Source organism: Silurus meridionalis, chromosome 3 (genome assembly GCF_014805685.1).
Source record: "Silurus meridionalis isolate SWU-2019-XX chromosome 3, ASM1480568v1, whole genome shotgun sequence".
Taxonomy (NCBI): Eukaryota; Metazoa; Chordata; class Actinopteri; order Siluriformes; family Siluridae; genus Silurus; species Silurus meridionalis.
Window position 1 is genome coordinate 19,951,268 of NC_060886.1, and position 144,179 is coordinate 20,095,446.

Genomic DNA, 144,179 nt, shown 5'->3' on the forward strand with positions numbered 1-144,179 from the left:
TTTTGCCATCTCTATTCTACAGGCAAACAAGATGATTTCGTTTTAAAGCGAGAGCTGTCCGTTTCAATCAAACATTGCTGAGAAAATGTATTTTCCATTGTGGATAACACAGAAAAGTCTATTGAAAAAGAATAACAGTTATTTGACAAACATAAACAGTGGTAAATCCCGTTAAGAAGTGTTTCTTTGCCTGTGTAGTCATATCTGTTAATAAAACACTTCATCACTTCAAATCCAGCTTCTTAAATCTCATGGCAAGGTAGACAGACAGCTCGTCTCTGAAGCATTTCCAGCATCAGTGAAAATAAATGTAATAAACCTGACTCGGCATCTGTTCTGCCTCCCAGATACATCAGGAAAGCACTTCAATTTGCACGCTTGTGCGTTTGTGAATGTGTGAAACTCCACTAAAGAATGAGAATCGTGATATCGGCTGATTCGTTTGCTTTTATACAGATTTAACAATATATTAATGCTCATCTGAAATAAAATCGATGTAAATATACCCAAAGTTCTAACAGCTGCAAAAAGGTCCAACTGTGTTTAAATTGCACTACATTTATTATTGCCAAGATTACATTTAAAAATAAAGGTTCTAAGCTTAAGTACCAGTGACAAACATTTATATCATGCATTTTTTTTTAAGGGATTTTTTAACGTTTTCTAGCAAAATCCAGATATATACCAGATTAAACTACAGTGGACTTTAAATCAGTAGTGAAGGGAATCAAATCAAATACTACCAATATTTCTATATGTAAACTAGAAACTTTTTAAATGATTATTCAGAGCAATGTCTCACAATCTTTCAGCAATAAATACGATTTTTTTTTAATATAATTACACAGTAATAATTTCTTGAAGGCTTTTTAATCACACCTGTACCCCACAGTGTCATAAGCTTTTTTTTTAATCTATTGTATAGCTTTCTATTCATACAACTAATAGTCCAGAGTTATTGTTTGCTCATATGCACCAGAAGTCATGAAGAATCTAAGGTACATTGGTTGGGGTAGGGGGGACGGACATTTTGTCCTCACACATCTGTTAGATAGAGTGTAAATTACACACGAAGCCTCATTTAGCTTTTGTGAATACACTAGATCCCATTTCTAGCTAAAGCACACAATCTGAAAGCTGCCAGTAAACTGCCTTTAGCCTTCGTCACTGAGCTTCAGCCAGCTGAGGCTTCGGAGTGACAAACAGAAATCAGGCAGTATTGTAGATTCGCAGCAATCTGTGCCATGTGGAGAGATTGGTGTATTCATGAAAGAAGGTTATGTACCAGAAACAGGAGAAAGAAGTGTGTATTTTGTTGGGGTGGTGCCGAATGTTTTTCGAAAATTCCATTTCTGGCAAATATTTTGTCGAATTACATTCATACGATTATGTTTTCTTGGTATTCTTTTTAGAACATGCCTCCATTCTGAAACCATGGTGCTATTTTTCTGGGTAGAGGATAGAGGATAGAAAAGGATAGTGCTTTTAAAAATATTTTCAACAATCACAAAATACCCTCCTCTGTTCAGTGTAAAGAAAAAAAAAACATCAACCTGCCATATCCCATTTCTCCCATCAGCCTTTAGAGGTCAGAAATTTCATCATAGTAGAGTCTTAATAACCTTCCACTCTCTTGTCAATCTCTCTTCATTACAAATCTTCCGGTTCCTATAAAAGGGAATTAATGTGCAGGAATATTTGAGATTAGGCTCATGTTTGCCTCTGCTTTAGTCAGTCACACTGTGTGTCTCAGGCATGAGTGACTGCAGATCTCAGTAACAACCAGGCTTTGAAGCTTCTGTCTACCTGTTTGGCTTTTATCCCATTTTCTGTGCGTCTCCGCCTGCCTCTTGAAACCACTTTCATTACAGACATTTCACATGCGTGCGGGAACAAAATATAAAGTTATCAAATCTGACTGGGCAGGAAACGTTTATTCGTTGTCATTAAGCAACAGTCCTGGCTGCAAGAAAATTCCCAGGTTTATACTAATGCACTTTCGCAGACACGCTTTCCATTCTAACAGTATGGCATGCCCTTGACACCGGCTTATTGAAGCCTATTGAATGGATTAAAAACAATTATTATTTGGCCGTGAAAGAAATGTTCAGGCATCTTTACTAAAATCTTTACTATGGCAAAGCTGTCTGTGAGATGTTTGTGTAACTCGACCACTGATTATTTTCCAGCAGCAGAATGCTTTATTTAATTCCTAATTCTTTAGCTCAAATAGGAAACTATTAATAACCATTTAGATCCGAACTGCTCCTCGAGTTTGTTAAATGCCTTAATTCATCCTCTTCATCTTCACATCATACAAAGTACTTATAAATGGTTATAAAAAGTGAGGTTAAAAAATAAAAATTGTTTTATCTGCAGAATACAGTATGTCATTAGTTTATAGCTCCAAGTAATATTCAGTGCATGTCAATATGAAAGATGACTTTATTTTTCAGTAAAGCTCTTTGGGCTGAGCTGTGTGGTCGGTCTGCACTGGCACAAACTCTATAAAATGTTGATTTGTCAGAGCCTGAGGGTTCTGAGTGGCTGCGTATGGATGCTGCCTGGGAACAGGAAGGCTTTTTTCGTTGTACATGTGGAGAGAGAGCTCTCCTGGCACCAGTGCCTGCTCTGTCTTACAACCAGAGTCCTGTGCCATCTGTCAGCATGGCGCGAACACCTAACTGCAGGGCACAGTGTGGCTGATCAACACAGCACTGGATACACACACACACACACACACACACACACACACACACACACACACACACACACATAGAATTGATGAGCTCCATGCTGAACCTGGTCAATATTACAAATGATAATCCTGACCTAATTATTAATACAAGTACCGTGCTGACAGTGTGATGCATGTTAAGCATTACAGGTGAAAAGCTCATCCACCTGAACTGAAACTACTAGAATATATCTTCATTTAGGGATTTGGAAAAAATGAAAGTGTGTATTGTAGATTTTTGGATAATCGTATTGAAGTAGGGAGGTGTAGAACCAAAAGCGTTAAATTTAAGGGAGTTTAGGTTTAAAGCTGTGCTACTGTGATGGATTAAATAAACACCAAGATTATGTAAAGAGCAAGGTATTAAAGTTTGATGCAAAAATAATTTAACTTTGCTTTCAAATGAATTGAACAAACTTTTATTATATAGTTTATTGTTTTGTAATGATTAAACAATTTACATCTCACATGCCATCATCAGACCTCCAGAATGACAGTATAGAAGTAAAGAAGAGCTCAGGCAGGTTTACATTTACAGGGGGGGTGAAAGGGACCTATTAAATCTAATCCGCATGGAAAAAAAAACAGAGTAAGAAAAAGAGTGGAAGTGTGAAGAGGTCTCTTAAGGGTCAGCTGTTTGGATCACAGCAGGAGAAAGTGTGAAGCAGAAGACAGAGAGAGAGCAATTACCTCTCACGCTGTGTTACTCAGTCAAAGACAGCTCCCTCATTCTGCAGCAAAAAATACACAATTGCAACAGCTTCAAAAGACCCAGGTCATGCTTCCTTATTTACTTTTTACTCTATGGATCAGAAGGTTGTTTAAGGAGCTTCACTAAATTGCTCAGATGGGCCCTTTAGCAGAGGCCCTTAACAATCAACTGCTCTGAATAAGATCGTCTGGCAAATGCCATGAAAGAAATTGTTTGGTTCTGTGAAACCTCTCTTTGATCTGTTTACATGGGAAGAACACACACACACATACACACACACACACACACACACACACACACACACACACACACACACAGGTTAACAAAAAGCTAGCATAAGACATATTTGAATATGTAACAAATAACAGACAAATGGACAATTAGCTGACAGAGACACTTAGTAGCCAAAAAAAAAGAGAGAGAGAAAATGTTCGTCAAACAAACGTGTGTGTGTGTGTGTGTGTGTGTGTGTGTGTGTGTGTGTGTGTGTGTGTGTGTTGAAGAAACAGTTGTAACATGGTTTGCCACGATTAGTGTGGAAGAACCAGAAAGACCACAACCCCACTGAACACCTCTAAAATGAACTGGACTTCTGGCCAAAATGTGAGCACAAATTAATATGCTCTTTTAACTGAATAATCACAAAGCCTTCCATGGAGAGTAGATTATTTTAACAGCAATAGGGAACTGAATCTAGAACAGGATGTTCCAAAAGCACATACAAGTTCGATGGTCAGATATCTACAAACTTTAGGTCATATATTCTAGATCTACATCCACATGAGCAAAAATACCTTCAATGACATGAACAGAAATTTAACAAGAAGCCTACAGTATGCAGGTGTAAAAGAGTAAAGGCAGAGATTATTAACTGTGGTAAAAGGATATAGAGTATGAATGTGAGCATTACAGTCCTGGAGCCAGTTAGATGATGTACTTTAGCGATAGACACATGAAGTCCCGACAGCTTTTCAAACAGCTACAGTATCTTTAGACAGTGGATCTTGTTTAAAGGTTTATATATATATATATATATATGAATGCATGAGCTAATGGGTGGCTCAGGCTACTCACCCATGGAGCAGGGAAAATTATGCGTTCCCAGACTCCCAGATACTAATGGCAACATGCTTATTTTTAATACTAGTGGATTTTCACCTGATGAGCTGTACGCAGGCGTGCTACAGAGACTAATAAAACCCATCAGCACAAGCAAGTCTGCCAATTTCCCCAAAGAAAAAAAATATATATACAATATCACAGCAGTCCTGTACCTGACTTATTTATCTCTCTCCGTGGGGAGGTTTGTCTAAAACAAAAGTCTCCCTTGAAGATTCTCAACAGGAAGTGACCTGGGATGCACTTCCTAGCCAGTCGTGACTGTTACCATGGCAACAAAGAGACAGGACAGAAACACTGGCATAAGAAAACAGCTCTGAACTGAACAAGAAGCAGTCATACTACAAAGATAAATGCTTTAGAAAAGGCACACAGCTAATGTTCATTTAGTCCTCACACACACACACACACACACACACACACACACACACACACACACACACACACACAAATACCTTTTTATTTATTTATTAATACCTTTTTATTTAAATCTCAGTAGGGTGGGGTGTGATGCATTATTTGATTTCTTTTGAAAGCATGCAGTGTAAAATTCTACCGCTATAGCAGTTTCGCAAGTTACACTTTTTAAATGTAATATCGAACTTTACACACTTTTTTGTGAGTAATGGTGTTTAGCATGCCAGAGCAGATTAAATCAGGATGTTTAGTGATTTGTAGAGATTGTATATGCTCAGGTGCATGCATAGCTGGAGTGCAACAGGGTGACTAGATAATGCAAGATCATGATGATGTTAAATCTGATTAGACTTGACTTGGTTTGTTCCTCAGGCCAGAACAGAACCTGGCTGCTGTACATGGCACAGTGAGTGGCTTGTTTGGAAGGGGCTGTTGCATGCTGGGAACTCATCCATATTCTCAGCTGGCTGTACTGTCCACCAGAAGGCAATCAAAATCTTGTCACCTGACTGTCTAAAATGTACACACACACACACACACACACACACACACACACACACACACACACACACACACACACACACACACCAATTTTATTTGACACAAGGTTCAGTTTTTAGAGATATTTAAAAAATAAATGTCACATTGATAAATGTCAATAAATGGGACATCTATCTGAAATACACACAGGGAGCTCTGTATGAAATGCCTGCATTTTTTTTTTTTTATTTATAACAGCATCTTGATTAGACAAACAATGAATTTAAAAAGGTTAAGCCATACCTCTCTAACCGAGAAAGAAAAGCACAACTTTACTGTAGTTCTTCAATGCTAGAATATAAAACTATTATCGTTTCCTGATTTCCTGAAGCCACTATTTTACTCATGATTTTATTGTGAAAACAGGACTAGAAAAAAAAGACATGCAAATAGATAGATAATAAACTAATTAATAAAATAAATAAATTGGATGATTTGATCTCACGAAGCCAAAACCTGACTACAGCTTCCGAGAGATATACAGTATTAATCACCTGCAATAAGGCTTGTTGTTTCCACATTTAACCTGAGAAAGTTATGAGACATCTAATTAATCCTAATCTCTGCTGAACAGTTTATTAGACTGACTAATGAACTCAAAATAAATGCTTTGAAACGTCCCACAGCTGAAAGCAAACTAGTCCGAGATGATGTGCAAATAAATGACAGTCAACTCATGGGGTGGAGTCTGTCACCATCTCCTCTGTGTGTTGTTTCTGTGTGTTACATCAAGCAGTCTGTAAAGAAATAAACACATTTCTGACTGTGTAGCAGAGATAAATGGTCTTCATTTATAAATTAGTCATTAAAATAGCTAACAAGTTAGACTATTTCCAGCAAAGCAGTGTAGCTGCCTCATAGAAATCAGGCCTTAGGGGTCTTTTTAAATAACCATGAAGAAAAAACAGCTTCCTGGACTGTCAAATGTAACATTTTAAGAAATACTAAGATTTCATCTATATTAAAATGTGATGTTATCCTAAAAGGCAAGGGTACCAGTAAAAAGAGAGAGAGAAAGAGAGAGAGAGAGAGAGAGAGAGAGAGAGAGAGAGAGATATGAAAGAGTGAACCAGCAAAAACAAGTTTTAAAAAAAGCCTGTTTTTTCCTGTTCTCCATTTCCCTCTGTCCACAATCAGCCAAGAAATAAACTGGTGCCCTTCAGACTAACACAAACACACACACACACACACACACACACACACACACACACACACACACACACACACACACACACAAATACCTTTTTATTTATTTTCCAGCATTTATCACACCCTAAACGATGCTCACACTATGTATAACGTATATTTTAAGGTAAGCCGGTTTTAAACTGCATTGCACTGCCATCTATCCCCATAAACAATGATTGCCAACTATATGTATTCAATGCCAGCTCCAGTAAACAATCCTGAAGCAATATATTATGACATGTAGCCACTAGATGGCAGTGCAGTAATCCACATCCCACTGGCCTAAACAAGAAATAGACAAAATATTCTGGACGGATTAGATGGCCATATCAACGATTATCTAGTTACACTACAATTTAAATAAAAACTCCCACTTTCACCGGTTTGTGGTCTGGCAGACACAGTCTTTACTAGATTTTTTTAAACTCTATCTCTAGCTCCAGTAATCAAGCTCCAGTTTTTGCTCCCTTCACCTGCTTCAGGCAATTGTATTCCTGCAGCCAGAGTTCACTCAAGTGAGCAGTGTGAATTCAGAGCAGTGGCAGTAGTCATTATGAAGCCCAGAATAAATAATTACATTTACAGGCATTCTTCACAGTTCATACATTTCAAAATGAGAAAGAATCTGTTCACACTCACAGAATAGTAAAATGCTCACCCTTCATAAAACATATCATAGAGTGTTTCCATAGTAAATCCTCACAGTATCCACTGTGTCCTCTCACCTCGACCTAGTCGGACCTTAAACAGTGATTTGATGGAAGAATCTCTCGATGCCAACATGTGAAAACTGCTACTGATGCCTATTTTCATGAGTCAGAGTTCTGCTTTAGACCTATATGAATAAACGGAATCCAATTATTATAGAAAATCATTTCCAAACAAAATAACTTAAGTGTTTAAAAAAAACTTGCTGGATTAAACCCAGCCCAAGGCAGCAGTATACGAGACATGAAATATAAATCTTGACATTATACAGGGTTGGAACTCTGACCCACTGGACATCTCCAGCTGAAACCAAGCCAAATGCTTGGTTTCTGATGACATTTATGGCATATAGCAGACATCTTTATCCAGAGTGACATACAAAATGCTTCACAAAACACTTGTTCGCTAGATTACAAACTTAAGATACCATCAGCCTACAACACTGTTGAGAGTGTTGTAGTAAAAAGTGCTATTTTAAGTGTTTCAGGAAGAGGTAGGTCTTCACCCGTCACTTAAAGATAGCCAGTGACTCTGCTGATTGGACATCTAGTGGAAGTTGAAAAGAGCCTTGAGATATGTCCCACAAAGATATGTCCACCAGGTATGCTGAGATTCAAGCAGAAGCTGTGGTATCTGAAGGAGGGAAGGGGAAGATGAGTTGAGTGTCATCAGCATACCACTGGTAAGAAAACCCATGCGATGTCTATGTCTTCGCCAAGAAAGTGGGTATAGAGGGAGAAAAGTAGAGAACCGAGTACTGAGCCTTGTGGGACACCAGTGGAAAGTCTGCATGTGGCAGATGTAGACCCCCTCATGTTACCTGGTATGAGCCACCTTCCAGGTAGGAAGCAAACAATTTCCATGCTGCTCCACAGATACCAAGGCTTCTGAGGGTTAATAAGAGAGTCTTATGGTTGACCTTGTCAAACACTGCTCGAAGGTCGAGAAGAACGAGGACAAAGGACAGCATGGCTGATCTTGCAGCATGTAGTTTCTCACTGACAGACAAAAGTGCCTTCTCTGTGGAAAGATAGATAGATAGATAGATAGATAGATAGATAGATAGATAGATAGATAGATAGATAGATAGATAGATAGATAGATAGATAGATAGATAGATAGATAGACAGACAGACAGACAGACACATAGACGGACGGACGAACGGACGGACTTGGTTAAAAACAGTGTGTTCCAGAGTTTTGAAAGAAAGGAGAGAAGTGATACTGGTCTGTAGTTTTTGATGTCCGATAGATCCAAAGCAGGTTTCTTCAAGATGGAAATAACCCGCATTCCCTTGAAGGTAGTTGGCACATGACCAGATGCTAAAGACCCGTTGATGATTGTGGGGATGAATGGCAGGAGGTCCATGTGAGAAGGTCTGATATGTAGTTGAAAGAGGTAGTGGATTCCTGGCTGTGTAATGTAGGCATAGTCAGGGAGGAAGTGAAGGTCTGGCAGATTTCCTCAATCTTCTTATCAAAGAAGGAGGCAAAGTGTTTGGTAGTCAGGGAGGATGAAGCAGGTGGAGCAGGGGGGTTGAGTTTTGAAAAGATGATGTGGCTTACAAGGATCTTGTCCAGAGGCCTCAAACTTTTCGTTGTAAAGAGCAGTCTTAGCAGAAGTCTCATCTGAAGAGATGATGAAGTGCCCTGACAGAAGCTAAATTGCAGAATATTGGCTGACCTGTTGCTTTAAACGCATGGCATTTTTGTTTTGCAGCAGGTCAGCAATGCAGTGGCCAGTGCAAGAGGTTTAGAGAGAAAAAATAACCTAAGAAAAGAGCAATTCAGTTTCTAATAAAATATGTAATATTCAATATATAAACTCGTGCTTTGAAAAACCTGTTAACTTGGTTGGCCAAGTGTGGCAGCTACAGATTCTGATGTGTGTCCAAGTGTAGTGAAGTGGAAAGACAAGATTTTGTCCAACACAGAAAGCCCCAGTCTGTGCAGCAATTAATACAGAACATGTCTGCTTATCTGAGAAAAATAGTCTGTTGTACGACATACACATAAAGATTCCTGAATGTTTAAATTGATGGCCTATTTGCTCTTTGCGTGAAAAAGAGAACGTTTGATCAATCATGCTTTGTGTTTCTGAAGGGTAAATGCCTGTCTGATATCAGTAGACCTCATTTATCAAGTCGGTTTATTCGTAAATCATTCATGAGTGTTTACACTGTTTGTATTCTAGTCATGCTCTTGAGAGTGCGGAAAAATCTTCCAAAAGATTAACTGAGAAAAACTTTGACAAGTTCAATCATATAATTTGCATCAGTGTCTACACCTTTATTACATGGAATACACTGTTTAGTTTAGATAGCTTACATTTGCAGCATTTAGCAGACTTGCTTATCCAGAGCAACTAATTAAAAAGCTTTTCAGTTTTTATCAAAAAGCTATTTGCATGCAGAGGTTGGAAGTAATGAAGTACAAATACTTTGTTACTGTCCTTAAGTGGATTTCTCTGGTATCAGTCCTTTACTTCAATATTATTCTTTTTTTTTACTTTCACTTATTAAATGTTTTATACAAATATCTGTACTTTCTACTTACATTTTCAAAACAGACTCGTTACTTTAGTTTTAATCTATTTGGTGAAATGTTAACATTTTTTTCTTCTCACTGTGCCGTTTTCAGCCATCAACCAATTTCTTGTCTTTTTTGATTTACCACTGGTGTATTATTTCCTGGATCTCACACAATACAGAAGTCACTCTACAGATCACTAATATTAATGCACCAAAATCCACCATGATGCACACAATTAACTCTCTGGGGTCGACAAACGCGCCGGCGTTACTTACATACATACATCATTCGAATCTGTACAGGGTCTACTTTTTACAGGGTTTACACTCAATCAAAACAAAACGCTGTTCTTTTGTAAAATAAAGAAAACAGACAGGGGGCGCTCTCTACCGTCTCTGTTTTTGTCATGTCTTCACAGACACATAAATACAACAACCTGAATCCCGATAAATACTTGTCTCACAGACATAATAAATATACGAAAAGAAAGCTCGAAGTGTCTACTTTTAAATAAACCAAATATTTATAAATATTTATTTTACCTCAAAAAATTATCTGATTATGTAATCCATATGAAAGTTAGAAGATATACAATTTATTTAGTATCACCTCATTAACCGTCCGTGTGGAAACAGCAAAGGTTCCGTTTGGTGTCCTGATGATTTACGTGATTTAAAACGCATAATCACTTTAAAACATTTACAAGAATATATTATGTTAATGCTCTATGTTGAGTTTGGTTATACTAATAATAATCATACATTTACATAAAGCTTTAATATTTGTCCATGCCCATACTGATTTGAGTACTTAAAACATGAAAAGTATTAAAGTACATTTAGAACAGATAAAAATGTGCGATTAAGTTGCAATTAATTGAAAATTAACTCATGACATTAATGTGATTATTTGTGATTTAATATTTGATTTAATATCAATATCAATTGACAGCCCTAATATTAATTTGATTTGAGGTCCAGTTACCAGCGTGACACTAAAACAGGTAATAGTAATGGCTACTAAGTACATGTCAGAGCCCAAACATCTTTACTTTAACTTGTAAAAGTTGAAGTACTGACTGTACTTTTTTACTCCAGTTTTTTTTTTTTTTAAACATTAGTACTTCTACTTATGTGAAGGATGTGTTGCCACCTCTGTCCACATGCTAGTTCACAGAGTCGGGAACTACCCAGTCATTTCAGACAAACACAGCAAACAAACACATAATATAGGAAATTAAGCAAATCATATAATTATGAAAAATAATGTGGCACAGTACAGTATCTATGCATAGCCATATCTATAAACAAAATCGTCAGCTGATGGAAGGTTTGCTTGCTTTTTAATATTATTATTTTTACTATACTACTATACTTGACTATAACTTATGCGTAGTTATTTAAAAACATCTCAATATCTCTTTTTAGCCCTTACACTGATCGTTCATTTTGTGCCTCCAGCTGTCTGTAACTTTTCATGTAGTTTTGTTGACAGCACTACACGCAAGTAAGCTGTTAGTAGAACATGCTTTGTAAATTTTGGGTGATCAACTTACACAGTAAAGGACGAAAGAAAATCAGCAATTCTGACACTACTGTAAATGCGGCTAAACACTTTAGTTCGGTTTGACTGACCGTGTCTGTGGCGTTTCTCAGGTCTGCACAATTCCAACATTAAACTTGTGTCTAATGTATATTCACATTTGAATTTTTTTGTACACCGATAAAAACTGCCACAATGGTTGCATTTCACTGTCACCAAACATCAGAGAGAAAGAAAACAAAAGGAAAAAAAAAAAAAGGAAAGGCCTCTACCTGCTTTTGTTGGATCTTTATCTATTTGCAACTTACCTTTGCTGCAACCAGGCCTAAAGTCACACTACAGATCCTTTCAAATGTACTAAAGCTTCAAGGCCAACATTTTTGGTTTTGCTATACATTCAGGACACAGACTGTTAAAATAGAATATCATTATTAGGAAAGCAGGTTATTAGGTTTTTTGCTTGTTTGTTTTTTTGAGAATTGTGGAAGAACATAGCACCTTTGAAAGACCTCTTAATTTTTATGTGAGCTGAAGTTCAGAAACTATTCTAAATGAAAGTAAATTAAAGTCCTAAAGGCTTAGTTGTTTCAGAGCTGTTAACTGTTTAAACAATCCCTCTCAGCAACAAGATACAGTCATGTTTCAATATTTTGCAAATTGTTATTTAACTCGAATTGTTTATCAAGACACAAAAGCAGATACCTGATGAAAACTGAAGGCTCATACCCATCTTCTGATCTCAAACACAAAAAGATTTGATCTAACCATTCCGATCATTTTAGAGAGTACTACAGCTCTCCTGCCACAGATTGGGCTGTGATTTAGAAATGTTTTTGAAAAGTGCCATATGTCTGCAGTGAGTCACTCTGACTGTGATGAATATGGTTAAGTTTGTAAATAGAGAGAAGAGAAAAAATCCAGAAGATTTGGATTTTAATTTAGAAAATGCATTTGAATCAAGGCATCATGGGGAATCAATTGAACCCATTTAATATTCTTCTTAAACATCATTTTAACAACTTGACACTGAATATCCAAATCACACTTATCAGAACTGTGAATGCAAAATCGTTCCTGTCTGTTTCCCTTTTGGTCTCTTTAGCAGCTCGTACAAGAACCCTTAAATCTGTTTTGTTTTGTTTTTTATAATCCAGAGAAAACAGGAAACTTTGACTCAGAAAAAAACACGAAGCAGAGAGTAAATGTTAATTTAAAACATGAAATCATGTCAACATGAAATCCACAAGTCTGACTTGGGGGAAAAAGAAATACACGATGCTTGCTGCTTTTAACAATTGGAAATATCCGTTCTGATATAATGTTTTCTCTGATACACATGAATATTACATATTGTACTAATAGACAACTTTTCCCACCTAATGAACAAGGACAATAAGGCTTTTGCATACTGTACTCCCCTGACCACAGATGGCAACAACATGCTTTTTCAAAATATTGGTTGCTGTTTCCCAGCAGGAAGTGACATCAGATGCACATCAAAGTCAGCTATGACTGTTACCATGGCATGACTACAAAAATGTGGGCCAGAGATTGATCTACATAGACAAGCAGATCCAGAATGAACAAGAAATCATTGCATCATTATGATAAAAAAAAGCATGTTCAATATTATGTCAAGCACTGATACACAAGTAACTGTTCATTCTGCCTTTCATGCTTCACCATCATGCCTCATTCCAGCACATTTGATTTAGCACCCCTTTTATGCTTATGCTTGTTGAACACCCATTTCAAATCTGTGGGCATTAATATGGAGTTCATCTTCCATTTCCTGCTATGAAAGGCTTTCCCACTACATACAGACACCAGAGCATTAGTAATGTCAGGCACTGGTTAAGGCTTGGCATACAGTCTGTGCAAGGGCATTATCATGCTAGAACAGGTTTGGATTAAACCCCTTAGATCCAGTGAAGAGAAAATTCAAAATCAATTCTACACTTCTGTCAAATGCTTTACCACTACTCCAACTTCACTTGCTGAGGGTAAGTGATACACTGTAACCCCACACTTTAACTCTGTGCTTGGTATTGATTGTGCAGATCACTTTTCCCTCTAAATCGATTTCCTAAAAGATTTTCACTGCAACTTAAAAAAAACATTCAGATAATGCAAGAAACATTTTACAAAGTTTTTCCATTGGAATACTTCTTAGGCCTAAAACCCTCCAAAATTACAAGATGGCAGACTTCAACCTTAATTAGTGTTGGATGATGCTTAATTAACAGATTTTAGTTTTAGGTGTGTCATTGAATGAATCATGGTGATTGAAGCTCAGATTATTAATCTGTATTTTCCTATGGAATAAATGCAGATAAAACAGTGAAGGTAAATGATTGGGAAGGAACTGGTCCAAGGAGTTTCCTGTCGTTGGATTTGTTGATCTGTCAAAGCAGTTTTGCCTCATGACATATTACTGTGTTTGTGTAGAAGACAGTCGAAAATGTAAATTATTTTTCAGCACAATAGAAAACCCAGGAGCTAAACAGCCACTGAAACACTCTGTAGCAGTGATTATGAACCTAAAATTGTATTTATCCAATTATACAAGTCCACAGTTCCTGTGACAATTCCAATTATTGTCTTTGTGGAGTTTTCTATGTTCTTTTAAAGGCTGTTTGGGTTTATTCTAGGTTATCATCTTCCTTTCTATTTAGCAAAAACATGCAGGCAGAGGACTAATTTTCCTGGTATAACTAAGACTGTGTGTGTATATACACATGGTGCAATGGCCTCATATCCAGAGTGTTTTCCCACCTTGTATACATGGTTACAGTCATAGGCTCTGGATCCTCCAGTTCCACATGACACTGACCAGGATGAAGTGCTTACTGAAGATGAATGAATGAAATTGATTTATCCATTTATCTTCGGTAACCGCTTTATTTACGTTTTTTAAGATACAGTGGGTCCAACAGCTATCCTGGAAACAAGGTAGGAATAATGCACGTCACTACAGAATGCAGAAAGAATAAGTTCATCCAGGATGCAGTCTTTATTAGTTCTTTTGTAAGAGCTTTTCCAGGAAGTAAATAAAGCCTTTTTGCATGTTATATAAAAAAAAAAAAAAAAGAAAATAAAAATAAAACATCAACGTTGAGACTTTAATTTTAAATAGAAATGCAAATCTGGGCATTACTGAACAAAGTTTTTGCAGTAAAACTGACACGGATACTGTTGCCCCACCTCTCTCCGGTAATCATCAGGTTTGTTGATAGTGGCCTTGTAGGATGCTGATGTTGCACAGAGTCCTAGTATTTGTGAGACTAATGTTCAGGTGCTATCTTTTATTTATGTTGTCATCTCTTGGTCTGGCAGAGTTCCCACTTGCAGTGACAATAGAATGGTCTTGATGCTATAATCAGCCTTTTGTCTTGTGTGTTCATCTGAGAAATCTCTGTGGTTTTGATTTGCCTATCCTCACTCGGATACCCATTCACTTGCCAAACACCTGCTATGCTTGGAACACATTGCTGCTGCAGTCAATATCATCACATGGATTCTCTATTAATTGGTTTCTTCGAAATGTGTTCTCACAATCTTCCAATGCTACTGCTTTCTGTACACCTGGAGCTACTAGATCTCTACCTGGATTTCTATAAAGCTGCTTAGTAAGAATGTATATTATTAAAAGTGCTACATCGTATGTATGAACATTGTGCAATACTTGAACTAAATATAAAACTCATTGCTTTGCTGCAAATCACATTTTACACTTTAACGTCATGATATGCCTTAATACTACACTTTAACTCTATGGTTCATGCTTTAAACGTCAACCCTATAGTTCAACCGTATTTGACACCCCCACAGCCCAATATTATACCTCAACACTATGTCCTATGCTAGTTTTCCATTCTTCCTACATCATTTATACTACCGTGTATTTTTGGCATTTTGAAGCATGACCTCTTTTCCTTCTTTGTGATTTTTTTTTTTTTACTCTTCTAAAAGACAGGAAAAAAATGGCAAGAAACATGTTTGCAAAATATCACACACATACTGTTAGACATGTAGACACTATGTACACAGACATCTAATAGTCTCTGTTCTTCAATGGTCAAAACATTATTTTTTTGCTAATTCAGTTTTACAGCAATACTGTGATGTGTTTCCTGGTACCATTAAAGCACCTAACAGTGTAAACAATTTTAAATATATATTTCATAATATATTTCAGCAAAAATGCTTTAATGCATTTTTAAAATGTTCTTCCTTTTCATAGAAAAAGAATACCAACTTAATTATAAATATAACCAAAAAAATAAATACAATACATTCACTATAATAGCAAAGTTTATATTAAAAAAAGAAACATCAAGTATAATTTACAGAGTGGTTTTTTTTTTTTTTTTGTCAGTCCGAGCTGTAAATAATAAAAGTTCTGTAAATAAACAGAATTTGTATTGCACTTGAACAGACACCCCAAATGATCAGAAACATTCTGGATTACTGTTACACCACACTACATCAACAGGAGGACTTGTTGAACTGCTTGCATTTTTGGCTTATGAAGAAAACCACTGAAGTGAGTGGGTAACTGATACATTAAGGGGAAAAAAGAAAAAGAAAAAAAAAAAAAAAGAAGGCTTGCTTTGTTTACAAATTTAAAGCAGCAGTAGTCGATTCTATTCCAGGATTTCAGCCAGGTCTAGTATATTTGTTTCAAGAGCTCAGTCCATCTTCGCTGAAAAAATCTCCTCATACTGTGTCCTGCCCGTCCAATTTCAGAGTTATCCTCATTGAACTTTTCACAGTTCTCAAAAACCAAGTTAACATCAATGATAAATGTCTCCAAATTCAGGTACCTGGAAATGAACACACATATGTAATTAAAACAGATTATTTAGAATCCTCAAAAATGGGTCCAGTGTATAGCATGTGCCTCCCTACCAGCCTTATTTTAGTAACAAAAAAGACAAAAATACCAGTAAGTGAGTAACCTCCCTAAAAGTTTTATCTGAATGGTGGCCCAGTGGATGTTACAGTTCTTGAAATCTATCAAACAGCAAAAAAAAAAAAAAAAAAAAAAAGGTGTCCTACAAAAGCCTGTCCAACAAACATCTGTCATACAAATGCCTTGTTTAGTAAAGAGCCAATAACTATTACATTCAAACTTAAAATTAATATGATGTGAAAACTTCCCCAGGCCACCACACATACTTTTCACATTCAGTAAAGCTGTTGTTTGGGCAGAGATACATACTGGCTGTTGGAAAGTTTCTCCCGAATGGTGGAGAAGTCCATCGGTTTCTTGATGACTTTGCGGTATCCAGGGACTGATTTGGGATTGACAGGATTCATAAATGGCCAGGCGTCCTGATGAGTTTGCAGCTCTGTCAAAAGCAATCTGCAAAGTAAAAAGGCACACATGGACTTTAAGACTAACAAATAAATAAAATCAAACCAAGATAACTAGATGCTCAATTATCCAATAAGTACATTTTAATTTATACAGAACAATTAAAATAATGTCTGCAGGTCTAAGTGCCATACTCATACACACATACACAAATGAGGGGAAAAATTATGGTAGTATCAGGCTGCAAAATAGTCTGCAATATACTGAAAATAGTGTATAATGCGATTATGTATGGATAGATAGACAGACAGACAGACTCTGAGAACACTATAGTTTGACACTACAAGGTCTTTCTGTATCTATTGGACTGTTTTGATTTGAAGCAGCTGGTAGATGTATATACCAAGGGACATGCTTTAGATCTGGTCATTTTCTGGTCTTTTCTTATTAGTTGTATTATTAGTACTATTATTTATTGTTCTTTTTTTAATTATTTTTTCTTCTATGCTTAAAAAAAAGTGCAATAAGATGCTACTTTTAATGGCGCTATATAAAATAAAGATTATTATTATTATTATGCCAAATAGAAAACAGAATTCTTCAAAAGTATGAAAAAATTTTAATATAACATGTACATAAGTATTCAGACCCTTTGCAACACTTGAAATTTAGCTCAGGGCCTCCCCTTTCACTTGATTGTTGGTGAGAAGCTTCTACACCTTGTCCACCTGTGGTAAATTAATTTAATGGGCATGATCAAAGGCCTCACAGTTAACAATGCATATCAGAGCAAAAACGGACCATGAGGTCAAAGAAACTGCTTGCAGAGCTCAGAGCCAGGTTTCTGGGAACTCTACAGAAAATTGCTGCTGCACAGAAGATTCCCCAGGAGAACAGTGGCCTCCGAAATTCTCAAAATTAAAAAAATTTGGCACAATCAGGACTTCCATGAGCTAGTCGCCCAGCCAAACTGAGCAATAAGCTCCAGAGATCCTGTGTAGAGATAGGACAAAAATCCAGAACAACAACAACCACTACATCCCTCCACTGATCTGGGCTGTATGGCAGAGTGGCAAGACGGAAGCCTCTCTTCAGTGCAAACCCCATGAAGGCCCACCCATGAAGGCCACCCGAAGCTAAGGACTCTTAGACTGTGTGGAAAAAGATTTGTTGTTCTGATGAAACCAGATTTAACTGTTAGGAAATCAGAAACGCTCATCACCTGCCCAATACCATCCTAGCAATAAAGCATGGTGGTGGCAGAATCATGCTGTGGGGGTGTTTTTTAGCAGCACGGACTGAAAGGCTCATCAGGGTTGAGGCAAAGCTAAGTGGAGCAAAGTACAGAGATATCTTCAAATAAAATCCTTTTACCAACGGCCGAAATTTTACATTCCAACATGACAAAGACCCTACACACACAGCCAAGACAACACAGGAGTGGCTTACAGACAAAACTGTGAATGTCCTAGAGTGGCCCAGCCAGAAAACTGACTTGGAGAGACCTGGAAATGACTTTCCACCAACAGTCCCTCTCCAACCTGACGCAGCTTGAGAGGATTTGCCAAGATAATATTGGAAAATCCCCAATCCAGATGTGCAAAGCTTATTGGGTCATACCCAAAAGACTTGAGGCTGTAACCGCTGCTGAAGGTACTTGTATGAAATCTTATGTACATGTTTCAGTATTTTGTTTTTAATAAATGTTTCTACGAACATACATTATATATTAGGGCTGTTAATTGATTAAAATATTTAATCGCGATTAATCTCATGATTGTCATGAGTTAACTTAATTCCACATTCTTATACGTTTTAAATGTACCTTAAATAATTGCTTTTCAGGTTTTGAATACTCTTATCAACATGGGGATGGACACAATCTATGCAAATGTATGTTTATTATTAGTAAAACCATACTCAACATAGAGCATGAACACAAAATATTATTGTAAATGTTTTAGCAATTTCTGGCAAGTAAATTTTAAGTAATTATGGTGTTTTAAATGACAAATCATAAGCACACCAAATTGAACTTTTTCCATGTTTCCTCACGGACGGTTTTAATTGCCGGATGTGTGCATCATGCAGATTTTGGTGCTTGATTTGAGACTTGGTGCAACAGTAAAACAAATGTTTAGTGATTAAAAATAATATTTAGCAAAGGAGTTTTATACTGTTTATTTTTTTTTATATACGAGTCAAGAGAGGGTGTCGGGGAAAAATGTATGTTCCATTGAGGGTTTTAATTTTGCCTCTTTTAAATGTATTTATATTTTTTATTAAAATAGTAAAACAGAAATGGATGCATTAATCGCGCGTTAATAAAACCTGTGCCAACGCGTTCATTTTGACAGACATAATTATACATTAGGATACATACACAACAGATATTTCCCATATGTGTTCACTTTAAATGAAGTGCCTGATACCTGCAGAGCTCCAGGTCTTTACTGTTGTCTCGAGTGGTTTGAGGATTTTTAAGTTGTGTTGCACTCTCCTGCTTAGAGGTGCTGGTGGAAAGGTTGTCCTCTAATTTTCTCTTTCTTGCTTCCTTTCCTACTTTCTTGGGTGTGCTACTGGCACTGCTGCTGCCTGTGTCATTCTCAGAGCCCTCTCCTGTCACACAGGCTTTCTTGCTGCGTTTGGCTCCTGACAGTTTTTCACCCCCTCCACTGTTTCGACTAGACTGTTTCTTACTCTTCTGAGGTGAGTCATTCGCCTGTAAAGAAAAAAGCATGAGAAGAAGGAACACAAAGCATTATATAAAGTTAAAAAAATTATTGCATGCATAGTGCATATGTCTTTTGAATTTCAAAAATTACTGCATTGATGAAAACATGAGGGTAGTGCTTCAGCAATGAATAGTTTCTGTTACACTGCGTGCAAGTTGAACACCCTGGTCATGCATCATATTAACGATTAGGTTAATATGTGTGAATTTCCGTTTTGTATATTGTTTTATTTTAACTCAAAGTACAGCTTCCCTAACCTTGGCTATGCAGGCAGGGCAGAACCAATCTCCCTCAGGGATGGTAGTGATTTTGGGATTATGGCAGTACGTGTGGCATCCTTTATCACAGCCATCACACAACAGCAGCAGCTCGTCATTGTCCCCCTTCTGGCATAACTGGCAGTACTGACAGCAACACAACACAGCACTGACACTCAGCATCATCAGGGAACAAAGCACCGCTCCTTCTGCCTTTTATAAATCCTTATTATGACTGCCATAATTGCTCCTATCTTTTGTATAGATAGGAGGAATAGCCAATTGGAATAAATGAAGATTATTTATTATTGAGCCAGTGTGTATGTATCTTCCTCACCACTTTCATGATAGATCTTTCCCATGCAATAGAACGCTGTAACTTCTGCAGGCAGAGTGAAAGCTGGGCACCACTACGCACTTCGCTCAGTGCTTTCCTCCACAGCTTCATCCCTGGAGCCACGTCTTCTACACCTCTGTGTGATAAATGTAAGGAATTTATCACTCACAAGGTACAGAGAACATCCACACCCATATTAATGCAAGTGAAATACAGAGAAAACAGTACAAATCACTCAATGTCAAATCATCATCAAATCATCAATCAATGTACTGTGCCCCTTAACAAAATATCAATTTCTGATTATATAGTCTGTTATTTAGTACCCACAAAATTTATCATCACTAGCATATCATTTCTACCCCTGCCTTCAATTCAACTGCATATAGTCCATTTCTGTTTATAGGTTGAAAGCTCATTAAAATATTGCCAAAAATGACTGGTTACTAGTTACAATGCCACTAAAGAAATATCATCTGCATCATTTAATTGTCATGATAATGTACCTGAAAAACTGGGCTATGTCTTAAAGAACAATGGCAAAGAACTGTGCATTTTACAGAAAAGGTTTATTTGACTTTCTAAAGACCATTCATAAGACCTCACATTTGTAACCCACATAAACGTTATAAAATGATCGACTTTAGTATATGTGTGGTGCTCTTTTGAAGACAGAATGTCATGAATCACAAATTGAATTTGTTAATTCCATTGAATATGTCTTGCTCTGAATAGTTTGTTTTTGCTAAAATGCACAAAAATAGTGTTTCTTCATCAAAAATCTGGTGCCTGATTTGCAGAGAATGAAGGAATTTGTTTATGGCAAGCTGTGGATGGATGCGACCAATGAAGTTTCCAATATACCACTGTGATGCACGCAAATATAATCAACAAGCCATTCGCATTGCAACCGTAAGCCATATACAAATAGTGTACACAAAGTAGTGAGAGGAGAGAAGGCGACGTGCCAGACGAAAGAAAGAAAACCAGCCAACATAAGTGGAAGGATCTTACTGGAAAAAGAAAGAGAAAGAAAAAGAGAGAGAGCAAGTACACGGTCAAATAAATACAATGATGGGAGACAACAAAGACACTAGATGACCTACCCATCACATTCAGAACTAGTTGCTGTTGCAGGAGCTGGTATGCTAACCGCACCCCGGTTATCCACAGTAATCTGGATGGTGCTGCTTAAGGGACTCTTCAGGTACCTTCTTTCGATGTTTCGCTCCAGCTCGAATAAATGTGCCACTGCTATGTCCAGTGGGTTATTGGCATGTCGCACAATGTCTGTGCTTTCATTTTGGACCACTGCCTTGTGCTCATAATAAAGCAGGTCTTCCCTCTCAGACTGTGGCTCTGTGGGCATCCAGCCCTAAATAACAGAAAGAAAAAAAAGGAAATATACCCATCCACCCCATAGTCTATTTAAAGAATTGGAAAAAGCAGCAACTAGACATTTACTTTTACTTGTAGACTGGAAGAGGTGACCCTGCGCTCTAGCTCCTCCACCTGTTGCAGAACAGCAATATCCATGTCCATGGCATGCTCCTCAACACACCATCTCTGCACAGTCTCCTCACACACCTGGCTCTGCTCCAGCTCACATACATTAATCACTGCAGCTGTACACATACAGAAATACATTCATACATTTCATAAAGATGGAAAGGAAAAAAATCATATAAGCTGTAAAATGTTTAGTTAGGAAATCAGTTAAAGAATCCCTGAAAACAGAATAATTACATTAGCCAGACCAACTGAATGGCAAGACAGCAAATTACTGTTAGACATTTTCAAATTCTAAAAATATTATTAAAATATGATTCAACATTTCTTGTATTCTTAATACACATGTGCATTTTTGATTGTTATTGAGCTATAAGGGTTACCATCTTTGTTCTTTGCACAGACTTGAGTGAGGTACTCCATGTGTTTTTGGATTTGTTTCTGTAGGACTCTCTCTCTGATCCCACGAGGGTGACAAGCATTTGCTACATGGTTTAACTCGGAGCTGGACACTTTCCACCACCCGGTGAGCATCTCTACAACATACGCATACAGTACTTTCAGACAGCGTCCAAAACACAAAAGTCAAATCTTCTTCAGTCATTAATACTGTCCTACCTTGTGGAATAGGTTGTGGGGCGGGAAGGTCCTGACTTTTAGCCATTTCTAATGCAGGTGATTTCTCACACAATGGTACTGGGGACTCACTTTTATTGGTGGAAACACTGGGGGTAAGGTCAGGGTTCCCAGGTTTTGGTGACAAGTACATGCCATTGAAGGTCATATTTGGACTAATCATTTCAGTTGGCCAGAGGGAGAATGGCAACCCCATGTGCTTCATCTGCAAATAAAATAGAAACACACTTTTAAATGCCAGTCTCTTAGTTCTTATCTTGCTTCTTTTTTCATTTGTTGCTGTTACATACCTGAAGTCCTTCTATTAAAAAGTTAGTGACTGTTGCAGTAGCAGAGGGGCTGACAGAACAGTTGATGTTCTGGCTGTTGGTGGAAGAAAAAGCAGAGGTGGACTGGGTCGTGCTGTTCTCCGTGGCAGGTGTTGAGGCTTTGCCACTGCAGGATGATGGATTTGTAGAACTGGCTGTCATAGAAAACTCATCACACGGTGAACGTGGCAGCAGACTGAACCAGTGAGCATGTTTCTCTGACAAAGTCTTATAAAGTTGGTCACCATGTAGGTAATATTGCTGGTTGGCATTGTGGGCAGAGCCTAGTGGAAGAGTGCTGTCCTTAGATTTAATTTCTTGGTTTAAGTTAGTAGAAATGGTGTTGGGTAACATTGTTGAAGTGTTTGTAAGTAAGTGGGGAGCAGTAGAAATTACGCCTTGGGCATCAGTGCAGGACTTCTTTGCGACCTCTAGCAATTTGCTGAGCTTGGAAAATGAACTTGGTTTTTGCAGGAACAGATTAAAGAGCTATTTTCTTGCTTTAGATCCTGAAGAGAGTTTTCAAGTTTTGCCTGTGGGCTGTCACAAGGTTCCTTAGTTGGTACCTCTGCGAGTTCCTCTTTCACTGAAATCCACTGAGCACTCTGCAGCCTCTCAGGCTCTTGCGGCTCTGAAAAAGGGCAAAACCCCACTCATTATATCACTTCACACATATGGATTTGTGATAGCGATTACACTAACGATTGCCATTAGTGGAACTTATGCCGTTGTATGCTATATTATTTTATATTACTAGTATTTTTTTTTTTATATTAAATATCCATGTGTTAATTACCAGTTTGGGTTTTAGAGAAAGTCATATTCACAGTGAAATTTATAAATGTTCTTACCATCTCTACTTGCTGTACTCTCAACAAACACGCCTCCGCAATGAGGAAGGGCCCAGTAGCGCCTTTTATAGCGATCCTGACCTAGCATCATCGACTGCAGAGAGTGTGAAGACTCAAAGAGCTTACGACGAATCAGAAGCTGTTGCTAAAGGGCAAGGGATGTAATTAGAATTCAGTGTATGTTTTTAATCACCGTATAACCCTTATATGAAAAATAATAATAATAGTGTCAGTTATAAGGCAAATCAACAGACTCTTTACCGACAAGGGCATGTGACACGTCGAAACACTCAGCACAATGGGTGAAGTTGATTGGCACATAAATTGGTGACATCACATGTTCAATAACCAATTAACTTACGATACAATTTACAGTTGTGGCGACATGGAACCTATTAAAATGTTTAGCACTGTCAGGAGGGTCACAGTCTGTGTACCATATTGGCGCTACATGATGTGGGTGTTAAGCAACAAACATCCATCAAAATCTGCAAAACGGATACATGGCATGTTCAAGCACATTGATGAGAGTTGACTGCTTGGTAATATAGTGCAGTCACTTGACTTTATTGGCGCCGCTCATTCAGAAATAACGTTAAACATGAACATTCTGTAAAGCTGCTTTAAAACAATGTCCATTGTGAAAAGCGCTATAGAAAAAACTTGTCTGGTCTTGACTTGACTCGCCTTACATTTTACCAGACAATGGAGTGTTTTCGGGGACTAGCATTGCACAGTCATGCTGCACAGGAAATGGAAAATTCTAGTATAATACTTAATTGTTTATATCCATTTACCTTTGTTAATTTCTCTATCTGCTTCTCCAGCTCTTCCAAACTGGCTGTTTGATCCTCATCCTCCTGGGGGGAAAAAAAATTAAATACAATTCATATAAAACAGAAATCAGTCTAAATTTACAAAAAACGAGATTACCACAACTATTTGTGAAGAAATCTTTGTTTAGCTGCCAGTTTTTTTGACTCTCCATCTACTTTCAGATCTGCTTGCCTATAATACTCATACATACCTCTTCCTCACATGTCTCAGTTTTCTTGCGTTTCTTCCCTCCATCTTCTTCATCCTCCTCATCATCCTCTCCTTGATCATTACTGTCATCATCCTCATCATCATCTTCCTCAATGCCTCCAGCTTTTTTCTTGCGTTTGTGACCAGTGGAAGGTGTTCCCAAAGCCTGGCTCTCTTCACCTGCTACACTGCTATCACGCTTCTCAGTACGCGTTGCATAGCTGCTTCTCAGTCTGCATACAAAATGTTGTCTTAGTGACTTGCATGTGAGCTGACAATCATTTTACAACGAATCTATATCTTCAATTAATCAGAGAGATTAAGATTATTCCTGTGTACTTACTTGCGAAGGCTACTCTCAATGACACATTTTTCTCTACGTAGGTTTGTCATATGGTCAATACTTTTGTCAATTTCCCTGCCAACCAGAAGAAAATCACAGTAATTACACACACATACACACGAGATATATATATATATATATATATATATATATATATATATATATATATATATATATATATATATATATATATGGGGAAAGAGGGAGAGAGAGAGAGAGAGAGAGAGAGGGAGGGGGAGAGAGAGAGAGAGAGAGAGAGAGAGAGAGAGTTTAAGTATAAGATCTTAAAGTGCTTACGCGACCACACTCCTGCTACTGGCCAACTCGTTGACCAAGAACGCCAACATGGAGGCTTTCTGTGTGGGGGTGTGTGCCTGGAAGCCTTTTGTCTTCAAACTCTCTACCAACGGAGAGAGCTCTGTCTGACTGCAGTGAGCAGCCATGTAGATCTGCAAAATCTCAGACATGTTCTCCCGGTTTATCTCCACACTGGACACATGCTCACCAAGAGCAGTTTTAGCCTATTATACAACATACAAAAAAAGAGATCAAAGTATACAGAATAAAGTTTATATTGAGGAATAGTGTCTTACGAGGCACAGCTAATGCATATTATTAAATGGAAAACATGCCACATATGTTTCAACTAATTAAATATAATAACAACATAACAAAAACAAAAACATGTAATTATATCCTTATGCACTGGCATACTGCAAATTACACACTTGGTTTTCACTGTTCTGTTCCACAGGTGTAACAGCAAGATCTCACTCACACCAATTTCTATTTACACCCAACTACATTACTTCAAAACTCCTCTTCTACAAAGTGCTGGTTCCAATATGATCACACAGAATAAAATTTATTTTAGCACAGTTGGTGTAGTGCAATTGTTTGGGAGTAGCATTGTAAGGAGAAATCAGAACCAGGTCTTTAAATTAAAGGCTTTTGTGTGTGCTCGTGTCCCTCACCATTGATCCTGGTGGAAAGCCTGGATCACACACTGCAGCAGAGAGCAAGCCAATGAGTAGATCCTGTAGCTGAGCTACACTGGGGCTCACGTTGAGGAGTCCTGACTGTAGCATGTGAAGGGTGTGAAGCTTAGTGCTTTGGTCCAAATGGAGCACCTTCCCAAAAGAGCGCATAAACTGCATCACCATCAGGCAGTCCCCAAAACAGCTATCCGGCAACAAAAGACCTGGTAACCGTGATAGCTCAGGCAGAGCCTACAAGAGATGATAAGTGGAAAAAGTTGATCATTTTAAGTTATAATGACTTACTCAGCATCACCCACAATATTTGTGGCATTCTACTAATACACAGTTTGCTCAGCACTGGCAACTTTTCCCTCAGTAAAGTAAATTAGCAACATTGCCAGATTTAATTATCTTATGTAGAGGTCATCTACTGAGGTGTAATATGTTCTGTGGCCACTAGATGGTAATGTGGTCATCTATATCCCACAAATCCATATGGATATTACTGGATATGAAGTGGGCAAAGTAATAAAGGATTTGAACGAGTAATCAAAAGGTAAATATGCAAGAAACAGACGGACAAGGTATAAGACAACTATAATGATTTTTTACAAAATGCAAGATTTGCAATTTCACATTTGTTTACAACCGTGAAGTGGAGAACACTTGTGGCACAAGTACCTTATGATCTGGCAGACAGAGGTCTTCATTGGGCTTATTCAGCTCTTTAACTATCTCTAGCTCCAACCGCCTGAGCTCCAATTTGCGCACTTTGTTCAGACGCTTCTCATCTCGCTTTTCCTGCTTTAGACGCTCTCGTTCCTGAAGCCAGAATGCACAAGTGAGTGTTTTGTTGCCAGAACTCATTAATTAATATGCAACCTGCTGGGAATTACACAAGAAATGCATTTACACATTTCTCAGTTCATACACTTTAGAAATGAGAGACAGAGTGAGAGACTGGCTGAATGACAGACAGTTATAAGGTAAAGGTGTAGCTCAAGGGTTAATTGTATGTTATCTTTGCAGATACTTGAACTGAAAGAAAAGAAAAGAGCTGCTTCTCATTTCCTACATCACTGAACAAATGTATGTTGCTTTAGGAACAAAAACAGCAATCACTGTGCAATTCCTGACACACCTCTGCTCTTTTCCGGGCCTCCATGACTTTTAGCAGCATTGTGTGTTGCTTTCGTCTCTCCCGCTCCTACAACACCATAAACACACCATTTACACCGAACCACAGGCATGAAGGTAAATGTAACACATGACCTTATCAATAGGGACAAAAACATAAATGAAAATGAAAGGCAAATGAGATTAGCTCAAGCACAGAAAACTAAATTGTGTAAAAAAAAAAAAAAAAAAAAAAAGACAACATGTACAGGTGGATGCTAGACATACGGTGCAGTGTATGGAGGTAGTATTGCTAGCATATATTAAGCAAATATGCAAAGCCAGTATGGATCAGATCTTTGAAATCTGCCACTTGAATGTCCTTGGTTCAGACAAGGGTTATTCATTAAAAACTGAAGGTTTCTACATGCTGTCCCTTTAAAGCACAGCCAGCTGATCAAGGGAGGGAGATGTGGGAGAATCCTTCACAATAAGTACTGTGTTCTTCTCCCAGTTGTTTAACGAAATGCATCAAGTCAAACATTAATCTGATTTGATAGTAGATGAATATGTGAAACTTGTCGGTGCTGTATGATTTCATAAGCTGGTTAAAGCAAAATGAATTTTTTTTTTTTTTAACCTGAATGATTTGAAAGTGGCAACCAACAGAAGTTTTAGAAAAAGCCATACATACAGTACCTATCACATTTGGATAAACATTATTTTGCTACAAATTTCTTACAAAAATCATTGTCTTGCCAATAATAAGTCTTGGTGATTCTGCAAGAGTATATACACTATTTCTCTCTCCCTGGCACAGCCAGAAAATGTACTGTGTATAACATAATGAGAGCCATGCAAAGAAAATGTAGGCATGACAGCAGCCTGCTTACGCATTACAATGGGCAACCACATCACAAATAAGTCACAACGGAGTGGGAGATGTACAAAAGTAAACATACCCATACCATTTCTAGTCTATGTCTCTCCAATTCCTGCCAGAAAGAGTTGGCAAAGAATTAAGAGAGAGAGACAAAAAGACATTTAACCACCTTTGTGAGCAGTTCCCAAAGTGGGCGGTACCCCAAAATACCACAAGAACGTTAAAAGAATGAGCACTGAAACATGGAAGATATCCAAGGGAAAAAACACAATGTTTAAAGCTACCCTTTTTAGCAGACACAAGCTGAAAGACCTGTTACTGCATACCTGTTGCTTAAGAATGAATGCTTGTTGCCTGCGCAGTTCCTTTTCCTAAACAAAGACAATAAAAACAACACACACGGGTATGAAGAAGAGGTTCAAAGACAAAACGAAGGTAGAATCATTCAGGTTTTAATTAAATATATAAAACCCGTTTTGAAAAAAAATATTTGTTAACTTGGTTGGCTGAGCGTGGCAGCTTCAGAATGTGTGCGTGCGTGCGCAAGTGTAACGAAGTGGAAAGACGGGAGTTACTCAAACAGAGAGCCTCAGTCTGTGTTGTTATTAATTTAGAACAGCCTGCTTGTCATATCAGAGAAATATATCTGAAGCTACACAAGTACTGAGTTTCCCACATACACAAACACACAAGTACAAAGAACACAAAGAGCACACTATAAAATCACCTTCATTCTTTTCTCAGCTTCTAATGTTTTTGCATTTATGGCCTCCTCCTTCTTTTTCTTTTTTGCCTGGAAAACAGAATCAGGAGTTTTAATCGTCATACTAAATAGCTAAAATAATGTGCTCGTCTGACATCAGTGCTCACTGTTTATTTTAGAGCACATTTAATCATACAGGTGGTAGTGTTTTTGTAAACTTTTATGAGAGTACCGGACCCCTTAGACCAACTATGATACAATATTAGTATTTAAAACTATTTAATAATAAGCTACAAGGAAGCCAACAAACACGATTCACAACAAAACAAAAAAAATCTGATTTTATCAAATATTTATCACATCCACCTTTTCTCATACATCTCACTTGTTCTAGAACAACTAACCATAAAGAACTGCATTATGAAAGAGGCACAGCCTCAACTTTTTGGATACTACACAATATACAATTGAGACTGTTTTTTCAGTGAACTGACCTAGGCATCAGGAGTCTTAGACCATAAGCAGCGAAAACATTTGAATGGTGATATAATAGCCAGTTTATTTAAAGCAGGATGTAGTGATGAACATTAATGACAGTACCTTGTGTTTGGCTATTGCTTGATAACATGTATCGCAGATTATATAATGTTTTCTAAAATCTCTTTGATGTTGCAGCAACCTTTCTGTCAAAGTGGTAGTAAATGTAATAATAAGAGTTGAGCAATTTCATGTTTGGAAAAGGCTTTTTGAAAAAGTTTTGCATGTTCAATTTTTGTCTACATGTACATCAACACAGTGAGCAAGATGAACATACTTCAGCTAAATCTTTTGAATACATTTAGTTTCATATGTGAAATTCCTCGTGTCATTTAAATCTTTTTGTGATTGAAACAGAGATAATCTCAAGATTATTAAAAAGTCACCAGATTAGTTAATTATAAAAACAATAAGTACAACCCAGCATCTAAAAAATATCGAAACATATTTCACCACAACTTTGCTCCCATTGCGAGTCACCACAGCAGAACATCCATCTCCATATCACTCTGTCCTCTATATCTGCCTCTTTCAAACCAACCATCTGCATGTATTTGCATTAAATTTCACAACTAGCAAGGATATTTATGTAGTTTGAGCATTGTGCTTGAGTTTTTTGTTTTTGTTTTGTGTGGTTGAGGATCGTGAAATCAGCATTTACGCAGAATTTTATGAGTAAAATGACAAACATACTCCAGGTCAAAAGCCAGTCACTCTGATAAAACACTTCAAGAGGTATAATGAGAGGCACAACAGACACTAAAATGTAATTGCATGCTTGACAGCTGGCTGTTAAATGTCGCTTATCAAATGTGGCACCTTCACAATTTGGAAAAACAAAAAAATGCAGACCAAATTTTAAGCTTGTTCATTTTCACTCAGCTTACTTAGGTGATTTTGGTCTAATAAAAAACACTATGACAATGAAACACTTAAACACTAGTTATTTCTGTTTCTGTGTTTATATTTAAAATGCTTCTCCTATGATTTGTGTTGTGAAATGCCATTACAGTTCTGATCGGATTCATAGCTCATGTGTGTATCTTTTTTACCTCGAGTATCTGCTGAGCTCGAAGCTCTTTCTCGACACGAATTTGTTCAAGTCTCCTAACCTTCTCCTGTTAGGGAGTGGACATGAAAAATAAATGAGAGCAAAAACGAGAACATGTTCAGCTAGCTAATATTGAAATTATTTAAGCCTCTACTGTGTCTAACTCTGAAACACTGACAAGACACACAAAAGCAGGAGAAGTGGAAATGTGGCGCTTTTCCTGAGAGGTGTTGGTTGTGTACAGTATGAAGGGGAAAGAAGTATGAATGACGCTTCTCTACCTGTTGCTTTAGAATCTTCAGCTGCTCTTTCTGCTTGCGTTTTTCCTGTGCTGCCAGCAGAGCTGAAATCACACAACACGTTTTTAGCCCTAAATTCCTGTGCAACGGCTGTGATTAACCTTTGTATGTTAGAGATTTATTTTGACATGAAGGGTTAGTTAAATCACACATTGCCATAGTGAGAGAGTAAGTCACAGTGACCGTGAAATGTGTGAGAATGCAGAAAGTTTAAATTTGAACCTAGAAAGGAGTGTTGTGTACAGTGACGTCTGACTCATCAAAGATTAAATGGATCTGACCACTAATAACTAAGCAGACACACAGGTTTTATAATCAAACAAACTGTATAAACTGAATAATTTTTAAATTACTTGTTTAATGGACCTGTCAATAGGAAAATCATCCATGCGTGGCAGTGTGCAAAGTGCCTTTACCTTTTTGTCTTTTGGCCTCTTTTGCAGCTTGTGCAAGAGCCCTTTTTTCCAGCTTTCGCATCATCTTCATCTGAGCAGCCTGCCGTGCAATCTCTGACCCAGAAAAAACAGAAAGCAGAAAGTGAGCATTTGCTCTTTGATCAACATAATATCCAAATAGCATAAGTAGTAATAAATACAAGAATCATACTGTTTTTGCCCAATAGGCTTAACGATATATGTTTTAACGATATATCTTAAATCTTTATTTTACAAATTATTGTAGATGTTTTTGTCTATCTCAAAATCATTACAGATAAATAATAAACAGCCTTATTTTAATATGTTAAAAAGCTCAAACATGAGCAGACTGTCATTCAGGATCCAGAAGGCAACTACAGGTAAAATCCTACCCTGTGCCTCCAGTTTTCGCTGTAGTTTAAGCAATGCAGCATTAGCAACATCACTCTCGCTCACACTAGCTGCTCTCCTTTTCCTTTGGTAGGAATGAAAGGGATCATTAGTACGCTGGTGCTCCAGACTCTTAGGACGACCTTTATGTGTCTCCATTGCCAAGATACAGGTATCAATCTCATCTTCTTTCAACAAACACCACTGCAAACCCTGGAAATCAGCAGGACATAAATGATCCATAATACAAATCATTCATCAGAGTTTATTATAAAAACGATTGTTTTCAGAACCACTCCTTTTGTATTTAATGATTGGGTATATACATACATAAAAAAACTAGTCTAACAGATATTTGAAATGTAAACATTATCACCTTATCAACAATAACAATAAATGGAACACATCAAGCATCTTGTAAAGAATCCTCCCATTTCCTGTATTCCAGATTGCGCAGAATTTGTGTCTCAATTTTCCCCAATCACATCAACTCAACTGTCAGATGGTTTTTGAGTACGAACTTGTAGCTAATTCTAGCGCAGGAATTGGAAACACTGGTGTTATTATTGTGTTAATAAACGCTGTTATATGTGAGGAAAAACCTGACCTTTTAGTGGCCTGTTCAGTTGTGGTTGTATCATATTATTACAGAAAACAGTGCTTCCTGTTCTGTTATGCTGTTTGACTGTCTTTAAAATGTTGCACAATTCACTTTTAACTGTCAAAATTGTAAACGTGTTTCCATTTACAAGATTACACCAAAAAGTTTCCCAATGCAGTCAAACTAACAAATATTCCTCATTAACAATTCAAACTGAAAATAACAGACAATGATTATAAAATGAACATTAAATCACCTCAGGTCCTTCTCGAGCTTCATAGAAGTTGCCAACCCTGATTTTAGCACTGAAGCTAAAATGGTCACGTGTGATCTCACTTATTCCATTTCTTGATAAGTACTACAAATCACAAGTGAGAGACAGATAAGGAAAAGGCTTAAAGTACCTCACTTGGAGACAATTCAAACAATATATCCTAGTATATACACAAATATACAAATTTATAAACAAAATGATTAGGTTATTCCAGATTTAATTAACCATAAGGTGCTGTCTATTCTAAGAGCTCTGGCAATAATGTCAGCTGTAATTTAAATCACAAATTAATATTAATGCACTCATTCTAATGTTATTTCTATTGTAAAAGCTAACTGAGAGACTTGTACAAAAGATGCTTTTTTTTTTTTTTTACAAAACAAAACATAATCAGTGATATGACAAGACTTATTTATGGAAGGAGTCCCTGGTATCAGTGCTTGTAATTGTCAGTATGTTTTCTGATGTGGAAGAGGCTTCATGAAAAGGTCTTTATCTTATCATAAAGAGAAAGTAAAAAAAGAAGGAAGATGAGAGAATGACTTTATAGCCCTTATAACAACTGATACATTTACATTTATGGCATATGGCTGATGCCCTTATCCAGAGCGACTTACAACTGAGCAGGGGAGGGTTAAGGGCCTTGACTAAGGGCCGGGCAGTGGCAGCTCAGTGTTGGTGGGATTGAACCGATCCAAAGTCTAATGCCTTAACCACTGAGCTACCACCTCCCTCAGAAACTAGCTTATCTTCCAGAGAATCGGCCATATTAAATATAAATGTGAATAGGCTGCTGTGGTATAAGATGTGCTGTTATTGTAATTGGGCCTTGCAGCTATTGTTATCATGACAGAAACTTTAAACAAATCCTTCCTCAGCACAACTAGCTCTTACCTTCATAACATCTGGGTACTGTTTGAACTTTTTGCCACATGGAGCATAGTAGACCACTTCTCCTTGCACACGGCCACAGATATTCCTGATGCGGGTCTCTCTTTTCCACCTAGGAAATATTGATTGGTTCAGCTCTGTACAATACTTCCTCAAGTACAGCTCTGTACAATAGTTACAATACTCGCACATCCTTACACGCTGACTAAGTAATCACAATCATCCGGTGTTGTTCTACCTGCCTGTCTTGGTGAAGGTGTCAGGTTCACTTGCTACAGAAACCTGGCACAACTCAGACCAGTTATTTAAATGAGGTGCAGCAGGCTTGGCCAGCTGTGAGTCACACACTGGAACACTCCAGAGACCTGTAGTCACTGTCTGAGTGCCAACAGACTCCAACTATGGGAGGACGCATGGATGGATGGGTGGAGGAAGGACAGAAGCAGGAAACAGTGGTGCTTTCTTCTTTTCTCCTCTGGACAGGTGCCATGGCTTTAGTCAAGCAAGTCTAAACCTGACGTAAATGGAGCATGGGCAGAGACTATATCTCTTCCCCATTTGTCTTATCTTCAGCCAGGCTTTCCAGTTTCTCTAACTCGCACACACCTTTTTGATTATTTAACCTTCTTTGTGTACATTATTTTGGTCAAATGTAATTCTTGAATGAATTACAGCATTTTTGTGTTTATTTATTTTTAATCTGTTACCCATGTTCGAGAGGCCTGCACACTGCTTGCTCATCTGTCACTCTTCTTCTCTTCGCTGAAAGTGAATGATAGAGTAATGAGTGCTCATAAACTTGCAAACAAATATTGTCCAAGTAATCTCTTTTTCTTGTATTTTATTGCATTTTATTACCTGGGGGCGTGGTCACACATGAGGTGCGGGGGGTGTTGTGATATGTCAGACCCCACGAATTGTTCATAGTTTGTAAAATCTTAGCAGGGTCATGCATTTGCAGGTTAAGTGAACTAGAGCTGCCGATCTTGCCAGAAGAACAATCTGTCAAAGAGGTTGGACTTTTTGGAAGTTTAAGTGGCGTGCTCTCTGTGTGACTCTCTGTGTCACTATCCATTTCATCATCTTTAATATCATCTTCATCATTATCGGAGTCAGTGTCCAGGTTACTGCCAGAGCCTACACAGAATGAAAGTAAGTGAAGAATCATTATCGCATGACAGATCTAATCAATATTATTAGCGGATTACAAACAAAACAGATACACAATTCTACACACAAATGTGAAGCATTTTACATATACTAACCTGACAGACTGTCACTTAAATCTTCGTCGTCGTCATCATCATCCTCATATTCCCCAGAATCATCAGAGTCTTTGCTGCTGGGAATGTCAGACTCCATTTCCCCAAACATTTTCCCCTGATGAGGAGACCCTGTGTTTACCCTGTGGGACACTCGCTGTGTGGAGGCTTGGTCCGAGGTAGGAGGCCCAGAGCAAGACTGTCTGGCTCCAGTGCTCAAGTTGATGGGGGTATTAAAGCAGGGACTAGTGGATGCTAGTAAAGGCTTATCTGGGGTTTTAGAGCTGTCAGAGCGAGGTTTGGTAATAAGTGCCAGGGGAGCATCCTGCACAGTACTCAGAACAACTCCATTATGATGTAGAGAGCTTTTCAGCAGGGTGGAGGTGAGAAACAGGTTGGAGTGTTGAAGATTTGGGGATTTGAGCTTAGGACTACTCTGAGGTGATAGCGAGGAGGACGATGACACACTTTTCTTCAGGGATTTATTTGCTTCTTGATGTTCCTTTGCCTGTGGGGACAAACAATATAGTACATAACAGATATATTAACAGAACAAGCGCTTGAAATTGTATTTTTTTCATAAAAGTTAATAGCAAAACACAACTACAAATAAATAAATACTGTTAAATTAGGGCATGAGATTCTATTTTTGTTTGTGTGTTTCAAAATAAGTTAAAATTATAGAAAAAATGTAGAAGCTTATAGAAGAATTTATAATGCTTAATGATTTTAATTCAGCTAATTTCCAGCTAACAAGATTGTTGCATATGAGTGTTCTGTATTCCTTAATGTATGTATATGTAGAAAAGAGTTTTGGTCAACATGGATCTATTACTCTGTTAAGTACAAGCACCTGTTTGCAAATCACCACTCTCAGTGGAGGTTTTATAATTACCACCTTCTTAACAGGTTCATATCTAAATAACCTACCACGCAGGGAGGCAAATTTGACTCTTCTTGTTTGTTTTCACTCAGTGAATTCTAAATAAAATTCATTTTGTCATCCTGTCAAATTCCTATATGTTTATAACTTTGGCATCATTATTTCACTATTTACAAACATAACTGACCGGCAACTAGCAGGCAACTCAACTGACACTAGCAGTCCTACAACCTGGGCATTATGGAAGCCTAGTATCTATATAATTTCTTTAACACAGTAGTCTGTGCTGGAATTACCATGGCTGGAGATACACAACCAAAATACTTCCTGGACCTACTATGAAATGATAGCTTGGTCACACAAATGCAAGGATTGTGTCTTCCAGCTACAGTGGATTTCTACCATCACAGAAGGCACAGAGGGGGCAGAATAGTAAAATAGATAGATCTAGACACAGGATTCCGCACCACTGCTTATAAGTGTATACAACTGACCTCCTCCCAGGGGCTCCTCTGCTTTAACAGGCTAGAAATAACTGCACCAAATTATTATAAATATTCAAATAATACCTTGGAAATGTCTCTAAAATCTTATGTATACCTGAGGTTGTCTTGCCACCTGCCCCCTCATCTGTAACATGTCCTTCCCTAGAAATGTTGTGTAAGAGATCTTACCTAAACCCTACCTGCATGTCAGACCTAGATTTGTCCTAGACACACGCATATACATTGTCTGTTTGTAATGTGCAGCCTTGAAAACCCCAAACAATATAAATAACACCTGCAGTTATGGCAGGCTACACACGAGAACCTTGAGGAATACACAGTCCACAAAAACATTTGATACATTTTTGCATACATAATTTTAATGTCTATTGTCACCTGAATCATTTCTCATGTGCTGATTTATTATAATTGTATATGCTGACTCTAATCTTAAAACCAGTACTAGAAATGTGATAAGATAATAGCAGTGAGGCGGCCGCTAACCTGTTTGCGCTGAATAAGGTCACTGTTGTGCAGAAGGGAGTCGTCTGGAAAACTCTTGGCTTTTATTAAGTACAAGGATTTGGGTGAGGGGGTGATGTTAGAGGTGTTGGAAGAGGAGGAAAGAGATGATGACTTTGGACAGCGAGCATGAGTATGTGGTTTTGGAGATGCAGAGACAGCCCGATTCTTTGGAGACGAGGATATAGACAGAGGTATAGGAGACGACGTTAATGAGGAGGTTTTGGGAGACACGGTGAGACACAAAGGTTTGGACAAGGCATCTTGGATGGATTGTGAAGAGGGTGAGAAAGCCTTGGTGCTGCCTGCTACTCCTGTCGCCTGGATGACACTGGTGTGTTTGTTGTGCTCTTCTCTGGTTTCTGAACTTCGGAAGAGTAACGGAGCTGCCTGGCATTGTGAAAGGTCCACAGAGCACATATCTGGTGTACTAGAAAAGCAACCTGTAGCTTGGTCCATCTGTGTAGAGTCCTGTTAGGAAGAGGACAAGGGTCACACAAAATCCACCAGATTTTAATTGTTGCCTGTCAAACACAAACCCACACACATGCGCACACCTCTTGAACAGATCTGACTTGTCTAAAGGTCACTTACTAATCTTTTCTACTGGTTTAAGGAACAGGTGTGTTTTTGTTTTATTTAATGATTCTATTTACACAAACAGTGGATTACAGTTTGTAAAAGCATGGTCTCATATCAGTTGGATGTACGAAGCACAAGGTCTTTTTGAAATCCATTCATTACATCTTTTTATAAATTGTATTTAAAATCTATTTTCTTTATGATTACACAGGCTGTAGTGTAATGATGTACATTATTCAAACATGGGATAAGAATAGCCACAAATGGCCACCTTTCACATTTTAGTTATTACTTTTACAGCCAGGATTGCTTAACTAACATTATTTCCTGAATTTGTTAGTATTCAGAAAACATGAAATTATGAATGAATAAACCAGAAGTGTTAATCCATGTATTGAGTGATTTAAGCTTGTTAACAAAATACACTTGCTTTGACTATTGTTTACTGTTATTTCCAAGACTGAAATTAAGTTCATATAAATTAGTAAATTACAGTATATTACTAAAATTGTACTTTATTCTTGGCCACTGATGATAAACACGGATTAATGCACGGGTTGATATATATTTACGGCATCTGGCAGACACCCTGAGCCAGATAAACTTACATTTATTTCATTAATGTAACTGAGCCATTGAGGGCCTTGCTGCAGGGCCCAGCAGTGACCGCTCAGTTTTGCTGGGATTTGAACTCACAACCTTATGATCAGAAGTTTAGCATTTTATCCATTGAGCTACTACTTCCCCACTTTTTAATTAGTTACTTGAATTGTTTTATTAAAAATAAGGTGTGCTACTCTTTTGATAGATATGTTTATGTTAACTAATGCATTAAGTAATGGGAGTTAATGACCTGTAACAAAATCTTAGAACAGCTTCCAAATTCTATTGACACTGATTTATGTACAAGAATTTATTTACTTAATAAAAGCTTAATGTGCTTTTAATTATCCTGTTGGTAATGGTTATAGAAAGCAACTGATGGACAACGTGGTTTTCTATATACTGTGCACATATGTGGCTTATTTGTAGTGTCTGGTTTGGAATCACATTTAATGACAGAAGACCATCCAGATTTCCCAATATAGCAAAGCATTTATCACTGTATCTAACATATGCATCGATACGCATTAGTAGTTTAGATGACTCACCTTAAGCTTTCTATTCCCTCTTTGTCCTCTCTGAGAGTCAGAGTCTATGCTGCAAACACTCAGTCCCTCATCATCATCATCTTCATTCTCCAGGTCTATGGAGCCCAAACTGCTGAGTGTGTCACTAGAGCTGTCAGAACTGGATGCTGATTGGCTATCACTGTTGCTGGAAATTTCTGCCACTGTCATACAGAGTTTCTGTCACAAAGAGAAGTGACATATCATATCATAGTCCCAACACATACACGATTCATTTTCTCCCCTTCCATACACACGTGTATCTCATCTATCAATCTGAACCATGCTTCCAGCAAACCTGTCAGAGTTCTTCTCCATAAATAGAAGTACTTGAAGATTTTCAGACCATGATAACCAGATCTCACAACAGTATCGAAAGCAGCACCTTACTGCTATAACATCAAAATAATATTTTATATACATATGGCCTGAGTATAACCAAACAGCATATACAGTGGTGTGAAAAAGTGTTTTGTCCTGAAAAAGGTAGATATTGAGGGAAAAGACGGTTCATGCTTAAAACCCTTCAACGTGGCTGAATTACAACAATTCTGCATAGATGAGTGGACCAAAATCCCTCCACAGCGCTGTAACAGACTCGTTGCAAGTTATCGCAAACTCTTGATTGCAGTTGTTGCTGCTAAGTGTGGCCCAACAAGTTATTAGGTTTCACACAGGACCATGTAGTTTTGGATTTTGTTTTCCATCAATAATAAAAACCTTCATTTAAAAACTGCATGTTGTTTTCACTTGTTTTATCTTTTACTAATATTTAAATTAGTTTGATGATCTGAAACATTAAAGTGTGACAAACATGCAAAAAAAAAAATAAAAAGAAATCAGGAAGGGGGCAAACACTTTCACACCACTGTATGTTCCTTACATTAAAAAAATAAGACATGTACTGGTAAAAACACCACACCTGGTTTTACCGATTTAGTTTTGAGCAATGTTTGTAGAAACATTGATGATCATGTAGAAAATGATGATCATACCTCTTTAGTTTTGTGGCTGGATTTCTCTTGGGCTTGATCCGTCTTGACCTGCTTCCTGCTCCAGTTTGGAGGATTGGTAGTTGACTGTTCAGTCTTGCAGTGGTTGAGGGTGAGGGGTTTGGTGGTCTTGTGAGGTTTCAGACCTGATTTGAGAGTACTGGTCTGTTCAGAAGTTGTATAAGCTGGAGAGGGTGAGGAGGAGGTAGAGCTTGCTCCAGAGGAAGCAGACTTTGCTTTGCCTTTTCCACTGACTGCACCATTGAACCCTTTATGATGAAAAAATGCACACACGCCACATGGATTGCATCAATTTTACTTCACTATGTAATAAATCTGCAGATTTCTTACTGTCTCTATTCTGCTAGGGGGTAATAAACTGTTGAAGCACTTCAGGTTTAGCTTAATTACAGAAATGCATGCTGTTTTGGGGGTGGAAACAGCAACCACCAAGTAATAGAAGACGCCTGAATTTAAACTCTATATATTCCAACTGAAAAGCCTTTTGCCACTGGTGACAATGTAATTTATTTTATATTATGCTTGGACTGTAGGGGATTTATAAGCATGTTCACTGGTAAGAGCACCGTCCCCAATAAATTTCACAAGAAAAGCTCACAAATCTTACTTAAAAAAGGATCAAATAATGTATACAGAAATGTCTTGGCTCCAGGCTACCTTTAGCAGAGCCCCGTGTGCTCTTCTTGGGAATGTGTGACTGGCTCAGTGATGGAGGTGTGAATAGAGGAGGCAGGCCCAGGAGAGGAGGGAACAGCGCAGCAGCTCCATGAAGTTGTGCGTCAGATGCCCGCCACCAGTCTAAATGGTTTAGTAGGAGAGAAATTCTATTTGAGTAAATGCAGTGACCAGACTAAGCAATAACCTAGACTGACAACCTGCACATTCCATCTATTTTTGTTGCAGGCCATTACGAGTGAGAATTGTAAATGTGAAACAGAAAAAGCTTTTCATCTCAGAACAATCAGCACCATCAAAATGCTACCCAGCTGTGAAAACAACTTTAACCATACACTTAAGGGCAAATAGTAAACTCAGACCAACTCAGAACAGAATTATAAAATAAAATCCAGGGACACACATTATGCAAGCAGATAAACAAAAAACATTACCCTCAAATTTCCATTACAGTTAAAGCATAACAATACTCAATTCAACAGATTCTAAACAAAGCGAGTGAACCTTACATTGTACAAGACCTCAATATTTCACAGCAACAATCGCAGCATGTCAAACTTTTGCCTGCAAGGTGAGGTCAAAGAATTGCCTTGACCCCAGCAAGTTAGCCTGCTATAAATGTCAAGCCCTGAACACACCTCTCTGGCCTGATGGAAAATATAGTAAAGTTGATGTATGTGGACCATATGCCGCATCTACACGTTAACAGAAGAAATATGGATGGGTAAGAAAACAAGATATAACCATCGTCAAACACTGTTGACAATGTTTTGGTTTTTTTGGTATACAATTATGCGGTTGCAGCTGACATGTAAAATGGTTTAAGAGTGAAGAGGAAATATATCATACTTCTATTACTAACTGGGTAAGAACTAAAACACCAAGTAAAATTTGTAACCTGGGTTATTTATGCTTGATGTAGAAAAATTTAAATAATATGCTAAACTACTGACTAATTAGACTATGTTAAAATGCTGAATGTTATATATGCAGCTGAGTGCAAACGTTTCATTTTCACCACATTCAGGATATTAGGAAATTAAAAAAAATTAATTATTAATAATGAAACAAAAATTAAAAATAAAAATTATTATAATATATATATTATTATATTTTGTTTTTTTAACATCCTGAATATATTTATTACAGCAGAATGTAAAGGACAAAGAGTAGATTATAAGTGCAGTTATAAAAACAATGGGTCACTATGTAGATTTATCAAGCTATATTATATTCAGAAAGAAGTGCTTTTAAACCAATGCACTTTTTAAATTGTTCATTATATATAATATATTTGACCAATATGATATAAATAGAATATTTGTTTTCTTAATTTAGATTTCAGCATATGTACACCATTCAGCTGTAGGGCAGCATACCTGGAAATGATCCAAGTTGTGGGTGGGACATTAAGCCTCCCTGCAATCCCAAAATCCCCAGGCTTCTGAAATCAGAACATCCAGAAAGAGGCGCATACAGCCTGAATGCTGGATGGCTCAACATGGGGAAAGATGCTCTAAACCCTGGATCACTAACCAGCTGAAACAGATGTCCTGCAGAGAAAAAACAAAGGGAACAAGAAACAGAGAACTTTGTTCATTCATTTACTCCGTAAGACTGTATTGTATAAATTACACATAGAACAAGGGGTACATAACTAAATAATTAGACTTTAATTTTACTGGGCAAACTGAATAAAATGCTCACACTGGGAAATTTCACGGTTGCATTACAGACAGCAACAATTGTCTCTATCATGCATAAATATTATGACAGTTTTGTCAGTGATGGTTTGAGCAATGAGTGAAATGACAGTTGACATTCTTAGTCATGCACACAGAGATCTGTACAAGTCAGGGGATGAGGAAAACATGGCATCAGAGAATCAGTTAGCAGAACAGAGTGCAACCATTTTGTTTCACTACACATTTAATAACCTATTCAACTGGACAAGTTAAAACCTTGAGCACACACTATACGGTCAAAAGTATGTGGACACTTTATCCTAACCTCTATTTTTACACATTACCCCCCAAAAAAAAAAAAAAAAAAAAAACATTTTTTAAAAACCCTGGTGGATTCTGGTTGCTTGATTTAAAACTTGGTGCATCAGTAAAACAATTGTTTAGTTTAGTGATTAAAAATCTGTGAAGGTTTTTTTTTTTTATCTCTTTTAATTGCTGAGTAAAGAAAGGACGTTGTGAATAAATGTGTATTGCGTTGAAGGTTTTACATTTATTTATTTTTAATAAAAAAAAAAAGGTCACAGAAACAGCAGCACATTAAATTAATGCCGGTAAAATGAATTTGCATTAATCGTGTTTTTAATGCATTTTGACAGCCCTAAAATTTATATCCAATTTGTCATATAAAAAGAGCTAAAAATATAGACTATATCATTATTATTGCATATCTAACTCAATTTAGATTTTATAATAATTATATACTGTGTGTAATGTTTACTTCAACTGCAAGAAGACGGACAAAAAAAACAAACAAACCCAAAGACTCCATGTGCTGAGCTGCCTTCATACCAGGAAACATACAATTCAGGAAAATATCCTCTTTTCATTTTAATTCTGATGAGCTGCATATTTATCACCCAGCTCTCTAAGGACCTTGATGTCTACAGCAGAGTAGATAAAGATGAGAATGCTGAGGATGCCTACATTCATCTCCTCGTCTCCGCAGCCTCCTCAGCATGGCACAATGACGTCAGTAAATACCTTTTAATATTAATAGCATCATTATTCCCAGCCTCAGAACAATTAAATTCCACAATGAGCTCCACATACACGACTACGGTTAGTGTACTGTGTTCAGACACTGCAGCATCTCCAGTGAACAGGGGGCGTCACTGGTCCCTGTTTAAAATCCATCAACACATTTGTCTTTCATCATGTGAGTCACCTGGCAAAGACGTGAGATCCGCCAACAACACACAACACACGAGAACAACACGATATACCTACATGGATATAATCAGCATGAAACGAAACAGGTTCAACCTCCTTTTGTTTACTGCTGAGGCTTGTCATGAGTAACAGCGATTGTTAAGGAACGTGATAGCAACCCAGTATATTAATAATAAACGGACACACAGTAAGCACATACTATCTTCATGAAATGTAACATTCTGCTATAATGTGCTCCTTAGGGCAGCACCCACCAGATAAATGAGTAGCAATCACCATTATTTCTTCTGGTCTGAATTCAGAGGTGTCACTGAACTGTCTACTTTAATCACCACCCTACCCTGCCTGCAGACCCCCCAATCTCCCACACAAATTGCGTGTGTGCACAAAAATGCACAGAAAGACAGCTTTGTTCTCTTCTTATCCTAAACAAATACCATAAATAACAGAAAATTTGCATGTTTTTTTTTTACCTGGGAAAATCAAACAGTAAATTCGAAACATATGTAATAGTACCCACTATACGATTGCGTGGAGAATAAAGCAGCTCCCCTCTTTCTTTCTCTCCATGTGGTAAACAGGAGTTAAAGGTTGTCAGCAGTTGAGAGAAAAGACAGAGAGGCTTTTTAATTGTTGGCATTCATTAAAGCAGCAGCTTCTTCTATTGCAACCAAACTGTCAAAAATGTTAGCCAGGGCTGCTAGAGGCTTTCTCCCACTGCCATAATAGCACACACATCGTTAGCAGAGCGCAGTGCTTATGCTGTTATTTTACTCCATGAGCAGTTTGTGCACAAAAATCAATCCTGCTCAGGACAGATTTGGTCTGCTCCTACATAAAACCTATGTGCAAGCTCGCATTGACACTTATCCGCTTTTTTAAGTGTGTTAATGCGCCCAAATTCATACAACATTCTTGCATGTGCTTTGGGTTCAGCTTTCATAAACAAGAATAAAGCTATTGGCAGCAAAAGAACATTATATATACGCACGCACACACCCGTGTTTCCATCTTTGAAATAAACAACCGATATCTGAAAGATTACAAAATCCCAAAATACCTTCCACAGACAGGGAATTGGTGTCTTGGCATAAATAAATACACAGCATCTAACCCAACAAGTTTTACTGCGTAGTCAATTTAATTCTGCATGCACTTGAACATATGACTGCAAGTGTACATAAAGTCTCTCTAATAAAGTCTATCGACTTGGCGGCCATCTTGGCACTACTCCCGGTAAGTTGTTCTCGATCACGCAAGACCAAGATCGTATCCATTTTTATTAGAGAGACTCGTATTCCAGAAACAGATCAACGAGGCGATTTTTCAAACTTTATTTAGACACAAATGGTGTAAATTATGTGGCTTTTTTATTATGTATCCAAAAGAAAAAAGAAATCTGTAAATGCATCAGAATAAAAAAAAGTTATATAACATATGCCTTCTTGTTACAGCTTCACCAACAATGCTATTAACTGTTTATTGGCCAGGTGGGATTTAGGTAATATAGTTGTCGTAGACCCACCCCCACATAGGAGACGTCGGGAAGCACGAGATCCCTTCTACCCAAATGGCACGGGAATATTTATTCCTCCCCCCTTTAAATTCATATTTTAAGCAGTGTGCTGGGTCTATTTAAACTATCTCTGCTGGAACCTGTTCAAAACCTTTCTACTGTTTAAATTCTTTGATTTAATTAAAAAAAATACAGTGTCATGTCTATTTTTCAGAATTTTCTGTGATGTGCTTCACATAACACTAAAAACAACATAAACGTCACTATTTTTTTTTCCAACATGAGACAATGAGTAATTATTTCCAAACTTATATAATGCACAACACATTCAGCAAGACACAATCACATTAAAGTGTTAAGAGCTGTTGCATAGAAGTCTATAATGTGGCTTACACCATGGTGCAGACTCTGCAATTCAAGACACAGCAGCACAGCAAGTTATTATAGTTATTGTGCTCAATGCTGTGGGAACTCTCTAGGCAAAAGTATTATATAGTAATGCGGTGTGATTTTTTTTGTGTGTGTTAGGTCATCATCTTACCACTATCGCTTGTTATGTTTGGTGATGAATCTGGAGGTGGGGCAGAGGAGCTGAGGGATGATTGAGAGTTGCTGGACGGTGGCAATCTCTCTCCAGACTCCATAACTGCAAAAGTTGCATACAACAACAACAAAAAATCAACACATACATATCCAGAAAATAATATATCTACATGCAATTTATGACAGTATAAAGAGCACAAATGTATCGTTACATCTGAATGTTCACAGTTAACAGTTCAAGGTATGTGTTTTTTTGCACAATATTATTAACATAAATGCAGGAAAACATAACATAATTGCTCAATAGTACAATAATTTGTTTGTGTATTTAGTGTACCCGTTTAAAATGTATACGTGTTCAGCATGTGTGCAGAGCTCAAGTTTACAAGACGGCAAGAAGCATATACATGCACAGCAGGTCTTCCAGCTGACAGTGCAGAAGAAACCTAGAGCACTATAACAGTGCACAGATCATCAAACACTGGCCCTTGGTTTCTCTTACACACACACACACACACACACACACACACACACACACACACACACACACACACACACACACACACACAATTAAGAAGATGGACAGATATTACACTATGGAATATAAATACAAGCATCTTTGCTTCTAATCAAACACACATGGATTGAAGGTGTGTTACTATGCATTGTGTGTGCTCCATGTGTGTGGAACAACCAAATTGGCTGTAAAATCATTTGCACATTTTAATAGATTGCAAATTATAATTGAGCAAGACGGTGACACGCAGAGATGCTGACCGACAGAAATTTGTGATTTGCTTAGTACTGCACATTTAAAGCCAACATTGTTTTAATTCCCCCTGTTCATCTACCTTCAACATGAAATATTTAATTCACCATTTTCTCTTTGAAAAAGCTCCCTAATAAGAGTAGTAAGGTATGTCTTCACACAGTTTGCATTGAGTGTGCTTTGATGTTTTTGTTCTCTACGAATAACATGAATAATTGAAAACCGTTTCATTACTAATTTGACTGCAATACACACTCACTGACCAGGAACAACTGCACATTTATACAGTTATCAGATCAACTTCTCACAGCAATACAATTTATAAAAAAAAAAAAAAAAAATTAAAAAAAAAAACACCCCACCACAAAGGATACGGTCCAGTTTCTGTTCTCTCTGACTTTAGGTAAGCAACATTTCTAAAAGTGAAAACATTTCAGAGAAAAATGACACGATTCGAGCAGGATTTATATACAAAATATTTTAGAACTGTGATAATTTGTCACAGGAATAATAGTAATAAGATGACCAACTAGTATTTCTGTAAATTTGACAGTGAGGTCCTGCCCTTTTTTCTTTTTAAGCAAGTTAATAGTAATTTATCTCGAGTGTTGCTTGAAATAAGGTTATAAAGAAAAGACTACTTCAGTTTTTCTCTACTATTCACTCGTGCACACGCACACAGACAGAGAGACAGACAGGAGGTTCATTAACACATAAGGATAAATCCTTCTGAAAGTCTGAGAGCTTCTGACCACTCTGTCACATAAACACCTCAACCACAACACCGCTGTCTAAACCCAGCAACATGACCAAGTCTCCTAAAACAATGGATTTACTGAGCACAAACTGCCAATCACACAGGTGGAACCAGACACAGCTGTGGGAGGGATGGATGAATAAAGACAAGAAAAAAATTGGTGGGAAAAAAAAAATACAGGCAGGCAAAGGAAGCTGCCATCGTCACAGCAGGCAGCAAACACTTGGGAGAAATCTGACAACATGCAATTTACAAAAGGAAAAGAGGGGGAATGATACAGAGTGGTGAATTATTTGCGAAGGGTCTTCGTTTCTATTTGTTCCAATGTCTATGTGTGAATGTATAGTTGCTCAGTCAGTCTTTAGAGATGGACAAAATGGCAGAAACAGTTTCAGTATTACTGATTTTGTTGATAATTGTGGGATTGAGTTAAAAAAAAACCCCACATTTTTCACTTATTATATGTATGACACAATTATAGCCTTTAACTGAAGTAAATTTATTCGTGGACTTTTAGCATCTTTAGTAATTCTCACCACCCCTGGTAGTTATTCAGGGCTAATAAAACCACACATAAATAATACACATAAGTGGTGTTTTGTTTCAATCAGTGGTTTTTACTGTTGCACAAATGCCACCTTTTTTTTTTTTTTAAAACAAAAACACTATATATAGAATTGTAATCATGATTGACAGGGCTATAACATTTCAGACACAGTACAAGACAGTTGCACCTCTTATTTGCTGTCATTGTGCTAGATTAACCTGTGACAAATTGAAGTAATCTGGATCAGTCATGTGTCCAGGAATTGTATTTAGCGCCGTAGGTTGAATGAATATTAACGAAGCTGGAAAACCATATTTAATATTGGAATTCATAAGAACAAATGATAAATAAATGCCCAAATAGTAAGTCCCCACGCAATGAAAAAGGAAGGTACAGAGAATGCAAAAATGCTTTGCTCTGCTTTTTTACATAATAATAATGTCTTCCATCCGGATCAAACGGTAGTTAATCAGCTCCTCATACCACCCAGGTCATTAAGGTAGATGAGATGTGGAAAGATAAAAAGATGTGAACAATTAAATAAAAAAGAGCAGAGCTGAAGAGTGCTCTTTACAGAAAACAATGGGCTTCAGATCTGTGTAAAAGCAGAAGCCAGAGTCTTCTTCCAACAATAGTGGTCTGATTTTCAGTTTTACCAAGGTGCTGATGAAATCACATAATGGATGTGGGAGCTGAAAGAAATGGATATGCAGCACATGACAACGATATCTAAATTGAGAGCGTCTGTTAAATAAATCCTGGTGAACCTGTGTCATCGAAAGACAGCTTTAACCTTAAACAAGGGGGAAAAAATCTAAAATTATAGAAACCATGCTTGCTTTATGCGTAATGACTTTCACAAAGATGCAACACTACCTTTAACTTGCGTTAAAAGGGTATCTATGGATTTTGACTGTGTACAAATTTACACAATATTTTTACAAAATTGTATTGAATAGAAAACTTATTCAGGAGGATTTTCACAAGGATCATTTACTGTGCATTTAATTTGCTATAAATACATCTCTGTACATAGAAAAGAGAGTAGTAGTTACTTAAAAAAGGAAAATGTATAATACACACACACACACACACACACACACACACACACACACACACACACACACACACACACACACACACACATTTTCCTTATACGTGTGTGTGTGTGTATATATATATATATATATATATATATATATATATATATATATATATGTGTGTGTGTATGTATGTATGTATGTATGTATGTATGTGTGTGTGTGTGTAACCAAAACGCACACTATTTAGAGGTGGAGGAATAAATAAAATGGTCAGTGTTTAGTGTGGTTGGCTCTAGTGAGGCAAAATCCCAGATATGCCACAATGGTTTTACAGCACACATAGCACATTAATGGCATTTAGCACATTAACAAAAGTGTGCTATTTTGAACAATACCGGACACAAATCAATTTGTTGTCCACTTTTGAGAAGTCAATTACAGTTTAAAAAAGTTTCTAAGAGCTTTAGAGTAGCAATTAATAATTGTGTAAAATGCAGATGTTATCGTAAGTATATAATACATTTTTTTTTTCTATCTCTAAAGATTCGTGTTCTGTGTTGTAGCAGTGAATGGTACCTGAGATTTAATTTCAGATATTGAACAGATTTAGATCATTTTTTCTACACAATGTCTTACCAGTAAACATGGTAACCATAGATTTCAGGTAAGTTAATACGCTCAGCTATGAAATGCATTACTGCCATGAAGAAAGTGCTTGTTATGAGACAATAACAACTCATTACTTCTGCAAATGATCCGAATGCTCATCTCTCCAATTTTTTACCCCTAAATTGTTTCAGAAATTGTTTCTCTACTTCTCGACTGAACATTGGCATGAAGATCTGCTGCCAATAATAAAATATGTAATATCCACATAAGGGCCATGAAACAGGAGCACAAACACTCAATTTCATTTTAATCAAAATCCATAAACAAACAATGCTACATCTTGAAAAAGATGAACAAACCCAGCATTAATACACACTATGGTCAGGTATGTCAATACTGAGTTTTGACCATAAGGTAGAAAGTTGTTGAACATAGAAGCTTGTTTCTAAATAAACAAGCCATGTTTGAGGTTGAAAACTGTGCTCCAAAAGTGTAGTTGTGTTTTGAGAGATAAATAAAAGTGAATGAAGAGTTAAAAAGTCTGTGAAAGAAAAATAAGAGTAGACCTCCCCTAGCCATCTGACTTTTGGCATGATGAAATGCAAATGGGCATGACATGCAGTTAAAAAGGAAGGCAATAAAAGAAGACACTGCTGCAACAATAAAGAAATTTAAAACGCATGTAACAAAGGAAAGCTGTGTTGAAAGGAATTTGTGAAGTGGTAATGCAGTAAACCAGCATGTATGTATTCTTGGGTAATGTAGTTGGATTTTTAAATATGACATTTCAGGAAACTGACATATTTGAGTGCCAAACAAACACTCCCTATGTGATATTTTCCACTATTTAACACAACAAACGAACTGATCTCATCTACATATTTAAATAAAGGAATTAAACATTTTCCTCGAACAGCTTCTTCTTTTCTACCAGGTCATTTAAAGGTTACTGAGGACAATGCATTTTTATCCCCATCCATCCATCCATCCATCCATCCATCCATCCATCCATCCATCCATCCATCCATCCATCCATCCAAATGCAGAATACATACAGAAATTTTGAAAACCGGTCTTTCTGTAAATACAATCAAATTATATTTCGCATGAAAGCAAAATTATTTATTACAGACCAGAAGACACGTTTAGATTAAAAACCAAAATGTGAAGAAGTAGTAGAAAATGAAACAATTACTAACAATCCCTTGCATATGTTTCATATGAACACATACCACTCTGTATTCTTTCCATTTAATCATCCATAAAATGGTGGCTTTTGATGGATCACAAGCACATCGTTATAGTTACACCACACATGTGACATGGAAGGCATTTTGGTGTCAAAACTCTAAAATTCCCTAATTGTGAAATAGATACTACACAGTCAGCATGAACATTTTGTTCAAACAATAGCAGCAGCACTGCTATTAACCTAAAGCAACAATTACAACAAAGAGATACAGCATGAGGGGCAAAAGCAAACTGGTCTTGTTTCAGATATTTAAGATTGCTCTCAATACAGAACCTACACTATAATTAGCAATAAGGACATGTTCTCTACAAATTTGCAGAACACACAGTACACTGTAAATTGTTAATCATATGCAATCAAATCATTTAAAAAAATTGTTGATTCTCAACAGCCATATCACATTATGCAAAAGAAATAAATAAATGCACGTTTGCAAATGCATGCAACAATAATGTGATGTATGGTTAACAATGAGCAGCAGATCTTAACGTAACTGTGCACATAAATATGCTCTCTACATAAATCAGTCGGCATTCGTTTGCAGCCGGTAATTACATTAAATGGCACTTGTGACCTAAACATAACCCACACCCAAAAATGATTTTTGCAATAACGATTAGTGCAGCATTACTGCACGAGTGAGCTAACACAATAATTAAAAGAAAAAACATCACATTACTCTTTGCACCTTGAACATACTGTGCAACTAGGGATGCAGTCTTTTAATGTTGCACTACCCCTCCTACACTTTTATTCTAAAATATCAAATATATCTCAGGGTAACATTAAACATTTTTCCTATACCTCTTCCATCCTATATGCAATGTGTGTTCCAATAATGAGAACTTCAGCCCCAGAAGAGAATCTACATATACAAAAATAATCATTAAAAAGGTTCCATCTACACTTAGAAAAGCACTCCAATGCCTAAGCAGCAAAATAAAGAAAAAAAATTACATGATAATTTATGGTCACCCTCAAGGCTTAAACATGCATGTCTGCCACCTTTTTTTTTTTTTAAATCAAATAAAATTGACAAGGCAACTCAGAAAAGCTGATATTCTATATACTAGCAAGTGCAAATATTCTAAATGAACAAATAAATGTACAATTTGTGCATATAATTCCAAAAGTATATACAGTAATGGATGTATTCATTTAACAAATATTAATTCATAACTAAACCAGTTAGTCGCCAAACCTCATCTTTTATTTCTGCGCACTGTGGAATTGAATTGAAGTAGCCTATGCTTGTAATCCACTTAGAATTTATACAGTGCCTTCCTCATTATTTACAAATCCAAGAAACTAATGATGGCTTAACAATATAAAATAATTCAGCAATAACATCATCAAGAAACAAAATAAACATGAATAACATGAATCACGGATTATGCATGTTTGAAATCACAGCAAATTAGCTTTGGATTTCGTTTTTGTTTGTTTGCTTATTGGCACAGCACTGTGATCATTAAAATGTGATTTAAAATGTAAAGTAGGAGAGATCACATATTTTGAGGAGGTGATCTACAAAGATTGGGTTCTAAAAGGACAATCTAATCCCAGAGATCTCGCTCATTGTGCCAGCTGAAGCTCTAATAAGTCAAACCAGACATTTTACATAGAAGGGTTAAAGGGAAATAAATGTTGCATAGCAACTCATTAAATTGAACTAGGTTTCTCCAATCTTTAAGATAAAATATAAATCTCTATTTTAGCTGCCACAGCAAGGAAGATTTCATCTAAATAAAAAGTGTCACTATATGCAAAAGGTACATTTATCCGGTTTCATTTCAGGGTACAGTATCAAGTGTCGAGATGTTGTTTAGGTGGCATGAATGATGAACGGGTGAAACTCTGCCTTCTTCAGAATTACAGTGAGACACTTTATACACTCTTAAGGCATTTCTAGCAGGCAGTAAACATTCCTGACAGCTTACTGTAAAGTGCAAAAAAAGAAACCTAAACTTGACAGAAACCTGAAACCTACAGAAAGCTCATGGATTCTAATAGATTCCTCTCTAGCCCAGTATGCATCACACAGAACAACACCTGGAACACACAGTCTTCAAATGTGACAAGACTGCACACCTGCCAGAGACAGATGTTGGGTATAAATCAGATTTAACCTCTGCCATATACTGCAAATCTCTGGTAGAACACATGCCCATCTAATATGCTGGTACAACAAAAAAGATCAGTGAAATCCTCAACCTCTGGAGAAAACCAGCTCAATTTAAAAACAAAGCTTTTTGTTTCATCATTTTGTTTACAAAATCATCTCAGTAGACATATCTTTAACTCACTGTATACCATTCTTACCATGAAGATATAGGGACTTGTAGAGCAGAAGGTATGCTGGGATACTCAAGTCAAGCTGGATAGCAAATCACACACTTAATTTAGAGCGACTTCCTGTCTACCCATATGCCAGTTCTTTATGCTCCTATTGTAACATAGATAGTATTGTGTATGACTATTGCCTTTATAAATATGCATACTCATTTTCTTCCACACAGGCCATGAACACCTGCTTAAAAACACCTTTTAAAATCCTACCTGCATAATCCAAGTCTAGACTACACCCTGTTTCTAGCAAAGCTTCAGCAATGCCAGGATTAATATTTTTAGCTGAAAAAGCATAGATACAGAAAACAGCTTTTTAACTACATTTTATTGTTAATACATAACAATATAAAAAATAGTGACTAATTTAAAAAAACTACAAAAACCACAATTCTTACATCCACATTCGAAACCGGAGATATTGCAAATTGTCTTGTTTAAATTATAAATTATAAATACTGATACACTCAACCATATTCCTTGAGCAACATGCATTTAACCATACAGAACTGGAAAGCAGACGACTTCTTCCTCACGGACAATTAATCCTGACAGTTAATTAGCTTTAATAATTAAGTGAAAAAGCAATCCCACAAGATGAACTAATATTGCATTTTATTTGTTTATGTTACACAAACATAAGCCAAATCAGTTACTGATTTCATAAGAACAAATAATTATCATGTCATTTAAAAAAACTTAAATTTGAATGACAAATGTCAATAATAAAAAGCTTTTTTTTTTTTATTTAAAACCAGAAAGGATTTAACCCTTCTTTGTGAACATTGTTTAATGATAATTAAATAAATAACTTTCAAAATCAGGGTGTTCAAGCCTGGGAGAAGAAGCCTCTATAACCTGGAGATTGCTAGTTTTAATCCAGACAATGCCACAGCCATTTGTGACCAGAAGTCCAAAACAGTCCATACTGTCAGTGAGGGAGAGGGAGGGGTGGCTTAATCTCTGCCCCATCAATCACAGCAATATTAGCAAATCATGGCTGCCTGCAAGCTCATGCATGTACAAGAAAGTGGACAGTGCTTTCTTCTGAATACGTGACACCATACATGATAAGTGAAAAGATGGTTGGCCTCATATATCTTGGGGGAAGCATGGGATCACCTTCACCCTTCTGGGTTGGTATTTGTTATATGAGAGGAGAAATCTAACTGGTACACAGGAATTGGCCACAACTAAATCCAAAACCAACTTCATCCTGGTCAGGGTCAAAATAGATCAGGAACCTATCCCAGGAGCTGGGCAGGAATCTAACATTTAGTACACACACAACTGGGTACAATGTGGTGTAGGTCTTCAGGTCTTTTTTTTGTTTGGTGGTGGTGGTGGTGGGGGCAACATTTTAAGGATCAAACCATGGACTTTGGAGCTTTGAGGCAGCAACCCTATTCACTTCACCACTTAATGATTATACATTTTATCAATCTTGTTAAAAGGATCAAGTGATTTAAACCAAATTAATTAGCTGAAGTGTTACACAGGACAGGCCCTAAGCAAACCTTTCACAACAATTAGAATAAAAAACTAGGTTCTAATCCAAAACAATTACATTTGTGAAAGCCCAGTAAGAATTCCAGAAGAATTTCAATGGCTCTTGATGATAAAAGGGATGGCAAAAAAATAAAAAATGAGCAACACAGTGTGTGCTCTCATACCAGACACACAGCAACAGTATGTCTGCATAAATCCTTCCAGACAGGCTCAACACCAAAGAGTAAGCAGGTGAAGCTGACAAACACACAAAATACACATAACAGGGATTTTCACTAAAATGGAAAACATGGAAACACACACACAAAGATGGCAAGTATTAGAAATTACAGATATGAGATCACTACCACCTTGTACTCCGTATGTGTATACCACAATCATGTCTGGGGGGGGGAACGCCATTTTGATCTTTCCACATTCCTTGAAAACAATGCAGGCAGAGTAATTGATCAAAGTGCACAAGCAAAATCGTCACACAGGCAGTAGAAGGTCACAGGCTGCCAGCGTAGATGGTCGGTGGGGGGAGAAAACAGCAGCCGCATTCCCTGGCTGCCATTTTTCTTCCCTGACAAAGACTCCATCTGCCACTGAGCCATTTGCAGCCGGCAAGTCAGAATATCAATGATTTCCAACCAAGTGTGCCTTCACCTTGATGTCACCTCTATCAGTGCAAGGAAGAGCTGACGGCACAGATATATTCTCCCTCACTCCCTCCCTCATCCAGCTAAGTGGCATTTACTCTGCTCCTTAAAAGGATGGCACTTTTATCAGCCCTGATATTAGTGAAGCCATTTTTTGATGTGCTTTATTAAGCTAGGTGAATTTTGCGGTACACGATTCAGCTGCAGGCTATGCATGCATTTAAAGCATTTTCTTAAGTGCAGGATGTGGCCTTTGTGCATTTTAGTAGGTTTGAGGCCAGAGTCAGAATGGAGCAAAGAGGATGTCTTGGCTTTTGCACTGGCAGTGCAGACAGGCAGATGGGCATAACAACCAAACAACTCAGAATTTAGTTTCCGTTCTCAACATATGCACACTGAAAAGACAGAAAAAAAAAAAGATGGTCTTTCAGACTATGCTCACACAAGTCTCATACCGAGTCACAAGACACAAACTATCCCGAAAACACTACCTTTTGGTTCCTTTTTAAATAAAGATAAAAGAAAACATTCAACAATTTTCCCCCATAAAAAAGCTTTTCATTTATTAGACCAGCCACACACACACACACACACACACACCTTGAACTTTCTTTATTGGAGAACACTGGCCCTGACACGAGAATTACATCAGATTCTACTGAAAAGTAGTCACGTTTCTTTCTGATTTATTGTGAGTAAATTAACATAAGGGTGCACAGCTTGGTATCTTATTACCCAGTCAGTAATTAGTGCCCCGAGGCCTGCAGTCAAACCCTCCATCCCACTCTTCATCAAAAAAAGGACCAACACCAAACTAAAGAGATTATCCAGAAGGATCAGGAAAGTCCCTACTATAGCACAAAGCCTTTTCAGACATGTTTTCTTCACAGCACACTATTAACAAATGCATTCTGGGATCCTACAGTTTTATCAACATTACTAATACAACTACCCCACATAAGCAATAGGGGGTTGAACATAGGCTAGCCCCCATCGCTCCGATAGTGGAGTCTGAAGTGTCTATGAATTTTTTTTTTTTTTATTGTCTTTAAAATAATGCCTGTTACACTAATGTGCTTCTAATAAGATGATCATTTCTGGTGCTATTTTTATTTTAAAACTCTGTTGAATATACAAAACATTTTACAAGATGGATGCAGGTTTGGGAATTAATAAAAAAAAACATGTGTCCTAATTACTATATTACATAAATATAAATAATACATATTTGCCTAATGTGCTATTCATTTTCTTGCATACTTGGATAATACACAAATAATCTTGTGGTTAATAAAACCAAATATTAAAGTTTTAAAACATTAAAAACTTCACTGCATGCTAAGCAAACGCTACAAAAAAAAAACTGCACACTCTTAGAGGTCATTTCTTTTTTTGTGTTTGTCACAGTCTCATTAGACGCTAACAGGGATTAGGTTCAATGGAGCAGCAGGCTTGGAGTTACCCTCTACTCTCCAAAGAAAAGACAAAGCGAAAGAGAGAAAGAGCCCCAGAGACACTAAAAGACAAAGAGATGAGGGGGGGGAGAGTGAGGCACAGAGGATAGATGGAGAGTGGCAAGTACATGTTGGGAGGATGTCCCCAAACAGACAGGGATGTTCACAGACAGCATGTTAGTGAGATGAACCACTGCTGGCTGTGTGAGAGTGGGCGTACAAACTCCACTGTACAAAACGGACAACTATTGTAAGACTTTACTTCAGTGATGTCTGACTCCAGGTACTTTTATCATTCTGTCCTATTTATCCCCACTGATTCATTCATACCATATATTAAAGCACTGTGGAGTCGATTTCCTATAATCACCTATAAATCAGCTCTGTCATTACACCCAGCTGTGACTCAAATCACAGGTGTACATCAATAAAATATTTTAATGTGCTTGTTCGAACACATCATCATTTCTATAGTAACAGCTAATTCACAGAGACTTGCATGGCAGGTGTTCATCTAAGGATAGAGAACAAATGATTGTAAAATGTTATGTAACAAATGTAAAAAGCTTAGAATTATTGATGTGCTGAAGCTTTATGTTTGAAAATGTTTAACATTTATGAAAGGAGTTTTGAGTGTCAGCACTCAAGCGACGATTTCCTCGGAGGGAACCTCGTAAGACAAAGAAACCATGCTTTCCGGTTTCTCTGTTAAATGTCGTGATGTGTTTTGTCTTATTAACTTCCAGAGAAAGAACAGCAAGGCTGCTGAGTGGATAATTGTTTATCAGTTCATCAGCTATATTATCCAACGGCTTTAACATAGAAAGCAGGCTCTAACTTGCTTCAAGGATGTTGCACACCATTAAATGTAACTATGAACTATGAATACAATGTGACATTTTTATTAAATGGAAAAAATAATAATAGTTGGCTTTAAACTGCTATAGTATTGGAATAATAAAACACTTTGAAATACACTCATCAACAATAAACAGTAGCTTCATTCAATATAATTTCCTTTTAACAGCACACCTGGATGTGCTTCTTCCCTATACAATGAGGATTAATTCAGTGTTTAATAAGGAAAAAACACTCATTGCTACAGGACAGTGGGGTCGATCGGCCCAATCAGAGTTTGGTCAGAGCCCCTGTTTAATCTAGACATCACAATGACAAAGTGCACCTCTTCAGCACCTTGGACTGCCCTAAAAGCTTTATGGATGAAGAGACCCCGTCTCCCCCACACGACATCTTCGATGAAGAGACTCTACCAATTCTATGAGCCATTACATCTCTTCTCAGTATGATACTACTGGAAAGAGAGAATGGGGGATGAGCTGGGTTCGCTTTTAATCAGCATTTAGAAGCATCCTAAAGATTACCTTGCGTACCAGACTAGAGAGATTAAATGTATCTATTCATAGGGAGCAGTTGATGGAAGCCTGTAATGGAAGTGTACAAGCGGTGTGTGTGTGTGTGTGTGTATGTATATATATATATATATATATATATATATATATATATATATATATATATATATATATATATTGTGTGCATGTGTGGAAAGCAGAAGAAAAATAACGGAAATTAGGGGTGTCAAAAAAAGAGACATAGACAAAAAAAAAAAAAAAAAAAAAAAAAAAAAAAAAAAAACCTGCCAAGCTGACGCAATACACTTTAAAAAGTGCGCCTGTGTGTTGCCACCCGCTGTTTTTGACCTTCTGGATGTGTTTTAATCTTTTCACACGTTCAGGGAATATTATGTGTTTTGCATTAAAAGCACTGTGCTCTGCCAATCTAATGAAGCTTCAGCTCAGATCAGTACAAGCACATTTATAAATAGGTTTAGACAATGCCATCCATGTCACACAGACAAACAGCTGCCTTATTCCGTCTCTATGTTAGACTTTACACATTAGACTTTACCTCCAATAACAGCGTTTTCCTTCATGGAGCAACGTGAATTTAGCTGAGATAATGACAATCCCTAATCAGTTACCTTTTTGCTTCCTGTCTCTCTCACCTTCTCTTCTCTCCAAGCAGGAAGCTGCTCTATTTACAACCATTATATTACACATGACACTTGTGGCAGCAACCTGCTAATAAACTAGGCTCAGTGTGCGACACACACTTACAAAATATACACACACAAAGATGCACACCTTCAGACTAACGTGGCTGTGTGAAACAGTAAAGGCTGCGCCACTAACTAAAAGCGCACAGAAATATTTTAAACAGAAGGATTAAATGCAAGCCCTCCCAAAAAGCACAAAAACAGGATAGGTCAGGTTTAACCTACTTCCACAACATGCACGCACGCACATAATGGATACGACCGGTTTAACGTACTGCTGATCACCAACTTTGATACAAACTGATGAGGAAAACACTGATGACTAACCTCCTTTCATGCATAGTGTGCACACTTAATTTAAGTAAATTAAAAGCTGTTTTCAGAATAGTATAAGATATAAGCACCTCCAATCTGGTGGCCACAATCTTAGTTTAGTACAAAACCTTTAATTTAACAGAAATCATTAATTTTCTCAATTTCTTTTGGCATTGTCAAAGCAGCGTGTCTCTGGTAAAATCTTTACAAGCAAATTCTACACAAAATATTTGTACATGCATTTAATTTTTTTTTTTTTAGGCCAAAATCCACTGAGTGACCTTTTATAATTATAGTCATTATTATTATTATTGCATTAATATGTATAACTGTGACATTTGCAATAGGACTAACATACAGAATCTGTGTAAATGTAAAAAAAAAAAATATTGCTATATTTCTTTTAAATATTTGTATTCTGCATTAAAGGATTTATTACTGAATCAGTCAACCAGCTACTGCTGAAAGTGCAGAACTACATTCAAAATCTCTCACCCAATTATTACCTTTTGCTTGGCTACATTTAAATACAGCAATGTTGTGCTGTCTCCATCAAGTCCTAATCTCTCAAGTCAAAAGTAAAAACATGACAAAAACAGATCCTGAGAATTGCCAGAACAGATTGGGATTGCATTAATGCACCATCTTGCAATTCAATTGAGAAAATCAACTAAATAAGAGTGGGAAAAACAGATAATACACCACAGAAAAATATCTTTTTTTTTTTTTTTTTTTTTAGGGCACGTTCTGTGCTTAACCAGCACCGGTTGTCTCTGTAACAAATGTAGCACAAAATCAAATGGAGAACAAAATCAGCAACACAAAGAAATGCATCATGTAGTCACTTACTGTTTAAGAAGTACTGTTTAGTGAAATTCAGTGCAGGGGCATGAGTAATTCACAACCTGCAAAACACACACAGACACTCAATTATCAACAAAATCATCTCATTCTCATGCATTTCATCCACCCTGAAGGAGCGAAAAGATCAGAGCACACTGAAATTAACCATATCAGAGTAAAATAGATCTATTATTATAAATGAGATAATAAGATGATAGTTAAGATAATAGCCTTGGAAAGATAGTAGAGCCCCAAATATACAGCCACACACAAGACACAAGAACAATTTACTTTTTTTTGGTTTTTAAAACAACAGACGTTCTAGAAAAACATTCATCCCACTACTCCGAGTAACTGGTTCATTTCTAGAAGAGGGGAAACATGCTCAATTCTCTCACTTATGATTATTAGAATAGCACAATGCGATAACATTTCATTGTTGCTAGGGCTTTCTGGACACTGATCGAACCAGTTCGAAGATTAAAGCACATCTTCAGCGCTGAATACCCACTGAGAAAATAATTTTGTTTCCTCCTCAGCTTTCTTCAACTCTAGATGAGGGAGGAGGTTATCAGCATGACTGCCAGCTTGCCCTCCTCTTCTGACACATTGTGGTGAGCCAGCAGCTTTGCCTTATTTTCATTAAACACGGATCCATCTGGGTGTGCTTCCGCACTGCTGGGGTGTATTTATACCCTCCCGTGAGCACCATTACACCTTATTTACACACACACACAGACGCTACCTATAGTAGCTGTAGGTATCGCACAATGTGCTATTTTTGGTTGCTCTAACAGTAATGGCTTAGTTGTGACACTGTCTTTACTCAGAGCACACTGCTGATTAGAAACTGTAAAAGGCTACGATAAGGAACACAAACCAAATTGCTAATCTATAATCAAATAAAAAAATAAAAAAAAAACAGTTCTTCTAATCTACAATTCATGTGTACAACCCTTGAATTATAACCACTCAGCCTTCACATTACATGATGAATCACAATTAATTTATTTACTTTCATTCGACATTTACAAATTACCGGTTATGATACAAAAGCACATAATTACAGCTGCAATGGCACTGACTGAAACATCTATCTACTCGAATGAATGAGACCCAGTAATCTTAATCTGTTTTATTCATTGGTTTTTTCCTTTTTGAAATTCAGCATTATGTTGTTCTCAATCCTTAACAACGGCAGGCTGCACTTTAGGTCAGGATGCTCATAACACACACAAAAAAGTATGATTTGTTATAAGGCTCATTTGCTCTACCGAGTGATAGCCCAAGAAGCATTTAAAGTCTAATGTATCGCTTCCGAAAAATCGGTGATGCTAGCACTCACTTGCAGCTTGCTTTATTTAGGTCTAAGTGCGTGCCCTGTTTCAGCGAGCCACGCAAGGCTGGAGGTGCTCAGGAGATTCCCATCAAAGCACAACAACCAGCAGAAGCACATCAATACAAGCCTCAATAAAGAACAGAGGAAACATCTCCCATTAAAATGCTCTTCTACACGACAGCCCTTTCCTGCCAGTTCAACAAGGCTATTCTACAAAGAGTGAGAATGAAATAATGCAGGAGTCTTATTTCTGTTCTGTTCAGCCGTTTCAATGCCGTGGGGGGGAGCACAGAAGGTCAACGCTAGGCCTCTGACTAAAAGGTCTTTGAAGTGTCACACAGGCAGTGATGGCTCATGTTACACCCGTAGGATTCAATAGATCATTTAAGGTGAGGGATTCCAATGTGGGCCCTGAAGTATATTACATTTGAATGTTTTTTTTTTTTATTTAATATACCCAATTCGACTAATCAGACGAGTGCATTAAAGCAGGAACAAACACTAAGGAACGTGTGATTTAAGGGACATGTGCTTCACAAGGATTTCAACCGCCATAATCGCTATTTAAATATTTCACATTCATTTGGATTTATGAAACATATTTATACAGTTTATTCACAATGATCTCTCTCTGTTGGAAAACAGTATGTTTAGAAATTGCACTTTGTAACCATCCAGCAGTGTCACTTGCCATTTATTCACAGTCATCTCTCCATCGATGGATGGTGTGAAAGGTGTACAGCACAACAGAGACTCCGGTCAGCCATTAAACGCTTAAAAACTTCATTATGTTACTAAAAAAAAAAAACAACTGCGTGTATAGCATGCACTCTACATTCCTCATATAAGCCAACTTTTTCTGCTCACTGCCCCACACTCATTCAAGGACAGACTTTCTGCATACCCTTTCTCACGTTTTATGTTGTAAGGGGGAAATCACTTGTCTGCAGCAGCAGCAGCAGCAGCAGCAGCTGCACACACAGCTAAAATGAAGACGCTCTGTGGCAGCTGTGACCAAATTTTAAATGCAGAGAGATCAATAAATAAGACAGGGCCTGCTTGCAGTAGTGCGTGTGCACGCATGTGTGTGGGTTTATGATAACTAGTAAGAAGCTGGGCTTCCAATGAAAGCAGCTGTCCCTTGGCTATGAATATGCAAGACCTTACTCAACACACTCCTTTTTTTTTTCTCTCTCTCCCCAGTCAGTTCTTGTGAGTACAACGCACACTCTTCCGCTCCAGGGTGCTAATGGAGGGTAGCAGACGGGCAAGCAGCCCAAACTACTGGCATTTCAAACATCACAGCCATTTACACAGTAGGAGGTCTTCATCAGAGCTTCAGCTCCCAAAAATACAAGACAATCAAAAGATGATTGATAGAGAGATAGATAGAGATAAACATAATACATTCATTGAAAAAAAAGGGTTAAAAAATTAAGACTCTGATTAATGAAAACATGTTTTCATAATTACTAGCAGTTAATCATCTAATAATCACTTTTTTATAATCCACCCCACGAAGGAAGAAATGAACAAAGGAAATATATAATGCAACACAACACATCACCCTCTGCCCTCTGTTTTATGATCCCTGATCAAGATGGCTATGACTCATTCATCAAAGATCAGGATATCTATATAGAAACTATCATGTTTCCTTTTAAAAGCCCACATTCATGCTCAAAGGAAATGCCCCAGGATCCGACTGAATTGTTCTTATTGCTAGTAATTGCCATTCATTACTTTGTGTGGTCATGGTAAAAAAAAAAATTTAAAAAGAAAGAAAAAAACTGCAAATATTCAAAACCAGATAATGGCTGACCTGAACATGGTGATCAGCACACAATAATGTTTAAAAAAAGGTTGATGAGCCGTAGCTCTAATGTGGAACAGGTTTTATTCCACATTTTAAAAGAACTAGCCTCACCAAAGCAGTTCTCTGTGTGTAGCATTAGGAGGTCACAGTGACCCTGGGACTGCACCATGGTGTTATTTTTCATAATCTTAAATAACCAAGCGCAGTCCTTGGATTTGCAGGAGAGCATTAGTGCTTCCTTATGCAGAAAGCATTCTCAATAAAGACGTTGTTGAATAAATATGAGGTAATGTGATGACCTTTCAAGCTGTGCATCTTGTTGCTTCATCGGCATTTAAAACACCCATCTGCACCACGGGCCTGGTAGGTGCTTTAGGTTGTGTAAATAATAAACTAGATTCCAAAGTGAGTCTTTATCGCTGTGTGTTTAACTAACAGTCAATTACTTATACTTTGCGCTGTCGGATTCTTGATTCAGACTGGTCAGGAGGTGATTAACTGTCAATAACAGCAGCTCTGACTGTAATTCCCTCTGCATTTCAAAACTGCATGTTGATATTAATGTGCTCCCATAAAGCAACAGCTAATTCACAGGGACCTGTAAATACTCGACAGGCTAATAATAAATTGTTGACTTGGTGAAAATCTGAAGAGATGTTTATTTAACATTTATTGGAGGGTCCAATATCAGTATGTATTTTTTTTTTTTCCAGTATCAGGACAAACTTTTTTTTATACATCTTGAAAATCTTGGTCACTTTAAAAGAACGTGAAGCAAAAAAAAAAAACAGTTTATAGTGGCTTTAATTAAAGTGGTAACAAGAACTCACTTGTCTCACAAATGTTCAACATGATCACATGAAACACAAACAATCTTTGCTAAATTCCTGTGTGAGGTGTAGAATACTCCAGGATGTGTTGCAATTGCAAAATCAAATTTGGGATAGTAACAACTATGTGATATAAATTATGCTACCCGGTCATCGATTCTATTCTACCACATGGCCCATTAAGTTTTCTTATAAAACAGGGAAAACTACTGACAAGAGCTGACCCAATTTTTCCATGATGCTGCAAAAAAAAAAAAAAAAAATTTGCTAAAAAGTTGCACAGAGTAAAAGAAATTTCCCGTTGGTTGATCTTGTTGTTTATGATGTGTCCTATAGAACAAAACCTTAAACATCCCTAAACTTTAAACTACATGCTTATTGCTGTATGTTGATATCAAAATCTCATTTGTCTGGAAAACCACTGCATAGTTTCCTTGGGAAACATCTGAACCACAAAACAAGCCCTGACAACTCTGCTCTCCTCGCCTTCGCTCTCTTCAGCTGAGATACAACAAGTATATCAAAACCTCCTTTCTGTGTTCAGCTGCTGGACCACAAAAAGCAACAATGGCCATTTGTTTGCACTACAAACTGAGAGAGGGAGCGTGTGTGCGTGTGCCTTGGTGAGGGAGCAAGCCTCTGAATAAGAAAAAAAAAGGCAGGGGGAGGTTGCAATTCATTTCCACTAATGGTTTCCAAGCATCTCCACAGAATCAAGCAGCTGTCAAGTGAATGCATCAGAGTGGCGAGCTGCATTTCCCAGAAGAGGCTAGCAGCACAGCAGAACGCTCAGCAGAACAGATGCTTCATTCCTTATATTAGCCTCTCCGTACAAAACAAACAGCAAACAATAGAGCTGTGGATGGGGCCACAAACTACATAACAGCTCGGCCAAGAAAGATTCAGTGTTAAATAAAACACTACTATATTTATATACGATGTAGTTAAAGTGTGATCAGCTGTGTCAGTAGACTGGCATTTTTTGTGTAACACGAGTTATGCAACTTGCAGAGGAGCACAAAGGTTCTGAGCTGTGTCCATTGATAAGAAATACCCTCTTCACCAGAGAAAGACCTGGGGCATTTACAACTCCAGCCTCTGTCACGTGCATGAATGCCTGTTAGTGCAGGCTGAAAAGATTCAGGGAAATTAAGCCTGTTTCAAGGCTCAGTGTCAGATCAACCAGCATATCACAATGGCCGCTTGAAAAAGAATACGACATATAATCCTCTCATTTTTTTATAACTCGACAATTCAGTAGATATATATACACACATATACATATAATATTTAATTATTTCTCAGCAGATTTATTTATTTAGGTGATGCCTGTTGCAATCTGTTTCGCAATGGAACCAGGGCCAAGAAAACACAAGTAGCAACAGACAGAACAAGTAAACGGCTTGTTTAAACGCCTCACCCCTCCTCCCAACCTTGTGGATCTCACAGAATCCATCTCCATTCAAGCACGCAGTAATCACAACCTTGTTGGCCATGTAACACAGCCGATCACGTACAACACGCTTCTTATCTCATACTTAAGGTCCCATATAAAAAAATTCAACGCGAGTAAAGTTTGCCGTTCGAAAGTTAGGAGCAGAAGAACTACTTTGTCCGTCTTCTGCTTAAGATGAGAATTTAAATCCCTAAAAAGCCATTTTGTTATAAAATCCTAAGCACCTTCACAGTCATGCTAATTAGATGGAGTCATGAAGTGAGCACTAGAAATCGTAAGTGGATCAAAAGCAGAAAACTACAACAATCAGGGTGAGGATCAGTTTATATCAAGCAAAGGAAACGTTATTAAATCTATCCCAAATCAGCACACAGTCCTGTAGTGTCTTCACAGGGTGCGATCACTAAACTTCTCTTCTGTGAATGATTAAAAAAAGGGAAAATACAATATTCAGTGTTACTAGTCAAGCAAGGGGAACGTCTCCTAGAGAAGCATTCCTAATATGGGTGGAATAGTAACTGTAAAGATGTTCACTACTAATGTTCACCAAACAAACAAACTCTCAATCCATAAACACATCACCACTGCTTTCAGATTCTCACTTAATAGTTAGACTGGGAGGAAAAATTCATTATAACTAAATAATGAAATCTCATGTAAATAAACAGACACAAAATGACGCCAAACATGAATTTCCTTCTGAACCCTGAAAACGTTACATCTGAACTCATGTACATCTGGACTCTTGTGTTCGTAACAAAACTGTTGACAAACAAACAAAACAGCACAAAAACTTCTCAAATACATTTTGTTTGTTTGTTTGGTCTTGTTCAGTACACGCTTTTAAACACGACGACTTCTTTTCTTGCTCAGTTGTTACCAAAACCACATGAATGAAATCTGGAGTTGAGACAATAGAGGTGAGTGGCGCTGCTGAGATTAGCCTGGTGTGTTAGCCTGCGCACTTCTATACCAATTCAACTATTACAATTAAAACCACAAACAGAGTTTAATAAGTTTTATAAGGAAAAAGATTGTGGCTCCTATATTGTTATCAGGTCCCGGCTTTAATCTTTATTTAAAAAAAAAAACAAATAAAAAAATCTAGAAGTCATGATATCTATAAACAATTAGACTTATATTATATATATTATATTCTATATAATATAAAACGTGTAAATATGTGTGTTAGCAGTAAGAGCCGAATCAGTAAAACACGGCACCTGGAACAGCACTAGTTTCTATACAGAGTGAAACACAGCGCTACCAAAGCTTGGGAGAAGCGGAAATGTGTTTCTTAAAGAAAAGAAAAAAATAAATAAAAGATTGTTTTAATTGTATAATAAAAAAAACCTACCTTTTGATTTTCTTTTCAACGTCTCGGCTCTTGTGTGTAAACCGCAGCTTCCAGAGTCTTTACACTGATCTGTGTTTCTTCCTGATTTATGAAAAGCGACGCGACAGTGAGCAGATGTCAGAGCCTGAGAGTGGAGCAGTGCTGTTGTCTTTGAGTGTGTGTGTGTGTGTGTGTGTGTGTGTTAGAGAGATAGAGAGACTGACTCTGTGTGTGTGTGTGCTGATCTCTCACTGTGTTCACTTCTGCTCCGTTTCAGCCAACCGCCGTGACGTCACGCTTTCCCGTCTGAACGCCTGCGTTTATTCACCATACAACTCCCTAAACTTCCAGCATAACAGGTTGCACACAGTCTCATCTCTCCTATCTGCCAAGTCATGCCGTTTAATAAGTAAGTGTAAAGAAGGAAAGAGTCAGCATTACTCATCTACTCATATATCCATTGTCCTTACTATTGTTCCTCCTATATGGATCATGCAACAAATAAAGGCTGACAGAATAATACTTCAGCATTTATAATGCATCATTTGAATGTTCGGTATACAGTCTTGCTTTAACACTACCAATTTTTTTTTAGCTTTAGGTAGATCTTTATTGCTTTTGATATTGTAATTAAATGCTGCCCAGTGCACAGAATGAACATCAAATCCATTAAAAGTAACCAACAGAAAATAAGCTACGCCTTTTCAATGCTGATAGTCTCAAAAACTGATCTGAGGAGGAGCAGAAAAACTGCTTGACTGCTAAATGTCAAGAAAAACAAGCAAAGATGGCCGGAGACAATAGAGTGGAGGATCGTGAAGTTACACAGAGATTAAGTAGCATTAGGATCATCTTTAAAAGTGTTATACTTATTAGAAAATGTTTTTCTTTCGGAGTAGAAGATACAACTATCTGAAGTTATACAGTGGCACCAAAACACTTTGCAATACAGAGATTTAGATGAAAACATTAAGGTGTTTGGAACTATTTGTTTTAGTAGATCATAATGAATGAACATGTGTAAAATATAACACAGTACATGTTCTGATGGTTTCTTTATTTTCCCAATGCAAAACAGACTTTTTATTGTGCCCAGAATAATGAAAATATAATAGTTTACCGGCTTGTTGCGCCCAGGACTTTAGGAATTGGTATTGTGTAAAATCTTCCTTCTTGCTTGTGGGACATAAGATGGTCATCTGTTGTGGATCTGAAATACTGACTGGAGTGCTAAGTGGATTCCCTCTGCCATGCACACCTCTGCCATGGTTGGTTCTTTGAACAAAAAATGACCCTAACTTCCTTTCAAGCTGGAATATGTGGAGAAAAGTATTTGTTATACTGTAAACATGTTTATACTTACTAAGACAAAAGGCTGACTGTCGCATTCATTGTTCTAAAGAGATTTTTGTTATGCAAATGGAGTCCTGAAACTTGGTGACCAGTTTTGAATCTGTGGGTTGGACAGGGCAGGGAGTGACAAAAGGCGAGTGAGAAGAAGTTTGAGAACTGTGAAATAGTATGAAGATAATACTGACATGTTGTCTATATACATTCCTTACATAGAAAATCAGAGGTATATGGACTACTATATTTTTAACCCTGAGGTGACAACATGAAATGTAAAGAATGCAGTGAAATCTCAAGCTTAATAAGAAATGTGGAGTGCTTATGGGAATTCCTGTAATAGCAGCTGCAACATCAGTGATTGGTAAGGATAATAATCCCTACAGCACAAATTTACAATGCAGCATCTTGATTAAATCTTCCTTAAGCACATTAAAAATGTGCATCGTGCCACATTGTATTTTTAAATGAAAAATGGGCAGCTGTAAATTTACTGATGGTTTTCTATCACATAAGCGTCAGTTCCATGCAGAGAATAGCTGCCCTTGGTAATTGCATAGTGGAAGTCATTTAAAGACAAAGTCAGACCCTTCTGAATTAAAGATGCGTGAATATCGTTATTCAGCTTTTGGAATTTAAAGCAGGTTTCTGTGGCTGCTTGCTGTCTCGCAACCTCATTGATTTCCCCCGTCTTCCATCCTCGTGAGTGAGGGGGGTCAGTTTTTGCATTTCTTTTAGAGATGCAGGAAGAGACAACACCGTCTGGCTCGATGCCGTCCGAGAGAGAAATGATTTGACACGTTTGTCACCCTAGCAGTGAGCTGCTGGGATTTTAATTGTATTGGAGAATCTTGATTAGCGAAGGCATGGGGGGGAACGAGCTCAAAGCAATGTCATTATCACAGAAGGCTTGCATACCAGCCTCTTATGCATGCCGTGGAAATGTCAGGACCGCTCAGTCTTTTGTAGCATAATAAGTGCAAGTACAATGACTGCAAAGGAAGAGTGTTGTGGGGGAAGGGCAAATAGCCTATTTACTTAAAAAAAAAAAAAAGCAGCTTTAAAAGAGTCATGATTAAAAAGTATAATGAGACAGAAAAAACATAAAGATGATTTCTCCCAGGACTGATGGAAAACAAATTAATATGATGATTGATTTGCTTTTCATTTTTTTTTTCTATTAGTCCACAGAGCATCCAGGAGTAATCAGCTGCCATGCTTGTGCTTGCTGTTATTGATTTTCTCCTAACGCATTTAAAGAACACAGATTTTAACCATCCCTCAACTCACCTGATAATTTCACTGAAAGCCCAAGCCTGGAAAGAGCACCTGGAGAAAATAACAGAAAATATTTATATAATATATAGGACCAGGCACTTTTCTGCGCTCAGCTTTTCTTAAAAATGCTAAATTTTTATTGAAGATCTTTGAACAACTAATGCACCATATCTTGTGATCAACCAACATCAAATGTGATTTATCATTACCTTGATTATTTCAATGTTTACAAAATATTCTTTAACTGTCATTGTGTCATGAATACATTACTGTCCTTTTTCACTATGTAGTTCCCTTTAGAATGTTACAGCAAATATGCATTACTGCAGAAACTAATGTATTCAAATATTCAAACGATGAATCCCTTGATTACTGTTTTGTATTTGTATTTATAAATAAGAAATGTGTTTAATTTCATCATTCAATATGCATATCAATATTTAATGGATGGTCTGAGAGTGTAACCATGATGAGACATCAGAGAAGTGAGATTTGTTAGAAGTGCATATGTGTACACACACACACACACACACACACACACACACACACACACACACACACACACAAGACCACCCCACCACCGTTACTGAGCCTTTCATACAGCTGGACAAAAGAGAGCCAGACACAAAGAATTGTAAATAAAAGCAAACCATAAATGCTGTAATAATTTAACACTTTAATGTACATAATCAATCAATTACTCAACCAATTAATTCATTAATTAATTTGGTTAAAAGGGATTTCTAGTGAGAAATAAATATTGGTTTTGTGTCTTAAATAATAGAAAATACAAAAGTCACCAGAGGTATTGCTCATATAAAAAATGTCTACATTGACTGAGAGCAAGGCAAATGTATCGACAGTAAAAATTGATTTGTCTTTAGCGCAGGTACTTGGTCAATATTCAAGCAAAGAAAATTCTTCAAGGGCTCATCAAGTGACATTTTTTGTTAAATGGATTTATTAATTTAAACATCAGGGTTTTGCACAGAACTTTTAACTTTTTGTTGATGATTGTTCGTTACACCCGAATATAGTTCTTTCACCAAACTGTTGCCAGAAAATTGTAGGCACACTACTGTATACATTTACATTTACATTTGCGGCATTTAGCAGACGCCCTTATCCAGAGCGACGTACAAAAGTGCTTTAAACCTCTAGTAATGAATAAATCTACACTGGTATGCAAGATTACAAACTTAATATAAATATAACTCGAATTCTACAAACTTGGAAAGTGCATTGTCTCTGTAGATTGTCTCTGTATGCAATAGCATTACAACATCCATTCAATGGAACTAAATGATTTAAACCTGGTTTTAACTTGGCAATGCTAAGGTACCGTTTGTGATGTTTGGAATGGAAGAGCTCAAGTAGCATGCACAGAGACCTGACTTTAACCCCAGTGAACTTATTTTTAAATGATCTGGAGTGTAGGTCTGTCCACCATGCCTTCTCTACATCAGTGCCTGACCTCACTAATGCTCTTGTGGCTGAATGGGCAAATCCCTACATTCCAAAATATAGTGGAAAGCCTTCCCAGAAGAGCCGAGGTTATTATAACAGCAAAGGGGGACTAAGTCTAGAATAGGATATTCAACAAACATATATGGGTGTGAAGGTCAGGTATTCACATACATGTGGCCATATAGTGTAGTGCAAACAAAGATACATTTCATTCCCAAATGCATTTGTACATTCTGCACATTTCAAATTCCTTTTTAAACATTGATTACTTATTCTTCACTTCATGGCTTGTAGGCATTTAAAGCTCTGGGAGCTTGAAAAACATGATAACTGGGGTTTCACCATAATTAGGCAGTTAAATGGCAAAACATTTTGTGAGCATTTTATAGTTTTTCTCATGACAATACAGAAAAATGCATTAAAAATGGTGTTTTTTCATCCTAAATTAAAATGGTTTTATAACGATGTGCTTCTTTTTTTTTTTTACTTTCTAATATGTTTACTGACATTAAAATATTTATACCATAAGGCAGAAGAGCCTAACAATGCACCATCATTTATAATGACCTTTCCGACTAGAAATGATGGCCACAAGCTGTAATCTTGTTATAATCACTGTAATATCTAATTAACATATTTACATTATATATGTCACATGTCAAGTCAGGCTCAGAAGCTTAATGAATAGACAGCAGCTAGACGGACTTTAATCTGACTCTACTTTTCACATACACATATACAATTGATCCTCATGGTGTGCTTTATTAATATAAAATTAAATGATTAAATGCCATGATTAAAAAAAAGGATTGTATTAAGGACAATTAAGTGGCAATTCTATATTCATATACATTTTGTTCATACTTGTTCATGCAAAAACACAACTAATTATATTGCATCATAAAAAGCCTAATAAAAAAACGATAATCATTGACATGTGGTGCAAATAAAAAGAAAAGAGGAAGCTAAAGCATTTCTGGTAGTTCTCACATTGCAGGCTGTTCTTTAAATGAACAGAACAAAGCTTTCATAATTGGGTTGTTTTTTTTTCTCACAAGACCAGCTTAATCTTCAACTTCATTCTTCAACTTAAAGTAAAACACCATTACCTTTATTATCTTACTTGTGGCCTTAATTAAACTCAATTCTGCTTTGATTTTGCTGTATTATTTGAATCAGGGTTAGAGACAGTTAGTGAGCTAAAGACGGGACGAAGGTCCTGCATAATAAACAAATAGCAGGAGGCTTCTGGGTCCACCGCTGTAAGAAAAAGGGAGAGGGGAGTAATTAACTGAGACATGACTGTTGGTTTGCAGTGTAGTAAAACATACATGCTTCTTTTGTGTATGTGTGTGTGTGTGTGTGTGTGTGTGTGTATTTAGGAGTATCACAACAGCATTTATGGCCATTTAAATACAGGCTTAGTTCAAGCTTTTTAGCTGGAAATTTGATTTAAGGTGTCCAAGACTATATATAAAACAAAGACCTTCAAATAGTCCAATTTGTGAAACAAATGTACGGTGATGTGCAGCAGCAGTTATAATAGCCTCTCTTGTGATCATGTTTCCATGCCAGCTGTCATGAGATGGCATGTCATATTAATGCACACCACTGTCCATTTTAATTAGCAATTTCAGGTCAGCAGTAACGCCTTTAGGCAGCGGTGAAGAGCAAGGATGTGTGAATGAGATCCCTTTCGTGTTATTTGATCAAAAATAGGCCATTACAAGCATAATCATAACGGTGACAAGCCTTGTGTGATGTATGTTCCTCACAAACCATCCATCTTGAGGCGAACAGGCCACAGCAGGCAAGAGAGAGAGAGAGAGAGAGAGAGAGAGAGAGAGAGAGAGAGAGAGGACAGGAGATAAGACAAAAGCTGAAGGCTGTCAGAGAAAAAAATGCACCATGCAATGCAGGCCAGGGTAATTAGAATGAAAGCTAGGGCCATCATTCTCATGCATAGAAAGAGGATGTTTCCCCCCCAGTTAAACCAAGAAGTCCATTAATTATGTTAATCATCTCTAGGCATGATAAGAAACATGCAATTAAAAAAAAAAAAAAAACCAGTGTAAGAGCAGAGTGTTACGAAGACAGACAATTTGCTCGTTTCTTAATCAATGTATATTAGCTATTGTCTAGTTCATTATTTTTTTTATGTAATTACCAACACAAATGTGATATGTAAGAGTAAGGAAATGCAAATATGCCACGGTGCACTCTTTTATGAAATGCTATGTATACTGCATCTGTGCAAGACTTGCATTTAATTAAGCTGACGACACTAAAGCAGGGAGCCTGCTACTGCTTGATCATGCTTTTTTTTTCTCCAAACAGCACTGCTGCTGTCTTTATCCCAGAGATTACTGTGTGCATGTTGGCTTGTAAAATAAAACTGCTAGCATGTAAGAAGCGGGTGGTTGCATTTCTCCCATTGTTATTTCCGTGCAAATTTGGTGTGGGGCTCCCCACTTGCCCCCACTCTTCAGCAGTAATTGTATTCCTTTCCAATAAAATAGGGCTTTTGTTGCATTTGCACATCTCTTCTCCGTTGTCTGGACCTAAGAGATTGCAATGGTCCCCTGATCCCAGGGAAAGTGACAAAAAGAAAGGGGGTAAAATGTCACAGAGAATTCATGCCTTCTGAGACATCTGTGCATAGCGAAACAGAGAAAGAGAGAAAGCAAAGTGGGGGAGGTTGGATTTCTTAACTTATAACAGCCGTTTATCTTAGCTCTAGATTTACATTGTGGAATCAGGAAGTCAAACCTTGGGAAGGCATGCGTGTGGTGTTCAGTGTTAGAGACACAGTTTGACCTTACAGCTATTTTGCTGATGATTCACTCTGAGGGCAGATAAGACTGCAAGTGACTGCTGGAAAACACACAATCCATGACTAGGTTGCTATTTCGAAGGAGAAATCGTAGGACACAATGTTCCATGACTTTTTTTTTACTCAACACCCTGCCAGTCTCAGACACATATTTACATGTTATATAGAGAAGGATGTGGGAGTGTGTCAGATCTCTATAACCAGACATACTATGAAATGTCTCTTGGGGAAACATCCTACATTACTCGTGTTACTTTTTCCTTGCTATTCTTCTGAAATGGAAAATGAAAACATTTGAAGTGGCTTACAAGCATACCTTCATAACCAGATCTGTAAGATCCGGTTGCAACTCGGAATCAGACAGGAAATATGTGTGGGCTGTTTCTGTAAAACATGCTGACCTGCTGTTAGCCTGGTGGACTTTGGAATAGTGATTATAAAGACAGAAAGTGGCCGTTGTTCATTACATTCTGGACTCGAGGCCTCAGGTCTCAACAGCTAAGCGAACCCTGCTGATAAATCCAGCTTTGACCAGATACCAGCTAGCAAAACACAGGATGATGGTCGAACCAGTTTTGCCAGCTGATAATGCTGATAAGTGGAAACTATTTCTAAGTGACTACTACTAAATTATCATCATGGACAGGGATGTTTGTAAGAATAACAACGATTGCGATTGTTAGTGAAAAAAAATTAAAAACGTTCACTGACTAATTTGAAAGCTAGAAAATGCTCTCAAACTTTAGGGTGTGTTTTAGTTCAGATAAAGCTGGATTTATTTATTTTTTGCATGAAAGACACCAAAATTACACTACAAAAAACTACAATTAAAAAAAGCTCAGTTTTAATGTCTTGTTTTGTGTTCAAAATGTGACAGACGTAAATATTGTTTATGAGAAACGCAAGCTAAACAAACTGTTTTACTTGTACGATGTGTGTCCTACCATAGGCCCATAATTTGTAATGCTAATTATGGCTTACAAGTTATTACAAATTTGCTATTATGTTTGTACGGTTATTTCCTGAGTAACCTACTTTTCATTGATGCCTGGAAAAAATAGGAAAGCTGTAAAGGCTGATTGTATTTAACATGAGACACAATGCCCTCTGGTGGTCATAGAATTAGTTTACATGATTCACAAACGAGTGAATATTGCCAGAGAATCTTATTCCTGAAATAAATACTTACAACATGGTCAATTTGCCACCGACATAGTGCATTTATGACCATTTAGTATATTCAAAAAAAATCTCTAAAGCAGGCGTTCTAATGTAATAGGTACAAAGCCACAAGCTTTTAACAGGACTAACATTACCTTCCTTTAAGTTTTTTCCTTATTAGGGATGCTGGGAATTTCCAAATTTGTAATTTAAAACATTCAAAATGCACGACATTTAATAAAGAGAATTCCCCATCACTGTATATACTTAAAACAATGAATTCCTGCTCTACTACATGAGGCATTGCTGATTAGAAAATTATATTTAATAATGTCTAATAATTTAAAATTATCCTAATTTTCATGACAGGAATCAGTAGAGCTGTAATTATTGCTGCCAATCAATATGGCTGCAGTTTAATTCTAAGGTACAATATCCACTTTATCACACCACAAGTACTTATTCATCATGAATAATGAAGTATTTATAGCATGCAAAGACCTCCAGCAATGCTATCTGTGAATCACCAGTGAGAGACACTGAAGCTAAAGTAGAACTGGTGAAATGTCACTTCCAGGGTGCATGATGCTTCAAGGGGTTTTTTAGTAAATAATCTGGGCTCACTCTGATAGCCTGATCATCCCTAAACTACATACATGGACATTTTCATGCCAGTACTTTTATATGTGACTAGTGTAAATCCGAGTAAATAAAGTAAAATGTAGAAAGCTCATGAAATTATTTATTCTGCCAGATTATGGCATGCTGGAACCCCTTTCATAATCAAAGCTATCTATGTGTAGGGTATATTGCTGCATTTTAAACAAATATATTGATCCTAAATTGTTTGCTAAACTGAAAAGACATACAAACCGTATTTAGTGTTCTACATCAAAAATACAGGCTTTTAATAAACAAATTTCTGTCAAACTCTGATTTGTATTAAACATCTCCAATTTTAGATGTTAAATGACCTTAAATCCACAAAAACATGCAATTCAAAAGTATTACACCACTCTCTTACACACAGGCATACAATCGATCAGAACAAGAACACGTAAAAAAAATAAAAACAACTCTGAAAGATCTGATTTCTGTTTGTAAAGAAACATAACATAAAGCAGTCTAAAACATTATATTGTGGGGAAAAAAAAAGGCAACGAGAAAGTGCAATCACCAAGAACATTATAAATCATCAAAAAAGTATAAATCTGACCATAGCAAAATAGCTTTTCAATCATTGGACAGTTAGAACATTTGTTAACACAGAGATTAGGGAGCGTGCTGTCATTATTTATGCAACATCTGGATGGAAATCTCACTCTTGTTTCCCAAATTTGAGGCAAATAAATTGAGTAGCCAAAACTTCTCTGCCTTCTGTGATACATTAACCACAGCAGACAAACAATGGATCGCACATATGAACCCAAAGCTATTCACTGCATATTCACTTTAGCTAACCGGCATACATGAAGAGAACTGATCATGTGGTATATAATCTAGGCACCCATAGAGTAATTTTATTTCTAATGGGGTGTAACAGAAAGCACAATGGCATCATTATGGCCCAAGACGCAGGGCTCTAGGAAGTTTCCTCAAGCTCTTCAGCCTCCACTAAGCACATCTGATCAGCCGAGGGTGCTCTAAAAGGAGGATGGTACTCGAAAGAGGGAAGTATTGTCGAGCCAGAGTCGTTCCGTTGGTGGAAAAACCACACAACTGCAGACACTCCCAGAATAGCAATCACACTCAGAATGACTAGTGCTGAGAGAAGTGGACTGCCTTCTGAAAGAGCGACAAAACAAACGTGTTAAAGCATGTACAGCCAAACTCAGACTGTTTCTGACAGATGACAAATTAAAGTAATAGCCATGAAAATATCTTAGAAGGGACTGGGCTACCACGGTGATGCAGTGCGCTGTGCAACACATCACTTACAAATCTCACATAGGTAATTTTTATACTCCTCAAAGCACATAGTGAGCTCTTATGCAATGTGAATGTGGACAGACTCATCATGGAAATGATTATTTGAATCAAGATTGAAATATTTCCTCATTTCCTCCGCCTTTGTAAATATAATTATAAATGGACAAACTATGGCAGACGAATGACCTCTATAGTTCAAAGGCACAAGTTTGTTTTTAGTTTGTCTCTATATTAAAATGAATCTAAGCAAAAAAAGAATAATGCTTACTCTTTTTGCCCATTACAACAGCCTCTGTGAAAAAAAATCAAACAAATAAATATTATTAAAATATGGAATAAAAGGAAACGATATAATGTCATAATTTTTCATAATGATGCTGTAGCTTACTCTGGGCTGCTTCACACACCACTCCGTTCTCACTTTTCTCAGAGCAGCTGATGTTCTCCCACTTGCCAGTGGTGGAGTGTAGTGCCACACATTTGTCCATTTTTGGTATGTCCCAATCAGCTGAGCCACCTTCCACCCAATTCTTATAGTTCACAACAGACTCATCATTCCATTTAAACTGATCATCTAGCAAAAGACAAAGAAGTAAACAAGTAGAGAGAGAAATCAATTATTCAACAGCAGCATAACCTGCTACATGAATCACTTCGGTGAGTGGGGTTTATCAGTCTATTTACATTGAACATATTCACTTTTTCTATTTTGATAAAGCTTTGAGAAACACATCCCTCAGATGAATAAAAGGCGTCATTATATGAAGTGCTAGCCCTGTATCATACAATTACCTAGTATCAGAGACACACACATGGAAATGTTAACTGAGTGTAAATGACATGTTTTTCGAGTATTTTAAAGTCTTTAAAAATAACAGGATGTTGATGATGTGAAGCGGGAGGAAGCAGTATTATTCCTGTTAAGACAGCACAGCTGGAGGTGTTTTTATACAGAGATGAATTCCCTGCATTATTCTCTTACTCATTAAAAAGTTTACAAAATGTCTGAAAAGTGAGTCTGAAAATAAATACATTTGTTTATATATATTTACTTTGAACTGTTTTGCAGATCACAGCTTTTCATTAAAATTTGCCAGTCTTTCAAAAATTATTTTCATCGTTTAATAAAATCGTAAAAAAAAAGACTGCCTGCTGAGTAAAGGATTAGACATGCTTCAGAGAACTTTAAGCACATTTTGAAAGATTCACGTTACCAAAGATATCAAATAAAATTCACCAATCTCCAATTTCTCCAAGGTCATAACAGAATCGTGTTTACATGAGGTTCATTCTCAACACATACAAGAACTTTCCTCCTGCCATTTACGCTTCAGATCCCTGTTTCCTATGAATTGATGTGAAACTACGCGTTTGATCAGTACTTAGATTGGAATGTCAAACATTAGGCTTTACCGTCACTGTCATAATATAATCCCAGCCAGATGTTCACATTGTCTTTCCACACATTAGGGTTATATTGAACGATGAAGTCGTTAACTTCAGCATTGCGCACCGTCAGAAGGGCTGATAAACAAAAGAGAATAGGTGGTTCAGGGTTCACAATTTATCATGTGCTTAAAAACAGCAAGCAGAAAAGTCAAAGACTCATACCAAAGCCTCGGCACATATCTTTAGCTTTCTCCAGCGTGTAACTTTTGGCAATGTCCTCCTCTCCATGGACAAAATGATAACAGCTCTGTCCAAAGGGCACCCAAGTCCGTCCATCAGCAGGGCAATCTGCACACACATTTAGATAGTAAATTAGTGCTCTGAAGCCTGGAAACCAACAGAAATTGCAATCAGTGGGATTTTTATTAAAGTAACACTTTAGAGGTTAATGATAAAAATTTGGTGAGGGGGTTATATATGGGTATATGAAGGACTTAACTATATATGAATACATTATTTCTCACTTAATATATAATGTAGTATAGATGTAGACAAATACCATCATGCCAGGGTTATTTTATTGTTTCCCAGGTCAATATTTAGGATGAAATCAAAAAAATATATTCCAGTAGGCCTAAAAGATATGAATACTAATAATATATGAAAAAGTAACCAGTCTTATAACTGCTCGGATAAACAGAAGAGCATATCAACAAGCATGTCAAACCTTGAGGTAGCTCATCATGAAGAAATCACCAAAACAATCAAGCAAACCGTTTTTCTGAGGGTACAAAGGGAACATGCTCACCAAATGATTGGTCTAACAAATCTTTATACTGCTAGATGCAAAAAACAAGTCAATGGCATGAATCCACACACCCAAACTGCTTCATGTCAACAGTTGGGTGGTGTGGGAAATGTTCGTTCCAAGCCGGTATTGCACAAATGCCACACCAGAGCCTTTGACAGCACTGCTGACTATTTTTATGATTAACATTTACCGGCCTATATATATATATATATATATATATATATATATATATATATACACACACACACACACACACGTCATATATTTCTGTATATATATATATATATATATATTCACACTTCTCAAAGCTTCATCAACCCACAGTGAGTTTAGTGTATTCTGTGGCTCCCCATTCACCAGCAGAAAACTAGGAATGTGGTATAAGGGGTTATGTCAGTAGCAATGATGTCATGAATGTTTCCTACATCATACATGTGCAATCCATGCCGAGAAGAATCAAGGATGTGTCTCAGGGAGTTCACAGGGGGTGTTCCAAATAAAGTGGTCAGTGAGTGAGTGGAGACACACACAGACACACACCATGTAGGCTACGTGCAAAACGCCAGCCAAAAAATATTACAACACTAACCATGCATCGAATCGTAACACAAAGCGACAGTCAGCTGTTTTTCTGCTCGATTTCTTTGTCAACAATATGAGTAACACAACACAAATCCCGAAAGCAGTGTACAAGCACTTTAGATTTATTTTGGATCGACGTTAACTTTTCACGGCTTCTAGTCATAAAGCAGAAACAGCACAAGAAACAAAAAAGAGCTCGCGCAGCACAAACAAATATTGGGTAAAGAAAGAGGAATCGGATTATTCCTACTTACCGCCATTACTCTGAGCGCGAGCGCAGTGGCGTAGTAAAAATGAAGCAAGGCTCAGGAGCGAGGCGATGTTGTAGACTCTGGACTTCATGTTCGTCGGTGCAGAGCAGAAATTATGGCTACGAGGAGGAAGTTGGATCGAAGCTTTCTTTAAAGTGACCGTAACACACACACGCACGCACACACGCACGCACACTTAACGTGAAATGAGACCCGACCCGACTGGCACAAGCCCGCCTGTGCACTGGACTCTTGAACGCATCAGTGCGTGGTTTAAGGCTGACATGTTTACTTATGCTACTCTCCAATCACTCTGGTTTATTAACTACACAATAATGATCGATAATGACAAGTGAGCACGAAAGTACTGATTTATTTTTCCATAAAAGAGTGATTCAGAAATGCTGAACGGCATCCGTATTTGTGCTCGTTTCTCCAAACAAACAAACAAACATAATAAATCAAATAATTTTTTGTAAGGAGACTGTTGAGTTTGGGAAGAAGTCTCCAGTGTCAGTCCTAACGTGTTTGAGTCTCCTCATCACACACAGTCATAATTACAAATAACAATATTTGGCAAATTGCTGTGGTCTAAGCAGAATAAAACACAACAATTTGCAGGTCATTGCTTATGTGTGTGAGCCATGCATTTATTAGTTATACCACTAAATATACTAAATCTAGTAAAAGTGATTTAATATAGATGTATTAATGAAAGAAAAATAAACTAGAACTTTAGAGAAGTAAACTAGTAAAAGTAGTTGTAGTAATGGTGTGATGGTAGTTGTAGTAATGGTGTGATGGTAGTTGTAGTAGTAGTAATGGTGGTGATGGTAGTTGTAGTAGTAGTAATGGTGTGATGGTAGTTGTAGTAGTTGTAGTAATGGTGGTGATGGTAGTTGTTGTAATAGTAGTAATGGTGTGATGGTAGTTGTAGTAGTTGTAGTAATGGTGGTGATGGTAGTTGTAGTAATTGTAGTAATGGTGGTGATGGTAGTTGTAGTAGTTGTAGTAATGGTGGTGATGGTAGTTGTAGTAGTAGTAGTAATGGTGTGATGGTAGTTGTAGTAGTAGTAGTAATGGTGTGATGGTAGTTGTAGTAGTAGTAGTAATGGTGTGATGGTAGTTGTAGTAGTTGTAGTAATGGTGTGATGGTAGTTGTAGTAGTTGTAGTAATGGTGTGATGGTAGTTGTAGTAGTAGTAGTAGTAATGGTGGTGATGGTAGTTGTAGTAGTAGTAGTAATGGTGGTGATGGTAGTTGTAGTAGTAATAATGGTGGTGATGGTAGTTGTAGAATAGCCTCTATTTGTCACATATACATTACAGCACAGTGAAATGTTGTTCTTCGCATATCCCAGCTTGCTTGGAAGCTGGGGTCAGAGCGCAGGGTCAGCCATGATACGGCGCCCCTGGAGCACAGAGGGTTAAGGGCCTTGCTCAAGGGCCCAAAAGTGGCAGCTTGGCGATACCAGGGCTTGAACCCCCGACCTTCCGATCAGTAATCCAACGCCTTAACAACTGGAGCTACCACTTGTAGTAGTTGTAGTAATGGTGGTGATGGTAGTTGTAATAGTAGTAATGGTGGTGATGGTAGTTAGTAGTAGTAGTAATGGTGGTGATGGTAGTTGTAGTAGTAGTAGTAATGGTGTGATGGTAGTTGTAGTAGTAGTAATAATGGTGGTGATGGTAGTTGTAGTAGTAGTAGTAATGGTGTGATGGTAGTTGTAGTAGTTGTAGTAATGGTGTGATGGTAGTTGTAGTAGTTGTAGTAATGGTGATGGTAGTTGTAGTAGTAGTAGTAATGGTGGTGATGGTAGTTGTAGTAGTAGTAATGGTGGTGATGGTAGTTGTAGTAGTAATAATGGTGGTGATGGTAGTTGTAGAATAGCCTCTATTTGTCACATATACATTACAGCACAGTGAAATGTTGTTCTTCGCATATCCCAGCTTGCTTGGAAGCTGGGGTCAGAGCGCAGGGTCAGCCATGATACGGCGCCCCTGGAGCACAGAGGGTTAAGGGCCTTGCTCAAGGGCCCAAAAGTGGCAACTTAGCGATACCAGGGCTTGAACCCCGACCTTCCGATCAGTAATCCAACGCCTTAACAACTGGAGCTACCACTTGTAGTAGTTGTAGTAATGGTGGTGATGGTAGTTGTAATAGTAGTAATGGTGGTGATGGTAGTTGTAGTAGTAGTAATGGTGGTGATGGTAGTTGTAGTTGTAGTAATGGTGGTAATGATAGTTGTAGTAGTAGTAATGGTGGTGATGGTAGTTGTAGTTGTAGTAGTAGTAATGGTGGTGATGGTAGTTGTAGTTGTAGTAGTAGTAATGGTGGTGATGGTAGTTGTAGTAGTAGTAGTAGTAATGGTGTAATGGTAGTTGTAGTAGTAGTAATGGTGGTGATGGTAGTTGTAGTAGTGCTATGTCTTGGTTATTTTTTGGGAGCTGATAGTTGATCGATAATGACTGTAAGTACTGCAGAATTTTTCCATAAATGCTGAAAAACAAATCACAGGTTAGGTTTTTGTTCTACTACCTCTAAACAAACAAACAAAACCAAAGTCGTTTTGAGGTAACAAAACAGTAAAATACAATATAAAAATTTTAAATTGCCTGTAAGAAGACTGAAGGAGTCTCGAGTTTCAGTGAAAACGTGTTGGAGTTTTCACATCACGCACGCACACACACACACACACACACACACACACACACACACACACACACACACACACACACACAAAATCATAATCATAAATAACAATATTTGGCTAAAAATGACAGGTAAAGTCACTGCTTATGTGTGTAGGCCGTACATTCATTAGTTACACTGCTTTAGGCAGTACTAAATCTAGTGGAAGTGATTTAATATGGAATAAATAATGAAAGGTTGGTGGAGTTAATGGTTGTAGTTGTAGTTGTTGTATTAATGGTATGTCTTTGGAGTGAAGGTTTTGCAAGTGAAATAGTTCTGGCTTTCTAATGACGTTCTACTAGGAAGCTTTTCGGAAAAGGAAATCTCTGTTATAAGGTCCTAAACCGAGTGAAGAATCTTTACCGATGCTACATATTGAAGTGTAGAAGTTTATCGTTACTGAATAGTGAAATACTTACACAAACAAACACATGATCAGGATTAAAATAGACACTCTTTAGCTAATCCAAAATAACATGATATCAGTGGATTTGTCTGATGACTTGCAAAAGCAGACAGTCACATGAAATGAACTATTTAGCTTCAAACAGTGAAATCAGCTGTGCTTAATCAAACATTTGCTGTGACTGGCTCTGATCCACATCAAATGATATTGTAAATATTAAAACGCTCTGCATTTAAGAAAGTATATTCCTTTACATAGCCACTAGGTGTCGCCTTTAATGTTCTTAACTCGAGTGGGACTTTAAATGGTAAGTGACCCCTTTGAAATGTTTGTAACAGAAGTAAAAAAATAAAAAATAGGAGTGGGAGAAGATATACAGCATGCTTCAGGTCTATTCTTCTACTAATAAAGTGTAATACATCCATAGCGTGATTCCCTAGGAAGTTAACTCCATAAAAAGGAGCATTTACTGCCTTTCTAAAACACTGTCCCAAACAGCAGAATGCCTGCGACAACACTGTATTTCTCAGTAATTGTTCTGGCATGGTTTAATTTCCATCTAACAACATCCTATGGATGTAATTCAAGTGAGAAAGCCTTGAGAAAGTGAGAAAGATGTGAGAGACTGGAGACTAGAGGCGAGAAGAAAGAGTTGAGCAGAACTCAGTGCACACCCGTGGGGGTGTGTGTGAGCATGTGCGTCAAACTGAATTTTAAACACACACACAAACAAACTGTGGGGTGTGAGTGTACCCCACTGTTCCACACAAAAGACCTCGGCGACATCTTCAAGAAAACTACACCCAGTCTCAGCCAGCCACACAGCCTCTGCGGCTACTTGCCACTCCAGACACCCGTAAATTGTGCCAAAGTGCCCGACAGCTTTCACAGCTCATATAAAACAGCAGGGAAAATCTTTAGTATGGTGTTAGTGGAGATTTCAAATAAAGCTTTCGGGGCTAAAGAAATGATTCAGCTTGACTCAAGACATGATGTTCATTAACACATTGTTATTCAGAGCACACTAATATGGAAAGTAAGCAAGAATTGAGAAATAAGGTAAAAGTGCTCTGAGATTCTGGGTTTTCTTAGTATGAGTATTTATGGCTCATTTTGGACTCACTTCCCTTACGTGTAACAGCCTAACACTATTCTTTATCACCTCTTGTTTACTGGCATTTTTTAAAATAAAAATTTGCTATTAATACTATAAGTGATTCAGATATAAAGACTGTGATATATAAACTTCATGGCTGGTGATAAACAATTCACCTTCCAAAGCTCTGAGACTTTGTCACAAATGTGAAATCTGAAAACCCAAATGCAAGTGAACAGTGAAATAACACAAAACAATTCAACAGTACATACATGGTGTGTACTGAGAGGCAGAAGATGAGGAGTAAACGTGGGAGCATTGTAGTTAACACGCGTAAAAAGAATGTATTTCGGCCAAATAAATAAATAAATAAATAAATAAATAAATAAATAATAATAAAAACTGTTCATGGACCATATTTTTTCCACCCACCATAAAAAAGAACAACGTTCAGTTTATGGTGCCATGAGCCCACGTCTCACTGTTTTCACTCACAACCTTTATATATCCACTGTAATTTACATTGTGGTCAGTATTTTGTTTTAATGTTAGAATGATGTAATTTGGACAGTGTCTACAACAGTCAAGTCTGCAGGGTTTGGCAGGTGGTTGAGAGCAGACAGCTGCAGTCTGAGTCTCAGTCTGGCCCTCTAGGCCTCCTGTAGGGTGGCAAAACAGTACTAGTCTCTCTCTCTCTCTCACACACACACACACACACACACACACACTAACAGCACTAGATCCTTAGATCCTTATCAAGGCCCATCTGCTAATAGGCCAAGCCTCAATTTTCCAATCAGATTTACAGTAAATCCTTATAAATGTGCTGTCTAAAACTTTCTAATTAAAAACAATGCAGTGTTTAATGTCTTTTCATTCCAACAATTACGCTCGCAGTGAGCATTTCTAATGGCAAGAAAAGTGGGAAAAAAGTAATGTCAGCATTACTGGTTAAAATACTGTGCATTCTAATTATTTCCTGTTTAAAACCCAAACCACTTTAATATTATTTTACTAGACAAGTTTTGACTTGTCTTAAATAGCAGTAGGGAAAAAATGATGTGGTCGGTATTATTTTAAAGGGACACTTTACAGTTTTTGATGATTTTTATTTTCTCCTCTAATGATTTAAGGTGGGAGACACTTATAGAGGGATCTTGGTTCTCCTCCATACAGGACATTTTGAGCTTGTTTATATTCCGACCACAGGTTTTCAACAGGCTTCTAATCAGGAGAAAATTAAATTGTTTCTCTGGAAGAAAGTGAAATTATTTTTTGGCTGGGCTGATTTTTTTTTTTAACATTTTAGTATTAATTTGGAAATGTAATGGGTGATCATTTTGTAAAAAAAGTTTTTGAATGAAAAATTGCCATCAACCTTCCCCCTGAACCACATGCCACAAAAGCACTCCAGAGCATAACATTTCTACCACCATATTTTACAGTAGGCTATCCTGTTTCAAAATATGCAGGTTCCTTTTATCATCAAAAATGCTGATGGTGTTCATGAACAAATGGTTTGATTTTGGTCTCATCTGACCACAACAAAGTAAAGTTCATACACTCTCTGAGCTCCTTGAAAGGGATTCCATCTTTCATCACTTGTAAACATTTCGTTCTTATGAAAGGCACATTTGACTGCTTACTCTGGAATTTCTCAACCACAAAAATCAACTAGTGTGTAATTCTGAAACTGTGCTCTTTTAACTGTCTTTTACCTTTTCGAATTACTGGCAAATTTACCTCAAACACATTTAGTTATGGCGCTGCTGGTGTTTAATGATTTCTTCCACTGCTTATGAATGTATCTATTACCTGATTTGTGAAGGCCGACAAACATTATCTTGCTTTTTTGTAGGGGTTCTCTGTGCAACCTCATTTTATACCTAAAGAAAACAAGACACTGTTATACACAAAAGCTAGGAGTAAGTGAAAAGTGAATACACAGCCCCCTCCTAAAGTACTGGCATAGAAAAGCTAAAATAATCTGAAATACAATAACGTAATAATAGGTTGTATATCTCCTGATTGTAATAACTGCATCAAGCTGGCAACCCACAGACATTATCAAACTGTGGTATTCTTTTCTGATGCTTTTTTTGGACCTGCACTGCAGCTTCTTTCAATCATCATGGGGTTTCAGTCTTCTCTTGAGTTCATTCTCAATGGGATTTAGGTCTGTTGAGTGACTTGCAATTTGAAAACATTCCACTCGTGAAGTCCAACTGATCTTTTTTTTGAGTTGGCAGTGTGTTCCGGGTAATTATCCGTCTTAACAATGAAGTTCCTCGCAATAGTTTGGATTAAAGTAATCTGTAAATGTTTCTGTACACTTTTGGATTCATTCTGCTTCTACCATCAGGAGTTACATCATCAATACTGATTAGTGATCTTGTTCCAGCCATTCACGTCTAAGACATTTCACTACCTCCACTGTGCTTGACCGATGAGCTTATATTACTTGGCTCATGAGCAGATCCTTTCTTTCCACACACTTTGGCCTTTCAATTACTGAAAGAGCTTAATTTCAATTCCAAAATGTTTGTGGCTTGTCTCTCTAATTTGTTGCAAATTATAACCTTCTTGTTCATAGTGCTGAAAAATCGTTTGCATCTTAAAGTATAGCCTTTATATTTCTACTCTCAGAGTTTAAAAATCTTCTTTGATTACGATACTATCACCTTTTTTCTGTTGTTTTTCCGGTTGTTGCTGATGTCCCTGACTGTTGGTTGTCTGGTTGTTAGTAAACAAATTTTTTCTTTATGTTACCAGACATTACAAATTGCAATATTAGATATGTAAAATGCTTGTGCAATGGCTCTGATCGATGTTTATTTTTTTTTGTTTTATAATGACTAGCTTTTCTCCCAATAGTAGCTTTATAGTGTTCCTGTTGATTAATCTTTTTTTTTTTTTTGCAACAAATAGTTTTCAAACCCAAAGCTTAAACAAAGACATTCAGAGATATTAACTTCTTTAGCAATCATTCTAACAGGGTACACCTGGGCAATAAGTAACACCTGTCAGAAGATTTTTTTAAATTTGATCATTTATCAAGTTGATTGCTGGATTAAAAAAAAGCTGTTGTAATAAAAAATTTTTTTGTTCTAACTAAAATCAATTATTTCTACTTACCTCTAAACTTTGTGTGTAATGAATATACATCATTTTATTATTTTTTTTAATAAAGGGTGCCGATATTTCTGGAGACTTCTGCATTGCCTCTGCTTCAGTCATAAAAAGATAAGTCTACACAAACCAATTAAAATTTTTATTAAAAAAAAAAATAAATCAAAGAATGGACAAAAACAGAATGCAAAGAACAATCTAGACAAAACAAAATGGCTTTGAAAAAACACTACCAAAAAATTTACAGAGGAAGATTTCTGTTCAACCGGACAAGTTACCACTGGCAATTTTGTAGCACATGTAAAATAAAACGAACAAAACAAAAATAAAATAAAAATAACTCTCATATAGATATCTCTATGAAAAAAAAATTATTTCTTCAAACAGTCTGTACAAAGTTCTCTGTTCATAAATTATTACTTTTTCCCCATAACTTAATGGCTGTCTAGTATATGATGTTTCATGTTCATTAGCGACTCATTCTGTATCCAGTCTCCCACTCGTTCATCCAGCTAAACATTGGCACTTGTTTCAGGTGTTAACTGGCAGAATCGCCCACACACGAGCTCTTGCTACACATACACACACACACACACACACACACACACACACACACACACACACACACACACACCTCAAGCATCCTTCAATCACTGCCCACATACACCAAAGTCTCAGACCACACACACACACACACACACACACACACACACACACACACACACACACACACACACACACACACACATACACACACATACACACACATACACACACCTAAGCAGAGCAGTGAGGGTTATGCTGCTAAAATTCTGGGTTGGGACTGAACAGCAGCAAACGTTCAGGAACAGATCCGAGGAATACCACAACCTTCAGTTTTTAATTTGTTCCTCTTTATTTTTCTCCTCCTTTCGTCCATCTCTAGTCATGGCCGACTACCAAAACATCTTGTGATTAAGCAGCAGTGTGTTTGCCTTTGAAACTATGAAACTGAATGTCTAAACAAGATTAAATCACGTTCAACGCACATCTATCCTCATAACAATAACATTTGCATTAAAAAAAAAAGGTTTGCTGAGGAAAAAAACAAACAAAAACAAAGCATGAAAACAACCTGAAAGAAAACAAATGTAGATGAGGGCAGCTCCAGAGCTAGCCATTTGGTCTGGAGGGGCGGGGCTGAACCTGCTAGCCCGGCCAATCGAAACAGAGGAGAACGCAAATCTGAGGTAGATAATTGGTCGATAGGACCACCAGTTCAAAAAACAGTCTTTTGGAAGACAACCTACTAAAGCCAAAACAAAAGCCTATTGTAATTTGGGAGGAAGAAATTAAAAATAAAAGGCATTCTCCTGCTAATAAAAAGCATAGCAGATAACCACCGTGTTGATCAGTTCATAGTTTCAAACTTCTCCTTTTCCATGTTCTAGTTACATATTTCAGTTTCGTGTGCTCTGTAGTGATGTATGTGGCACTTGTCGGATCCAAATCTTCCTTCTTGCATGTGTCCAAACCTAGACAACTACTAAAGACAACCGGATGCATATTTACAAAGAAGGCACATTCTTAAAATTGCAGTCCAGTCCGTTAAAAAGCCTATCCTGCGTAGGGAGGAAGTGACATTGTACTCATTATTTGATCTCTGCTTGCTAGCTCACTGTCTTTGGTGAAGTAAACTTGAAAGTGCCGAGTTCTGTTTGCTTCCTTAAAAAAAAAAAACGAAAAAGCTAGGCAAACTAAAATCTACAGGAAATCAATCTCATTTCAAAACCTCCACTTTCTGCACTTAAAGTTGCCATGGAAGGCTTAATCTGTACATGGTCATAAAAGCACATTGAAAATTTCCCCCCTCCCCCACCCCCCAAAAATGTAAAATAAAAAGACTTGGTCACACCACTTTCCCCGCAGCTACACTACAACAGCAAGTTTTTTTTTCTTTTTTTCTAAAAGGCATTTTTAAAATGTGATCATTCAGCAGAATTTCTACCACATTCAACCAACCAGAGGCGTTGACCCTCTGATTACAAAAACAGTACATCATATTTAAATTCTAATCAAATTTTTTTCCTATCACTCAACATGGTTTCTATTCTAAAAAAGCACTATGGAGATCAATAAAAAGCTAAACACGTAATGAGGCAAACTGAATTTCATTAGCTAGATCCTAAGAAAAGCCCTATTCAGCTGATTTACAAGGCCATAGCTGATTTGAACGTCTCTTTCTCCGGTTTAGCCTCAGTTTGAGGCTACTTGTACAGCTGTATGGAACAAACTTAAGGCAAATTGTATGAAGAGGAAGAGAAAGGTTATTCTAGATCAACTGGAGAAAACACACTGTACAAGAGGACACATGTAACACTTCACCATTGCAACACACACTGCAAGCACAAAAACAAAAAAACAAAAAATCTTTCTCAGGATGTCCGGCTAACAAATCTCTTCAATCATCACAACTAGTTCAGTACAAAGAAAAAAGAATCAAGAAAAATAAAAATCACACACACACATCAGAAATCATAAAAAAAAAAATCTCAACAATGGACACCTGCTACCATGTACATCAAGTCACATGATCCTTTGAGGTCTTGCACCCATGTGACGATTCCTTGGTAAAAATAAATGTTCTTTTTTTTTTTTTTTTTTATTAAAATAAATTTTTTTTTTTTCCATTATCATGTTCTTCTTAGATAGCTAGCATCCTCTGGTGAAATCATGATTTTTATTTGCACCTCATAGAACTTATACCAAAAATAGTTTGGGTAGTTGTTTTTAAAAACAGAGAAAACTCATCGTTTCAAACGTCGATCCAACGGTTGAGCTTAGTCCAACAGAGGAAGCATGATTGTTGAAGCTGTCACTCCTCTCAGTCTCCTGAGTGCTGAGGAACCTAAACCAGAGCAACACACCTGATCACATACAAACCTTGCAAACCTTGTACATCGAACACAACACCATGTGGGCAGCAACTTTTTACTTTCACTCATTACATTTTTTACACAAATATCTGTACTTTCTACTTCTTACATTTTCAAAAACAGACTCGTTACTTTAGTTATAATCTATTTGGTGAAATATCAATATTTTTTCTCCTTACTGCTCCGTTTTCAGCCAATCATCCTATTTCCTGTCATTGCACAGCTTTTTTTAATCCATCGGTGTGTCATTTTAGTTTATAAAGCTAACAACAAGCAGGGCAGAAGGCAACAAGTAATACGGTGTTAGCGTGGATGAGACAGAGGAAGTCAGTGATGAAAACATGACTGAGAACAGAGACTTTTCTCTGCTCGTGTTCTATATGGCTGATGTTCAGACTGGATGCATTTATTAGGCAACAAAATTTTTAATTTTTTTTATTAATATATTAATTAAGGCTGTCGAATGCAAATTGATTTTAGCGGCACTGGTTTTAATTAACGTGGACCGTTTTTATTACAAAATATAAATAAATAAATATAAAAGAGGCGAAATTAAAACCTTCAGCGCAACACACGTTTATTCATGACGTCCTTTCTTTACGCAGATAAATAAACTCCACCGAAAAATCGGTTAATATTTTAATCGGTAAGCATTTGTTTTACTGATGCGGCAAGTCTCAAACCCGCCATGATGCGCACAGCCGACAATTTACCCTCTGGGTGTTGGCAAACGCCCCGCCGTGTTTTGTGGCATTTTTTTCTCATAACGGCGAAACAAACTTAAATTACTCTGTCTTTTTTTGATAGTACAAATAAGAGCAATTCATCATTTGGATTTTTAAAGGGCCTACTTTTATTTGTATACACTCATAACAACAAAATGCTGTGGTTTTGTAAAATAAAGCAAACAGACAGGGGGCGCTTTCTGCAGTCTCTGTCTCCTCTCTTTATAAACACAAATGAAAAACCTGAATCTCAATGAATACTCGCCTCAGAGACATAATAAATAGATGAATAGAAATCTCGAAAAGTCAACTTTTAAATAAGGCAATTCACATCGAATACAAATATTCTTTGATTATATAATCCGTATGAAAGTTATGAGGTACAGTTTGTCCGGTATCACCTCATTTACCGTCCGTGTGGAAACAAAGCAAAGGTTCCGTTTGGTGTCCTGATGCTTTACGTAATTTAAAACACCATAATTACTTTAAAACTTTTACAGGAATATTTTGTCTTCATGCTCTATATTAAGTATGGTTTCACCAATAATAAACATACATATTTATCTGTGCCCATGTTGATTAGAGTATTAACACAATGGAAAGTATGAATTTAAGGTCTATTTAGAACAGATAAAAATGTGCGATTAAGTTACGATTAATCGTGAGTTAACTCATGACAATTATGCGATTAATCACGATTAAATATTTTAATCGACTAATATCAATATGACGTGACGTTCAGTTACCAGTGTGACACTAAAACAGTTAATGGCTATTTTTACTTTAACTTAAGTAATAAAGTGTAGTACTTTTGGGTAGCTGTTCCACTACATTTTGGAGTGTGATTGTGTAGTTTTGTGCTGATTCAGCCATAAGGTTGTTAGTAAAGTCAGGTACTAATGTAATGTGAGGAGGCCTGTGGTGTAGTCAGCATTTCAATTCATTTTAAAAGGTGTTCGATAGGGTTGAGGTCAGAGCTCTACAGCAGGCCACTCAAGATCTTCCACTGTAACCAATTTAAACCAAATATTCACAGAGCTTGCTTTTGTGCACAGGAGGATTGTCATGCTGGAGCAGGCTTGGGTCTCCAACCGCATCCAAAGACATTCTGTACGATTATGTGCCTCCAACATTGTGGTAACAGTTTGGGGAAAAATCACATATGGCTGGAAAAGTCAGGCGTTCCAATACATTTGTTCATATAGTGTATCTGACCAATTTGGAATATTATATTCAATGTATTATTAGACCAGAGTTTATTCAGCATGAAGTAGTACTTCATGTCATACCTCTTTTGTCACTTGTTTTGTTGGTAGGCGTAGGGAGAATGATCTCCGCTCGACTCCACCTGAGACTGTGAGCTATTCTCCTGGAAATGAAAACAAAAATCAGACATGATCATGGAACTAGAACACACTTTGGCATTTTATAAAGCAAGTGAAGAGTGTGAAACATATTTATACTAACCTCCACTGCAGCTGGCTGCAAAGGAGTATACTGTGAGATGTACGCGCCCTGTAATGCTGCATTAGCCGGCATGAACTGGAACACACACACACACACACACACACACACACACACACACACACACACACACACACACACACACACACGCACCCGCAGACACACGCACACAAGATGTAAGCATGACTTGTAAAACCACAAGACACACCTTGAGTAAATAACACTAACACAGTTGTAGTTATACTGTAAGCAACTGAATATAAATAAAATAATTTTAAGATTTCAAGTAATGTATGTGTTGTGCCACATTTGTTGCTTAGTTCTTAGATCTGTGGACAGACAGGAGTGAGTGTGTATGTATATGTTCCCTCACCGCTCCTGTACTGCCCAGAGAAAGGTGGCTCATCTGCTGAGTGAGGGGGCTCATCATGGATGTTGGCTGCAGTGACATGGAGGGATCCATAGAGGGCGATAATACAGCTCCCTAGAAGGGAACCGGATGACAAGTGACATCACGTGAGCACAAAACATGAGATGCCTGAAGTATTCAGACTGCCCATACAGGACTGCCTAGTGTGTTCAAGGTGGCTCTAAAAATACAATACAGCAGCCACTAGTCCAATTTCTTTTTTTTCTTTCCCTCCACTAACTAGATATCGTTTTCAGTCATTCATTCATCAGCTGTCCTGTGTCTGTGATAAACCTCTCCCTCACCACTTCTGGCACAAAAAAAGCAGACTTTTCTTTTATGGCGATACATGCTATCTGTAATCGATTTCAGACTTATTGGCATCTATATACAATAATCAAACCCTGCAGAGTTGGTTTGTAATATATTATTATTTCAAACAATTTTCTTAAACAGTGCAATTTAATGTCGACCTTCTAAGGTAGAATTTTTTTTTTAGATATAATTTAAGACAAACATTTACATTAGAACTACTAAGCAATAACATAAGTTACTGAAATACAATTATAGAAAAGTTTCTATAATTAAACTCTGCAAGTTTAAATAAAACTTGATCATGTTCCATCAAATCCATCAAGTCATCTGAAGCCTCTAAGAAAATCTGATCTTTTGTACTATGTAAAAGTAGCATTGTGATAAGGTGCATTCAAGATATTAAACATAACGTTGTTGTTTTTTTTTTAATAAAACAAAGAGGGAAAACAACCCATATTTTCAGTATGGAGACAGAAAGGTAAGTGTATAAAGAATCAGTTTTCAATGCAGTCTTACCGGATGCTGCATGATGTAGGGCTGGTGGGTGACCCAGGACGGTGTCTGCACCTGAAACATCACACACAAAAAAAAGAGAAAGACAAAATCTAAGTGAAAAAGACCAATTTGCTCTTCTCAGTGGTGAGAAACTTCCTCTGAAGCGTTAAAAACAGCTAATGTAATGATACAAACTCAGATGTACACAGATGCAGCAATCAGAGGTATGCCAAGGCTATTTCAATTTTCCATTGTAATAATAATAAAGAAGTGCTAAATGAAAGTGAGCATACCCAACAATTAAATACAAGCTGTATTTATCTGTGGATTTACCAAAGTAGGTGATGTACGTTGCTATTTTCCAGGAATTTTCTATATAATTATGCTTTAATTAGCTAATACTATGAGCAAGCAGACCCCATTAGGCATGAAATGATGTCTTTGTTCAAAGATTAGATTGTGAAAACGAAAACATCTGTTTTTGTATCAGGTCTGCCAAGTCAGTAACTATGCTATTATAATCTACATAGCACTCAACGCCACAACACCACATTAACCCTACTGTACTTACAGTTAAAATAACACAATCTTAATCACCGTCAACAGATACAAAGGTGCTCATCTTAAATTATGCTGAAGGATTAACTTCACTAAACAGTGGTTCGTTTTCATACTTCATAAAAGAGCTGAAAATATTTAATATATATTTAAAAGTGTTTCTAAAGAAAATAATCAGTAGCGTTTCATTCAAACATTACACAACTTTAAATTAAATTTCCAAACCGTGAACAAAAATCCACTAAGTGAAGAAAAAATATTGAAGATGATAAAGTGAGATGACAACAATAAGCATACTCCACTCTTGTGCTTGTATATGAATAGGAAAACGCAGTAAAACATTTTAAGGTGTTCCATTCATTCAGTTTATTTATCATCAGCAACTGGTTTATCCTGGTCAGGGTGGTGTTATATGTTTGACGTTACTTTCATTTCATTAAAAAAAAAATGTGTCTGTGTAAACAGTACATGTATCACGCTTACATTTAAATCTGTATGAACATAGCACTGAAACGTGCGTCAATGACAAAATTTTTTATAATATCCTGTTCCTCATTTCATCTTTATAAATAGGCCAATATTTCAACATCAGCCAAATGAAAATATAGTTTAGGAATTAATTCGGATTTCTTTTGCTAAATGTTGTACTTATCCATTCAGGTTTTGAATTAGGATTTTTAATATTTGCATAAGAGAGCAGGACGGAAAATCTCTCGGAAACATCCAAAAGCGTATGTCATGCCCAATGAAACTGCCCTCATGTTATCCATAATACACTTCTATTCTATGAGCAATACTAGAAAAGCAACAAATATGGGAACAGGATAAATTCTTTAGCATTTTCTCATCCTTGATTGATACGTACCGGGTATGTGGACACGGGGGAGATGTAGGGTGACATGGCAGGTTGGGCAATCATTCGGTTGGTAATGCTGTATGGGGGATAGAACCTGCAAAGATAGACAGAGTGGAAAGAAGAAAAAGGAGAAAAAAAAAACAGACAGAATGAGATACTTTGTTGGCAACGCGTCTATTAGTCAAGTGGATGCGAGAGTTAAGAAGGTTTCGTGGCTGTCACATACCCGTTCTGCATAGCGGCAGCAGTGGGGTCGTATGTGAGCGTCATCCCAGCCTGAGAAAATGACACAAAGAAGGGAGACAGAAAGAAGCTCATGAATATTTTGCCACGACTGTTATTCTTATTCCAGTCAGCATTTTACAGCCTTCTCCTTTACTCCCACACAATCTCCTTTTCTGTCACTCCCTCTTTTACCTACATACACACACAATTATATATATATACAGGGAGTGCAGAATTATTAGGCAAATGAGTATTTTGACCACATTATCCTCGTTATGCATGTTGTCTTACTCCAAGCTGTATAGGCTGGAAAGCCTACTACCAATTAAGCATATTAGGTGATGTGCATCTCTGTAATGAGAAGGGGTGTGGTCTAATGACATCAACACCCTATATCAGGTGTGCATAATTATTAGGCAACTTCCTTTCCTTTGGCAAAATGGGTCAAAAGAAGGACTTGACAGGCTCAGAAAAGTCAAAAATAGTGAGATATATTGCAGAGGGATGCAGCAGTCTTAAAATAGCCAAGCTTCTGAAGCGTGATCATCGAACAATCAAGCGTTTCATTCAAAATAGTCGACAGGGTCGCAAGAAGCGTGTGGAAAAACCAAGGCGCAAAATAACTGCCCGTGAACTGAGAAAAGTCAAGCGTGCAGCTGCCAAGATGCCACTTGCCACCAGTTTGGCCATATTTCAGAGCTGCAACATCACTGGGTGCCCAAAAGCACAAGGTGTGCAATACTCAGAGACATGGCCAAGGTAAGAAAGGCAGAAAGTCGACCACCACTGAACAAGACACACAAGCTGAAAGCGTCAAGACTGGGCCAAGAAATATCTCAAGACTGATTTTTCTAAGGTTTTATGGACTGATGAAATGAGAGTGAGTCTTGATGGGCCAGATGGATGGGCCCGTGGCTGGATTGGTAAAGGGCAGAGAGCTCCAGTCCGACTCAGGCGCCAGCAAGGTGGAGGTGGAGTACTGGTTTGGGCTGGTATCATCAAAGATGAGCTTGTGGGGCCTTTTCGGGTTGAGGATGGAGTCAAGCTGAACTCCCAGTCCTACTGCCAGTTTCTGGAAGACACCTTCTTCAAGCAGTGGTACAGGAAGAAGTCTGCATCCTTCAAGAAAAACATGATTTTCATGCAGGACAATGCTCCATCACACCGTCCAAGTACTCCACAGCGTGGCTGGCAAGAAAGGGTATAAAAGAAGAAAATCTAATGATATGGCCTCCTTGTTCACCTGATCTGAACCCCATTGAGAACCTGTGGTCCATCATCAAATGTCGATTTACAAGGAGGAAAACAGTACACCTCTCTGAACAGTGTCTGGGAGGCTGTGGTTGCTGCTGCACGCAATGTTGATGGTGAACAGATCAAAACACTGACAGAATCCATGGATGGCAGGCTTTTGAGTGTCCTTGCAAAGAAAGGTGGCTATATTGGTCACTGATTTGTTTTTGTTTGGTTTTGAATGTCAGAAATGTATATTTGTGAATGTTGAGATGTTATATTGGTTTCACTGGTAAAAATAAATAATTGAAATGGGTATAAATTTGTTTTTTGTTAAGTTGCCTAATAATTATGCACAGTAATAGTCACCTGCACACACAGATATCCCCCTAAAATAGCTAAAACTAAAAACTACTTCCAAAAATATTCAGCTTTGATATTAATGAGTTTTTTGTGTTCATTGAGAACATGGTTGTTGTTCAAATTAAATCCTCAAATAAAATTAATCCTCAAAAATACAACTTGCCTAATAATTCTGCACTCCCTGTATGTATGTGTATATATATATATATAGTGCATCCAGAAAGTATTTACAGCGCTTTACTTTTTCCACATTTTATGTTAGTCTTATTCCAAAATGGATGAAATTCATTATTTTCCTAAGAATTCAACAAATACCCAATAATGACAATGTCCAAAAAGTTTATTTGCAATCTTTTCAGATTGATCAAAAAATAAACACATAAGTATTCACAGTCTTTGCCGTGACACTCAAAATTGAGCTCAGGTGCATCCTGTTTACACTGATCATCCTTGAGATGTTTCTACAAATTGATTGGATTCCACCTGTGGTAAATTCAGTTGATTGGACATGATTTGGAAAGGCACACACCTGTCTATAAAAGGTTAACCACAATTAACAGTGCTTAATCAGAGCACAAACCAAGCCATGAAGTCCATGGAATTGTCTGTAGACCTAGGAGACAGGACTGTACTGAGACACAGATCTGGGGAAGAGGACAGAAAAACTTCAGCATCATTGAAGTTCCCAATGAGCACAGTGGCCTCCATCATTCATAAATGAAAGAAGCCTGGAACCACAAGGACCCAATGGTCATTCTAAATAAGCTCCAGCGTTTCTCTGTGGAGAGAGGAGAACCTTCCAGAAGAACAACTATCTTTGCAGCACTACACCAATCAGGCCTCAGTAAACTCCTCAGTAAAAGGCACATGACAGCCCACCTGGAGTTTGCCAAAAGGCACCTGTAGGAATCTTAGACCTTGAGAAACAAAGATTGAAATCTTTGGCCTGAATGCCAAGTGTCATGTCTGGAAGAAACCTGGTACCCCTCATCATCTGGCCAATACCATCCATACAGGAAAGCATGTTGGTGGCAGCATCATGCTGTGGGGATGCTTTTTAGTGGCAGGAACTGGGAGACTAGTCAGGATCAAGTGAAAGATGAATGTAGCAATTTACAGGGACATCCTTGATGAAAACCTGCTCCAGAGGGCTCTGGACCTCAGACTAGGGTGACGGTTCATCTTTCAACAGGACAACGACCCTAAGCACACGATAGCCAAGATAACAAAGGAGTGGCTACAGGACGACTCTATGAATGTCCTTGAGTGGCTCAGCCAGAGCCCAGAATTGAACCCGATTAAACATCTCTGGAGAGATCTGAAAATGGCTGTGCACCAACTTTCCCTATCCAACCTGAAGGAGTCTGAGAAGTTCTGCAAAGAAAAATAGGAGAAACTGCCCAAAAATAGGTGTGCTAAGCTTGTAGCATCATACTCACAAAGTATTGAGCACTTGTGATTTTTTTTGTTTTTAATACATTTACATGTATACATTTATAAGATTTAAAACCCACTTCTTTCAAGTTGTCATTATGTTTGTAGATTTTGTGTAAAATAATGGATTTAATCCATTTTGGAATAAGGATGTAACATAAAATGTGGAAAAAGTGAAGCGCTGTAAATACATTCTGGGTGCAGTGTGTGTGTGTGTGTGTGTATATATATATATATATATATATATATATATATATATATATATATATATATATATATATAATCTCACACACACACACACACACACACACACACACACACACACACACACACACTCGTGCATGCTCACACATACATCAGCATGAACTGACAGTCCAACCCACTCACAGCTGTATGTAATGCATTTTATGTTAAAATATAAAAGGTTTTAACGTACAAATATAAATACTCCTTAATGTGTACATATAAATTCTCTTTATATGTACATACACACACAAAGCACATTTCCAAAACTTACAAGTCTGGCTTCTCCCTCTCTGGCCCATGCGCGTCCATTAGGCACATATTTATTTTGGCTCTGTCGTTTTTTTTGCCCTCCATCTGCAAACTTACACAGCAGCGGCTCAGTAGGAGCTATAGGAAAACAGATACAGCGAGATTAAACACAGAACAAAGGTCTATTGCCTGGTATGACTATAACTACAACTTGCAATACAAGCTCTACTTCAAATTCATTTATTCATTAATCTTTAGAAATCGCTTTATCCTGGTCAGAGGTACAGTGGATAGAAAACCTATCCACTAGGGGTGAAACGGTACACAAAATTCAAAGTTCGGTACGTACCTCGTTTTTAAAGCCATGGTTCAGTTCAATTTGGGTACAGTTAGGGGGGAAATGTGCAAAACATAAAATTGCTTGTCTTCTTTTAATTAACGCAGTTTATTATTATAATAATTAACATTTGTGAACATTACCAGTTACATTATTTTTTTTTATTTAATTAAATGCCTGCTTGGTTAAATTATGTATTAAATAATATTTATTCATATTTTATAAACATAAAATGGAATAAATCAAATTCATGCAATACACATTTATTTATATTGATTCAATTGGGTAATCAATTAAATTGGCACACATTAAATGAATAAAAAAAAAACAAAAAGATTGAAACATTTTATTAAATAGACCCCATTTGGGTAATGCAGATGTGTATAAGTGTGTGTTTCACATTTAATTTTCAAGTTGTTAAAGATATGATCTACTTAACTGTTCTACTTGTTTCAGCATACTTTTATACATTTTATACATACAGCATACATTTCTTCCATCCTCTATTCATTCACTCCCTCGATATGCGGAACTGTCAGGATTTTCTACTTTTAAGAGATATTCCTGAATCTGGACATAAAACATTATTCATAATCCATAGCGCTAGCGTTAGAATCAATAGCACTAGCGTTAGTCGCAAGTCACTTCCTGGTTCTATGCGTACGCAAAACAAATCTTATTTCCAGTACGGAGTAGCCACAGTGACACTGCACTAACTCTAGTGTTTTTTAACTTAATACTTTCCTGAGGGAACTCACATTTTAACTATGTTCCGCACGTAAAAAAAAAAAAAAAAAAAAAGGATAGCATTCAGTACACGTGTGTACCGAACCAAAAGCCTTGTACCGAAAGATTTCTGTCAGAATGCGTGCACCGTTACACCCCAAATATCCAAACAACACAATGATTGCGGTGGGACTGAACACAGCATGTACCTTCACTCACAATCAGGGGAAATTTTGAGTAACCAGTTCACCCAATGCCATGTTCTAAAGGAAGGGAGGAAACAAGAAAACAAAAAAGGAACCCAAACAGACATAGAGAACATGCATCCTCTCAGACAGTAACCTGCGCTTAAGATTTAGAGCTCTGGGTGGTAAGGCAACCTGCTGCAACACCATCCTGCCCTCTATTTAAGATGGCCACTCAAATCTTTTTTCCAATTATACTAAAAATACAGACATCTTAGATGGCAGCTGCCTTCCCATAATCCCTCTTGCCCTCATCTTCCTATTTCAGTGTGACAACAAGCAGTAGAGACTATTTCAATCTAATAAACCAATTATACAGTTGAAAGAGGAAGAGTTGGTAACAGGGTTGGACTTTTTAGAGACCCTTTTACAGAGTGAGGGTGAGTGAGAGACAGAGAGAAAAAGAGAGAGCATGAGAGAGACTGTAAAGGGGAGGGTGAGGAAGAAGAGAGAACCTCCACACTGTGTTCAACATTAGCCACAAACTGCATTCACTAATCAATAAGCACTTATTCCTACATTAAGCCTATAGTAACAGCAAAGCCTATCGTTATTCGGTGTGCTTGCTTCAATCTAAGTGCACATTCGTTTGATCTGTGATGTGCACGACTCCATGGGTGAAAGCTCGGGACGACTACCGGCAAATTGAATAGAAAACGAATCTGCTTTAGCACAAATCTGCTAGTAAAGTGCTCTGTCTTAATGAACAACCAAACATATATAAATGAGCCCAAGCACACAAACACACACACACACACACACACACAAGCAAACACACAGAAGCAGGCGAACACACAGACAGACAAGAAGAGTTCTGTTACCCATTACTCCGGCTGGCATATTAAGAAACTTTCCATTGAAGTGAGAAATTACAGCATCACATTTTTCTGTGGACTCCATTCTACAAAAAGAGAAAATCAAACTTTTAAATCTTACACTTAAACAAATATCAGACATGTCTAATCATCCTTCTAAAGACCTCCTAATGATATCATTATTAATACAGATGAGTCATATTATAGATCTAAATGTCCCCACAAAGTTAAAACTGGTCTCTACGAAGATAAACGCGCACACGCATACACACACACGTGCACAAGCACAAGCAGAGCAGGTCGTTGTTGCTGACCATGCAACTGTTAGAAAGTACAATGAAGTACATTTTAACTGGTGGTGCTTATTCACCCAGAAAATACAGCCAAGTGTATGCCATGTGCTTGTAAATTATTGCAAACTAAATATTTTCTAAATACACTAATCCGTTTAGGTCTTTCAGGCATCTTTGTATCAAATGTAGCCAAATGCATAAAGCAGAAAGCTGGGAGTGAATGCATATTACAATTACATTCTCTCAAACACTGAGACAGGTTCATGTGAGGTAAAATAACATACTCTAGCTGTACATATTATACATGCTGCTAACTCATTCTCATACACACACACACACACACACACACACACACACACACACACACACACACACACACACACACACACACACACACACACACACACACACACACACACACACACACACACACACACCCCTGCAGTGATTGCACGTCACAGATGAGCTTTAAGACTGTTGGAAAGGAGTGTTCACTTTGATTCCAGTCAGTTTCCACCTCACCCCATTCCAGAGCTGAATCAGCAGATTTTGGGTGCGGGTTTGGTACAATTATACTAAATGTCGCGGTAAATCCAAGCCACAGCCGGAGCCAAACCGCTAAGCCTCAAACATGAAATCGGGACCCAAGGAAAAGCCTCACCTTGCAAACCCCACCCCTCTGCTTGCACCATTTGCGTCGCGCAGTATGCGTGTGGAGACGACTTGGCCAAAGGGTTTCAGCATGGTCTCCAGCTCCTGTTCGTCCATCGACAGTGGCAAATTGGAAATGTACAGGTTAGTGGGGTCCTGCTCCTGTTGCTGTGTAGGGGTATGGAGAGAGAGCGAGAGAGAGGGGGGGAAAGAAAGAGAGGGAATAGAAGGTAACAGAAATTAAATGTGTTTGCACTTAACAGTTCTGATACAGATATATTTATGTACATACATATCAGACAAAATTACCAACACCTGGTTTCTTACAGCTGCAACAACACCTGCCCTTTATATCTTATCATCCAAGCAACCAGTTCCCTCTCTCTCTCAAGCTTTCACACAATACACCCCCCCACCACACACACACACACACACACACACACACACACACACACACACACACACACACACACACACACACACACACAGGTCCCTGTTTGATCAGTTAACAGCTGCATATCTAGCCTACTCATGGGAACGTTAGTGATTTACCACTTTCTCTCTCTCTTCCACCCTCCGTTTCTGGCGAAGGCCCAATACATGGCTTTTGCTCTAAAAACTTGAAGACAGAAACATTTATATTGGGAAACCAGTGTCTCTCCTTCTTTTCCCTGTAGAATTCTTTCATGGCTATTAAAAACCTAATCATGGGTACAAGACTGCACGATTACAATAAATACATTTTGGCTTTATTATTTTATAGATGTGCCTTTAAAGCAGTCTATTCCCAATTCTAAAGGGATGCATTCATTTTCTCCAACAGCACAGATCACATGAAAAATACGGCTATAATTCAATAGGTTTTAAATGATTGCTCTTGTTCCGATATGTTATTGTTTCTATAGTAACAGATTCAATGAGAGTTATGCAACAGACACTCCACATATTGTACGTCCAATAATTAAAATGATTTGATGAAATGTGTTGTTATATAACTGTTTAAATAAAACCAGTTTATTATTGATCTCAACATCTACAAACTACTTAGACAGAAGTCTCGAATACTTTGGATCAATCATACAGTTTTCTTCAAGACGGGCTTCCAATTATTTTACTTACATTGGAAGCTATTTTTTTTAATCAATATATTATAAACTTCAGAAAAGGAAAAAACAAATTGTAATTGGTGTCAAATCACTGTGGTACAAGACATCACATTTTAGGATGTGCTGCACCATAATACCTTTTCATAGAGTATTTTCCTATAACAGCAAGACCATTCAAGTTTTATTTCTTAAATACATAAGCATATCAATTTTAAATTCTTTTTTTATGTATATATTCATATAGAACATCTGATAAATGTTAACTTAAATAATTGTCTAATTCAACCATGGATTGATAATAGTATAAAAGAAATGATCACTATCTAAAGTATAGATATTGTCAGTTGAAAATTGTATATCATTGTAGAAGATGAAAAAATAAAATGAATAATGATTACATTAAAATACAAAGATGCAAATAAGCAGGCTTCAGTAGTGTAGTAGTTGGTCACATGCCTCCATCTGACACTCCAAAAGTCAGAAAATCACTCGTGATTGAGGAACAATTGGAGAACTATTTTTATTTTAGCAATTTGCTGGCAACGGATAAGAATGGCTCTCCAGCGCTATATGGTTTTATGCCGAATGTGTGGAAGCACACAGGACTGCTTCACACTCTCACAATTGTGCTAGGTGTGTTTTTCCAATAAAGGGTCAGTCAGCATGAATACAGATGAGCCGGAATCTACATGCGAGTCGTGGTCGCTTCTGAGGCGCCATCACATCAGCTTTCTAAGTTACATCAGCATCAGCAGAAACAGAAAGAGAGAGAGAGAGAGAGAGAGAGAGAGAGAGAGAGAGACTCCCAGGAGAGTGAGGGGCTGCCTCATTAATATTCATTAACATCCTACTGCATTCAACGCCCGCCAGAAAGAACCAGAGAGAAGGAAGGACAGAGCAAGAGATAGAAAAGGAGAGAAAAAGAGAGATGGAGGTAGGATTACCAAAGTAATACTCTGGCAGAAAGATCAACACGGCTCTTTAAGGGAACAGTAAGGATTTGAGTGATGCTGATGCTTGAGCTCTGAGAGGCTGGAGCCAGCATAGTGAAATAAGGATAGCAGGATGGAGGATCAGCAGAGCTGTCAGAATCTGGTTAGTGTTAAAAGAGAGAAAAGACTAGGGTGAGAATTTAACACAGGTCAACTCCTGACACAGAGCCTGTCATACCCGATGGCACGCTGTATGTTAATGCGGCCCTATTTCACAGGGCTGACTTTTAACAGATCCTTCACTTTCACCAGAGGAAGCAAGGTAAACATTTAGGGGTAATTAAACAGCTTCTCTGGTTGGGAATCAAAGACAGCTCACTGACCTCATATGTGTACCATATGACTTGGCATTGCAGGGAAGAGTGCTTGGTCAGCAGATTAGTAGGTTAAATGTGTGAAAGGAAGATTAGCAGTGATAGCTAAAAGCTGGCTAGCAGCAAGCAAGCAATGCTGAATTACTGCTCTTGGCTCTGGCATTAACAGCTTGAGAGTGCTTTGGGGTTTACAGGGATTACAGTGTGTTAGAATAGAAATGCATTGGAATGACCAGGTTCCCTCAATCCTCCACACATTTACATGCTCATTTGGCGTGTTAAAGTGTGATTTTTTGTGTTTACTCTTTTTTTTTAATTATTTTTTTTTTATCATAACTAGGAACATTTAGAATGGAGGGCATTTGAGTGTCATGGGGCACATGAGTCAACAACAAAAGCTGCTAAATAATAAAAAATAATAATAAAAAAATCACCCTAACTTTTTCTCTATGTATAGCATGTACACATTCCCAGTCTGAGATAAAGACTGAATACAAGTATATGTATATAACCACAGGATGAATTAAACAAATTTCAGACTAAATAATAATAATAATAAAAAAAAACAATAATACGTGTAACTAGTGCTGCACGATTAATTGTATCGCGATCGCGATGTCAGCTTGTGCGATTATATGACTTTTGCGATTTGATGAAATGAATAATGCATGTGTGGTCACACACTTTCTGAGAACAGTTTGCAGATTTTCCATGCCGCTAACAAAGCATAAGAAGACCAGATAGTCTCAGTCTAAGCAGTGCAGGTGTTGCGTGTGTGGTCACGTGATTTTCCGGCGTGCAGCGCGGAGACCAGGTGAAGAGGGATGCCGAGCAGACACTGAACTGGTAGCCAAAAAACGCTACCTCTGTTATATGGCAATATTTTAGCTTTAAGATCACCAACACTGAGCAGAGGAACAGAGGAACTGTGCAAGATTTTCAATTCACTTTTGCCTCGCCGCTTTCCTTCCCTCGTACTCACGCCGGCCACAAACCCACTCGCGGTAACGCATGTCTTTCCTCAACGCCTACGCGTAGCCCGTGCACACTCGACGATTGGCAGGCCTTCACCTGGCATCCTCCACTTTTCCACACACATCCCCATACACGCCGCCAGCTATGCCTGGTGTATCTCTCTCTCTCTCTCTCTCTCTCTCTCTCTCTCTCAGGTGTATGTTCATTTTGTAAAAAATTTTTAATCATTCACAATCTAGTGGACTCACGATACCATTTATTATATCGCAATCGCAATATTGACCACAACAATCGCAATCACTTTTTTCCCCAAATCTTGCAGCCCTGCGTGTAACTAAAGAACTCATGAGCACATTTAGCAAAATGCTCGCGTCGCATAAACATTTACTGACTGCTTTAACAACTATCCTCAGACTTTCATTATTATTGAAATTTAAGTAAAGAAGCTTTTCTGTTCCTTTTTTCAGCTGAGGGAAACATGCTGAAATTCTTGTCTGCGCTAATTACACACGGTGAACAAATATTAACAGTATGTTGCAGTATTCGATTAAGTGATGCGAAAAGAAGCATGACAGAAAAGAAACGCAACAGTTGCAGCATATTTTCTACTGCTAATTTTTTATGTACAGACACTTTTTATATGGGATTATATACTAATTGAGGTGCGTGGACACCTTTTTCGATTATAAACAATCAGAACTGAATTTGTTTGTTAGACTTTAATAGACTCATTAGGACGCGTTAGGCAGGTCATCAGTTGTCACTAGGAATAAACGATTCCAGAATGCAATTCTCCGACTCTTCAAAACTTGTACTAACAGCCAACAACAAACAGAAGCTGTCTTAGGAGTTGAAAACAACGTTAATTGATGCCTACAAAGGAAAAGAAAGGCTATAGAAAGATACAGTATAAACTCTTCTGGCTCACAATTTCCACTCTCCAAAATGTCATTAAAAATGCCAGGTCAAGGCAAGAAGAATTGCCTATAAGCTCGGCAAAATCTAACTGAATTTCCAAATGAAACTTCAAGGAGATTTAACTGACACAGGAATGGTGGTAAACAATTCTTCTCTCCAACATTGTTTCCTCAAACATGATTTGCATAAACAAGATTTTTACATTTGGGATGAGGTCGCTGAGGTCTTTTTAATGAATCTTCTATTCAGAACAATATATACATAAGGCAGAGGCATTTTGGAAACATGTGCTGGAAAAGTAAACATAGACCTTTTTGGCTACAATCATCTAAAGTGTGTTTGGAGGCAAAAAAAAAAAAGAAGAAGCAGTATTTGATAAATAGCACTATTAAGCATGGGAGTGGATCTTCTATCTTTGGGTTTGTGTGGCAGCCAGTAGCACTGGAAAAATTGCATCGATAGATGAAAGAATGGATTCTGGTAAATATTAGGAAAAGAGGAAGTGCTACTAAACATGCATTAATATTCGAAAAAGCTTGTTGGGAAGACTTCTTTTCACTTCAAAAATAAGCAAAATAGATTATTTGGCCAAGGTTGCCCAAAGATTTGCATAGAAATTAATGAGAGTTTAAATTTAAAAGGTAAATTTGAAAATGCATATGAGTAAATATATGCATTTGCAAGACCATGTGTGCATAATAATATGAGGGTTTGGCTTTGGCAGAACTCAGTAAGACATCTGTTTGTGCAGAAGCGCAGGTCACCAGCTAACCATTCAACTATCTCGGGTCATACAATTCCATCTAAGACACACAGACTGAGAAACATTAATGTATAGTACTGTTCAAATGTTTAAGGCAGTTGTGCAGTGAAATAAGAATGCTTTCAAAAAGAAATGTTAATAATTTATGTTTATCAATTAACAAAATAGAAAGTAAATCAACACAAGAGAAATCCTAATCAAATCAATATCCGGTGGCCGGCAAAAACAGCATCAATTCGTCTAAGAGCACTTGCACATGAAGGAATTCAGCAGGTAGGTTGTTCCAAACATCTTCGAGAACTAACCAGATTTGTAAATGTTGGCTGCCTCAGATCCATCCATCTCTTCATGTAATCCTTGACAGACTCAATGACATTGCGATCAGAACTCTGTGGGGGGGCTACAACTATTCAGACCTCCCTTTTTGTTCTCTATGCTGAAGATAATTCTTGAATGCGTTGGCTGCGTGTTTCGGGTCATTGTCCCGCTGCACCAGATATATTGGTCCAACTCCCTTACGGTATTGCATAATGCAGAAGTATCCGCCTGTATTTCTCAGCATTGAGGACACCATTAATCTTGACAAAATCTTCAACTTCATTTGAAGAAATGCAGCCCCATACTTGTAAAGGAACCTCCACCATGCTTCACTGTTGCCTGCAGTCACTCACCATTGTACTGCTTTTCAGCCCTTTGGCACACAACTTGTTTTTTGTTGCAGAAAAATTAGTCAGATTTAGACTTTTCAGATACGTCCAAAGCACCTGCTGCCATTTTTCTGCAGCCCAGTTCCTGTGTTTTCATGCATAGTTGAGTCACTTAGCCTTGTTTCCATGTTGGAGGTATGGCTTTTTTTGCTGCAATTCTTCTATGAAGACCACTACTGGCCAGACCTCTCCAGACAGCAAACGGCTGTACCTGGGTCCCACTGGTTTCTGCCAGTTCTTTGCTGATGGCACTGCTGCAAATCTTCTGATGTAAAAGGGAAGATGGCATGATGTGTATTTCATCCACAACATTAAAATTCCTTGGCTCACCACTGCATCTACAGTCCTCTAGATTTCTATTTCTTTGTGTTTTTTTTTTTTTTTTTTTAATTGCTTGAAAAGCACATCTTGAAACCAGTCTGCTTTGAGATCTTTGCCCGGGAGAGACCTTGTTGATGCAGTATAACTACCTTGTGTCTAAGTGCTGTGCTCAGTCTTGCCATTGTGCATGACCTGTGACCTGTGTTGTCTTCAACAACCTCACCGTAGTAGTTTAGAGCTTAGAGTTGGACTGTTTCTCACGCATTTTAAGCCTCCTATGCAGCTGTTTCTGTTTCAGCTAATGACTGAAATTGATTATCATTAGCACCTGCTTTGTAAAATTATTTAATTATACACCTAAATCTAATCCAATGGCAGGCCGTGCATTTTACACGTAGGCCTTCAGTGGTGTGCTACCTGAATCAATTCACCATCAATACTATCATTATGATGTCACGGCTATAGAAACCATCGATATTTCACAGAAACGCAGTATAACAGAGCGCTGCATCACGGGCAGGTATCTCATGCAGTGAGACTGTATGGTATTACTAAAACAAGAAACCTAATTAACACAATTCAGCAAGTCTCCTTTCACTGTAGCCACAGCTGCACCACCTGCATCCCTAGCAGAACCGAACATAACAAAATGACCACGTGTTTTCTGTGCATTACAGTTTTCCTGGAAATTAGAGCAATAAGGCAAATTTTGTGTTTTGTGCAAATTCTACAGGAAAGAACACACAAAAGTATAAATGGTTCATGAAAAAGCTTAACAACTGTTTTGGCTGACCTTTCCTCACAATGTCCAGCTTTGCTTGAAAAGTCCATCTTGTAAATGTCATATTGTCATAAGTGTATCTGTGACCATTTCTTCACTTATGTCAGCCATTGTGGAATAAAAGAAAAAAAGCCATTCATTCTACATTAATATATTTGAGCTTGTGAAGTTTGCAGCGGTTTGATGACTAGCGCGCTCTTACCGTCCAATCAAAGGGTGTGAAAATGCTGACGTATGTAGAAGTCTGGGCCTCGGAGTGACCAAATCGCAGTCTGATCGGTAAAAGCAACAGCAGAGTAAATAATAAAAAAGCCAGCCGTTGCTTACATTACCTTACGACAATACGGATTAAAATAACTAGATAGAAACTCAAACGTAAACTTTCCCTCACTGGCGCAGGAGCGGCAGCGCACCAGAAAGACAGAAATGAATAAACTATTGGGAAAAATTGTATACATGTTCATGGACAAAAATGTACTAAAATGTAAAACGGCCCACCACTACTCTAATCCTACAAAATCCCTGACTTTGTGCACGTGTAAAATGTTTGCAAAATGAAGAATTCTAAGCCAAAGGGTGGTCACACCAAATATTTATTTGGATTTCTCTTGTTAATTTACTTTCCATTTGGATCATTGATAGAAATAAATAAAAAACACTTATTTTTCAAAGCTATGATTTTACAGCAATTTTTTCACAGTTTTTTATGTGTGTCAAGTCAAGTCAAGAGGCTTTTATGGTCATTTCAACCATATATAGCTGACGCAGAACACAGTGAAATGAGACGACGTTCCTCCAGAACCCTGGTGCTACATACAACATCAAGTGACCTCACACAACATAAAGCTACATAACAGAACACAAAGCTAAGGACTAAAGTAAGTGTCCTCGCCACATAAAGTGCATCGTGTGCAAACAGTGCAGACAAAAGACAGTGCAGACAGACAACACAACACAGTGTGGGACATACACAAAACACATAATAGCGCTGACCAGTAAACCTACTGTATAATACACAGTACAATGTGAAAAAGAGAACTGTATAAAAGAGTGTATTTGTAAACATGAACACAATGTTGTGTAAAAACAGCAAGAGCAGCAGTCAAGAGCTGCAAAACAGCATGTAAACAGTATAATATGATTAAATATAAATATAATATGGGTGGTGGAATTGGATTAAGATAAGTAATGAGTGTGTGTTGAGTTTAGGTTGTACAGTTCATTAACACACAGTTGAGTGTGTGTTTGTGCAGTTCAGTTCTGTGTGTTGAGAAGCCTGATGGCTTGAAGGAAAAAACTGTCTGGATGTGAGGCCAAAATGCTCCAGAACCTCTTTTTTGATGGAAGGAGAGTGAAGAGTGTGTGTGAGGGGTGTGTGGGGTCATCCACAATGCTGTTTGCTTTGCAGATGCAGCGTGTATTGTAAATCTCTGTGATAGAGGGGAGAAAGACTCCCATGATGTTCTCTGCCATGCTGACTCATCATCCTTGCTGATGAGAACCACCATGGTCATGCCATCTGCGACCTTGATAATGTGATTTGAACTGTGCATGGCTACACAGTCGTGAGTCAGCAAAGTGAACAGCAGTGGGCTAATAACACAGCCCTGAGGTCTCCCAGTCAGGAAGTCCAGGATCCAGTTGCAGAGGGAAAACGGTAAAAACTAAACACATTCAGTGCATATAAATGCCATCCATACAGTCCTAACTATAAAGTACACAACTACTTTGTTTCGCGAAAGATCCCGATTTCAGTATATCATAAGAGATAAGTAGAATTACAAGAAACCAAAGGTTTCCGCTTATTTATTGTTTGTAGTCAAAAAAAGGGCGGAGTTGAAGACATAGGTCACCAGATTTAGCCAATGAAAATAAAGAATGCAGTGTATCTGTAACTTAGCCCCCTTTTTGGCATCATAGGACACTTAAACCGATAAACAAACAGAAAAACTATGCATAGGCTACGCTACAGCACTGTACTACAGTACTCACTACAAATGTGATATTTCAACAAATTTACATAAAATTCATCTTGCTATATTCTTGCAAAATTTCTGTGTGTGTTTAAAGAGTGTGGGAGGATGATTTCTTGCTCAAACATTAAAAAATAAGCATTTTTGGAGTGGTGTCCATTTGTTTTTCGCGGTCGGGTTTGGGACTTAATTACCGTGATAAACGGAGGATGACTGTATTACATCCAAATACAAATACAGTGTGTTCAAAAAGTCCGCAGTGGCCTTGTAAAGTAGGTTATGGGACAATATTTGTTTAATTTATTTAATAAATCTTGTACAGTATAGCAAAGTGGTATTCTTGTCTCCGGAAAAGCTGCTTGAAATTTTCCACAAACTAAATCCGTGTATTTATCGCCAGCTTTAAAACCATGCTCCGTTACCTGCTCTACGTGGCCACTGCAGAGGGACTTTTTGAATGCACTGTATATAAATAAAAATATAAAAAAACTGTTTACTTTAGAAATGGTAACCGCACTGTATGGTGTTTTGTTTAGGTTTTAGTTTGAAATGATCCCAAACTTTGGAAACTTTCTTGTTTCCTTTGGCCTGAACCTTCTCCTCGCCCCTCGCTGTTTTCTCCCTGTTCTTCTGTATAGTGTATAGTGGGTGGTGCGTCAGGAATAATGGACGTGGGAAACAGTGCTCCATGTTTAGTTAAATGGACTAAACGAAGCATCGAGGCAAATAATTTGCCTCATTTAATTTTTACAATGAATTACTTTTAGTTACCAGAGGAATCGTTTCAGCCCTAAATAATAATAATTCATAATATTTCAATCATTTAAAGGAATGCATTAATATAAACCTATTATCTTAATTACATCCAATTCTACTGACAGAACCCCTTGTGACCAATCCGATTTTAGAATTCGAGAGCAATGTGGTTATAATAGTGTATGTTTACGTTGCTTTTATCAATGACTAAATATGTGTTTGAACAAACTCCCTAGAACCACTTGAATTTCCTGCCCTCTTATTTACACACCTTTCAAACAAACACTGGACTTCAAATTAGAGAATGAAACCCATCAAGGCACACAAGAGCAGCTCGCAGAATGGGAAGGCGTTCATTAAGTTCATGCAGGCTGGGCTCTTTATTGTCCCACTGAAAGGAAAAACCTCTAAAAGAAAAGTTAAACGAAAGATCTCCACTTCCTAGTGAGTGCAGAACAAAAGCCAAGCTTAAGCGCGCCTGCCTCGGCCCCCGAACACTGCTGCTCTAATTGGAAATGGGAAAGGTTGTGAGGGGCAAGTCCAGCAGCTCGTACCCGCCTGTCGAGCTCCACACAGCCAAACTCAGCTTTTATATGGACTGGATGTCATGGCGTCGGCGGGCCTGTTACCAAGACTACCGCCAATTATTTACTTCCTCTGCTTTAGCTGAGCTATGTGAAAGTGCAGTGAATGTGCTGCTGCTGTAGCTTAACTCACAACAGAGGAGAGTAGAGCTACAGACGCACACATACACACACCCACACTTAAAATGTGCTTTAATTGTGGAAGTAAAATTTGCCAACAGAAAAATCTGCACAGCTGCAATTCCCGTTGCCACTCATAATTCCTCTTATTATATCTCTCTGTCCTGCCCCTCCTCCCTTGTCTGTCTGTCATTCCCCCTCTTTCTGTTTCTCCGTTCCTTCGTGTCTCTGATCTGTTTTTATTCTCAGCCGACCGTGCCTTCTCTTCAGGAATGAATAGAGAGCTCTAAATGGGGAGGGTTGGGGTGAAGGTTGCTAAGAAGATGCCAAAGTGAAAATAGTCACTTTCCCTTCCTCCTTCTTTCGATCTCTCTTTCTATACCAGATTGTCTCAGATGTGGTTTTATCATGCCATTTGCAGCCAACACCTAAGCATTATTTGCAAAGCATGTGCGTGCGTGCGTAGAGAGTGACATTACAGGATGCGTTCATGTTAGTGCCAGAGCTGGGCGCGTCTCAAACAGTCTTTGCTTTGTAGCAAGTGAAGAGTCTTGTCAGGGGAACACAGAGGCTCCTGTGTATTTCCGTGTGCAGAGAGTGTGAGACTGAACGAGTGAGAGAGAGGCACGTCCCCAGGGAGAATTCCCACTGGATATCGTCACCCTGCTGTCATCACACTATCTGTGTACTCTTCCTCTCCTTTCTTTCTCCACACAACAGACATACGTACACCTTTCACGTACTGTTTCACACAGGCATGAACTTAGACATATATAGAAACAGGCATCACCACACCTTCTGCACTGAACAGGCCAGTTGACATTTCCAAATTCGTCACAGTAAGACGTCTTTTCAATAAAAGGAAAACAGAATTGTAAGCCTACAGGAGAACAAGATTGTTTGTTTTTACGCTTTCAATTCAATCAGAAATAAAAACAGAATTGGCTGATCACTGTTACAAAATTGCTCATTCATGTGAAAAAGATACAAATACTGACTTTTACTGTGCCATTCACACATGTCCATCAGAAAGAGCTCTCTCTCTCTCTCTCTCTCACACACACACACACACACACACACACACACACACACACACACACACACACACACACACACACACACACACACACACACACCACCCTCATCTGACAATAAAGACAAGATAATGACAGGTGAAACCGGTGAGAAAAGAGAAGAAACGACAGATAGTCTAACAGGTGTACTCATACCTTTGCCATCTGTGCTTGCACGCCATTGGTTTTCAAAGCGTTGACGGCTTTTTGTGCTGCCGCGGGGCTGTCGAAGTCCACAAAGCCATAACCTACAAATAAACAACAAACATTCAGTTTGGGACCTAATTCATTTTTAAGTAATGCTAGAATACCAAGATATGGCCTCTGAATTTTTGCAGTACATACCTGACTGAGGTGTGGTGCATATTAAGTGTTAGCAAAACATTATGTTGTGTTTAGTATGCGTAATCTTACATTAGACATTTGTACACACACATTATATCTGTTCAGACGCTCCCGACCTTACGAACGAGTTACGTTCCGAACCACCTTTCGTAGCATGAATTTGTTCGTAAGTTGTTACTGTGTTTGTTATTGATTACGCATATCTCCTAATGAGGCAAGAGCTATAAATACTATTAAATAAACAATAAAAGTTACAAAAAAAATAGAAATACTGTATTCAATATTTTGTATTAAGTGAAAAATAAAGAATAAAAAATAATAAAAATAAATTGACTATAAATTGGCCTAGTCCAGTGTGCATCATGTAGACTCGTTACTTCGTTATATATATATATCAATATTCTGACACATTAAAAGGTCACATTCTCATACTTTTTAAAGAAGAAGGAGAAGAAGCATTACTCTATGGAAAGTATTTGCCCAACACTAGATGAACTCTTTAAATAGAACAAGTCATCTGATTGTATCTAAAGAATTTTGTACTGAGATCACAGTTAGCTCAAAAGGACAAAATACAGATAGCAGAGGTTAACAAGGGGACATTCCTTTGTGAAAGTATTTCTCTTAATGCAAGTAGTTAAAGGTACATTTTGAAAACTCAAACTTGGTGTACAGTTTGGTGGTGTGGTAGTTTTTTATTCAAGCTACAGAAATGATAGATTGGATATTTAGGATTGTAAGATTAATAAACAAGATCTAATGTTCATCAGCTATACACCACTGTTCAGAGACACTACTACTCCAACAAAAAAACTGATCCTGAGAACACCGCTTGTCACATTTTCACAATATCAAGGGTTTTTTTTCTCACCGGGGTTCACAACATGAATACCATGCAAATTGTATGTTACCCTTGCACATGCCAAAACAGTCTTTACACTATATAGCTGTTTAGTCTTGCAGCTGTTTATTTTAGGCCTAACATTCAGTAGGGGTTTCCAAATATGAACCTTAAAACTAGAGCTATTAAAGTCTGTCATGTTTACTTTTTAACCCTCACTGGTGTAAACTCATAGTCAAGTCAAGTCAAGTTTATTTCTATAGCGCTTTTCACAACAGACATTGTCTCAAAGCAGCTTTACAGAAATCAACAGTCAAGGTGAATGGTGTGCATTTATCCCTGATGAGCAAGCCGTGGCGACTGGGGCAAGGAAAAACTTCCTTAGATCAGCATCATAGTGATGCTGAAGCAGGGCTCCAGAAAATAAAAATCAATTAAGGAGCCATTGAGAAAAACAACAGGCGCCAAATTATATTTTTTTAGTGCCACACAAGAATAAAAAAATTTAAAACACTTGTGTGCACATCTGCCATCTTTTTACAGCATGGCCCAAGAACTGAAACGATCATATAGGTGGTGTTGAATTTAATTTTCAGCTCTTTAAAAATTTTATTTTTGGCATGCGGTCCGAACAACTGCATTAGACACTGCGAGCGCTAACAGCGTTTTCTGTGGCGTGCTTGTCTCGATTATGTGATCATTAACATTTTTCTGCTTTTGACTTTTGACTTTGACCGTGTTTTTCTCTTTTTTTTAAAAAAATGATTTGTTCCGGTAATGAAATCAGTTTCGATTAGCTATAGAAAGATGGTCCTAAGTGTGTCTGTTGTTGTCCCTCTCTCCAATGCTGGCACAACCGCAGCCTGCTTTTTTTTACTAACAGATGTGTCATCAGCGGAAGTGTGGCACAGAGATGGAGACTGTTTGAAAAAGTCTGGTATTTTTAGTTTTTACATGTTTTTCTGATGCGGAAATTTGAGCTTTGCTTTAACTGTCTGGTTATTACGGCACTTTAATTTAAGCGTAGGTGGCGCATGCGTCAGTTCATTGCGTCAAATTATGTGATAGGCCTTTCCTCACAGAACACGCACATAAAATTCATAACATGCAGATTAAACGGTCATAACGTGTACATTTATATGGTCGCAGGTGACGATCTCGGCAAAAATATTACTCGGTAAAAGTTATATTTCTTGTCGCAAATGTGACTAAGTTGCAGTCTGGAGCCCTGTGATGTATTTATGTCATGCATGATGACAGCATGAGGACATGTGATAAGTCTAATAAAAACATCAAACTATGAGTTAATGTTGGTGGCTGATACTATGGTCAGTGTGTAAATCTGATAACGTGATACTCATATTTGATTCGTTTTAAAACATTTGAGCATTAAATAAGATTTATATGACTGTTTTAATACAATACAATGGTTTCATTTACTTACATAAACCTGTGCCTAATAGATACCTAATGGCAAACACATTCAACGTGATGTGACCATTCAGGAGAGGTTTTCTGACATACGCTGGACTGAAAACTGTGAATGCAAAGCTGCTAATGACATCTTTCCATTTGTTAATGGCAAAAGTTAATTAGCTAATTAGTTAATTAGCAGACTGACAGGTGAAATCAAGAGACTAATCAATGCACTGATTGATTAATCAGTCTTAACAAGCTCGATCACTGTGTTGGTGATTATTTAAGAGGTAAAGAAACCTGATCAACCATAACATTAAAACCACCTGCCCAGTATTGGGTAGTACTGGGGAAGTCTAACTTGTGGCCCCAAAACAGCTCGGACCCATCCAGATATAGAGTCCACAAGATCTCTCCGTCTAGCCTTTTCACCAATTTGTTGCATTGGAGATCTTCTGACCCATTTGTTTAGCCACAACGATTTGGCCCTCAATTATTGGCGCTCAGATATTTTCACTTGCCCATTTTTCCTGCTTTCATCAACTGCCATTCTAATAATATACTTGATGTTATTCACTTCACCCGTCACTGGTTTTAATGTTATGGCTGATATACATAATTTATTACTGTAATTGTTTTATTGCTTCTAAACCCTTTATGAAACAACATGCTGGCAACATGTATAATAAACGCATCAGACTTGTACCCAGTGTGGGCTATGTGCGAGAACGAAAACAGGATTATCTCTTTCTTCCACAATGTCTTACAAGAGACATTATTAAAATCCACCAAAATCCACCCGCTTTACTAAAATACATCAATCACAGCTAAACTATAAACTGTATAATATAAGTAAAATGTAATAAGCAGGTAACAAACACAGGACAGCAGAAAACAACCGTTTGGAATCTGCACTGAACTCAGACTGTATTTGCAGTGCAGGTCTCATTGCCTCAGGCTGATAAAACAGAAACTAGTCCACATGCTCATGACTACATTCTTATTGTAACTCAAGATGTTTCCAGCATAACATGGGAAGGATGGAAATACTAGCCAATATGGACTTGTATATAATATTTAATGTTACACGAGCAGTGGTTAAAAAAAAAAATCAATCACTTCCTCAAGTGCTATCTGTCATATATAAGGGGACTTGCTAGAGGGTAGGAATTGGGAAAGCAGTTTGGTACAATGCAGCTGAGGAGTTAAATAAATCTAAAAACTATTAGTCTGGCAGAACAAGACATAGAACTCCACTTGCAGACCTCTTTCATTGTAAAATATACTTTTGTTACAGACTAGGATTGGTCTCTCTGAGCTGATTAGCTGCAGATTCCTAGCTAGAAATGCAATTTTTATCTCTGGATACCTGAATCCATCCAAGGGGGCTATGTGTTTCATCGTCTGATTTCCCTAGTTAGGTTATTTTGGTGTGAATGTTACAGATTTTGATTGTATTTCTACATTCTGTAAGTCAGTCAGGTCACCTCTGTGTGCTGTGGAATCTGTAGGGGCACAGTGTTTACTGCCATATTTAAACTGCAAACACACCCAAATGCAAATACAGTCAGAACAACCGCTCTTTCAGCCAATTACAACTACTGACTCTGGGACTGAGTTGCAGAGGTAAAACATGAGAAATGAGTAAGTATTATACAATTAGAAATCTGCAATGGCAAGCCAAGACTTCTCTTCTCTTAAAACAACAGTGCAATTATAGAAACCGGACTGCATCGAGCTAATCTGTCGTAGGTGTAAACGAAAGAGAAAGTTGAGCTTGTGAAGGATTTGCTGTATGAGTGCAGAACACAAGATCAAAAGATCACCACAGGTTCCATTGTGTCTGTACTGTGGACAGATTTTAAGCTACAGATAGAGATATAACCTCTTGGTTGGCAGCTGAGCACACTGAGTCAACTGAGGGATAGAATTACAGTTCATGCATGCCACACACACACACACACACACACACACACACACACACACACACACACACACACACACTTGTCAGTCTTCTCAGGAGGACTGAGATTACTCAGCGCATAAATAATCCACATTACCGAGGCGAGGTGCAGCGCTGTTCCAGAGGTGCCAAACCCAGGAATTGATCCAGATTCTGAACTATGCCACCTTCAATCTACCTCCCACCATCTCTCTCTTGCATCACCCCCACCCTGGATGCACTTCAAAGGTCCGAATCAGAAACAACAGCAGTAAGTCCCCGGACCTGTGACAGAGGACACTCCCCCTCTCAGTGTAAAGGCCTGGGACCTGTTTCCTGATCCACCCAGCCTCACATAGCAGAGCATTGACAGAGTCATACATTTACTCGTGCTTGCCCACACAGCAGCCAAGAAGTCATGAGTCAGAACAGGGCAGTGAAGTCTGTATAACTTATGGAAACCGGCGCTGGCACTGACTTTCCGAATTCTGCAAGCACCGCTGTTTGATCAGGCTATACAAATTTAAACATTAAACAGAGGCCTGCTGTTATTTCTGCAGTGCTCACCTTTGAATTAATGTTTGTATTAACTTAAAATAGCACACAATACCTTCGCCGCATATTACACCCGAGTTAAATAAAATTTGTACATTCGAATCACTCAGTCTGCACCCACCATATGGCACAATTTTGTATTCTGCGCTTTAGTTTGTTCTGCAAGTATTCATTTAGCTCGTAGGGAAAAAGAGTGGGAAAAATGTGTGGACAGGGGTGCTTGCTGAGGGCATGGCAGAACATACACACCTTTGCATTTGTTTGTAGTCTTATCCAGGATGGCCTTCGTTGATACTATTTTCCCGTAACTGTGAAAAGAACAAAGAGAACAGTGTTGGTGTATGAATTGAAACAGCAGACAGCTGGAGTCTATCTTACAACACTCCACCCCCTACTCATGCACGCGCACACACAAACGCATGCGCTCTCTCTCTCTCACACACACACACACACACACACACACACACACACACACACACACACACACACACACAGAAACAACACAGCTTGCATAAAGCTTAATGACATCATCGCACAAACATGAGACACAAGAGGTTGTTTCTAGACCGAAACATCCCCCAAAAGAAGCACTGATCTGTGCTGGATAAAGAAATCTGACCTTCGGACAAAGTGGACACAAACACAAGCTTAAAAAATTTCCATTCTTCAAAGCCAAGGATATAGAATGCCAAACGCACTTCCTTTTGTCACGAGATCTAATTTGGAGCCACATTTCCTGGCTAATGCTACATCTACAAGATCAAAAGCGCAGCATGGCACAGCAGAGTCAGGGCCACAAACAGGAAACCCATCAGAGCCGTATCACTAAAGCTGTCTGGCCTGAAAAATGAAGCCAGCATTGAATCCAAAACCAAAGAGCCAAAGTGAGGTTTTTTCCCCTCAGAAAAGAGCCAGGTGGCCACACACCACCCAACTCCAAATGAAACAAAACAATCAGGGTAAACATTTCCAGATGAAGGCCACCATGGCAAAGGTGTATGATCATTTGATCTTCCAAACTGATTACCCTACTGCAATAATAGCAGTTTAAACATGGGACCAGAGGGCAAGTGCAGTCCGATTGCAAAACATTTTCCGATTTGGAAAGGAACCACGTTTTCTACTCTTTCTCTCCAATCTCAAGATAACATTCCTAAACTGTTAAGAAATAACATGAACATATGACTAATTCCACCCTTTCTACAAAGTTCAGAGGGAAAAATCAACATACAGTTTTTTACTAAAGTGCTGGCACACTACAGGCCTCTAGAACTGCTTACAGTGTTAGCTGGGTTGAGATCTAGTGACTGTAAAGGTCATAGCATATCATCTACCTCATTTTCATACTCAAACAGTTCAGTGCGCTCTCGTGCCCTGTGAATGGTGCTTTTGTCACACTGGAAGAGACCTCTCCATCAGGACTGAAACTTCGCATTGATTTATAAGCAGACCTAAGCCATGAAAACCCAAACCAGAACCAAGTGTTTTTCCATGTAATTATTCTCCCATCTGCATGCAGGTGTAATATAATTAAAAGGGAATATTCGAAAGCTATTAGACCTGTCAGTTTTGTTTGTATTATTATTAAGGAAAACACACATACGCGCACACGCTATGCAATTTAACCGTGTGTAAACACTAGTAGATCTACTTAGGGTAGAAACAATACCATTGAGTAGTTATCATTTGGAGAAGATTAATGACTTTTTCTTTTGGATCAAGAGAAGTGCTTATGGAATTGCTAGGAGGAGAAATGCAATTCCTCTGTTTTGACAACACACAGGGTTGCCTGTGTGGGGAAAGTCCCATACACACAGAACTGCATTGGAAACTTGACAGCGAATAAAATCTGCACATTATCAACTAAAATCTCAAGCACAAGATAAATGAGAAAGTAGTCTAAATTGGAAGCAATCACATGGTGCCTCAGACTCTTCTGTCGTGATCTACTGAAAAACACATGGAAACTTGGTAACACCAGAAAGGAATGTGGAAAATGATTTACTAACCTGAGGTTTGCATGTTACAGACGTGCAATGAATAATGAATATGCAATTTGGAGCGCCTTCTATGTGAGAGTGCAAACTACATTAGAGAGTCAAAGCAGAAAGACTAACCATTGCAGTCAATAAAACTACCCACCTATTCGTTTAATGTTATACTGGAAATGAAATTGAATCAAGAACTGATGCAGTAAAAAAAAAAAAAAAAATGAAAGAGAGATATGAAGGTATATCAATTTGAGAGTTTGCATGTTACATATAAATACATAATACATAATATACATACATATAATAACCTAGTTTAAATTGTGTGATATATTTAATTACTGGGATAGTAAACAAAAGTCGTGTATAGAAAACTCGCTCACAGAATGCAGAATAATGACTCACATGCATCACACCAGGTATTGTTTTTATTCTGGTTTAGACCACATGACATACTTCATTCTGTGTGTTAAAGGAAGTCTCAGTATGTGTCTTATAGCATGTACAGGTTCTCTAGGTATTTGGCAGTTCTTTAAGTCACCAGCCCTAACACACAACTACCAACATCTACCAACAATCTATTTGAGAACATCGATAAATAGGCCTAAGAGAAGTACTTTGTACCCTATGATTTATTCATACAGGTTTAGCTGGACATGGTGTATGTAATATTGTCATACATATTTTATGACAGTTCCAAATGCTTATATGTGAGTGGTTAACATAACACAGTTGCCTTTTTTTGCAGAGTAAATGCACTAATAATGATAAAAAAAAAGGTCAATGAAATAATCATTACAATCCAAATGTCCAAAAATGTCCCTATTGCTTTGCTTGAATTTTTATTTATTTATTATTATTAAAGATAACATGATAAACCAATCAAGATCATACATTTGTTAGATTTAAAGGTGACAGGCTGTGAAGTACTGGAGGTTTATGGCATTAGAAGTAAAAATAAGGGTGAGTCTGCTTTTATAAAAATAAAAAGCTATTTAACCACATTACTTAACATCTTATTTTAATGATTTTCAGTGAATCTGTCAAATATATTTTACGACAATCTTATCCATTTGGCAAGACTTGTTGATTAGTAAATTGTGCCTTAAATAATGCCATTAAAAAACGCTACTGTCCCCATTCCTACTACAGTCTGGCTTTCACCCATACTTATCAATTTACCCGTACAGATCATGTCGTGATTTAATTTAGTACATTTCCACATCTCTTCCTGAAGTGAATATTCCTGGCTACTCTGCCATGGGAAAATAAAGCAGAGCCAGGGGTCATACACAGAGGACGGTTGTATAAGGCACATATGAAAGGAACGTTTCACCTCTGAACTTTATTGGGAAACAGGAAATTAAGCTCTTCCAATTAATATCCAAACACCAAAACCATTATGTGATTTGAAATCCAATTATAAAGAATGACCTTTAAAGCCTGTGCCAGTGCGGCATCGTCCGGCTGCCATGACCTACTGCTTGCCTATGCTGGCTTCAAGGCCAGGAGAATAAGGGGGTTTTCCACTGGCTCATTGTAAATCAATCATTACATTACCCCTCAAACCCCCATTTACCCCAAACCAAATTGGAATATCATTCATAAAATCTAGGGAAGGGCTATACGGTAAATAAAAAAAAATCCTTGACTGACAGTGCAATTACAAAATGGTCCTGAATTTCTTTACTGAATTCTCTCCAAAAATATTTTTGAAAACCTTATTTTCTGCTTTGCTGAAAGACAAGGGGGTGTGTGGTGGGGGCTTCAAAGACCAACCCTTCCCATTACCCCGTTTCCATTAGCTTTCACAAAAAATCCATTGGAATTGGATTGCAGGGGCTAGTGTGGACTGAGGGAAGGAGATAGGGTGTCGTCCCAGCCAGAGTGGCAGCAGGGAGAACAATGCAACGCAACAACAACTCACCTGCCATTCCTGTCCTTCATTCTATTACTCAGCCTAATACAGGCTCCTGTTACTATTCACTATGTGCTTATTGATTTCTATAGACATTGCTCAGGGTCATACTACTATCCAATAAGATACTCACACACACTTACACACACAAAAGACACATGGCACAGAGCTTCTCTCTGGTATAAAAAAACAAAAAACAAACAGTAGAGCAAATAGAAGTAGAAGTTTGACACTTTCTGTTTGGGGTCACGGCATCAGATTGCGCAATCTTTCACTAGAGAGCGTCATGTTTCTCAGAACCGAGCGTTATACCTGTGAAGGCAGAGTCACACACTGAACTGCCTGCCCTACACAATCTCTACAGAAATCCTGCAACAACAAGACAAAGTGTGCTTACAAAAAGCTGTACATATTAGCTATAAAGTTTGCATTTGTTATTTAAGAAGTAATTAACCTCAACACAAATATTGGTACAATTTAAAAAGCAACTGTTAATCCACAGTGAGCTACACATATAAGCTTGAATGCTGTTTACTCATAAATTGCCTAAGATAAAGACAAGCCAGTTAAAAACTTTTTTCATGGCTACGGTGCTAAAAAGCCCTAGTGTATGCTTCCTTTAGTGACTCCTTTTTGGAGACAGAGGTTAAGATTGATATGATTTATACAACACTACAAGTTCTACATGCAAATTAAGACTTGGAAAAATACAAAACACTGATGCTATCCGTCTGCAGTATTACAGATCAAGTACAAATCATATTATACACACAGAATATTGGATAACTTGCTTATTATTCATGACATTTTAACTGAGATGTATATCGAATTATTACAGCACTGTAGAATCTATATCAATGTAGAATTCTATCTGATCTTTCATAAAGTGTTGGTTTATTTATTTTTTTAACAGCAACTCTGACAGCTGTTCCAGTTGCCAGACAAAGCACTGCTTTAATTCATGCGCTCATTAGAATATGTTATAGTTTAAATCTATACAGGGACTTGTACGGCAAACTCTGAAATCGATGTGCAATGACTATAATTCTCTTCCGCTCAGAAAATGAGAATGACTCCAAGCACGCCGTCTTTTCTACCTTGTATAGTAGGAATTAAAAGGTCAAAGGGGAAATTGCTTTGGCAATTTCAGAATAGGATTAGGCTAAATGCAGCCATTGCTTTGGAGACCAAATTCCTGGGCCTTACTTCACACTAATCCACAACTTTAAATGGTCATTCTTAATTGTACAGACATGTCCGGTATTGTAAGCGAGTCAAAGGCAATTGCTAGTGATTAAAATCTCAATCAATCTGTTCCTTAGTTTCATTTGTCTTCTAAAGCTATTGAGTAACTTTTTAAATTATGCAAATATGCCATAAGGCAAAACTGAAACATTAGGTGAACTAGTTACACCTCAGGAAGCGAGAAACTTCACTTTCTCAATAATGTGGAACATGAAATTGTCTTCGTCCCCTTCGAAGAAAACTCTCTATAGGAAAGCTAAAGAGGAAGAAGAAAGCGATTGAATCGGCTGTAAAGTCAACATCTAATAATCTGGAAGTGTATGTGTGCATTGTGTGTGTGTGTGTGTGTGTGTGTGTGTGTGCGTGCGTGCGTGCGTACGTGTACATGTGTAGAAACCTGGTGGTTGACAGAGACGTTGGCAATGGAAGAATGATATTTTAAAACGTAACTTTGCTGGCCAAGCAAAGATATAAAATCACAATGACTAGGTGGTAATGGAGGCCTTTTACATCACAGCAGAAGGTTTTCAGGAAGTCGGTGAGCCTGTGGCCATATTTCTTTCCACTACCTTTGAACTTCCCTTTTTTTTTATTTGCAGCCAGCAATGTAGTTTTTCATTTTCTGTTTTAAAATGCAATATTCTCATAAGATCCCATATCACGCTCAGCAAGGCATTATAACTTATCATTTATTCATCACATTCCCTCTAGTTGAGACTTCTGAAAAAGCAAGTTGTAGCATATTAATGCTGAAAGAAGCGGGCTGCATTTGTGGCATTCAAGCAAAATGAAAGGGCAGTACGCTACAAAAAAAAAGTGCCTCGACATCCTCTCATATTCATGACTACTGTAACACCCAGGCGCTGACTTCCAACCCTGTTAACTCTGCTGCAAAATCACAGTAATATACCACTGATTGTATTTTTACATTTCATTACAACCAGTGATGCACAGTTGTACTATTTGTATGGTGCGGGTTTCGCATCTATTGGGCAGCTTTAACAAAAGCACCAACCACTGCATTGTGGTTGAACTGATTATAACCATATACACAACTCAGTGGGTGGGATCTGGAGCCGTGCTGATACACAAGACTGATGTTTGTGTATTTGAGGCCATATTCTCTTCCTCGAGCTGTAATCGATCTCCATTTCATAGCAGCTCATTCCTCTCAGAGAGCAATTGGGATTAATGAGTCACAGCCAGTTGTTCAGATCTGCAGGAGGCTTCACTCCAATCTCTTTGTCCATTCCACTAACACACACAAGCCTATGGAAGCATTATTGCCTTCATATGAAGCTAATATTCGTTCCAAGGTTCTCCTGAGTCTCACATTCACCAAGAAGTATTACGAATCAATATCCGATCAATAGGGGGGCTAATGAGAGGAAGTTGTGTACTCACGGCTGGCAGAGCTTGACCAGGTCATGGTCGGTGGTTGCTGGGGGCAGGCCGCGGATGTACAGGTTGGTTTTGCTAAGCTGCTCCCAACCTGCCGTGCTGCTGCTGCTGCTCTGATTGGTGCTGCTGTTGGTTCCGGGACTCGGGGGAGCCATGGGCTGAGACGACGGGCCAACGGGGGGCTGCCAAAAGTGACAGAAAAACAAAACACGGTTAGAGCGAAGACACACCAGAACACATGGGCGTGAAAGGAAAACCCTTAGATCTGGTAGTGAGAAAGAAAAAAGTGGAAATAGACATGGGGAGAATATTTGCAACGCTGTGTAATTTTGGACAGTTAAATAATGTGTCAATCAAGAGTAAGACTATTGGGAATATCAAAAATGACAACAAAAGAAGATGCAGGAAAGCCACGGACTAATCCTGCTCATCACTAGTGCAATTATTATTTGTGTATCGAAGAAGAAATGAAACCTGGGTGTGTCATATTGATTGAGCTTACTGTAAAAGGGCTAGTGTAGTCATCCTAATGCATATGGGGGTGGGATAGTTACCCACAATCTGACTCTGAAATGCGGATTTACAGATCCGCACGTGTTACATTAAAACTTAATGTGTGTAGCTAAACAGGAAGAAGAAGAGGCGGATAATCTAAGAATCACTGCCATGCTTACTTTTATCCAATCGACCATATAACTTTTATAACGGCTTATAACTATTAAGGTTGCTTATGTTACACATGGTGATGTTAAACAGCCCAAGAGGCATTGCATTTAACTATATCTCATGCTCAGTATTTGCCAGATGGCACATGATGCCCAAAATGGCAGGTGCAAAATATGTGAACTTAATTGACCAAGCTCGATATAACAAATTTAATTGTAAATCATTTACAGGAACATTTACACAAGAGATGATATTCATGAAAATCCTCCGCTTGCTTGAATTTATATCCTAAATTTGCACTTGCTGCTTTAAGCCTGGATTGACCAGCTTGTATAATTGACACGAGTTACCACAATATGATACTGATTTCACTGCAGAGTTAAATGTATATACTTTTGAGCTTCTGTATACTTAACACAAATTTAGCAAGAAATTGTGAAATCTTGTGAAGTGACAACTACTAAGACAAACTACTGAATTAGGACAAAAGAAATGGTGCCCTTTACAATTAAAAACAGTTCGTTTGAGCCTGTGGTTGAGCTGCTCTCTTCGTAGATTTATGCTTAATCATTTTTAGCTCTCTGAAATTTGTGGCCCTCACTAAATGTACAACACGCTACATTCGGAATGAAGGAAATTAATCAGGGTTAAAAATATCTTTTCAGGATTTATATACATATACAATACATGTATATTAATATAACTTTTAAGTTCTGTAAATCTGCTTTGAGACAATGCCCATTGTGTAAAGCGCTATAGAAATAAACTTGAACTTGATATACCTTTAGCAAAAGATTGAGAAATTAGGCCCAAAGTTCATATTACAAAGCTGCACTTCTTACTGTCTGATTAACAAATAAAATTAATTTCCAGTATGGCTTGCTAGATCTGACAATGTAGGGTGTGTTAAAAGCACAAGCACGGGTTAGACAACTCTGCTCAAATGCTTAGACCAACAAGCTTTGTGCTGAAAGCCGCCGCTCCACACGTGTGTACGTTTGGTTCATAAGCAATGCGCATATAAATGCAGGCGTTCAACAGTGCTGTGTTTAAAAATGAATATTCATACGCCAACTGCATTTAGAATGAATTCCTTTAGAGCTGACAAAAAGATCGTGAATGTCATTGAAAGCATTCTTGCTAATTGAAGAGAGATTGATCATGTTTAAAGCTGTAACATTTTTATTCACATTCAACAACAAAAAAAAAAGGATAAAGGCAGGGCTGAGAATGCTACACAGATTTATGATGCGTTAAAAGACGACCATTAAAACAAATACATGTTCGGCCTACACAAAGCCAGTCTGACGAGCCTCGAGCCTGGGCAGTCTGACTACTACTCGTATTTCCTAGCTACTCATTTATAAATAGAACTTGCATATAAAACCAAAACACTGCTCCTATTCTAAGAAAATAACCCTACCCATTTGTCTAAAATGAGCAAACTGAAGTAGCTTGTTGTACAAATAAGTCCTGATTCCTGACTGCAAACTAAATAACTCCACACTGTCAGGGCTGAATGAAGATGAATATCTTGCTCTACTATGCTCTATCCTCGACTCTTCTCACCTCTTTTCACAAACCAGGAGAGCTCTATGCACACTAGGTGAAAAGCCGACTCTGTGTGTACAAGGCATACATACTGCTGAGCTTCCTGGTAGGTTTTGCTTTGTTTAGTTGTTAATCTCCATTAAAACACGCACGGCTTTTACAATGTATGTATGCATGTTTGCAAGCAGGAAAAAGAAGCAGCCATTATCAGCGTGCCTAGCAGAAACCTTATAGTCCTCATGACAAGCTCTACACTGCAAATACAACCTTTCCCTTCCCTATGGGATTACACACACACACACACACACACACACACACACGCTCGCGCGCGAGCGAGCTTGCTCACACACGCACACACAGGAAACCACTTGCATGCCAAGGTCCTTACATGCAAACCAGCCAGAGAGGCACGTCTGGGAATGAAAAGTAAGCAACAGGAAAAGAATGACAACACTGCGTCAAACCTGCAAGGCGTGTTATGTGTGTGTGCCGGGCAGATCCCTACTACAACTCGGAGGTAAAATACTTCTATATTGGGCACACAAAACCAAAACTGTGTATTAATAAATACACTTCATGTGAGATTTTACAACGGTATTTAACGCTCAACCGCAAAACAGATACAAGCTTTTGAGAAACATGCTTTGCCTCAGCACCGCTTATAATCAAAAACTTTTTTACATTCCCACACATTTAATCAGATATGTGCATAACTTAAATATAAAACCTTAATTAGGCCGGAAACAGGTTCCCATTGAAAGACCACGCATACCAGAGAAAATCTTGGGGGATATTTGGACAGGCTTTTACTGCGGCGGTTAGATAGCCCTATTCTTCACATTATAAAAGAGTTCTTGTATGGCAGAGCCAATCACTTCCGTGCTGTTTGCATGGACACAGATGTTCTGAGCTAGGAAAGCTTTTCCTCTTCAAGTACTCCCTCTGTTCCACTCTGATTACCCTTTCTCTCCCTCTTTCACAGTATGTTCAAGAAGTCACAAGAAAAGAGGAAGCTCTCGGAATCCGAGGAATGAGGCAGTGACAGTGTTGAGCAATCGTAGTCTGGACGTCCTCCAGAGGCTCAGATCGTCTTTCCAGCGTTCACAAGTCTTCTCTGCAATTTAACACTCGCTGTCTGGGATTTTAGAGCGTTACAGACCTTTTCTCCTCCCTATGGAAGAACCAAAGCAGAGATGCAACGCATTGGCAGTACACTCTGCTCCTGTCCTCATAACCCTAAAATGTATTTAACCATGTTTTTGGCCAAACCTGGCCCAGCCTTTCACTGGCCAGAAAAACTAGCTGGAATTTTTATTTCACACAAAGCTGCTTCTGAGAAGGCAACTCAACTGCACGACTGTGCTTGAGGCTGTCCTTCTGAAAAGTATTCATGAATTACAAGTTAAAGAGGAAGCTGTAAAAGTCCTGCCAAAGGGGGGCAGGGGGGGGGACCAGATTATATGCTTTAAATAGTGATAAAAATCCTTCCTGGTTCAGAATAAAAACAGCTGGGTAAAAAAAACAATAGTTATGTCCCTGTCCCAAATGGGACTCTAAATCCTGCAGACCTCCTCCAAGTTCACACTTTGGTGACAGGGTTGAGATGTGCGAGTGATCGAGGGCTGAGAGTTTTACAAGTGAGTATTTGCTGCCTGTTGTGTTCAGTGTAGTGTTTTCACAGTGGTTCACCATGCTGAGGTGCTGAATGACAGTCACAAACGTGCATGTCATTACTCATGCAAACACTTGTGCCGAGTGTTTCTATGAGCAAAAGATAATGAGAACTAACTTGTTTAATACAAGGAGCAGCAAATTTGTCAACTTTCCATTGATAAATAAAATGAATAAACATCCGTTCGGCAGTATCTTCTCATAACATTGTGTGCCAGTACACTATAGATCATGTAATATACATCACTTTCAGTTTAATTAATTGTTTGAATGGATTTAATGTGTTGTGCAAGTACTTTCTTAATGCTCATATTACTCTGCTGGTTAAAAGAGACAGACCCTTTAGGACTCGAACTTGATTTGACTTGCATGCTATCCTCTATGACTAGTCCATGTTCACAATTCCAGGGAGTTCTGGGTCAGGGACCACTGCTGAGTCCGCTTTGATTCAGGAAGTCCCAAAGGGTGCCTGGAGGGTGGCTATGAGCAACCTCTTGAAGCTCAAAAATAGGAAATGGGACTCCCTACAGCCTTGCAAACTTTGCAGGATCAAGTAAACAAGCACCATGTGGCTGTGAGTGCACCATTTGGGAGCAGCTCTGTTGTAGATTTATTTGGAAGGGGGAAAAAAAAAAAAAAGCTTTCCCAAACCGGTCAAGGGCAGTATTCAGGAAGACATTAGCAAAACTCCTACAGTGTAACTAAGCAAAATGAGAGTTAAATGAAATGCAGATCCACCTTGACAATTAATTTAAAAAGATGGAACATGTCTGTGCTCTGTGTCTAAACTGCCCAAAGGGTATTAAAAAAAGTAGTCCAATTTTGCTGTGTAATTATTCTTTTCAGATTAGAGGCACAATAATCCATTGAGTAGACAACACATTTAAACTATTGTTAACTGTCAAAAAGAAGATCCATTCTTCATTCAGAAACTACTGTATAATTAATATATTTGTAACATATATACTACATATTACTACTAATAATATTAATTACATATATTTTATGGTGTACCATGTGCTTAACTATCTCATCATGATATTGATTGTAACAGATGGAAATAGAGCTTTTTCAGCTCTATTTATTTTATTAGCATAATCCTGCCATTACAGTCGGAAGTACTACCCGATATCCAATGCTAAACCAATACTGACATTATTATAGACTTTATTAATGATTGGATTGTCAGGTTCTGTATAATGACAAAGGCATTGTAGTTGCTTTTAAGACTAGTTTTACCATCTGTTTTACTTATGACAGATACGGAAAATAATTCCAAACCCATACAGATTCAACATTTTCATCAGTATCAGCCTATAAGACTGATTGTTCAGACACAAATCTATGAGCAAAAGCTAACATTTGCAGGAATTCTTCAAATCTAGTTTCCTTTCTCCACACAGGCTTTAAGACTAGTAAACTAAAACAGACCTCATGGATCTTCCAATGTGGCTTATTGCATTTCTGACACATTTCAACTCAGTCACTCTGAAATCGACTGTTCTTCTGATAATAAAAAAATACAATTGGTTAAATGTGGTCCATTTCACCTCATACTACTGACCGGAACATTCCTGATAGGTATTTTTAGTTTTATATCAAAGAATACTAAATGTAAATCCTTTTTTTTTTTTTTATTCCAGGACCCGCCCAGTAGTTGCAGTGCAGCTCCCATGCTGTCTGAGACAAATATTGCAGAGTGCTGAAAATCAGGCCTCAGCTCAGACAAATCCAGTACTGGTGAGCAAGATATCACTCCATGAAAGGTCTACGTACAAAGAATGCAATTAAGCAGCTGGACTGGAACAAGCCACTATTCAAATGGTCTGGCAACCTGAAGGCACTTCACAGTGTAGTTGTAAAACAGCTGCACAGAAGCTATGAGGCCACAGCATGGCAAACGAGACAGGATCCAGAAGAACCACAGCTATAGTTTGCATATTTTATTAGGCTAACCTTATCACAATCACAAAACAGAACGGATAAAGTATGAGAAATTCATCAGAAAAAGTCTTGCGAGGAGGATAGAGTTTGAGCAGGATGCTGGAAGTTCTACACAATAAACAGTAAACCAATGAAAGCCACAATCACAAATTTGCCATTTAAACATACTTATTTACAAATGCATTATTTTTCAATTTGATCCAATTCCAGTGTTTAGTAATCCATGTCAGAGAACTCTATTAAACAATTTCTGTTTCAATTACATCTGATATTAAATGTAACTTAATAATCACAGATAATCCTGCAGACTAGGACATCATAATGAGTTTTGTGTGCTATGATGTGTGAAAAAAGAATGACTTCAGTATATAATAATTTAGTACTACAGTACTAAAGTACTAGTTGACTCAAACACAGTGGCCCAATCCTGTTCCCTTTTTAAATATATATACAATAAAGAATTTTTGCCACACATTACTGGAAAACTATGAATATATAGTGATCTGGCAAATTATGTCTAGAAACAATTACATCTAATTTGTATTGTGTATAGTGTTACAAAGCAGCTTTGTAAAAGTTCCCTACAAGTTTATCCCTAATGAACAACGAGCTGATGGTAGAAAAATAAACCACCCTGAGATGATATGAGTAAATAAATCAGATGGGCTCCGGTTAATAATTACAAACCTACAAAACGCACATATACAATACACACGAGCACACTGCCTCCCTCTCCATAGTGTTAAGAACACCTGCATGTTCATGCAATTATATAATCAGTCATCATGCGACAGCAGTACAATGCATACAATCATGCAGCTAGAGGTCATGAGCTTCAGTTCATCTTAGCAAAACATTTTGTTCTTGGTGACTCTGACGCTGGCATGGGTTTTAGTCTATTCTCCTGAGATTGTCTATAGAGTTAATATAAACTACTAAAAAGAAGAAGAAGAAGAAAAAACATTGTCAGAGACAGTTCTTTGTCCAAAAACACCTTATTAATCAGGGAGTTTTTTTTTTTTTAAAAAAGGGCAGACTGGTTTGAACTGAATAGAAGGCTACAGTTGCTCAATTAACTACTCTTTACAACCACGGTAAGCAGAAAAGCAACAAAGAAGGCAGAAGGCAAACTCTGGCATGGTTGCATTGCAATAGCAGAAGACTGGGACTTTTTCTAGTCTTCATCTGGGCTCAACAATACGGCATTGATTATATGCTGCCACAATATACTTTTCTGAGATTCAGACACAGAAATCATCCACAACACATGGGCTTTACAAATGTTCTCATTGGAAATAGGTAGATAAATGTTCATTTCAATGCAACTATTGTTATGTTGCAGGTTTGTTCCCAAAAGTATATATGCATATAAAATAATCATATGTTCTATTATGGTTTTATTATATATTTTTGTCATATCACCCTCCCCTTTACATATTTTCTGTGCAGAGAAAAGTTGATTCATTCTTCCTCCCATTACGTACGTGCAAGGTTGTCCATCAAATCTTCCTAAAGTCAAAACATTATCTAATGATCCCAGTAAAGGACATGCGCTCTCCCATGAGGCGTTCCACATTGGTTAGACCTAAGAGAGGACAAAGGGCATCTTTGAGGAGAAAGCAGCCCTGTCCACTTTTACAGTTCTTTTTCCTGGCCACACTCCAGCAGACCTGGCTTTTCTGACCATCTCAAAGCCTGATTGTTCCTGACTGTTGTGTATTCAGCTCTGACAGAAAGGAGAGCGTGAGTGAAAAAAGGGGAGGGGGGGAATGAAAGACAGTATAAGGAGGGGGAAGACTGTTATCGGCCTGCCCCAGACTCAGATAGCTAGTCATATCCGTACTGGAAATACATTGGCTTACCAGTAAGAGGCCTCACCCTGAAAGCTCCTAACCTCTCCCTGCTCAGCTCACATACTGCTAACCCAAACTCAAAGTGCATTTAATCCTCTTTAGTCTAGCCCTTAATGCCATCTCTGCTCTGACAAACTCATAAAATATGAGATCATTTATTGCTTCTGAAACCACAACGTACCATCCTTTATCACCATTTACACCGACCCACATGACAAACAATGCTACACGATTCTTTTACAATTTACAGATATACACTTGCAGACAACAAAGGTTCTTCATTAGGGTTCTCTAATGGATCACTGGATAACTACGGGCTCTACATGAAACCCTTTGTGAGAACAGTAGATCTCTACATTCGATCTTTAAGACGTCCAACAACCAAAGATCCCTTCTAGGGCTCTGAAATGTCTACGGTCTCTTATCTCACTTATCCGATCTGTCCTGCCCTTACATTAACCCCGGATCAGGATCGTATCTAGCACGTAGGAAACCTAGCTCGAATGCATGATGTCCAAAACTCTTTTTTTTTTCTTCTTTAAACTTTTATCAAGCGGCTGAAAGATTACAGGAATTAAGAGCAGATGTGTAAAAGATGACATGGGAAATTTGAATAGTATGTTATTGCCATTGCAGTTGTAGGTCATTGGTGAAAGAATGAATGTATTAACCTTCAATCTCATAAGCTGATCTTTGAAAATTCGAGTTTGTGAATGAAAAAGGATGTTTTATAAATATACAGACATACAGCTTATAACCAAACAGATAGGAAGTGGCTCTTATCTTTATAACCCATAATCACCATGGTTAAAAACAGTCTAAACGGCAATGATTTTAGAATAGGCCATGCTATAGGCTGATTTCTCAAGGTAAGAAATATCTGTTTGAATAAAACAGTATTTTTTAAATAAAACACCACCCAGCGTGTTGGTTATGATAAGAGTTACAGTGTTTAAACTCAACACAGTGTGATGTGCTCACACATGATCCGGCCGGTAGGATCAAGCCCGACTTTGTGTTAGGCGGCAACAGTAGCAGTAATGAGAAAATCGTGCTTTTTTTTTCTTGTCTTTTTTTTTTTTTTTTTTACCTGTTTCCGAAATGTATTTCTGAGCGGGTTGCCAGAGTTCACAAAAATCATCCTCGGACTCGGTGTAGCGCCGCAAAGACGATTTACTGTCAATTGTTATTCGCTCGTTAAGTGTCAATATCCAAGCGACTGGAAGGCAATAAAGTTGTTTATTCTATTCTATAAAACACAGAGACCTTGCCGATGCGATTACTGAATCCAACGTTGACTCTTCTGCACACAAAAACCGCCAGGAAAAACGCTATTAAAGGTTAAAACGCAGTGCTTATACATCCCACGACCGTCCTGAAGTTCGATCGCCCAACCCGTTTGTTTAGCTCCGTTCATTGATCTGTGTTGAGTTCCCCACAGAACAAACCCTCCCACTACGGAGCAAACCATTCCGCTGTCTCGCGAAGGGGTGCTTCAAGATGCAAAGAACTCAGTATGAACAGAGTTATAGATTTGATGTGTTATTTTATCTGCCCCGACAATTCAATCCGCAACGTGTACACGTCGGTGCGTCTCATCTCTTATATACAATTCGAAAGTTATCATATCAACCATTTAATATTCCACCTCACCCCCAGATTTCCTATTCTTTCATTACGCGTGCATGCTTTACATTCCAGTGTGCGGCCATTAACTAGTGTGTGGTTTTTATGTTCAGGTCTGGATTAACACATTTTGCAGGACGAAATAACCATATTTTTATTCAACACAATCTGTCCTTACTGTTTCCTTTCAAACTATTGTAGTTAGTTAAATCAGGGGCATATTTTTGTGAACTCTCTCTCTCTCTCTCTCTCTCTCTCTCTCTCTAAAATAGAAAGTAGGAAGATTTATCAGTTTTAATATAGAATTTAGGAGCTTGCTGTCCAAGCCTAAATAAGCTATTATTCCATACAAAAATGAAACATGTACCCCCACCCCAAAAATATCCCTTTTTTTAAAGGAGCACCTCATAATATTACATGCATATAAGGCAAACTGGTCTTTTACAATCCACAATTACTCAAGATACACATACACCTTAACAATTATATATATATATATATATATATATATATATATATATATATATATATATATATAGTCAAATACAGACCCCACTCATTCTCATCTAATCTAAGTAAAGTCAAAATAATAACTATCAGACACATGCACACAACTTATATAACTATTAAACTGGTTTCCCTGGTGTAGTAGACACACTAGCCCTTAGCCTACATTATTCTCTCTCTCTCTCTCTCTCTCTCTCTCTCTCACACACACACACACACACACACACACACACACACACACACACATCCTCCCTCTATACCTGAAACCTTGATGGCTTGTCCTCATACCTCAAGTCGGCATTTCCTGTTATCTACTAAAATATCCCCCGACCTCAGCACTTTCTGTCTGCTGTTCTACATTTTGATGTGGTCTTAAGCAGAACACTGCATTATGAATAATCTCTTCTAATTTAGTTATTTCATCTTATGATGGTAAACACTCACACATACTGCAGATCATTTTTTTTTTTTTTTTTACAGATAACTTGTTTCATCCTCCATGACTTGAAAATAATTATATCCAGTAATACATTTTTACAAAATAAACAAAAAACACTGTTAAATAGATTAAACGATTATGGTAAAAATTGCTAACTAGTTTGGTTTATTGGAATTGTTGGTAAATTATTTCTGATTTTTTTCTTGGCAATATAATACTAATCGTGCTTGCTAAATGGGATATCTACCATCTTAGATTTATTACTGTAGTGTAGGAAAAACCTTTGCCCTATTCCAAGTTTTATATTTTTACTTTTTAATATGGATAAATTGTAGCTTTACCAAAATGATGGCATTTCCCCTATTCAAAATGTGATAGAGTTCAGGTATTACCGGCAAAGAATTTTAGCTTACCATGTTAGAGTCTCAACAGACATGAATATACACACACACACACACACACACACACACACACACACACACACACACACACACACACACACACACACACATACATACATACATACACACACACATAGAGATCTTTGCTTCGTGCCAGATATGCATGTCTGTTGAGACTCTAACATGGTAAGCTAAAATTCTTTGCAGGTAATACCTGAACTCTATCACATTTTGATTAGGGGAAATGCCATCATTTTGGTAAAGCTACAATTTATCCATATTAAAAAGTAAAAATATAAAACTTGGAATAGGGCAAAGATTTTTCCTACACTACAGTAATGAAAATAAAATTGTAGATATACAACATATACAGGTGCATCTCAATAAATTTGAATATCATTAAAAACAAGATTTATTGTAGTAATTCAATACAAAAAGTGAAACTTGTATATTATATAGATTCATCACACATGAACTGATATATTTCAATCTAAAAACATTTGAAAACTTCATCAGACCAATCAAAAAAACATTTTTAGTGAATTGTTGTCCTTCTGGAAAGTATGTTCATTTATTGTATTTGTACTCAATACTTATTAGGGGCTCCTTTTGCTTTAATTACTGCCTCAATTCAGCGTGGCATGGAGGTGATCACTGTGGCAGTCATCATGCGACAGCACTGCTGAGGGGCCACTGCTGAGGTAGTATGGAAGCCCAGGTTTCTTTGACAGTGGCCTTTAACTCATTTGCATTTTTTGGTCTCTTGTTTTTCATTTTCCTCTTGACATTACGTCATAGATTCTCTATGGGGTTTAGGTCTGGTGAATTTGCAGTCAAGCACACCAACACCATGGTCATTTAACCAACTTTTGTTGCTTTTGGCAGTGTGGGCAGGTGCCAAATCCTGCTAGGAAATGAAATCAGCATCTCTATAAAGCTGGTCAGCAGAGGGAAGCATGAAGTGCTCTAAAACTTCCTGGTAGATGGCTGTGCTGACCTTGGACTTGATAAAACACAGTGGACCGACACCAGCAGATGACATGACTCCCCAAACCACCACTGACTGTGCAAACTTTACACTGGACTTCAAGCAGCTTGGATTCTGTGCCTCTCATTTCTTCTTCCAGACTCTGGGACCTTGATTTCCAAATGAAATGCAACATTTTCTTTCCTTTCATCTAAAAAGACCACTTTGGCCCACTGAGCAACAGTCCAGTCCTTTTTGTCCTTTGCCCAGGTAAAACACCTCTGATATTGTCTCTGGTTCAGGAGTGGCTTGACACAGGAATGCGTCAGTTGTAGCCCATGGATACTTCTGTGTGTGGTGGCTCTTGAAACACTGACTCCAGCTGCAGTCCACTCTTTGTGAATCTCCCCCAAATTCTTGAATGGGCTTCATTTCACCTTTTTCTACTACATTATTTCCTTCCTTTTAACATTTCATTTATGTGCTTGGATACAGCACTCTGTGAACAGCCGGCTTCTTTAGCGATGACCTTTTGTATCTTACCCTCCATGTGCAGGGTGTCAATGATCGTCTTCTGAACAACTGTCAAGTCAGCAGTCTTCCCCCATGATTGTGTAGCCTGAACCAGACTGAGACACCATTTAAAGGCTCAGGAAACCTTTGCAGGTGTTTGGATTCAATTAGCTGATTAGAGTGTGACAGAACGAGTCTCGAATATTGAACTTTTTCACAATATTCTTATTCTCTGAGATACTGAATTTTGGGTTTTCATTAGCTGTAAGCCATAATCATAAAAATTAAAAGAAATAAACTCTTGAAATATATCAGTTTCTGTGGGATGAATCTATATAATAGATGAGTTTCACTTTGTGTATTGAATTACTAAAATAAACACATTTCTTAATGATATTCTAATTTATTAAGATGCACCTATATATATATATATATACGATGATGGGGTACATTCATGCAGTCACAGTGGTGTGTAAAACCGCTTCATAATTACATAAACAGTTGTGGAACCATGTAGGTGTATAAATAATACAATAAAAAAAAAACGAGTAAGGAGAAATCTATGGTGTCTGAGTGAGGTGGTGTGTTTAGACGATCAGGTGTATGCTGTAATTTATTTTTGATCATGGATTAAGAAAAGGTTAGAGTACATGTACGTTAGAGCACATGTACATTACAGCAGAGTGCAATTTCCTTTTCTGCATCTCTTTGCATTCTTTACACAATTAATGACAAAGAAATCTTTTGTCATTTATTAATTTTGTCATGTGTGCGTTATGTAGATTTGTTTTAGTACTTCTGCAGTTTCCAAGTCCGTCACTGTGTATGCTGACCTACAGTACCTACCAAAAGTTTGGAAACGCCTAGTCTTTTATAGTTTTTGAAACACAAGCATGTTCTTCTTTTTATAAGCAACAAACTAGGTAAAAGGCAAACATAAATAAGAAATGTACAGTGGATTGGAAAGAAACTGGAAAAAGGTGCCAGGGACAGATGAGTCCAAAGAACAGGGACAGGAGAAAAGATGTTAGCAGACTGCCTCACACCCACAGTCAAACATGGAGGTGGAAGCTTAATGGCTTGGGGGAATTTTGAAGCAGGAAAGGTTTTAGGCTTATTTTGTGTAAAAGAAATACTGAACCAACAAGACTACCATCCATACTTCAATGCCATGCAATTCCATTTGGCCTGCAACAAGACAATGTTACAAAGCACACATTCACTCTTATCTTTCATAGAATGGCCTGCCCAGTCACCGCACATAAATCCCACTGAACTGCTCTGGGATTAACTGCATCAAATAGACAGAAAGAAATATCCAACCATCAAGGGAACACCTCTTGCAAATTTTACAAGACGCATGGCAAAGTAGTTCACCTGAATATTCAGAGATGCTGTCTGGATGCCAAAAGTGTATAAAGCTGTTATTCATGCCAAGGGAAGACATTGTCTACAGTGTACATTTATATATGCTTCTTCAAAGTAAATAATTTCCTTTTTTTAAATGCTAGTTTGTTGCATATAAACAAAAGGAACATCATGTGTCTTTCAAAAAAGATAAAAGGTGTTTCCAAACACCTACATTTGTGGATAGACAATTCAGTGCTTTCTCATCAAAACATGAGCAAAGAACGAAATAGTAACCAAAGATGTTATAGAATTGTTATTATAAAGTATATTATTTCAAAACAAACCCCAAGCATAATAATAGTAAACAAACAGTAATTGACTATTAGTAGTAATAAACAAGTAGTAATTTTTTTTTCCTTAAAAAATGTCAACACCAGTTACGGTGTCAAGACCTGATTTAACTATAAAACATCAGTGACTCCATCCACACAAAGCCAAAAAATAGAAAAAAAGAACCAACTGTCTTCCACTGATATTTGTCTACATGACAAAGTGCGTAGAAGTGTACAGAGGAAAGTGCACAGTGAGGTCACTTACTCCTACCATTTTTTTGTGTATGCTTGTTTTTTTTTTTAAGCAATAATTTGGTGCAAATGCAAATATAAATACTATTTAAAATATTTAATGATGTACAGTACTGTACAAAAGTCATGTACAGAAAAAGTGGAAAAGCAAAGGAGCTTTCAAATAATGAAATTCAAAAAAGTGTTTATGTACATCGACTAATTGACATACCACTATAAACACTAGTGTACAGACCATCCAGTAGATGAAGTCCAGAAAACATTTGGCCACACTTTAGACCAGGTTTCTCCAGAACAACACAAAGCATTCTTATATAAATTGGCAGGAAAGTTTATGTAAGTGTTTAGGAGATCATGGAGCAGTTCTTCTGGAGCTGCTAAGTGTCTCATTTGCTTCAGCCTGAATGATCTGTTGGTTAACTTCTTTCCTTTTTAACACTTTGAAACACTTTTGTTTGGATAATTTAGTGAAATGTATCCTTTTCTCCTGCTGCACTAGTGCAAAAGACTAACATTAAAGAGAAAATATGTAAATATTTCAGCGAGCCAAACAGATTTGCACAGCACTGTATATACACCCACACATGATAGGCCCACATGCACCATTACATGCTGGACACATTCTTAATGCCACTTTTTCTCTCTCGCTCTCTTTCTCTCTCAATCTCTCTATTACAGCTAACCATCTTGAGAAGCATTGAGGTGAAAGTGAGATGAATGTTCTGCATGAAATGAAAAAGTGGTTTTCGAACTCAGCGTGTTAGTAAAAATGAGGCTGCAACTGGGCTGGGCAGATTTCTCTCATAGCTGCTCCCAACCAGAATGGAGTGCTGCTCTGTTCTCTCTTAATATCTCGCTAACTCTCAATTATACAGCCTGCATACTATTCAATACCAAGAGATGACAAAATGCTACTTCCTGTTCACTACCCTTTTTGTTTCCTCTGATTATCAAACACATCTTTTTCAGTGACAGTAGTACGGCGACTCTTGAGTAAGGACTGTGTCATAAGCTGAAGTGTTTTCAAAACTCCCAGATTTGTATTTACCTTTTTGCGTTTGTTGATGAGGAGCAGACGAGGGCCCAAACTCTTCTGAGGAGGCCATGCAATCATTGTCGACTGCAACCGCCACACCACTGAGTGTGTCGCTATGAACTTTGAGAACACCGTGTGTTTGTGTGTGCATGTAAGGGGGGGTGTGTACGCTGTTCTGCCACACAGGAAGACAGCATTTTTTTCTTTCTCACACACTCACACACATATGTAGTGAGCTGTGGAGAATGTGCATGCGTGAGGGACAGAAAAATGAAGACATGGCTGGGGGAAGGGTTGGAGTGCTGAGTATGAGACGAAATATAGTAGAAGACAGGAAAAACCTATTGTAACGTTATAATTATAACTAAATTGAATAAAAGATATACAAATGTACTACCAGAAGGGACAAAAGGACAGTTTTTTTAAATCCTACTAGCAGTTCCTGTAGTTATTATTTTTGGTACCTCCCCTTTACATTTGTTAATGAACTTCTGTTCTACAAGGAACCTACCCAGTATAACATATTTACTGAACATTCTGAACAGGAAAATGGCAAACACATCACAAAGATCACTGCTCCTGCCTGCATTAGGGTTAAAAAAATGCTCTGTCCTGAAACTTTTGGGTGTCACAGAATGCCGGTCTCTGTGCACCGACAGCTTTTAATTTTACATTGAAATATCCATTTATTCATTTTGCTCTTAACCAAATACACATGCTGCATGGTGATTTGTTCAGATCAAGCATACCTTGCTCAAAGGCCCAGAAGTGACATCTTGGCGGTACCAGAATTATTAATCAAGATCCACAACTACAAAGCCACCAATGACTATTGCTTTTAAAGTTATTTTACCTTCATAAATGTACTAAATTTGGACATTATAGCTTGAATTAGAGCAGAGATATTGTATCAAGACGAAACATTTTAAACTTTACATTAAGACTTTTACATGTTTTTAATTTATTACCAAGTTACAATTCTTCTGCTTCAGATAGTGAGTTCTTCTGCTAGTGAGTTTTCGGGAATACTTGCTTTGGATTGATTATTTTCTCGCTCCTTATTATTTCCCTATTCACTGATTGACAAACAGTAATAAACCAGAAATGGAGCCGGTAACACAATGAACATTGAGGTCAGAAAAAAATAATGAGTATAAAGTATATCTGACTGCTAAACTAAAACTGTATTAGGAACATATCAATTTGTCTTTCTTACCGTGGGTTCTCCAAGGCCAGACAGCACACAGGCACATGATTAGAGCTAATGAGAGAGGCAGCTGAGGTGAGTTTAGCTTCCTGCAATGTGAGGAGACAGTAGGCATGGTGAAAACCCTGCATTCTGCCACACACTCTGTCCCTTTTAACAGAAACCCAAGCTCTCCAGCATAGCTCTGAGCTTAAAGTAATGTTTCTGCACATGCAAAAACACAGCCCTATTATAATGAAGCTATAAATATTTTTAAACAGCTTACAAAAATGTGATTTTGGCACATGCACTCAGTCAATGTCTTAATATTCACTGGAATTGTTCTGCATGGTTCTTTTTTGTGTAAAGGTAACCCAGCCACGTATCTAGCATTAAAACATAATTATATCTATAAAATTCTGCATTCAAAGGTTTTTTTTCTCAACCTTTCTTGGGATGAAAACTATAAAAAAAACTCACAGAATGTTCACATTTTTTTAAATGCACTTTGCTAGGCCAAGTCTCTATTAACTTTTTTTTAATACATATAAATGTATTAGTATGTGGAAATAGACTATGAAGCTGTGTCAAAAAATGTGTTATTGTGGTATCAAAGCTGTGAAATTCATACACTAAGAATCCAGACATGCTGTGATTATTAAATAAAACTATATCTAAAACTAAAATCTATATGTTGCTTTAGGCAAAATGAATGACTTTGACATTTCTATTATTTTTTTCACACTGACCGTTGTATCCTATCTCTATTCCAGTTTTCTATTCTTATCACTTTTCATCCCTTTCGAAAATAAAATATTCATCTCATACAAAGTCAGAAAGCAATAAACACGGCAAGACAAGAATTCAGCACTTACTCTGTATCTTATCATGCAATAGAATGCTGGCATCTAGCAGCAATAATCCAATGCTTGTTCCACTCATTTAACTTATTTCATAACATATTCATTTAATGAAATGTTTACACATATCAGAATGGCAGGGTGATTACTGGTTGACCTATATGCATGTATCTGATTGATAATGTCAGAGCACTGATAAGCTTTTGGAGTGTTTCCCTGTGCCAGTGAAAAAAAAAAAAAAAAAAACAGAATGAGAGTCATATGAACACAATGGGCGTTCTGTCAGACCCTGAGTACACATAATGAGCATGACCGTACTGTGCTTTAATTGTGTACATTCTGCTGCCAGGCAACTATTCAGACTATATTGTAAACTTTGTATAGGCCTTTTTCAGCCTCAGACTAATGCTATTGTTGGCAAGCTCAGTGTGTAATGTCCAATGGAAGTCAATGTGCTCAAACCCTTCCCATCAAAGGCCTGTGCTCTCAGAGGCAACACACCAAAAACTATTTTTTTTTGCATAAAATAAAATTGCTCAAAAATTCATAGGAACAAAGGACGTGTTTCATGTTAAACTCATGGAAATGTAAAAATATCACCAGAGTAATATTTTTTTCAGTTTTAGCACAGCTCACAAACAATTGTTAAATAAGCACACTATATGGAAATTGTTTGCAAATAGTTACTCTTTTAAGGAACAAAATACCAATGCTTACTGAGTCGATTTGAGATTCAGACTCTAATTTCGCAAAGAAAGGTTGATACCTAAATAACTATCATTATTTTTAATCTGCACAACAAATCAAAAATGCGATTTAGTTATATTACACTACATTACATTAAATACATGTAATACTGTGTGCATTTCATTTACTATAAGAGATATGATCTTAGAAGGAAACTTATGCTTATGAATTATTGGGAATAAAAACTTTATTAAAGACAGTAGAAAAGACATCACTGACATTAGCCCTTTTTATCTGGTCTGTAATATGGACACTTAATAATGCAATAAGTTCTGTGTTAAACTCATATAGATATTCATGGTCTTGGATATGTAACTACTTGAGTATATTTTTGTATTTGGATGCATCGAATGTGTTTATTGTTCATTATCCTCTTGTGCATGCTTGTAGCAATGCTGTTTTCCCTGTCAATATATGCTGTCTCAAAGCCTTTTAGATCAAGATCAAAGCTTGCTGTCACAACCCTGAAAGAAATAATACAGCATTCTTTCCTCATCTCGGTGTCTGTCCTTATCTTATGAAAGCATCTGCAGTAAAAAGGAATGCATTAAAAACAACAAAAATTATTAAAAACTATCGCATAAATAGCAAGTATTCATTCCATCATATAACAGCTTGTATACTGAATAATCTTTGAATAGCCACATGCAAGCCATTGTTTAAAGTTACATGCTATTTTGTATATATGGCTCAATCCCCACAAAGTCAACATTTCGTAAAACAATGTTCGGTGTACCCCCCCTTGTGCTTCTGCTTTATCCAGCTGTGCTTATTTTATTACAAAGTCCAGCACACTCTATCCCACACTCCTTTTTTTCCATTCTGTAAGAAAATAAAAACTGCTAGTTCGAAATGTAGCGTCAATTATATGTTCCCAGACGCTTAATTGTACATTTATGGTTTATCAAGAAATAATCAGTCATGAATGTACAACAATATATCAGCCCACCCTCTAGCCTGATCAGTAATGTAAAGAGAATAATAAACCGTGCTTTAAACCTGACATGTGCATGCACTTTCATTAAAGTTACTAATGATTGTCAGAAACATGGAGAATGATTTTCTCTTGCTGGAACCTAAAATGCCATTTTTTACAAATGTTAAATCCTTAGCATAAACAAAGAAAATCATGGCACGTTTTTTTCAGCAGCACTTGCAGTAGGCCGGCCTGAGACAACGAAATGAAACAGGTGCAAAATATGTATCATGCTAATAGACAACATATTGAATCAACTCCACCCAGGAAATGCCTAAGCATTGATTTGGGCTGTGCCCTCTGGCATGAAAACACACACACACACACACACACACACACACACACACACACATATATATATATATATATATATATATATATATATATATATATATATATATATATATATATATTTATATATATATATATATATATATATATATATATATATATATATATTAGTCATGTTTAAAGTTTTGAGACAGATCAAGTGATAAATCTGATAACATATCAGTAACTCATAACATATTTAGTGATGTTTCAATCCCTAAAACGATAGATAGATAGATAGATAGATAGATAGATAGATAGATAGATAGATAGATAGATAGATAGATAGGGTTTTTGCATAATATACACACTATTAGCGAAAGAAGGAAAAGACTCAGACTAAAAATACAGGCTGCATGCCATCATCATTACAACAAATCCCCAATGTGTAAATAACACCTACAGTGTTTATATAAGACCAGCTGGACACAGTAAGAGACACTGTGTAAGAGACACTGTAAGAGTTAATAATTCGGCACAGGGGATTCGGCCGTGATATTGAGATTTTATTTTCAAATTCGATCGTTCACAGTGTTTATTCTAGCCAGCAATGTGGAATCAGTGTTTCACCTGGACACTTGGCACAAACGAGCCATGTAATCGCCAGTGAAATTTATAGCACACGCAAGACATAACCACAGAATCCAACACACACACACACACACACACACACACGCAGCATGGAAAAAACACCGAGACACCGTCGCAGTTGCAGAAACGGGAGTGTTCCATGAGCTCTGAAACACACAAACTTAAAAAGTGAACGCGTTCACGTTTTGCGAATGTTTCACGCGTTTTTTTGCTCAAACGCCCCGAGACTCCCTTTTTCAGCGCGATCGCAGTGTAGCCCCGTGCATACACTTGGCATCCTGGGTCCTACCTTGGCGTGCAGGTAGGGCGGGTAGTAGTAGGGGTATTGAGGGTACATTTGCCTCCACACTCTGCCCATCAAGATCCAGGGACACACACTTCTGCGCGCGCGCTGTCCACAGGGCCAAAACACACACCGCCGTCCCGTCCGTTCAGCTCAGCTCCTAGCGCTCAGCTCGCAGCACTGTGCGATCCACAAACACACACACACACACACACACACACACACACACACACATAGAAGAGAGAGGGAGGGAGAGAGAGAGGTTGAAATGTTACTGTGGGCGGTGTAGCTGCAGCATATATTCTATATGTGTCTTCATATGTTTAAGAAAAAACCCAAACAAACTCAAGCAAACTCACAAAAGCAGGCAATCAAATAAGCGTGTGTAATGTATTTTCCATGTTGTCAGAAACATTGTATTAGGATCCAATTGAGGAATCTGTTAACTTAAAAAAATATATTTTTACAGTTTTTTTTTTTTATTCTTTCACCTTTAGTATGTATTATCCTGATCAGAGTTTCAATAAAAACCTATTCCTAGCCTACACCAAGAAAAGTGGGCACCTATCTATCTATCTATCTATCTATCTATCTATCTATCTATCTATCTATCTATCTATCTATCTATCTATCTATCTATCTATCCATCCATCCATCCATCCATCCATCTTCCACCAAG

At 37.7% G+C, this 144,179-nt stretch overlaps 3 protein-coding genes across 8 annotated transcripts; all 3 read right to left on the bottom strand.

The window, feature by feature from the left end:
* Positions 1–15,493: 15,493 nt before the first annotated feature.
* LOC124382672 (bromodomain adjacent to zinc finger domain protein 2B) lies at positions 15,494–65,710 on the bottom strand. The gene is given in 39 exon segments (XM_046844771.1): positions 15,494–16,321; positions 16,720–16,863; positions 19,248–19,537; positions 19,808–19,954; positions 20,145–20,280; positions 21,251–21,519; positions 21,609–21,769; positions 22,037–22,189; positions 22,272–22,494; positions 22,580–23,029; positions 23,032–23,228; positions 23,449–23,593; positions 24,246–24,308; positions 24,476–24,707; positions 24,818–24,892; positions 25,115–25,338; positions 25,792–26,046; positions 26,479–26,619; positions 26,939–27,004; positions 27,876–27,908; positions 28,123–28,167; positions 28,524–28,589; positions 30,089–30,154; positions 30,369–30,430; positions 30,803–30,895; positions 31,195–31,405; positions 32,050–32,151; positions 32,962–33,070; positions 33,666–33,720; positions 33,817–34,095; positions 34,224–34,728; positions 36,093–36,581; positions 37,844–38,041; positions 38,857–39,122; positions 39,532–39,672; positions 40,929–41,102; positions 44,522–44,626; positions 58,689–58,744; positions 65,481–65,710. Coding segments are annotated over 37 exon segments (6,525 nt in total). The 5' UTR covers positions 44,625–44,626; positions 58,689–58,744; positions 65,481–65,710; the 3' UTR covers positions 15,494–16,164.
* Positions 65,711–74,422: 8,712 nt separating this feature from the next.
* On the bottom strand, positions 74,423–78,759 carry cd302 (CD302 molecule). Its single transcript, XM_046845787.1, has 6 exons — positions 78,511–78,759; positions 77,086–77,211; positions 76,888–76,998; positions 75,863–76,048; positions 75,743–75,766; positions 74,423–75,330 (listed from the first exon to the last, which is right to left on the bottom strand). The coding sequence occupies exons 1-6, from the start codon at positions 78,596–78,598 to the stop codon at positions 75,128–75,130; spliced, it is 738 nt and encodes a 245-aa protein (XP_046701743.1). The 5' UTR covers positions 78,599–78,759; the 3' UTR covers positions 74,423–75,127.
* Positions 78,760–86,702: 7,943 nt separating this feature from the next.
* Positions 86,703–143,698, bottom strand: LOC124382656 (RNA-binding motif, single-stranded-interacting protein 1). 6 transcript variants are annotated; one of them, XM_046844729.1, is made up of 14 exons: positions 143,507–143,698; positions 123,423–123,601; positions 117,117–117,175; positions 111,925–112,016; positions 100,396–100,553; positions 99,448–99,527; positions 97,341–97,456; positions 93,795–93,844; positions 93,578–93,662; positions 92,176–92,226; positions 91,309–91,374; positions 90,939–91,013; positions 90,761–90,840; positions 86,703–88,718 (listed from the first exon to the last, which is right to left on the bottom strand). In XM_046844729.1, the coding sequence occupies exons 1-13, from the start codon at positions 143,573–143,575 to the stop codon at positions 90,769–90,771; spliced, it is 1,152 nt and encodes a 383-aa protein (XP_046700685.1). In that variant the 5' UTR covers positions 143,576–143,698; the 3' UTR covers positions 86,703–88,718; positions 90,761–90,768. The 6 variants fall into 6 exon arrangements, with proteins under 6 accessions (XP_046700685.1, XP_046700682.1, XP_046700687.1 ...); XM_046844726.1 differs by having other exon boundaries at positions 91,309–91,419; positions 143,507–143,697; XM_046844731.1 differs by lacking the exon at positions 143,507–143,698 and adding an exon at positions 139,744–139,766 and having other exon boundaries at positions 91,309–91,419.
* Positions 143,699–144,179: the final 481 nt, after the last annotated feature.

Coding starts and splice junctions, on each gene's coding strand:
- cd302 (XM_046845787.1), bottom strand. CDS start 78,598: ATGAAGTCCAGAGTCTACAACATCGCCTCGCTCCTGAGCCTTGCTTCA. Junction 77,212..78,510: donor TCGCGCTCAGAGTAATGGCG/GTAAGTAGGAAT, acceptor ATGTGTGTGCAG/ATTGCCCTGCTGATGGACGG. Junction 76,999..77,085: donor AGATATGTGCCGAGGCTTTG/GTATGAGTCTTT, acceptor TTTGTTTATCAG/CCCTTCTGACGGTGCGCAAT.
- LOC124382656 (XM_046844726.1), bottom strand. CDS start 143,575: ATGGGCAGAGTGTGGAGGCAAATGTACCCTCAATACCCCTACTACTAC. Junction 100,554..111,924: donor TGCAAGCACAGATGGCAAAG/GTATGAGTACAC, acceptor ACCCCTACACAG/CAACAGGAGCAGGACCCCAC. Junction 91,014..91,308: donor CTCTGGGCAGTACAGGAGCG/GTGAGGGAACAT, acceptor TGTGTGTTCCAG/TTCATGCCGGCTAATGCAGC.